At 35.3% G+C, this 130,741-nt stretch overlaps 4 protein-coding genes and 1 non-coding gene across 11 annotated transcripts; 3 read left to right on the forward strand and 2 right to left on the reverse strand.

The window, feature by feature from the left end:
• The first annotated feature begins 16,940 nt into the window (after positions 1 to 16,940).
• On the forward strand, positions 16,941 to 28,364 carry LOC126817534 (DDB1- and CUL4-associated factor 12). Its single transcript, XM_050544585.1, has 9 exons — positions 16,941 to 17,105; positions 19,269 to 19,528; positions 19,998 to 20,204; positions 20,587 to 20,647; positions 20,975 to 21,147; positions 21,929 to 21,991; positions 22,238 to 22,400; positions 22,829 to 22,974; positions 23,345 to 28,364. Exons 1-9 carry the CDS (start codon positions 17,096 to 17,098, stop codon positions 23,498 to 23,500), a joined length of 1,239 nt encoding a protein of 412 aa, XP_050400542.1. The 5' UTR covers positions 16,941 to 17,095; the 3' UTR covers positions 23,501 to 28,364.
• A 3,701-nt stretch (positions 28,365 to 32,065) lies between these two features.
• On the forward strand, positions 32,066 to 106,889 carry LOC126817529 (mutS protein homolog 5). 6 transcript variants are annotated; one of them, XM_050544572.2, is made up of 30 exons: positions 32,146 to 32,525; positions 34,480 to 34,566; positions 34,822 to 35,007; positions 37,460 to 38,176; positions 39,272 to 39,434; positions 40,883 to 41,004; positions 48,005 to 48,199; positions 50,035 to 50,172; positions 51,025 to 51,102; positions 51,713 to 51,782; positions 53,536 to 53,996; positions 84,726 to 84,813; positions 89,037 to 89,243; positions 89,642 to 89,765; positions 90,831 to 90,911; positions 93,098 to 93,190; positions 93,746 to 93,867; positions 94,631 to 94,740; positions 96,767 to 96,802; positions 97,487 to 97,575; positions 98,995 to 99,040; positions 99,176 to 99,314; positions 99,601 to 99,663; positions 100,078 to 100,149; positions 101,799 to 101,855; positions 102,470 to 102,542; positions 103,231 to 103,340; positions 103,555 to 103,635; positions 105,275 to 105,375; positions 106,627 to 106,889. In XM_050544572.2, the coding sequence occupies exons 13-29, from the start codon at positions 89,085 to 89,087 to the stop codon at positions 105,275 to 105,277; spliced, it is 1,458 nt and encodes a 485-aa protein (XP_050400529.1). In that variant the 5' UTR covers positions 32,146 to 32,525; positions 34,480 to 34,566; positions 34,822 to 35,007; positions 37,460 to 38,176; positions 39,272 to 39,434; positions 40,883 to 41,004; positions 48,005 to 48,199; positions 50,035 to 50,172; positions 51,025 to 51,102; positions 51,713 to 51,782; positions 53,536 to 53,996; positions 84,726 to 84,813; positions 89,037 to 89,084; the 3' UTR covers positions 105,278 to 105,375; positions 106,627 to 106,889. The 6 variants fall into 6 exon arrangements, with proteins under 6 accessions (XP_050400517.1, XP_050400519.1, XP_050400529.1 ...); XM_050544560.2 differs by lacking the exons at positions 84,726 to 84,813; positions 89,037 to 89,243; positions 89,642 to 89,765; ... (14 more) ...; positions 105,275 to 105,375; positions 106,627 to 106,889 and adding an exon at positions 32,066 to 32,136 and having other exon boundaries at positions 32,430 to 32,525; positions 53,536 to 53,799; XM_050544562.2 differs by lacking the exons at positions 84,726 to 84,813; positions 89,037 to 89,243; positions 89,642 to 89,765; ... (14 more) ...; positions 105,275 to 105,375; positions 106,627 to 106,889 and having other exon boundaries at positions 32,084 to 32,221; positions 32,430 to 32,525; positions 53,536 to 53,799.
• LOC126817537 (transcription factor Jun) lies at positions 85,739 to 87,299 on the reverse strand. Its single transcript, XM_050544590.2, has one exon. It carries the CDS (start codon positions 87,083 to 87,085, stop codon positions 86,168 to 86,170), a length of 918 nt encoding a protein of 305 aa, XP_050400547.1. The 5' UTR covers positions 87,086 to 87,299; the 3' UTR covers positions 85,739 to 86,167.
• Positions 106,890 to 106,896: 7 nt separating the features above from the next.
• Positions 106,897 to 118,484, forward strand: LOC130010323 (mutS protein homolog 5-like). Of its 2 annotated transcripts, XM_050544575.1 has the most exons (12): positions 106,897 to 107,129; positions 107,351 to 107,540; positions 109,271 to 109,409; positions 109,663 to 109,752; positions 113,351 to 113,477; positions 113,878 to 114,027; positions 114,648 to 114,722; positions 114,923 to 115,066; positions 116,442 to 116,579; positions 117,034 to 117,107; positions 117,467 to 117,616; positions 117,911 to 118,484. In XM_050544575.1, the coding sequence occupies exons 3-11, from the start codon at positions 109,330 to 109,332 to the stop codon at positions 117,564 to 117,566; spliced, it is 978 nt and encodes a 325-aa protein (XP_050400532.1). In that variant the 5' UTR covers positions 106,897 to 107,129; positions 107,351 to 107,540; positions 109,271 to 109,329; the 3' UTR covers positions 117,567 to 117,616; positions 117,911 to 118,484. The 2 variants fall into 2 exon arrangements, with proteins under 2 accessions (XP_050400532.1, XP_055956684.1); XM_056100709.1 differs by lacking the exon at positions 116,442 to 116,579.
• A 1,953-nt stretch (positions 118,485 to 120,437) lies between these two features.
• On the reverse strand, positions 120,438 to 121,306 carry LOC126817915 (uncharacterized). The gene is made up of 3 exons (XR_008788002.1): positions 121,225 to 121,306; positions 120,805 to 120,893; positions 120,438 to 120,468 (listed from the first exon to the last, which is right to left on the reverse strand). It is a non-coding gene; the product is annotated as an uncharacterized LOC126817915 (transcript).
• Between the last annotated feature and the right edge of the window lie 9,435 nt (positions 121,307 to 130,741).

A 130,741-nucleotide genomic window follows, 5' to 3' on the forward strand; every position in this document is an offset into this window, starting at 1 on the left:
TTTGCTTTTATTTAAATGCTTTTTATGCGGCAACATTTTCATGTGGACGTATGTCGTCGCTCCTGTCCAGCCGGCTGTCCGTCCACAATTGTTTGTGGACACTCTACAGGTCACAATTCTTATCCGATATTGACGAAACTTGAAATATAGGTTTATCTCCAAAAGATCTCGGTTGTGTTCGATATTGGCATGTATTGGACCAACACTTCATGGATTATGGCCCCTGTGGACCCTATAGAGGTCACAATTTTTATCCGATTTTGTTGAAACTTGAAAAGTAAGTTTATAACCCAAAGATCTTGGTTTCTTTCGATATTTGCGTATATCAGATTGTAACTTCCTGAATTATGACCCCTGTAGAGGTCACAAATTTGATCTGATTTTGATGAAACTTGAAATGCATGTTTATAATCCAAAGATCTTTGTTCCTTTTGATATTCGGGCATATCGGATAGTAACTTCCTGAATTATGGCCCCTGATTGTATGAAAAATCATATGTTTATCTTGTTGTCCCTCTAGAGGTCACAATTATTATCCGATTTAAAAAGACGTTCGAATATATCACTGTTACACAGTAACATTGTTACACCGATTTTGATGAGAGTTGAAATGCATGTTTATAACCCAAAGATCTTGGTTCCTTTCGATATTTGCGCATATCGGGTCGTAACTTCCTGAATTATGGCCCTTGAATGTACGAAAAATCGCGTTTTGAGCCTGTGGTCACGTTTTTAGTTTGCCGTCCATGTAGAGGTCACAATTTTTATCCGATTTAAAAAAAAACGTGAATATATCATCATCACACACTAAGATCTTGGTTCCTTTTGATAATCGCTTATATCCGAACGTAACTTCCTGGATTCGAAAAATTGCATTATTAGCTTGCGGATTCTCTAGAGGTCACAATTTTTTTTTCCAGTTTTAAAAACCATTTAAATATTTCACCATTCCACCATAATGAAGGTTGAATTCAAATTTCGGGAAAATCAAAATGAAACTGCCTGACAAAATGGCCGCTCTTGTACGCAAATTGTGTAAAAGTATGCAATACGAAGGTTGTGGACCCTGTCACAATTTTTATCCGATTCTGATGAAACTTAAAACATCTTTATATCCCAAAGACCTCAGTCCCTTTTGATATTTGCACATTTCAGACCATAACTTTCTGCATTACTGCCCCTGATTGTACAAAAAATCGTTTTGTTTTTAGCTTGTTCTCTATCCATCTCTTGCAAAATGTGGGCGTATCCTGCCTGACAGCCGCTGGTTGAATTGTATTATTGATTTTAAAAACACTGACAATGTGGATCAATGATTTTATATAAGGGCTTTTACACATTTATTGCTAAATATGATATAATACTCCCAGGACTACAATATCTAAACTACATTTCAGATAAACTTTAGACCTATTTCATCTGTTATTTGTACTTTTCAAAGATCATAAAGGCACTACGTCACAGAATCCGCTATGTAATCAAATAAATAAAATGCTTCCATTTCCAGTGATATTGTTGAAGCCCTTAATTGTCTTACATAAAGACACTACGTCACAGAATCCGCTATGTAATCAAATAAATAAAATGCTTCCATTTCCAATGATATTGTTGAAGCCCTTTCTTTGTCTGGAAGATTTCACAAAAAAACAGCTGCTCACAATTAATGAAGGGGCCAAATGTGCAGCTTTGCGGCCCGGGATGGTCCCTGCTCAAATTTGGTGTGATCTGTGACTTTAGTCATGAAAGGACAAACCCTACCGATATTCAGCTTTCTGTGACCTTCAGTTCTGCAGTTATCTTCCTTTTCCAAAAACCTGGTGAACGCGAAAGCGGCTACATTCTTTAACATATTATTTTCAAATTTAGCGTGAAGCATTAAGGTCATGAAATTAAGAACCCTATCAATTTCCAGTGGTTCTAGTAACCTTTCCGCCAGATGTTATCAGTTTATATTTAACAGTTTGTTTTATAATTGGGAGCCACGGTGGTTGAGTGGGCAAGTCCCTGGCACCCCAGTCTGGAGGTCGCATGTTCGATCCCTGCATTGGTCCCGTGTATACATTGGCACACCCGTAAAAGATCCCTTGGCAGTTGGAATTTGATATAAGAGTAGGGCATAGTGCCGCTGCCCGGGCAAAATGTCCCTCATAGCAGAATGTGTGTCTTATGCCCATCTCCATTAGCCCAGTCAGAGCAGAACAGTAATACGTTAAACCCCATTTCATTTGTTTTATAATACAATAATAACAGTTTGACTGTGTTTAATATTTACAAAGATTACAGAATCTGCATTTTTTTAATTTCCCAATTTACTAAGCTATACTAATGGCAGTTAATATCTATGTTTCTTTGTTGCACATAAATAATTAATCAATCTTTTACATTTTTTTCCCACCTCAGTGTTTTTACATCTTTGGCCTCAGTGCTTCACAAATTTGGTGGTATAAAAACTTGTCACGTTAATAGGATATTGTTGACGGACAATGCTGGAATCCATCCTCAAGTACTCAGTAACTGTAGCCTCTATATCATTTATTAAAATAAGAAATGGTGAACAGATACTGAGATAGGTCCCCACAATTTTACACCAAATGTGGATAAGTTCCCTTCCCCATTTATATTGCATTTTCAGTAGTTTCATATGTGAACTACTGAAATTGCTAAAAAATAATAATATGTGAACTAAAACTGAAGTCAGCCAGCATCATGTTCTGATCCAAAACATATACACTCAAAGCCATTAAAAACGCAATGCCAAATTCGAAGTTTATTTACTGCAGCAACTTTTAACAAATGTACATAACAATTGACAAAATCGAGATAACAAGCATCTGTGGATAATTTCATTAAACAATTCACAACAAATGCACAAAACTGAAATGTCAGAGATCCATGAAACAAAGCAGGAGTCAGCTGATGTCAATATCGGGTATGTCCACCCTAAGCTCTTACACATGCCTGACTACGCTATGGCATGGACTGGCACAGATTGTTTGCCAATGATTTTGGAGTGCCTGTGCCAACTCTGCAACAGTTCGTGGTGGCACGGCTTGAGTTCAAACCCGTCGTCCAAGTTCATCCCAAAGGTGTTCGATCGGGATCATGTCGGGAGACATAGCGGGCCAATCCATAACACGGACATGATGATTGTTCAGAAAGTCTCTTGTCAACCTGGTAGTGTGGGGGCGGGCATTGTCATGCTGGAAAACCATCTGTCAACGGACTCCATGTTGAGCCAGCAATGGAAGCAACACCGAACGAAGGATGGCGTCAACATAATGTTGAGCGTTGAGATTGCCTTGGACCACCACCGACTGGGACCGGAAGTTGACGTTGATAGCAGCCCAAACCATGACGCCACCTCCTCCGAAATGATCCCTTTCCAGCACACAGTTACGAGCAAAGCGTTCATGTTGACGTCGATAGATACGACGACGTCCATCAGGAAAACTGAGGTTGAATCGGGATTCATCCGAGAAGATGGCAGTTCGCCATGGTGTGTTGTACAGATACCTCTGGCAAGTTGATGACGATGCAAAAGGATTTGACCTTGGTATGGTAGACGGCAGCGTAACCCAAGGGATGCCGTTGGATTTCGGAAAAGGAACTAATCAATTTGAGGTACGAATCCTGTGCATATTCTAATTCTGGTTCGGCATATTCAATTTCTTTCAACTGATTTCAATAACATAGGAAGAGGTACGAATCAATTTGAGGTACGAAGTGAGGTATGAATGAACTAAGTACGAAACAGCGAGGTTACGAAACAGCCTGCACCCGTCATCACCCAACCCAAGATCTCGAGCATCCGGGAGCAGCCAGGCGCCTTCGGACTATTTGAGGGCCGATCTAACGTTGCCTTGTTCCAACAGTTCCCCTGGCAGTAGCTGACTGGAACCTGTTGCGCAGATGCTGTAGTCGGATGTGGCGATCTTGAGCAGCGGTTGTTACAGGTGGTGCTCCAGGTCGGGGTCGATCGGCAACTCTTCCAGTGGCGTGGAAGCTTGTCTGAGGCGAGCAATGGTCGATGGGTGGACATTGAAGTGTCTGGCGACGGCTACCTGTAAAGCCCCCTGATCCAACATGGCAATACATGTAGCTCTGTTCCTGTTTTCTTGTGTAAGGCATGTCATTTTTTCGAAGTGATGAATGTTGAAATTTTGATCTGTATTTAAAGGGCGAGAGTGCAGGGAATGCACGTGCAAAACGTGTGACATGGGACTGCTTAAAATCGTGAAAAAAGACAAGTGTTGCGTTTGCATGAACAAAGTTCGGATCATTACCGAGAACTCCACAAAAAGAGACCCATCACAATTTTCACCTATGTGCCATAAAATAGGAAAGCCCAAGTAAACGGTTACCAGAAATATTTCATGAATTAGGCATTGCATTTTTAATGGCTTTGAGTATATATTTTGTTTCATTTCTGGGTGCCCCAAAATCGGCCATAACCTCGGAGGTTACGGTCCGGTGTATAAAAAATTCCATCAAGAACTTTGTCCTTTAACAGTCAAAATGGTATCAGAGCGTTTCTTTTTTTAAATAGCACCCAAGTCCCAAAGTATTGCAAAAAGTGGCCAACAAAGAAATATATATCATTTTAACTCGTATCACAAAAATTTATATCCATAAATCTTCAACACCAGAGAGAACTCAAACTAAGTATTATCAAAGGGCTATCTTGATTGGTTGGCTGCAGTCGTAAGATGACAGTGCCTATAAACATTTGGGACTGCAGTAGGGCCAGCCTTTCCACCTGGGGATTGATCTTTACAAAATATTTAAGCTAAAGACTTGACTCATCCCTAGTTTTATTATTCACATCTATTGATATTATACAACATGAAATAAATAAAGATTATCACAATTTATGACAAATGCTTTTCTTAAAACCTTGGGACGATTGATAATAGCCAATGTACTGCGGGACCACTGCAGTCTGTAATCAATCAAGTCGTGAGTTCGAACCTACGATTTACACTGTACTGAGAAAAAGATTAGTTGCATGTCTATAAGTTGCTGCGTTTACCTTTCACGACCAAAACACTGAACACATTTGGATTGATGAAATAACGATACTTCATTTTACATCTTCCACAGCTGCTTTCTCCTTCATTTAATTAAATCTCTTTAATTGCTGACATCAACCATGATTCAAGAGCATCACAATCATAGATATTATATTTTATCTCTTTTTTTTTTATTGAATATCATCTATAATACGTTAACTTTTCATTAACCATGACAGGTTTTTAATCCAAATTTCATAATTATTCATATCTTTTTATGTCCATTATTTTATCAAATGTTACTTGAATTGTAAAGAATCCATTGTTAATAAATCCATGGGCAGGATTGCTGAATTTCTTCCAGTCAATGAGGTCATGCACGAATGACCATCCACCAATTTTAAGAGTCTCACCGCAATGTTTTAAAACGGATTGTCTGCAATTATTTATATTTATGAGTTTAAAGGTGACCTCAGCTGTACATGATATAATCCTTTTATCTTCGACATTGTTCACTTCGAATCCAACCAGCAATGATGGTGTTCTAAATGGTGATACGTGGACACCAATACTCCATGTAAAACCTGCAAATTGATGTTTTTTACCATAACAGGTAGCACTTGTTTGTATATTATTCACACTGAAAATATCCTCAAACATATTTGTGTAATAATTCATAATTTTCCCTATTTGATTGGTCAATAAAGTTGTATCTATTTCAGCTACTTGAAATGATAAACATCTTACATCCGGTAAATCCAATTTTCTAGAATAACATTTATCTCTCTCTTTTCGAACCTCAGATAATCTTTGTACAACTTGATCAATGGCTGAATAGTTTATAACATTCACTGAATATTTAACACTATCTTTCAAATCATTTTCTAGTCGTTGAGTGTGCTCCATCTTTTCCCGAAATTTGACATGGACTTCATCACTAATATCTTCATTGTGAGATTTCATCATTTTATCTTTGAGATGTTCTCCAAGTTTTTTCAGGTTTTTACAAATTGTATTAATCTGTTCATCAACCTTTTCGCAGGCTGTCTGCACTGGTTGAATAACTTCTGTGTACCTCATGCTTAAACTTTCACTAAATGTTTCAAGTTGATCTATGTGGGTTTTTATTTCTTCATTTAATGTTTTTAGTTCTTCTCTGATTTCCCGTCTGTCATTTTCATCTTGTAAATTTAAAAATCTATGTCCATTATGATTTATTATATAACAGTTAGGACAAACAGCCACTAAACAATCTTTGCAATAAAATTCTACTTTCTTTTGTCCATGATCTGAACAGAAATATCCTGGACTAGTCAATTCTTCATTCGGGAATCTATCCGTCACTGATTCTGTATTGAAAAGATTATCACATCGAATAACCCTGTGATCTTTACAAATCTTTAACTTATCATGCATCATTTTACAGGATTCACATACATATTGCTCACAATCTTTACATCTAAACTTAGACACAATATCTGTACAAACATCACATTGTGGAATATCAATTGACAACTTGTTTTCAATGTTTACTTTGCGTTTAAACCCACATATACCACATACAGGAATCGCTATTTGACGACGACACAAGGGGCACCGAAAATTTTCTTTCGAGGGGCTTTTGTGAATGTAATCTTCCAGACACTTATAACAAAAGGAATGATGACAGTCGATTGTTCTAGCGTCATCAAAGTCGTTTCGACAGATACAGCATATTTCCTTATTTGTTCGTGCAGCCATTTGGAATTTGCCCGACTGATAACTAATCAGCCTAATAATAAACATGGTTTACAGAGGTTTCTAAAAGTAAATAAACACATACACCACGTTTGAACATTCTACCTCAACTAGAAGGAGAGTTAAAATTATTGTGTTTCAAAGTCTCGACCAATCAAATTACTTAAATCGCTCTGCTTACCCTAAGCCGAAAATGCTTATTATGGAACCTAGTCAAGGTATTGATGTGATAAAACCATACAACAAGTTTCATCACTCACTTAAGTAGAACTAAAGTTATCGTGTCCCAAAGCATAAACCAATCAAATTGCCTATCTCTGCTTTCCCTGAGCAGAAAATGCTCATCTTGAACCCCATCAATGCATTAACTTAATAAACTGTAACATCTACACCAAGTTTGAACATTCTAGCTCAATTATTAGACAGAGAGTTATTGTGTCCCAAAAAGTGTAACGGACGGACGGACAGACGGACGGACGAGCCCATTTTAATAGTCCCCGGTTTTCTTCGAAAGGCGGGGGACAATAATGAGAATATGTGATAAGCATTTGGATATTGATTATATTTGCTAATGTACTGGATATGGAAGATAATAGCCGTAAAAATTGTGATGTTCTTGATATGGGGGATACTAGCCGTCAAAGTTGTGATGGAAAGGCTGTTCACGAAAATGATTTAGATATTGATAATAATCTTAGTACTGTGGTTAATATGGAGGGTACTAGCCGTCCAAATTTTGATTTGAAATTTAATATATACTCTAATTTAAGTGACAGGACACAGGATCAAAGGCACAAACCAATTCACGAAATTCGAACTCAATTTGTCATTATGGTGTAACGGTGATGTATTTGAACGGTTTTTAAAACGGATAAAAATTGTGACCTGTATAGGTTCCACAGGCTCAAAACACGTTTTTTTGTTCGATCAGGGGCCATAATCCAAGAAGTTACGGTCCGATATACGCCAATATCACAAGGAATCGAGATCTTTGGGTTATAAACATGCATGTTTAGTTTCATTAAAATGGGCTAAAAATTGTGACCTCTAGTGTGTACAACCAGGGGCCATAATCCATGAAGTTACAGTCCCATAAAAGCCAATATCGAAAGGAACCGAGATCTTTGGGATATATACCTATATTTCAAGTTATGACCTGTAGAGTGTCCACAAAGAAGGTGTGAAAATGTGGGCGTATGAAAACGTATCATTGTTCTAGTGCCGATCGTATTATTAAAGAATACTTTATGTAGACAAACACGTGAAATCAACATTCGGTCATGTGACATTTCGGTAACTATGAGGTTTTAAAGTAGTTTCATGTACTGTATAAATTAATTTGTTCAGAGAATAAATTATCCCAAAATACATGTTCAATTTTCAGATAAGTGTATATTATTGCTAAACCTGTCCATTATTTATTGAAAATAATGGACAGTTTTATAAATAATAGACGATTGTTTAAGAAAATCGTACATTCTCCTATGTTAAAACATCAACGGGTAACGTCATATCTATGTTTTAAATTATATTGATAATGCTTGTAGACCGGGAGCCCAGGTGGTCAACCTAGCTGAAAAGTGTACCAATTTTCTCCTATATGGTATTAATGTATGTATATCTGGTATCATCAGAATGTAAGTCTGCCCGGTTTCTGGTGGTGGGTGTTGTATTCCACGCCCTAAATGCCATGACCCCCAACTAGGCTAGATTAGCTCAAAAGTGTACCACACGAAAATCTTACTGCAGTGTACCGTACATCTTCAGGTATTACTAAAACACTCTGCATTTCTCTGTAATTAAGTTAGATCCCTGGTTTGTCAGCATTAACTAAGCATTGTTGTGTACATGTATATATTGTCCTGTCATATTTTCATTTTTTATCATAGCTTGATAATGGCTAGAGAAGCCTAGTCGAAACGTCGCTCAGCAAAAAGCAGTAATTGTATATTGTGACCTGTATACTCTAGTTCAATTACTAAATGCCATTGAAACAGTGCATTTCTAGTTTCAACCCTAGCGGTGGGTTGCCCCTAACAGACACGCCCAAAATAACACGACCCCCAACTAGGATAGATTAGTCCAAACAATTAAAACTTGTGCTAGGATGTGAAGAATACTAATACCTAGCACATATGGAATAGGCGATAAACTGCGGTTGTAGGAACAATTTTATTTTTCAAAAACGCATTTTTAGCCCCATAAAATGTTTTTTGCCCAAAAATCAATTTCTTGCAATCGCAGTTTATCGCCTCCTCCATACGTGCTAGGTATTAGTATCCTACGCATCCTGGTTAAAAATCTAATTTTTTAGAACACGGGAGCAGTGCCTGCGAAGCTAGCCTAGTTGGGGGCGTGGCATTTTGGGGTGTGTCTGTTAGGGGTAACCCACCGCACAAACAATCTGGCAGTGGTCATTCATGATTCCAGTGGTGGTACTGAACAACTCGAAAGCTGTTTTAGGTGGTACAGATTTGAGCTAATCGAGCCTAGCTTTGGTCTGGAAATTAGATAACTCTTGTCAGGGATACTCCATCACTACAAATGTCTGGCAATTACGTAGCTCTGTCAGGGGTACCCCACCACTAGAAATGTCTGTCAGAGTGTTTTTGTAATACCTGAAGATGTACGGTACATTGTTGTGCGATTTTCATGTGGTACACTTTTGAGCTAATCTAGACTAGTTGTGGGGCATGACATTTTGGGCGTGGAATACTACATCCACCACCAGAAACCCGACAGACTTACATTCTGATGATACCAGATATACATACATTGATACCATATTGGAGAAAATTGGTACACTTTTCAGCTAGGTTAGCTCCCTGGGCTCCCGCTCTATTGTAACTTATATAGATAGAACTCAATGGCCATTGAATACCGCTCAAGAGAGTGTATCCCTGCGCAAGTATTCCACGAGCGATAGCGAGTGGAATGCGGCAGGGATACACTCGAGTGACATAATAGAGAGAGAGAGAGAGAGAGAGAGAGTATATGATGGCTCCAGCATGTATGAATGTTATGTCGAAGAATAAACATAATCTGCATTAATGTCGTCTGTATTCTACTCATCCATGCCATATTTTGCGACGAGGATAAACTGAATAATCAACTTAATGGCTGAGAATGAAAATTTTCCCGTTCCAACTAGGGTGACGTTTGCTTGATCATATTCCGGGACATTATCTTTTTAAAAAAAACCACCCAAAACCCGGGGCAGTATGCATACTCTGTCCGTCCGGACGTCTGTCCGTCTGTCCGTCCCTCCACAATTTGTTTGTGGACACTCTACAGGTCACAATTCTTATCCGATTTTGACGAAACTTGAAATATAGGTTTATATTGGCATGTGTCGGATCGAAACTTTATGGATTATGGCCCCTGTTTGTACGAAAAATCACGTTTTTAGCTTGTGGACCCTATAGAGGTCACAATTTTTATCCGATTTTGTTGAAACTTGAAATGTAAGTTTATAACCCAAAGATCTCGGTTCCTTTCGATATTCGTGCATATCGGACCGTAACTTCCTGAATTATGACCCTTGATTGTACGAAAAATCACGTTTTTAGCTTGTGGACCCTATAGAAGTCATAATTTTTACCCGATTTAAAAAAACGTATTATTATATCACCGTTACACCCTAGGGACGACTGAATTCGAATTTCGTGAAAATCGGCCCAAAATTGACAGACAAAATGGCCGCCGTTCGTTCTCAAATAGCGTAAGAAAATGGTATATCAAGGTTGTGGACCCTATAGAGGTCACAATTTTTATCCGATTTTGTTGAAACTTGAAATGTAAGTCTATAACCCAAGGATCTCGGTTCCTTTCGATATTCGCGCGTATCGGACCGTAACTTCCTGAATTATGTTTATAACCGAAAGATCTCGGTTCCTTTCAATATTCGCGCATATCGGACCGTAACTTCATGAATTATGGCCCCTATAGAGGTCATAATTTTTTATCCGATTTAAAAAAAAAACGTTTTAGTATATCACCGTACATATCGAATTGCAATTTCCTGAATTATGGCCCTTGATTGTAGGAAAAATCACTTTCTTGTTAGCTTGTTCTCTATCCATCTCTCGAAAATGTGGGCGTATCCTGCCTGGCAGCCGCTGGTTATAGAAAGGTAGGACATTTGCTTTTTTCCAGATTGTTGGAAAAACGCCTGATTCTAGTGATTTATTAAAGATATATTTTAATGGTACACATATTGAGGTTTTAGTATATTTTAGTAACTTGTTACTAATATTATCAAATCCATTCGCTTTTTTTCAATTTTAGTGTACTTATAAGATCTGCGATTTCCTTTTCTTCGACTAAAGGAATATCAAGTAGACAATGCGTTCGCTTATTGAATTTTGGTAGTTCTCCTTGCTGAGTGTTATCTGAAATTGATCCGAAATAGTTGTTTAGTAATTCAGCTTTATCAAAATTTGAATGAGCAATTCTTCCATTGGGGTCTAAAAGTGGATGAATATCTTTTGATACATTTTGGCCTAATACTTTCCTTAGATTATTCCAGTAATTCTGGCTATTAGTATCGTTAGAATTCAAAGAATTTGTGATTTCTTCTTTGTATTTTGTTTTTAACGCTTTTTTAAAATTATTTACTTATTTCTTTGAACTTTGTATTTTCTTAAATCGCACTCATGGTGTGTTTTCAAAGCTTTTTTGTGTAACCTGTTTCTGATTCTTATCGCTCTACGTATTTCTGTATTGAACCATGGTTTGTCAGTTAGTCTTATAGTTATTAATTTTTTTGGTATGCACAATGTAATATAGCTATTTAGAATTTCATAAAATTTTGAGCATATTAAGTTAATATCAGAATTTGCAAAGGTACTCTCCCAATCATGTTCTTTGATAAGAGTATTTAACCTATTATAATTACCATCCTTATATACAAAAATCTCCCGTTTAAAATTCCTGGGAGTTTGCACTGGAAAAACTAATAATGCATAAACACCCCTATGATCGGATATGTCAGGAGTGACATTAATCGTTTCACTGGAACTAATCTGAATTTCATCATTTACTAAAATTACATCTAATAAGGTTGATGACGTTAGAGTAACGCGTGTAGGATCATCAATAACATTTCTGAGATTATTTAAAGAAAGAACATCCCGTAACTTGCAGCGTGGTGCTAGCAAGTCATCATTTAGATCACCTAAGATTACAACCTTAAGCGTGGTTTGATAGGCTAGTTCAGTGGATCTTTCGAACAATGACAAGAATTCGATTGTGCTGTTAGGCGGGCGGTAAAATACAGCAACAAGTAATACGGTGTTTGGAAATTTGCATTCCACCCAAATACTCTCTATGCCTGTAATCTCAAGATCATCTCGCCGTTTGCAATAAATGGTTTTATTAACATATAATAATAATCCGACACCATGCGACGTCCGATCCTTCCGGTATGGAGAATGGTAACCGTCCCATTGTAGAGATGAATCTAACACATAGTTATCCAGATGAGTCTCAGTGAAACTACAAATATGGTAATCATTAACATCGTCGTATATTGTTTCAAGTTTGTGTCTTATACTACGTGCATTTAAGTGATAGACTGATAAGTTTCATTTGAATCGTGATTTGAAGGTCCGGGATTTTTATGAACGTCTCCTGATCTTAGAACTAATAAGGCTAAAACAGTACTTAACAGACATAAATTATCAAGTTCACATAAAACTATAAGAGATATTATTCGACATCGCGATTTCTCAGATGCCTCGTGCTTTACTGTGTAGTAAATATCAACTATAACAATAGCGATGAAAATATAATGAGTGTTGCACATGCGCCAGTATTGCACGAGGGGACTGAGAAATCATCAAACAGTCAGATCTTAAATATTTAGTGGCTAGTTTTGGTGGATATAGAGACATGAGAACATGATGTAAATAAATAGTAAACATATAAAACATATATACAGTCAGTGAAAAAGAGAAAACATAAATAAAGACATAATGGGAAAATAAAACATAATATACAAAATATATAGAGGATATTTGTCGTTTTAGAGTGAATAACATATTTTATTTCATCGAGAAGCAAGAAGATCGTGAAAATATAAACGTTTTCTTGCTTAGAGATGAAATAAAATATGTTATTCACGACAAAACGACAAATGTTCTATTTATTTTATGATTTTACAATCATTTTAGGTAAAAACAACTAGCCAGTGGAATAACACTTTTATTTCACTGATAAAACGCGGTATTCCACTACTGATCATAAAATAAATATAAATTATCCACGGAACGGGTCTGTATGCTACAGACATGTCAGTGGTCTGCTAGTTGTAGGCAAGACTGTTCAATATACATTTACGCTACTTTAATTAACATAATCTCAGCTTAACCACTGTAACAGTTGTTTTGTAATAGCACATCTATTTAAGATAATTTCATTTCCGTGAGTGTGTCGTTTAACCAATGTGTAAATAGTGAACTGTACACACCTTCGTTGACAGTTCATAAAAGAACGATAAGCTGGCAAACGGTGGTTGGAATGAAATGAGTTTGGGTTTAAGTCCTACTTTTCTTGCGTCAATTTGTGAATGATCGGTGTCTAGCGTGTTGTGTTAACTGGGTTAACACATTAGTCGCTTAGAGTTAAAGGTTTAGAGAGAGAGAGAGATTAACGTCCATTTGACACAAGCTAGGCAATATCGGGACTATGAAACAAGCTTGATAATGAACGATATTGACCAATTAAGCATTTTCCCGATATAATAAGTGCCTTAGTAACTATATCGGCATGTTAATAATCTAAATTATTCACAGCACATGATTTTAGTTCATATTATAAAAAAGTTTGGATATGTAATAAAATATAAGGTATTACTTATTTTATACTGCTATAATTCGCTATGATGTTTGTATATGGTAATTTATCTCTTATATGAAAGTTCTTTCGGGTGCCGTAGCCCTTGTATATAGTTTTGATTTTAAATAGATGTATTTTCGAGCTATAATCTATGACCGAAATAAACGAAACTTTTGATAGAACTTTAAGAGATTATTACCAGTTATTGTGATTTAACCAAAACAGGTTTCCTATTTTCTTAGTCCATGTACTTTAAGTGTTAAACATACAAGTACTACTTTACAAGAAAATAGGAAATGTTCATGTTTTGGTGTTGAGATAGAATTTCAAGTATTGCTATTGATTTTTATAACAATGCTGATTGTGGCTTATACATACATTATTATACATACGTTTAGATGTTTGATAAAAATTCACTTATGATATATAAATATGTATACTATATACGGAACTATATTTTATGGAACATTCTCAAATTCGTTCTCAAATAGCGTAAAAATATGGTATACTAGCAGTATAACCGGCTTCGCTCGGGGGTCATAACTCCGAAACCGGAAGTGGTAGACTAACGCCACCTGGTCTATGTTACTCCCCGGTCCGAGCTACCCCTATACCCCAAATTTCAGACTCGGGGCAGACCTAGTGTAGCCGCCAACCCCGAACAGACCGGCTTCGCTCGGGGGTCATAACTCCGAAACCGGAAGTGGTAGACTAACGCCACCTGACCAATGTTACTTCCCGGTCTGAGCTACCCCTATACCCCAAATTTCAGACTCGGGGCAGATGTAGCCGCCAACCCCGAATAGACCGGCTTCGCTCGGGGGTCATAACTCCGAAACCGGAAATGGTAGACTAACGCCACCTGGCCTATGTTACTCCCCGGTCCGAGCTAACCCTATACCCCAAATTTCAGACTCGGGGCAGACCTAGTGTAGCCGCCAACCCCGAACAGACAGACAGACAGAACGACGGTCACAATTTTTATCCAGTTTTGTTGAAACTTGAAATGTAAGTTTATAACCCAAAGATCTCGTTTCCTTTCGATATTTGCGGATATCGGACCGTAACTTCCTGAATTATGGCCCCTGATTGTACGAAAAATCGCGTTTTTAGCTTATGGACCCTATAGAGGTCATAATTTTTATCCGATTTTAAAAAGAACCGTATTATTATATCACCGTTACACCCTAAGGACGGCTGAGTTCGAATTTCGTGAAAATCGGCCCAAAACTGACAGACAAAATGGCTGCCCTTCGTTCTCAAATAGCGTAAAAATATGATATATCAAGGTTGTGGACCCTATAGAGGTCACAATTTTAATCGGATTTTGTTGAAACTTGAAATGTAAGTTTATAACCCAAAGATCTCGGTTCCTTTCGATTTTCGCGCGTATCGGACCGTAACTTCCTGAATTATGTTTATAACCGAAAGATCTCGGTTCCTTTCAATATTCGCGCATATCGGACCGTAACTTCATGAATTATGGCCCTTGATTGTAGGAAAAATCACTTTCTTTTTAGCTTGTTCTCTATCCATCTCTCGAAAATGTGGGCGTATCCCGTCTGGCAGCCGCTGGTTAGCTTGTGGACCCTATAGAGGTCATAATTTTTATTCGATTTCAAAAATTGTTTGAATATATCACCCTTATACCCTAAGGATGGTTGAGGTCGAATTTCGTAAAAATCGGACCAAATCTGACAGACAAAATGGCCGCCCCTCGTACTCAAATAGCGTAAAAATATGATATATCAAGGTTGTGGACTCTCTGGAGGTCACAATTTTCTTTTGATTTTGATGAAACTTGAAATATAAATTTATAACCCAAAGATCTCGTAACTTCCGGAATTATGGCCCCTGATTGTTCGAAAAATCACGTTTTTAGCTTGTGGACCCTATAGAGGTTATAATTTTTAACCGATTTCAAAAACCGTTTGAATATATCACCTTTACACCCTAAGAACGACTGAGTTCGAATTTCGTGAAAATAGGACCAAAACTGACATACAAAATGGCCGCCCCTCGTGCTCAAATAGCGTAAAAATATGATATATCATGGTTGTGGACTCTCTAGAGGTCACAATTTTCTTCTGATTTTGATGAAACTTGAAATGTACGTTTATAACCCAAAGATCTCGGTTCCTGTCGATATTCGCACATATTGGACCGTAACTTCCGGAATTATGGTCCCTGATCGTACGAAAAATCACGTTTTTAGCTTGTGGATCCTATAGAGGTCATAATTTTTATCCGATTTAAAAAAAAACGTTTTAATATATCACCGTTACACCCTAAGCATGGTTAAGTTCGAATTTCGTAAAAATAGTACCAAAACTGACAGACAAAATGGCCGCCCCTCGTACTCAAATAGCGTAAAAATATATTCAAGGTTGTGGACTCTCTAGAGGTCACAATTTTCTTCTGATTTTGATGAAACTTGAAATATAAGTTTATAACCCAAAGATCTCGGTTCCTTTCGATATTCACACATATCGGACCGTAACTTCTGAATTATGTTTAGCTTGTTCTCAATCCATCTCTTGCAAAATGTGGACGTATCCTACCTGGCAGCCGCTGGTATATCTTTTCAAGAAAATAATTCTTGAAAACTTTCGTAAAGCACGTTAATCATTGAAAGAAAATGTGTGTGGTTAATGTCTGACGTACTCCCCCATTAGGAATTAATTATGTCAAATAAAATATGTGTCGAGCGAAAATGTATCACACATCAGTTTGCCAAGTTTCTTTTCCCATTTTTCTTTAAGTATCCCTAAGAATTTCAAATATTTTACATCACTTATTGTATTTGTATCCTTGTCGATCATTTTGATAAGCCAGTGAATTCGTCAAAAAGTATATCAATAGCGTCTATTATCCGCAATGGGTGGCAATTCAAACCACCAATTATTCCCCCCCCCCCCCTCTCTCTCTCTCTCTCTCTCTCTCTCTATTTTGGTTAACATTTTGAGTCGAAGAAGATGATTCGAATTGACATTTTCTTTGGAACAGATGGTCGGATGTAGCCCCGTTTGTGATTATGAGCCTTCAATCCGACGCAAATATTTGGAAAGGTTGAAGAAGGATAAAGAGACCAGATTTAGCCTATATTAACTATATTAAAGTCAGTATGGAAATTATAATTAGTTGGGGGCATTGCACAGTGGTTAAGTGGGAAAGTTCAGTTGGAATTCGAATTAAGAATAGGCCGTAGTGCCACTATCGGGGAGAATGTTCCTCGTAGCACAGTTTATGGTGTAAGATGTTCTTTGTCGGCCCAGTCGGTGCAGAACAGTAGGACGTTAAACCCTAATTATTTCATGTAAGGGTGGTCTGCATCCTAACATTTGTCTTCCCGGAAATGATAGGTGGCGTTGTGATTCAAAATGAAAAATGTTTGACGATTATTTTATGAAAAATATGATTAAACTTTTTATTATATGAATGAGAAAATATGCAATATAATTTATTATTAGTTACGGCGGTAAATAAAAGATTGATTAATCATCTGTATCAACATGAAAACAGGTAATATATAAAGCCAAAAGGAAAATACCCATCCATTCCATGGTTACTGTTACTCGATCGACTTAGAGAGCCAAAACAAAATCGACGAAAATAAATTTTGTTCTCCATTTTCCACGTCCTATAAATCAGTATTTGGCATGGTTGGATCAACCGAACTTTGCGACCACAATACAACACTTAAACTAAAGTTTTTACCGTATTGTTAAAGGAGCTAAATCGCTAATATTTGGGACCTAGAAATCGACACAAATGCCGGGTCGCAAAGCATAATGTAATGGTAGGCTAACTGTAATGTGAAAGTATACACAGGAATATGACCTTCTAATCGTATATATATATGCATGCACCATACGCAACTAGACAATATATGATAAAAAAAATAACAGGAATGCAATGCCTACTGAAGCCTCGATTTTACCTGGTCTCAGTTCGGCTTGTTTTTTTTTCAACAATTCGTAATGTCAGGGAATCTAACCTCTGACTCTGTCGATTCACTCAGATATGTTTTTTCTTCAATCTGGCTGTTTTGATTTGTATAAATTATAAATACTCCCTACAAAACGATATCATAGCCACTTGTTTCCAATATTTACAATCTTTTCGTTCGTTAATGTTTGTCATCGACTCCATGCGCTAACGTCACACAAAATCGATCCGCAGTGAATATAGGCCATTGAAACAAGGGCCAAAGATATTTTTAGTTTTTCTCTCCCTTTCCGTTTTCCCGCTTTTGCATGGTGATTTTTGTTGACTTTTGGTCTACATCAGCACATTGAAGACAAAATCTTTATAAATAAATAAACATTTTTGTAAACTGCAGTAAAAAACCAAGTAAAACTGAATGGTTAAATCTACATGTATGTCAAAATAGGGATCAAAAGCATGTGAAAAAATACAAGTGTATTAAATACAAAGTTAAGGTATCTATGTAACTTGTAAGTTATAACTTATATATTTCTATAAAAGCAGAGAAAACCTACATGTAGTACTGCGCTAACGTCACACAAAATCGATCCGCAGTGAATATAGGCCATTGAAACAAGGGCCAAAGATATTTTTAGTTTTTCTCTCCCTTTCCGTTTTCCCGCTTTTGCATGGTGATTTTTGTTGACATTATGTCTACATCAGCACATTGAAGACAAAATCTTTATAAATAAATAAACATTTTTGTAAACTGCAGTAAAAAGCCAAGTAAAACTGAATGGTTAAATCTACATGTATGTCAAAATAGGGATCAAAAGCATGTGAAAAAATACAAGTGTATTAAATACAAAGTTAAGGTATCTATGTAACTTGTAAGTTATAACTTATATATTTCTCTAAAAGCAGAGAAAACCTACATGTAGTACTGGTACCGTACTGTATAGCCTACATGGAAGCAATCGACTTTGGAATATAATAACTCTCCTTCTAATTGAGGTAGAATATTCAAAATTGGTGCATGTGTCTATTACGTGAATCCCATGACATAGTTCATTCATGTGCATTTTCCACTACTGCTAAGCAGGGATGAGCAATTTGATTGGTTGAGACTTTTGAACACGATAACTTTGGTTCTAATTGGGTGATAGCGATGAAACTCTGAGTATAGATTCATTATATCAATACATTGACTAAGTTCGATGATGAGAATTTTCTGCTTAGGCTAAGTAGCAATAAGCAGTTTGATTGGTCTGGACTTTGGAACATAAAAATTCTGCATTTTAATTGAGGTATAGATGTTCATTAGGCGAATGTCTTGACTGAGTTCAGTGATTAATATTTCCCATTAAAGCTATGCAGAGAGCTAAGCAATTTCTTTGGTCGATGTTTGGGACAAGATAACTTTGATTCTAACTAATGGAGAATGATCAAACTTTGTGTATAGTTTCATTCTCTACCAGGTACTTCAAAACCAGAGTGTGATAGTGAACATTTTATGCTTAGACTAAGCGTACCGGTAGATAATCAGTTTGATTATTCGATACTTTTGATAAAGATAAATGTGCAATTAATTAATATGTAATATGTGTCATCTGTTTTTGGGGGGGATTTCCGCGGGAGACATCAGCCTCACTGTTGGCTTGTTTTAATTATGCAATTTTACGTGAAGGCTATAATCTGAACTAATGAACTATAGCAACATGGAATTTGTATACTTTTCATCCTTCTTCCTTTAAATAGGTTGCAATCAAAGACATTATGACGAAGGAGATATATTCAGTACAGACAGGGGTATCACAACACAGGCTTTTCTATACACTCAACAAAGGCAGTATGGCATTCACAAACCAAATCCAAAACCTCTTGTTGCTGACTTTGCATCTCAGCAAATACCAATGGTGCTTAAAGAAAGAGAATATACATTAGGAACTATTAATAAAATATTTGCTTCCAAATGGCTGAATGAAAGACAAGTTGTGTTTGGAACTAAATGCAACCAGGTAATTTGTATGCACAAATTACATTTTTCAATGGGATTTTTACCATATTTTTTTGACCATGACTGAAAAATATACGTAATGAATTACATTGTAGCTCTTACGCTTAGTCCCGAAATGACCTAGTTTGTGTTAAGTGGACGTTAAACCCCATTTCTCTCTCTCTCTAGCTCTTACGCTTATAGTTTTGGTTAGATAATGTTTGCCTGGTCGAAAGAGACTTGATAATCACGACCCAGAACTTGTGCGTATAGTATTTTCGAGACCTGCATTTTTGATTGTGAAACTGCTTGCATTTGATTGTACACAAGATGACGTCTAGAGGTTGCATCATTAGGAAAAATAGTATTGATTTTTGTTAATTTACTGTTTTGTTTTTAATTTTAAACAATAATATCTTGGCATCACTATTTTTTTGATGGGATTTTTTTTTGCACTGAATATTTCATGGAGTTCATTGTTTTTGTTTCAGTTAATAGCTTTAGATTTATTGAATAGCCAGTTAACCCGCATTCCTACCTTAAAGAGTAGTGAAGATAGCATACCAGCAGATTGTCCTTGTGGTATACACAGTGTGGCTGTTAATCCGTCCCGTACACTATTAGCTACTGGTGCTAGTAATACTAATGATATTGCTGTTTATAAATTACCCACCTTTGATCCTGTCTGTGTTGGTGAGGTAAGTGAATAACCAAACCAAAATTTAAACAAAGGGTAAACATACAAAGAGAAATTGTTTTCTACACACCAAATACATTGCTTCTTTTTATTCTGATGCCTGCGTTGGCTGAGAGACTCATGAGGATTTTCCGGGGTTGTTCATTTCATTTCATTTCAATTTAGTGTTTGGAGATGCTGTGACAATTAATAATACTATGAATTACGATTGATTCAAGCAATGAATATTTTCAAGATTACTCATTTATCATGTAACAGACAATGTAAGAATGTATTATACTGGTAAGTAAAAAACATTATTGGAACACTGTATTTATTTGATAGTATAAGTGTCATGTTTTACCTTCCACATAATTTGTTTATTTTTTTGTAATCTCTTTTAGAATGCCCATGATGATTGGATATTTGATCTGGTGTGGGTAGATGATGAGTTTTTAATATCGGGTAAGGGAAGGAAGGACACCGGGAGTGTTAAATTGTTTCTCTCATACAGCAACTTATGTTACTGATTCAATGAATTATAAATTTAATATTGGCTAGTATTATTACTACATTCAAGCAACCAATATTATTATTGCTATTCATTTAAACTTGAAGCTACCAATATTACTATAAATTTATCCATTTATTATTTAAGCAGCTTTACTATCAATTGTAGCTTATGGGAATGGGCACGTCATTAAAAGTCAATAGATTCTGTATGCCCATGAATATAGTAAGGAAACACAGCTGAATTTTAGTGTCTCTCTTATGAACAGATTTTATTTTCAGGATCTAGAGACAGTCGACTAGCTTTATGGAAAATAGATTCTGCAGAAGATGATAAATCCTCGCGAATGACCAATCTTTTTATTCCTGAATATGATATTAAAAAACCACTAGAAATTTGTGATGTACCTAAAGCTCAGAAAGTTAGAGCTTTAGCTTACCATGTAAATAGAAAGGTAAGAGATAACAATTTAAGCTAAGCATTATTTCCTGTCAAGAGTTATTATACTCTAAGCTTATGCTATTTTTAGCAACATTTGGATGGAAAGAAGTCTGTTATCAACATTGGGGGATCACGTGGCTAAGTGGGTAAGACGCTGGCTCGCTAGCCTGGAGGTTGGGTGTTTGATCCCTGCATTGGCCGAGAAAGTTCATCCAGATTTTCCGGCATGGTTCCCCCTTGTCAGTGATGCAGGACGGAGGGCCTGACAAGGACAGCTGTCTAGTCATTCGGATGAGACAAAAAACCGAGGTCCCGTGTACACATTGGCGTGCACGTAAAAGATCCCTTGACAGTTGGAATTCGATATAAGAGTAGGCCGTATTGCCGCTGTCCGGGAAAAATTTCCCTCATAGCACACTGTATGGCGTATGCCCGTCTTCATTAGCCCAGTTCGGAGCAAAACAGTAGGACGTTAAACCCCATTTCATTTGTTATCAACATTGACTTTATTACCTTCTCTATCTCAGCCATTCCTGATCAACTGACTTTGAATAAAACATTAGCTATATAGTTTGTTGATTTTAAAAGAAGATCATTATGATAAAACAATAAAAATTGTCAAAATGCAAATATTTTCTGTCTGAAAGAATCAACTTTTCAACCCCTCTCTCTCTTTCTCTCTCTCTCTCTCTCTCCCAACCCCCCCAATTTTACAAAAAGTTGTGTGAAGCTGGAGCTTGTCTAGTTGAGTTGAATATCAGATGTTATAATAAAATTATATATATTTTTTTTAGGAGTTAGGTATTTTATCTTTGAATGCTTATTTTCACTTATGGGATGTAGAAACATTTCAACTTGTAAGTATAATTTTACTGAGATTATATTATTACCTCAAAAATATGTATAACTCAAGCTACCAGTAGAATAAATGATCTATAGTTGAAATCAGATCAACTTGTAAAAATACTTGTGTGAATGAGAGAAGAAGCACCTGATGGGTGAAAAACTTGTATCAATGTAATGTAGTTGATAAAATTTGGTGGGTTTTGAAATACATGTACATATTTTTAGGATGATTAAAGAGATGTATTTATATGTTTTAGATAAACAGTAGAAGATTATCTCACTATAAAGAATGTGTTTGTATGACTGTAAGTGAAGAGAAGAAATTGTATGCTATAGGTTCACAGTCTCATGTTACATTATTAGATCCACGTAGTCCAGTTGCTAATCCTCAAACAGTTCCGTCTAAACACAGAGACAGAGGTTAGTTCATTATTTAGATATAGTAAAACAAGAAATGATCATGTGTGTCCTTCAATACAAGGAATGATCGTTACTACAGTGTTTTCTTTAACTAAAGTACACATACATACTTAAATTTGGTTGTGATAATGTCTTTAAATTCCTGCTAAAAATTTTGTTTACTACTACTACTACATTAGCACTATGTGAATGACCCAAAACTTGCCATGCATGAGATAGCCTTGATTGTCGGATACCAACTGAGTATTTTCTGCTTAGGTTAAGCAGACAAGCAATTTGATATTATAAGGCTAAGCAGACTTAAGCAATTTGATATTATGGATTTATAATTTGATCAGATGTAAAATCAGTAATCAAAATCAGCTAACAAGATATATAATTGTTTAGTTATGATTACTGTTACTTATAGTACTTACACTATATTTCAGGTATACGATCAGTATGTTTTAATAGTGATATTATTAGTATAGGTACTGGTATAGGATATATGTTATTTTATGATCTACGAGCGAATAAATACTTAGAACATGGTTGTAAACATTCTTTATCACTTAATGTGAGCAAAGGTTGGTTGGTAAGTACTCTGGAAAAAAGAAAAATCACTATTTATTTTAAAATGTCAATGCATTTATGATGCATTATATGTATAAATTGTATTAAGAAAACAAAATCAAAATATCAACAGTAGATAATCTCACAGCTTGGATTCAATCAGATTAAAAAGAGGCCCATCAAAAGATTTCAGCAAAACGTATAGTTGTCACTGGCTGTATATGGTCAGCAATGGATGCAAAATGTTGAATTCATCATATCTTTGTAACTACTGAACAGAATTGAACCATTTTCAGACAAATATTCCCTTTAGAGATTCAACTCTAAAATTATTGTTAAATATAAATTATTATTGTTTTCGTAATACACTCCATTATTCTTTTTCTTTTCAGAGATTAGATGATAATTTTAGAGATTTTTTTATTGATCAGGAATATCCAAATGCTATTTATACACATAGTTATGATGAGAGTGGAACACGATTATTTGCTGCTGGTGGTCCCCTGCCTGCAGGGTTGTGGGGAAATTATGCTGGAATGTGGTATTAATATGTGTTTAAGTTAAGACATTAATATACTGCTGTTATGGCAGCTTATATATGAATAGACGGTAACTGTGATGACTTTTAATTAAACCACAACAATAGTGAGACGCAATGAAAACACACCAATGATTCAACAGGAAGGGTTAGTGAAACATAAAAAAAAATGACACAAGATAATCAACGACAATCCATGGAAGCCATATAACAAATTTACTGTACGATAAAACGTAGGTGCTAGGGGTATAAAATCAAAAGTCACAAACATGTGACATCACCTCTAGCAGCCACATACGCATGCAATGTTGCCAGATGTACAGGAGATAACCCTCTGAATGGCTGCATCTAGGATCCTTCTCCATTCTCAATGCAATGCTACTTCCACTCCAGTGTCTCTGGTACGCATGGCAACTTGATTTAATAAAATGATGCACTCTCACTGTTCAGGTGTTAACCTTGGCATATAATTACATCTTCCACTTAACTATAGGAGTTGTACGTACCCAATCTTTGTAAAACCCATGTCTGCACCATAAATTAGTGAATTTTAGCATTCCCATTCTGTTGAATTAAATTTCTTGTGTTTTGAGGAAGTTATTGTGTGTTATGTTCACACAATCTGTAAAAACATCATTCTCGTATGTTATCGACCTGATCTGATGTTGTTACATTTTCAATTGCAAGATTAAACAAAAGTTTGTCTTATCAAACAAGATTTATAATTGCCCATTTATAAAATTAGTGCACTTTTATTGCGTCTCTGTATATTAGTAGACATTCTTAAGCTTACATACAGGAATAAATGGAAACTGTGATGACTTTTAAAAAAAAAAAACCACAACAGTTTATATAATGTTAGTAGACTGGGGTCAACATTGTTAAAAGTCATCATTCTTAGTGTGACTCGTGCCAAGATTTTCATTATTAAATGACTGTTATAACCAAAGTAAATCTTGTGCAAACCTGGTATATTTTATCTTATCAATATTTGCTTTTCAGATATAATTCATGCTTTCTAAGCATCTTTTCCATTTTTGTATGCCAACATTGAAATATATTCGTGTTGCCCATTTTGTATGTTCCATTTGAATTTTAACTAAACTTAAACACACAATTTTTTATGACTTAATAAAATGTGACTGTAAAAATACTGTCACCTATGATCTGTATGTTTACTTTAGTGAGACAAAGAAGCTTATCGAATTTCTTGCATTACCTATAAAATCTACAAAGTTATTGTCCATAGGCCATACCCATTTTCATGTGGACGTATATTGTCGTCGCCCCTGTCCATCCACAATTGTTTGTTCACAATTTTTATCCGATTTCACGTTTTTAGCTTGTGGACCCCATAGAGGTCACAATTTTTGTCTGATTTAAAAAAATGTTTGAATATATTACCGTTACACCCTAAGGATGGTTGAGTTCGAATTTCGTAAAAACTGACGAACAAAATGGCCGCCCCTCGTTCGCAAATAGTGTCAAAGTATTGTGTATCAGTGTTGTGGACCCTCTGGAGGTCACAATTTTCATCTGATTTTGATGACACTTGAAATGCATATTTATAACCCACAGATCTCGGTTCCTTTCTATTGTACATATCGAAATGTAACTTCCTGAATTATGGCCCCCGATTGTACTAAAAAAGTATGTGTTTTGTTGTTAATTATTATCCGATTTAAAAAATGTTCGAATACATCACTGTTACACCGTAATTTTGTCTGAGTTGGAATTTCATGAAAATTGGACCAAAACTGCCAGACAATATGGCCGCCCCTCGTACACAAATAGTGTAAACATCTGGTATATCAAAGTTGTGGACCCTCTAGAGGCCACAATTTAGATCCGATTTTGATGAAACTTGAAATGTAAGTTTATAATCCAAAGATATCGGTTCCTTTCAATATTCGCGGATATTGAAACGTAACTTCCTGAATTATGGCCCTGATTGTATGAAAAATCGTGTTTTTAGCTTGTGGTCTCTCTAGAAGTCACAATTATTATTTGATTTAAAAAAACGTTCAAATGTATCACTGTTACACCGTCATGTTGAGTTTGAATTTCGTGAAAATCAGGCCAAAACTGCCGGACAAAATGGCCGCCCCTCATACGCAAATAGTGTAGACATCTGGTAAATCAAAGTTGTGGACCCTCTAGAGGTCACAATTTTAATCCGATTTCGATGAAACTTGAAATACATGTTTATAACCCAAAGATATTGGTTCCTTTCGATATTCGCGCATATCGGATTGTAACTTCCTGAATTATGGCCCTTGATTGAACAAAAAATCATGTTTTTAGCTTGTGGTCCCTGTAGAGGTCACAATTTTTATCAGCTTTAAAAAAAACTTGTGAATATATCACCATTACACACTAAGATCTTGGTTCCTTTTGATAATCGCGGATACCCAAACTTAAACTTCCTGGATTATGGCCCCTGATTGTTAATGAAGGTTGAATTCGTATTTCGGGAAAATTGAAATAAAACTGCCCGACAAAATAGCTGCTCTTTGTACGCAAATTGTGTAGAAGTGTGTAATACGAAGGTTGTGGACACTCTAGAGGTCACAATTTTTATCCGATTTTGATGAAACTTAAAACATATCTTTATATTCCAAAGCTCACTCTCTTTTGATATTTGCACATTTCAGGCCATAACTTTCTGGATTATTGCCCCTGATTGTACAAAAAAACGCATTTGTTTTTAGCTTGTTCTCTATCCATCTCTTGCAAAATGTGGGCGTATCCTGCCTGGCAGCCGCTGGTATGTTTTGTAAAATCTTGTCAACCCTCCATTGATGTTTTCAAGTACAAAGATTTTATTTATTATTTATCTCATGAACAACAATTCTACAACTTTTATGGACTACTTGACCGACTTAGCTGATGTGGGCTGCATTTAAACACTGTGTGTTGTTTTTCTGAAGTTTTATGTCAATTTATATGCTGTAACAATTACATATTTTAAACTGAGGTAGACCAAAGTAGAGTATTAGATTTTCAGTAGACTATTGTCAATTTCTCACAATATCTGTAATTCAAAGTGTTGTGTGCAAGAAAAGAGATTAGAAAAGGACAGAAATGAGAACTACCAGTACTCATATTGAAAAGTAAGACTACGTAGATTTTGTGATATGAAAAGTAGTAGGTACTAGTAGCCATATATATACCGGAATACTGTTAGTTATTGTTATTCATATACACTGGAACCTCACTATAACTTATAAGGTGGCAGAGGCCTCAGTGTATAACCTTTGAATAAAATGTGGTACTAGCTGGTATATGTATATATTTGGAACATTTTTACCCCAAATATATAAATTTATACCTTGTTAATGTTTATTGCCATTTATGGTTAGAGCTTATTTTATAAGTGTATGGTTTTCAAAAAAATAAGAAACTCCTTAGGATCATATTGATCCAAGTTCATGTTAAATATACAATTATTTAATCCAATGTTACAAGATACTGTATATATTGTCATTGTAAATATTAGAATTGTATTTAAAGGAACTGTATCTTTCTGATTAGTGTAAACCAAAATGATGACCATCTTGAGGATCTTCTTTTCAGCCAGTTTCTTTTCTACTTATATTTTAATGTTTGGCTGATGACTGCTAAAACATTCCGCAAAGCATATCTCAACATTGGCTGAATTTAAGAATATTCAGATGTTACATTAACCAATCAATTCTAATAAATTTGACATTTTGAGATTTTCATAAAAACCAGCGAGATCCTGTCCTTTTAATATTCAAAATATTTGTCACAGAAGTTTATTTACTCACAATGTGACTAATCTTTCTTTCTCTATGGGTCTTGGTCGTAGTTCAATTCAGCTCGCAACTCATAAACTTTATATTGTGAGGATCTGAATAGTATTGTGAAGAATTTAAGTGTCCCATAAGAAAATTTTACACATTTTGATCTAACTTTTATATCCTTGATAGGAAAATTTGTCCAAAGTTTGTATATAAAATATTTGTTCAAGATCCATTCCACCAACAGAATCCAAATTTCACAAGATCCATTTAAGTGCTGTTCATATCAATATGGGTATTTTTAAATGGAATATGCTTCAAATACTCTCTGTTAGTTTCTTGTATTTGTCAATTGGGATTTCTGATGTTTTGATGATAAATTGTCCAAGTATCGCATGACAGTTTATGATAATTTTTCAATTTTCATATGTTGGTGTATATTTACCGTTTCTTTTTATGAAATCATTTAATCGTTTTACACTGGAATTTTTTTATATTTTTTTTGAAAACCTTAAATTGAACATGCTTTTTGAAATTGAAATTTGGCATGGTTTCTAGATTTGTTTATTTTGTGACATTTAAATAATGAATTGCTGTGTGATATTTAAATGTTTTAAATCTTATCTAAATAATACAATCAGATTAAAACACAGATCCTATTTCGTTTCGTTTTGTTATAGTTCAAAATTTCGTTTTATTTGTCTGTACCACACTATCTAGGATCAAGAAGAGTTGTTAATAACCTGCATTCTGGATGGCGTGAGGGATTAGCCAATGAAACCATCTGTTACAGCGACTTCGAAAGTATAAAAAAAAAATGAAACGAAATATAGATCTGTATTTTAATCAGATTGCTAAATAATATTGTTATTTGGGTAAAAAGGGTTTGTTTTTTTAAAACATTGAATGAACATGTATATAATAAACATTATCTTAACCAATTCTGTGAGTTGATTTTTCAGAAATGGCATACAATATGTATTTTAGTGTTAAAACTTGTAAAATAGTGTACATTTTCCCCATATTTCAATGTTATGACTTATGTTATATAATTTGTTGCAGCTATGTGGATGTATTTAGCTGAATAAAAATGAATCGTTAAAAACCCAATCTATTCTGTTGTCACAGACAATATTACCATATCTATACCCATGATGAATTTATAGTGGTAAGTTATTACGATTATCAAGTCACCCATATAAATGATTAATGAAATTCCTTAAAAGAGCAATGTAACCTCTTCAGCAGTAAGGCACTGGCCTAACCAGGATGTCTTTAGGTTGCTCTCGCTGGGTATGTCGAGACAGTTCCTCTGGACTTTCTGGTGTGGTTTCCCTATGTCAGTGACTCAGTGGTATAGGCATACTGCACACAGAGATCCATCTACTTAATCAAGCTAAGTGTAGACAGGCAGCCTTAGTTTGGGATGTGGTATATGATGGAGGGCCTGACAAAGAACACTGTCTAGTCTTTCTGATGGGACAGAAAACTAAGGTCTTGCGTACACATTGATGTGCATGTAAAAGAACCCATGACAGTTGGAATTTGGGCAAAATTTCCCTCATACCACACTTCATGGTGATGGTGTATACCTGTCTTTATTAGCCCAGGCAGTAAATCAAACAGGATGTGAAACCCCACTTCAGTCAGTGTCCAAGGCATGCTAGGCGAGGCTTGTCGAATTCCCCATTAACACCTAATTACTCCTAAATAACACCCAATGACTTCAAAATTCAGACTTTGGAACCACAAATTAACAATTTAGTTAAAGGAGCTAAGTCTCTTACTCAATATCATCCAAAATCTTCAACATTTAAAACACGAATTATTTGTCAATTTAAAACAACATTGATGCTGTGATCTTACCGGAAAAATGTGGGCTTCTGATATCCAATATTTAAGACAAAATAAATATTTTACCATTGGTACACGAATCGTGTACCATAATGTGTTTCAGCCCCAGTTCTAGCAAGAGACTAGAGGAACGAGGCTAGACATATTGCAGCAAACCAAACGGCGTATGTAGACTGGAATAACCAGACGCTAGGAATTTGCACTCGATTGAGACTGCTGGCTTATTTCACGGAACATAACTGATTTGAAATTAAAAACGGAAACGATTGAATGTAAATCAGTTTATGTACATTCATATTACAGTATTATATGAGTTGCGACCCACTTGTGTCAATTTCTAGGTCCCAAATATTAGCGATTTAGCTCCTTTAAAGAAGCGTCCATTTTGTGCCAAAACCGGAGCTTAAAGCTCATTCGCGAGAAGGAATATAACACATGCTTTAATACATTTGCATAAATATCTGAATTCAGAAACTTCTAAATTTGGCGATATAACACGTGCATTAATATATATCCATAAATATCACAATTCAGAAACTTCTGAATTTGGCGATCCCTCAGAATAGCTGCTTCTGGTATCCTTTAGCTCCTTTAAAAGACCTTGCAACGTGCAATATTATAAAAGTTGAATTTCTAATAAGAATATCAATCCCAAAATGATGCAATTCCTTTCAGCATTTACAAAGATATGATGAAGCAAAATTTGATCGATCTATGCTGCCCCTTTATGTTACATGTTAATGGTACACCTTTACGTTTTTTAATTCTCTGTTATGGTTTCTTTTTCTTTATAGAATCTGTTGACAAAACAGGTTTACCTTCATTCTAAGTTGAACCTTGCCCTATTTTACAATCTATTAACCTGGAGTATTAAGTCGTTAGAAATTTGATATATATATAGCTAGTTTACGACAAAATGTAAATCACAGTTACTTTAAGTGTTGAATTGTTAATTACTGGAATAAACACATATTAGTCGTTAAGGAGGTAGACTTAATGGCCGTATTAAGCCTGAAAAGGAGCACTGGGGCCTTGATTCAACTTATGGCATATCATGGGGGCCATATTCTGGTCATTGTCTGTCACACTCGCACAACACATATTTATTTATGGCACACTTCTTTTTAGAACTCATTTGGGGGCCCCTTTTATATTCGTATAGGAATGCTTATCAAATGCCAAAAATGTGACAAAATAATCCATTTACTTAATCTGGAAGTTTTGAATCGAACTACTGAGATGTTCAGGGATGATTGCTAGATTTCGTTTACAGTTTTAAATAACTCATAGTTGTTCATTTATATGGCAGAATTGAAGGTTTGTAACTCATCGGTGCACCCCTCATCGCAAAAGTACCAGCTAGGGGGCTTTAATAGATAGTTGTGCAGAACTATGTATGGTTTAATGGTCGAGAGTGAGACATTAAGTAATATATTGATACTGCACGAGGCGTCAGCCGAGTGTTGTTTCAATATATTACGCAATGTCTTTAGCTCGAGACCATTAAACAACTTAAAATACAGACACTATCCTGCACATGCTTTTTAATGAAATACGTCACATGAGTCCAATATTCCATCTAGTATAGATAATGTACGATTGGCAAGTTGCCCATACATTATTGGAAATAATAGTATGCCAACATCAAAGGATGACGTCACATCTGTATTTTAAATATAGATAAAGGTTTCTAAGATGGTTTATATATAACCAGTTTTATTCACTAAAATATATGTGTGACGGTCCCTTTAAAAGTGTACAGAATACATTATAACCGAACATGTTTGGCTTAATTATAGAGAAATGAAATGGGGTTTAACGTCCGACTGGGCTAATGCAGACAGGCATATGCCATACAGTGTGCTATCCACAAAATTTTGCCCGGACAGAGGCATTAAGGCCTACTGTTATATCGAATTCCAACTGCCAAGGGATCTTTAACGGGTACGCCAATGTGTATACACGGGACCTTGGTTTTTTGTCCCATCTGGACGACTATAGCCTATGTAAGTATGTTGTCCATTGCCATGCAGCTTGGCCCTCTGTCCTGCACCGCTGGCAAGGGGGGAACCAGTTGCCGGATAATCTTCATGAATTTTCTCGGTCAATGCAGGGATCGAACACCCAACCTCCAGCTTAGAGAGCCAACGTCTTACCCACTTAGCCACCGTGTTCCCTTAATTAAAGAGAACAAGTACCCAACTTAAAATTCAGTTCGAAAAAATAATTTGCATGTAAATCCATTTCGTATTCCAGGAACACCGGGGTAGCTTTAAGCAAATTATAATATTTTGACGGTTTATAAACTGTGCCTTTAAATACTTCAGATACATTTTCTGAACAACAGCTAGACTAAGACTAGTAATTATTTCCCCTTATGGACTAAGACTAGTAATATGTAATGCGAGTTATAAATAGACAATTTTTCCCTTAATTGGTTGACTTTTTGGTCTAGAATTGGAGAAAAGGGATCAAATTTGCAATTTCATAGCAGTTTTGGGTAATACTGATGATATTGTAGCGGAGGGATAGGGGGTGTAAAGTGTCTGTGCAGAGCAATCATTGTGTCGGAAGTGAGATTTTCACCCCAGTCAACTTCAAATCCGCGTAGCAAAAAATCTAAATGATCAACCCCTACAAAATTATGATGAGGAGATTGCCAAATGTTGTCCCCACTGTGCCTATAAAGATTGGAACCAACGGAATGTTGAGCAAAAAGCTACAGCCTGGGATGTTACAGTCATTTTAACATTGAAGTCAATGGGCAAATAATTGCTAGTCTGAGTCCAGCTGCATACAATGAGTTACCACCCCCGTCCGCCGCCGCACGCCGCACGAGACAATGAAGAATTCGCTGGATGACCAGGACGTCAGTGAAATCACGTGCACGGTATGGGCTAATCCGAGCTATCGAGAAATAAAATAAATTGAAAGTAGTCTATTTTTAGTAACTAGGTTACAATCTGAACGACAGACTCACCCTACCTGCAGAGAAGCGAAAAAAAAAGCCAGCTACCATTTAATTTTCGTACGTTAGTTACGTACGACTAGGTTATTGTCTGATGGCGACACATATCCTTTTACAAAATAAAAAGGGTTTTATCTCTTCTGAAGTATGTAATCACGAATGTGCCAGGAAATAACAAGTTGATTCAAAGAGCCATAGAAACTTACCTTCCGGTGATGTATGAGACGATACTTGTATTGACAATATTATGATTAAACACTCTATTGCCCCACCCCACGGCCACCACCCATGTGTATCGTAACTAAACAATCCTAATATTTCAGCAAACATTAGAAAATATCTTTATGTTTCAGATTTCCAAGTTCATCAAACCATGAAGTCACTACAGTGTCTTGCAGCCGAAATAATTGGTGAAAATGGTCATAATTTTAGCAACAGTTATCTTGAAGGTGTTGATTTTATTCCATCATATCATGGACCTTATAATTATAATAATAAGGTCCATGACTCCACATATTAAAGTAGCTAAGTCTCTAATTCAGTATCATGCCAAGTCTTATTTGTCAATTCAAATCAACATTGATATTGTGATCTTACCGGGAAAAGGTATAGGCTTCTGATATCCAATATTGAAGACAAACTAAACATTTTACCATTGGTAGCCTATACGAATCGTGTACCATAGTGCGTTTCAGCGTCTTTTGTAACAAGTGACCCGAAAGACAGAGGCTTGACATATTCCACAACTCATGTCAAACGGTGACGCCATATCTTTATCTGGAGAGCATGCGCAATAGACTGGAATAACCAGACGCTAGAAATTTCCATTCAGTTGAGACTCATGCCATATTTCACTGGACATAACTGATTTGAATTTAGAGTCAAAACAGAAACAATTGAATGTAAATCAGTTCATATACAATCAGATTACATTATTATATGTGTTTCGACCCATTTGGGTCAATTTCACTGTAACCCAGGTATCGTTTAATCTTGTGTATCTAGCACTAATTTCTTTCACATTCGTTTAATATCCAATCTTTGTTTAAAAATTTGTAAAAACTGTTTAAAATCACCATAAATCGTTTAATTTGTACTTCTGTCCAGTTTAAAAGCTGACCATTCAATTTTGATAATGAGTGTCCAATTTACAAGTGTTTAATTTCTCAATCATTGTTAATAAATAAACAACCCAATTGATTAATGATGTATAATGATTAATTTTTGAACAGTGATCAGGAAATTAAATACTTGTAAATTGGACACTCACTATCAAAATTAATCAGTCAGCTTTAAACTGGACACATGTACAAATTAAACGATTTATGGTGATTTTAAAGTTTTTATGAATTTTTAAACAAAGATTGGATATTAAACGACTGTGAAAGAAATTAGTGCTAGATACACAAGATTAAACGATACCTGGGTTACAGTGTTTCTAGGCCCCAAATATTAGCGATTTAGCTCCTTTAATATTAGCTTATATCACATGGATGCATTATTTTGTTTTAAATGGAATGACCTCTATTTTGTGATTGTTTCAAAGTTCACAACTATTCAGTGAAATGATTTAAAATTATGTCACTGCTTCAACTTTCTCTGTATATTATATATGGTCTTATAATAATACCGATTTTCAAATGTAGCCTACCGGTAGCCCTAGGCCTATTTCAGTTAAAACACCATGTACTGATGTAGACTTGTGCTTTGTGCCTCCTATCAAATCATCCATGACCGCTTTACACAAAGGTAGGCAGTGGGCATGAACCTAAGCTTATTCATGACAGTTCTGTGTATTTTTTTGTTTAATAATTTAAATGTAGATATTCGGCTCAATTAATTTGTTCAACGTCGTAGGTGAAATTCTATGTCCCATATTATCTTGCACAACTACCAGCCGATAGACTGACATGACAAGCAAAAATGTTACGAGAAACCTCTTATATTTTTTAAAGTAACCCACGAAATGATGAGCTAGAAAAGCCAATTTTTCGGTTCATTCAAGGATGCAAATGTGGTGTGCAGTGTGAGTGGGTTGGTATCTGGGATGCCTTATATAGATGGTTCTGTCCTATGGCTGTTACTTACTAGATTGTTGGGAATTCAGTTTGGCTCACTCGGTTACAATGAAGGGGTCTGCAGGATTCAATTCCTGACAGGTGCATTCTGGCACTACATCAGATCCACAATGACGAGTTGTATAATTCTTTGATATAGACCAAAGAGTCTGATTGTAACCTATAGTTACAAACTGGTGTCTTGGTGACCAAGAAAGGGTTGGTTGATAGACAGTAGACCCACAAAGTCAAAGCAAAAAGTAAACAATAACAATCAATTTTCATAAAGTCAACACAGTAATGAAATAAACACCAAATAACTGTATTATTATAATTAACCTTTCAGATATTCCTAGGCCTGTTTTTGCAGATTTGCTCTCCTATCTTAGTCCAGAAACACTGAATAGATTATCTGAAACCATATATAAACAGAGTAAGTGTATGTGATAGCGAAACAGAAACATATGGCCAGATTTGATTTTTGGTTCTTCCTTGTAGCAGGCTGTGAGCAATAACTGTTTTTTTTCTCTTAATATTTTAAAATTTTAAAATTGGGGTCCAAGATTTTGAGAAGTAATTTTAAGACTAATTCAGATTATAGGGCAATAACTCTATGATAATTTGTTGCATGACTAATATTTTGATAAACCTATAGCTAAGTTTTGAATAATTTTCTGTATATTTTAAGATATAAACGTTGAATCTCTATGGTGCAGACATTATGAAGAAAGATGGCACGTAGTGTGTATAGAAGGGTACACTAATGTAAAGTATGATGAATTTCAACACAGAAATGAATCTTCTGTCTGTCAAGTTTACCATCAGAAACATCTTAAAGATATTGTAGAATGGACAGTTAATAAAAGTAGCAAAGGTATCATTGTTAGAAAAATTGAATAATCAATCATGGAATGATGATAATGTATTCAGTTAACATAATAAGATCAGCAGCCCAAAGCATTTTGGTCAAACGAACAAAGTACTATTCAAGTACAGAAACATATATATTGTGAAACCTAATAGACCGAAGGCTCAGTGCGGCGGGGTTGGTGGGTAGGGATGAGCGGGTGGGAGTACTATCAAATGGGCAGAAAACCAGACCCAGCTTTTCTACAGTAAAATTTTGCATAGAATACGTTGCCGAGTGGTAATCAGTCCGCCGTTGGGGCGTTTTTGAGATATTCAGGGTCAAAGGTCAAATGAGGTCATTTGCACTGAAAGTGAATGTGCATCCATTCTTGTATCATTAACACATGCTGAAAATGATCACTCATTTCAATAAAAATGTAAACTTGCTAAAATCATCTTTGTTCCTTGTGACCCAAGAGGTCAAAAGGTAAAATTTTCCATTTTTGCACTAGAAAGATTTAAAGCAATAAAATGTCAGCTAAAATATAAAAACTAAAGCGAAACTTGTTCTACTTAATAATAGGAACATTTAAAATTGAATAGTGTTATGGTTGGACTGCAGGCTGTGTGGATTTCCTTTAATCCCAATCTGGGAAAACCGGCTTTAATCGTGACCGGAAAACATGTAACTGAAGACGTGATTACAAGTTTGAAATTTTTTTATGAGTTTTCATGAATTTCCCCGGAACGTGGACACAGATAAAACCGACGGATGCATTGTACCTAATAGGGACATAAATGCCGTATTGGTAAATGTTACCGGGGAAAAGTTTGCCAGGCTTCGTGACGCGGCCTGCAGGCTGGAGTCCAACCATAAAACTATTCAATTATTTTCTCGGACAACTAGTTTCATTATGTATAGCAATCAGTGTGAAACTAAATCAAAGAGATTTTGATTTGACAGTTTTTACGTATTTTTGAAACAGGTTTCAAAGTGTTTTGGTTCTGTTATGCAAGATCTTTTTCGACGTTCCAAAGTAAACGTACGGTGCTAAGATCACCTAAAGATGAATTTTAAATGTTTCTAATATTAGTTAGAACAGGTTTCGCTTTAGTTTTTATGGTCATATAGTGTTGTCGTCCGATTTTGATGAGACTTGAAATACATATTTATTACCCACAGATGTTGGTTCCTTTCAATATTCGTACATATTGGATCATAACTTCCTGAATTATGGCCCTTGATTGTACAAAAAATCGTGTTTTTGGCTTGTGGTCCCTCTAGACGTCACAATATTTATCCGATTTATAAAAACGTTTGAATATATTACCATTACACCCTACTGATAGTTGACCAAAACTGCCAGCCAAAATAGCCACCCTTCGTACACAAATAGTGTATATTATATGGTATATCAAGGTTGTGGACCCACTAGAGGCCACAATTTTGAATTATGGCCCTTGAATGTACAAAAAATCACGCTTTTAACTTGCCGTCCATGTAGAGGTCACAAATTTTGTCTGATTTTAAAAAAACATGTGAATATATCACCATTACACACTAAAATCTTGGTTCCTTTTGATAATCACATATATTTGAACGTAAATTCCTGGATTATGGCTCCTGATTGTTCGAAAAATCGCATTTTTAGCTTGCAGATTCTCTAGAGGTCACAATTTTTTTTTCCGATTTTAAAAACCATTTAAATATTTCACCTTTGCACCATAATGAAGGTTGAATTCGAATTTCGGGAAAATCAAAATGAAACTGCCCGACAAAATGGCCGCTCTTTAGTACGCAAATTGTATAAAAGTATGCAATACGAAGGTTGTGGGTTCTCTAGAGGTCACAATTTTTATCCGATTCTGATGAAACTTAAAACATATCTTTATATCCCAAAGATCTCAGTCCCTTTTGATATTTGTGCATTTCCGACCATAACTTTCTGGATTATTGCCCCTGATTGTACAAAAAATCCTGTTTGTTTGTTCTCTATCCATCTCTTGCAAAATGTGGGCGTATCCTGCCCGGCAGCCGCTGGTTGTGAAATGAAATGGGATTTAACTTCCTACTGTTCTGCTCCAACTGGGCTAATGAGGACGGGCATAAGCCATACAGTGTGCTGTGAGGGAAATTTTCCCCGGTCACTGGCGCTACGGCTCACTCTTATATCACATTCCAACTGTCATGGATCTTTTACATGCACTCCAATGTGTTCATGGGACCTTGGTTTTTTATCTCATCCGAACGACTAGACAGCTATTCCTGCACCACTGACAAGGGGAATCCACAACAGAAACTCCTGATAAACTTTCTTGGCCAAAACCGGGAGCAAACCCGCAACCTTGGGGCTAGCGAACCAGCATCTTACCCACTTAGCCACCATGGCTTCCCAATTGAATGTGAATATTGTTTCAGCTAATATTGTTTTTAATGGAATATAATCATCATGCTTTTTCTTCTTTCTTTTTTTTAGCATATACATTAGATCCATATGCTGCTTACCGATGTCCAAGCCATATTCTGAAACATTCCAGAAATAAGATGACATTCTTTGAGAAAATTGTCATTAGTGAATTAGCAAGGAAAAAAGACAACAAATTAATTGTGAGACACATAGAGAGATTTACAATTAGGGGAGGCATGTGTGCTAATATATTAGAAGAAAAAACACTTATTTATATATTGTTGCAGTATGTAGTACATATTAAGATAGTGACAATAACAAAAACTAGTTTAGATAGTATATTAACACTTTTAAGTTTATTTCTTAAAAATTCAAAGATTCAAAGTGTAGCCTTGTGCCATATTTTAGTGAAGAAATCTCAATCATTGGAAAAACTTTTATTACAGTGTGCTGGAAATTTTCATAATTTAAAATATTCTGATTGTGCAACTGACCGTAATAGTTTGGACCAAAGTTTTCAAAATCAAAGTGCTTTTGGTGATGAAATAGACCTATTAGACGAGGCCTTGATGCCAGACAGCAGATATATCGATTTGCGTCAAAATCAGACTCAGTTAGACAGTGGAAACAGTGATATATTGAAAGCAGAAGAAGTTGTTGATTGTGCTGTTTTACCCAATAGTTTTATTTTATATGAATTTAACAACAGCGCTTTACTTCATACATTGAAGGACACTTTACCAAAATGGACAAATTTAAGAAAACTTGCTATTCATGGAATTGCAGGTTGGTATTGTCTTAGGTATTTTATTAGCTACACGCAATATATCCAGTGGCGGCGCCAGCCGTCGGTGATTGGAGGGGCAAAGTCCAAGGTTAAGGGGGCAAAGGCACGAGCTTCAACTAGGCGTAGGGGGCCTCCCCCAGAAAATTTAGAAAAACAGGTTGCCGGAAATGCAGCCTGGCAGTATTTCAGGCACTGATGGATGAAGTAAAGTGTCAAATGAACGGACTTGCGAATCACAACAAAGCCCACTCACGAGCGTCAAATTTCAGAAAATTTTGAAAAATAGACTGCCGGAAATGCTGTCTTACAGTATTCCCAGGCACCGATCGTCGAGATAAATAGATCCGACCAGATACCGTCCGTTGCCTGATCACTAATGTATCCGACTAGAGAACAAAATGTCAAACGAACGGACTTGCGAACCTCAACGAATTCCCCTTGTGAACACCAAAGTAGCGAGTCCATTGGGGACCTCGCCAAGTTTATGACTGAGTGGGGATGTGGGATTTATTCACCGTAGAAGGTATTGATTACCGAAACGTATCACAAATACTTTTTTTTATTTTCTAAAATTATTGGGGGGGCAAACAGAGGGCAGACCAGATTAATGGGGGGGCAAATGCCCCCCCTTGCCCCCCCCCCCCTGGCGCTGCCACTGAATATTAAATTTATAAAAAATTTCATCAAATACGTTGAACATGTTGACTATATAGGACTTAAATTTGGGGGTTAGTAACATTTACTATCTATATGATATTGGCCAGAATTATTTGCATCTGTGTATACTATTTTTGAAAATTGAAACTGTCTCCCATCTCAATTCTAAGTTTAGCCTTTTCTAGTTATAAATAGCTTGTTGATTATTTGTGCTGGATGGGTGTTTTGTATGCAATGGATTTAAAAATCACCAGTTTCGTATACACTTATATGAGCATTGTGATTTTGGCAAAATGGAAGTGCTTGACCAGTTACATAATTTATCTACTAATCAAATTTCGGTGGCAAAAATTATTCCAGAATTTAATAAAACGTTTGAATTTGATTATAAGAAACCTGAATTCTACATCCATTTCTTGTCTCCATTTCAATTTTAGATTTTGAAGTAGAAAGCCAATTATTTGATGTTATATTACCATTAATTAATTGGCGACAGTTAACAGATTTAAGCCTTGAAATACTTCTACATAACAGTCTTCATATAGCCAGTCTCTTACATCAGTTAATAACAACGTATAGTAACAGTGATATAAACAACAGGTAACAACATAACGTTCTCTTTCATTTGTTAAAAAATAGGTAATGTAATAAAGTCTTGATTATCCATTTTTATAGGCCCACATTGAAATGAGATCGCATACTGTTGTTGCTCCCGTCTGTTTGGCTGTTGGTCCTGCGTCCACAATTGCTTGTGGACAATCTAGAGACTAAAGTGAATATCCGTGCAGTCCCCCTGCACTTACTATTTAAGGTCATGAGACAAAGAATCTTATTCGATTTAATGATTTCTGATAATTACTGCCAGAGTTATGGCCCTTGTTCACTTGAAAATACCTTGTGGACGCTCTGGAGGGAAAAGTTAATATCCGATTGACTGTAAATTTATACACAGTGTTTAAGGTCATGAGACAAAGGATCCTAGTCTTTTTCATCGATTTCTGATAATTACTACCAGAGTTATCACTTTGAAAAATCTTGTGGACGCTCAAGAGGCTAAAGAGAGGCTAAAGTTAATATAAATTGTTTAAGGTCATGAGACAAAAAATCTAAACAAATTCTAATGACTTCTGTTAATTACTTAAACATGCATTATGCAAGAGCAAAATCTGCTTATTACAAGTCTTTCTTTAGGCCTGAAATGTCATCTAAATTATCAATTAGACATTAATTAACTTATCCAGGCCATAATAAACTCTCAATGTCAAGGCTAGCCTTCGATGTTGGCTGGATTAGATTCCTATATGCCGCTAACGGCTATTGATAATTAAATCAATAAAAGTGGATAATCGAGCATATGCTGTTTATATAAATGATTTTAATAATGATGACCGAGACTATGCAAAAATTGAGACTATGTTTTTTATCGTACCGACTTTAGTAATGATGATTGAGACTAGGCCAAAAGTTCAAAAGCTAATATCTTGGTTGAGAGTGGATCAATTTGACTGAAATTTTCAGGAAAATAATCTTTACACTATCTAGTTTTTAACTATTATAGGGAGAACTGCCATCTCTTTATCTTATCTCCCATAATGTATCTTTAATGGGTAATTCAAATTGGTTGAAAATTGGACCCATCAGATGGCATAGAGAGTTGATTATGGTCTTGTCATGTTAATAAATGTCTTATTAATAGTTTATATAACATTTAAGGCCTAAAGAAAGACCTGCAATAGACAGATTTAGCTCGTGCATATTGCCTGTTTAAGCATAAGGATAGACAATTTGATTGTTTTATAAAAAAAAGATAAATCTGCAAGAAATTAATGAGTGTCATCTATTTGTTTTGGCATTGAGATAAGGAACATCAGCCTCAATGTGTTGTCTTGTTCTTTTATGTATTGCTTCACCGATCTTCACATTAGGAAATATGTGTATCACAATTTTGGATTAGATAAAAAAAATCTGCAATTAACATCAGAAATTGTAATGTTTTCTTGAAGACTAAAGGGAGATAATTATTGTAATAACATCTTTCTTCATTTCAGTCTAGGAATAGATAATCAGCCATTAAATTCATTTAAAATAGGACCTTGTAACCGCATGTACACACCTGAGATATCAAATTCTAAAATTGAAATTGAAAGATTCCACAGTATGAATATTCCAGGTACATTTTATTGTTGATTTAAAAATTTAAGTGTGTTCGTGTGATATTACTTTATTTAACATCTGCCTCCATAGTAAAGCAATATGAAATTAAAACAACCTAATTTATTACTGCACGTAAATATTATACCCTGGTTACAGGAAGTAGCTTATAAATTGTTTTTATATGCCCACATTGAAATGTGGCCGTATATTGTCGTCGCCCCTGTTCGTTGGTCTGGCGTCCACAATTGCTTGTGGACGCTCTAGAGGCTAAGGTTAATATCTGATTGACTTTAAATTTATACACAGTGTTTAAGACCATGAGATGCAGAAGCCTATTGATTTTCAACGATATCCAATAATTACTGCCAGAGTTATGATCCTTGATTACTTTGAAATATCTTGTGGACACTCTAGAGGCTAAATTTAACATCTAATTGACTTTAAATATATACACAGTGTTGAAGGTCATGAGACAAAGAATCCTATTGATTTTCAACAATATCCGATAATTACTACCAGAGACATGGCCCTTGATCACTTTGAAATATCTTGTGGACGCTCTAGAGGTTAAAGTTAATATCTGATTGACTTTAAATTTATACACAATGTTTGAGGTCATGAGACAAAGAATCCTATTGATTTTGAACAATTTCCGATTTTTATTGCTAAAGTTATGACCCTTGATCACTTTGAAAATCTTGTGGATGCTATAGAGACAAAAGTTATCATCCGATTGACTTTAGATTGATACACAGAGTTTAAGGTCTTGAGACGAACAAATATATATCAGCTAAATCCATGATATTAAATGTTTCGTATACAAAACGTTAGCATGGGGCAGAACTTAAAAGCCAAACAAATTCTAAAGATTTTCTGACAGTTACTTAATGAGTTGTTACTCTTAATCAGATTTTAATGTATTATAAATGTTTTATTACCGACAATAAAAAAAATATGCGACAAATCTTGTTGACTGGTCGGACAACTTAGCTGCTGTGGGCGTATGTTTCGTTGCCTGGCAACCTATCTTTAATGAATCCATAAATGTTCCACAGGCTCATTTAACAAATACACAACCCTGATAAATGTTGTTGACAATCATGAATGTGACCCGTGCTGGCATAATAATGAGTCGGAATGAGGAAATTTTGAAAATTAAATTATTATTGTTTTCATATTCTTCATCTTAATACCTTCAAAATGATGTATGTTTGGTTTGAATTGCCCAAAAATTAACTGAACTGTGTCTGTTTTAAGCTGACTAAGTCCAGGAAGTAAGTTTCGAGAAAAAGCAAGTTAAAGATGTCCGTATGTTCCAAAACAAAATCACAAAGAAACCATGTCATTTATTTGCTATTTTTCGATTAATTGTTCCCCGCCTTTCGAAGAAAGCAGGGGACTATTAAAATGGGTTCGTCTGTCTGTCAGTCTGTATGTCTGTCCGTCCGTCCGTCTGTCTGTCACACTTTCTGGGACACAATAACTCTCCTTCTAATTGAGCTAGGATGTTTATTAGGTCAATGCCTTGATGGAGTTCGAAGATGATAATTACAGTTTGGGGTAAGCAGAGATAAGCAATTTGATTGGTTGATGCTTTGGGACATGATAACTTTAGTTCTAATTAAGTGAGAGTGAGGACACTTGGTGTATAGTTTTATCACATCAATTCCTTGAATAAGTTCGATAATGAGCATTTTCTGTTCAGAGTAAGCAGAGCGATAAGCAATTTGATTGGTCGAGACTTTGGAACACAATAACTCTTTTTCTAATTGAGGTAGAATGTTCAAACTTGGTGTAGGCCTTGATGGAGTTCGCTGATAAACATTGTCTGCTTACTGTAAGCAGAGCTAAGCAATCTGGTTGGTTGAGGCTTTGGGGCACGATAACTTTGGTTATAATTAAGTGAGGGTGATGAAACTCCGAGTATAGATTCATTATATCATTAACTTGACTAAGTTCAATGATGAGAATTTTCTGCTTAGGCTAAGGAGCGATAAGCAATTTGATTGGTCAAGACTTTGGAACATAACAGCTCTGCTTTTAATTGAGGTAGAATGTTTAAACTTGATGTAGATGTTCTTTAGGTGAATGTCTTGATTGAGTTCAGTGATTAACATTTCGAGCTAAAGCGAAACTGAGCTAGGCAATTTCAATGGTCGATGCTTTGGGACAAGATTCTATCTTATAGAGAGTGATGAAACTTAGTGTATAGTTGATAATCAGTTTGATTATTTGATAACTTTGGAAAAAAATAAACGTCCGATTAATTGATACGTGTCAACTATTTATTTTGGGATTTCAGCAGGGGACATCAGCCTCACTGTTGGCTTGTATATCTTTCTATAGGTTTTCAGGGGTGCTGAAGCTGAAGACGAACATCGTAGTAAAAATTTGATTTGACAATTTCCATCATATTTTTATACGCCCACATTTTCATGTGGATGTATTATGCCGTCGCCCCCGTCTGTCCACAATTTGTTTGTGGACATTCTACAGGTCACAATTTTTATCTGATTTTGACGAAACTTAAAATATAGGTCTATCTTCTAAAGATCTCGGTTTTTTTCGATATTGGCATGTATCGGGCCATAACTTTATGGATTATGGCCCCTGATTGTAAGAAAAATCACTCTAGAGGTCACCATTTTCACTCAATTTTGATGAAACTTGAAATGCGTGTTTATAACCCACAGATCTTGGTTCCTGTCGATATTCACGCATATCAGATCATAACTTCCTGAATTATGGCCCCTGATTGTAAGAAAAATTGCATTTTTAGCTTGTGGTCTCTCTAGAGGTCACAATTATTATCCGATTTAAAAAACGTTTGAATGTATCACCGTTACACCATAATGTTGGTTGAGTTTGAAAATGGCCGCCCCTCGTACACAAATAGTGTAAAAATATGGTATATCAAGGTTGTGGACCCTCTAGAGACCACAATTTTTATCCGATTTTGATGAAACTAAAAATTTATGTTTAGATTTTGGTTCTTTTCAATAATCGCGCATATTTGAACATGACTTCCTGAATTATGGGCCCTGATTTTTCGAAAAATTACATTTTTAACTTGTGGACCCACTAGAAATCATAATTTGTATTCAAGTTTAAAAAAACGTTACACATCAATGAAGGTTGAGTTGAATTTCATAAAAATCTGAGTGAAACTGCTGTACAAAATGGCTGTAGGGAAGTAGTGTAAAAGTATGTAATACCAAGGTTGTGGACACTCTAGAAGTCAAAATTTTTATCCAATTTTGATGAAACTTGAAATGTATGTTTATAATCCAAAGATCGTGGTTCATTTTGATATTTGCGCATATTGGACTGTAACTTCCTGGATTATGGCCCCTGATTGTACGAAAAATCACACTTTTACCTTGTGGACCCCCGAGAGGTCACAATTTTTATCCAATTTTAAAAATCGTTTACATTTATCACTGTTACACCCTAATGACAGTTGAGTTCCAATTTCGTGAAAATCGGACCAGACCTGTCTGACAAAATGGTGGCTCCTTGTATGCAAATAGTGTAAAAGTATACCATACCAAGGTTGTGGACCCTCTAGAAGTCACAATTGTTATCCGAATTTGATGAAACTTAAAATATATGTTTATGTCCCAAAGATCTTGGTTTCTTATGCTACTTGCGCATATCAGACCATAACTGTCAGATTGTGCTTTTTAGTTTGTGGATTCTCAAGAGGTCAGAATTTTTTATCCAATTTTAAAAAGAGTTTAAAATATTTCACTATTCCACCATAACGAAGGTTGTGGACCCACTAGAGGTCACAAATTTTATCCGATTTTTATGAAACTTAAGTTAAAATACATTTTATATCCCAAATATCTCAGTCCCTTTCGATATTTGTGCATTTCAGACCTTAACTGTCTGGATTATGGCCCCTGTTTGTATGAAAAATCGTTTTGTTTTTAGCTTGTTCTCTATCCATTTCTTGCAAAATGTGGGCGTATCTTGCCTGGCAAATGCTGGTTTTAAGGCAAAACAAAATATCAAATAAACACAGCGTGGATTAATTCGTCAGAGTTAATAATGACTCAGGGAAGGCTTTATATATATCATTAGCAATTATCAATCCAAGAATCGTTAATCTATGTCAGTTGATTAGTATTACTCAATGACACGATCTGGATTTCAGCTAGCTGATTAATTTATAGTATTCCACCATGTGGTTGTGACTGACACTCAACGTCAATCTATATACGATTAGAATTTTAAGAGTTTTTTCCGCCACTTCTCTGAAAGAATCAGAAGTACCCCAAAACATTATCGCCAAAATCAAATTTTTATCGCCACTTCCATTTTTATACGCCCACGTCTACATTATGTATATTGCCGTCGCCTCTGTCTGTGTGTGTGTCTGTGTGTCGCCTACAAGTCGCAATACATAACTGATCATCTTGAAACCTACATACTTAATCCTTATACCCTAAGGATGTCCATATTGTTTTTGGTGCATGCCCGACTTCCAGTTCAACCTTCGCATACTTATTCCTTATACCATAAGGATCATCACTATTGTTTTTGGTGTATGCCCAACCCCCAGGTGCAGAGCCATGCCTATTATCTTTTTGTGTGCCTGTGTGTCGCCTACAGACTGATCATCTTGAAACTTTACATACTAATTCCTTATACCCTAAAGATCATCCCTATTGTTTTTGGTGCATGCTCGACCCCCCAGGGGCAGAGACACGCCCATTTTTTGTATCTGTTTGTTTGTCGTCCACAGGATGCATTTCTTAACGGATCCACTTCAAACTTTGCATACTTATTCCTTATACCCTAAGGATCATCACTATTGTTTTTGGTGCATGCACACCCATGTTCTCTTTGTGTGTCTGTGTGTCTCCTACGACTGCAATTCTACATCAATCGTCTTGAAAACTTTTCATACTTTTGATTTTGGTGCATCCCCCGACCCCCAGGGTCACAGTAAATGCCCAATTTTTGCATTTAGCTCCTGAAAGTCACAATTCTGAAAGGATTATCTTGGAACTTTGTATACTTATTCCTTATACCCTAAGGATGGCAATTACTGATTTTTTTTAATATTTTAAGTCATCACAGTCATTTCATATTTCATTCTCTTCATTTTAAAAAGTACAATATCAATCAAAGCAGGAATGTTGACGTATATTGCAGCGTTAGCGATGCTCTCAATTTTAACGTGAGCCCTGGATGCAGCATGGTCCCACAATGCACAGCGCGGGATATGTTAGCCTATCAGCGAACGAGTTGCGTTGACTTAATAGCACCAAGCTGAATTTACGTAATGTATGGGTTTGAAAACTTGTTTGTATTTGTTGAACATGCGGTCATCATAGTCTGGAGGCTCAGTGCAGAGGGGTGTCCATCAAAACCAGACCCCAACTTTTCTAGATCAAAATTTTACGTAGAATATGATGCCGAGTGGTAATCAGTCCGCTGTTGGGGCATTTTTGAGATGTTCGGGGTCAAAGGTCAAATTAGTTCATTTGCACTGAAAGTGAATGCGCAGCCATTCTTGTATCATGAAAATAATCACCCTTTAAATAAAAATGTAAACTTACTAAATTCATCTTTGTTCTTTTTGACCCCGGAGGTCAAAAGGTGAAATTTTCCGTTTTAGCATTAGAAAGATTTAAAGCAGTAAATGTCGGCATAAAATATAAAAACTAAAGCGAACCCTGTTCTAATTAATAATAGGAATATTTAAAATGTATCTTTAGGTGGTTTTAGCACCAAACTTTTACTTTGGTGTGTCGAAAAAGATCTTGCATAACAGAACCAAAACACTTCGAAACCTGTTTCAAAAATACATAAAAACTGTCAAATCAAAATATCTCCAAATTAATTTTACAACAAATGCACATAATGATACTAGTTGACTTCAGTCTGCAGGCCGCATCACACAGCTTGCCAAACTTTTCCCTGGTAACATTTACCAATACAACATTTATATCCCGTAAGCTATTTAATGTACAATGCATCTGTTGGTTTTATCTGTGTCCATGTTCCGGCGAAATTTATGAAAACTCATAAAAAATTTGCAATCTTTTAATCTCGTCGTCAGATACATGTTTTCCGGTCACAGATTAACGTCGGTTTTCCAAGATTGGGATTCCCGGAAATCCACGCGGTCTGCAGGCTGGAGTCCAACCATAAAACTATTCAACTGTTTTTCGGACAACTAGGACAATCGTTGTTAAACTAAATCGGGAAGATTTCGATTTGACAGTTTTTACGTATTTTCAAAACAGGTTTCGAAGTGTGTTGGTTCTTTTATGCAAAATCTTTTTTGATGTTCCAAAGTAAATCTATTGTGCTAAGACCACCTAAAGATAAGCTTTAAATGTTCCTACTATAAATTAGAACAGGTTTCGCTTTAGTTTTTATATTTTAGGCTGACATTTTATTGCTTTAAATCTTCCTAGTGCAAAAACAGAAAATTTCACCTTTTGACCTCCGGGGTCACTAAGACTAAAGGTGAATTTAGCTAGTTTACATTTTTATTGAAAGAGTGATTACTTTCGATCATCTTCAACATATTTTCATGATACAAGAATGGCTGTGCATTCACTTTCGGTGCAAATGAACTCATTTGACCATTGACCCCAAATATCTTGAAAACGCCCCAACTGTAGCTCAATATATTAGACTTTGCGCATTCCGACTCATTTTGCCAGGACGAGTCACAAATGATACTGGATAATCATTAATTCCTATTAACAACTTCGTGAGATAAATGTAGCGAAATGTGATGTTTTTGAGAAGCCATTTAGCCCAGTAGTGATCCTTTGACAAAATGAAATCACAAACATAAAAACCTTCAGTATCGGATTGTCTGAGAACCAGAATATTTATTTTGTATCTGCATATTGTGTCTTGTCCGTAAATTTGTTTTATGAAACTGTTTGTGTGTGGTGCAATTCCCCTGCACTTACTAGTAGATAGGTTAACGTTGATTTATACCTAGTTCAGTTCTTTGTCAGATTCATAATTTTTTTTTTTTACAGAAACTTGCAATTTCGCCAAAATAGTCATGATACAAACAGGTTTCTTTGAAGCTGTGGGCTTTACACAACTTTTAAAATTACTGAAAGCTAATCATGTTATGGAAAGCTTAACTCTTCAAGTTTTCGATGTGGATTTATACAATACAGAGGAAAGAACAGATAATATAAAACTTATTGAGATGTTATCACAGTCTAGTAGGTATTTTATTCATATTTATCACAACTTTTCATTACTTTCAATATTCATATCTATATATATATTTGTGACTGTCGTTTGTCTGTCTGTCTGTCTGTTCGGGGTTGGTGGCTACACTAGGTCTGCCCCGAGTCTGAAATTTGGGGTATAGGGGTAGCTCGGACCGGGGAGTAACATAGGCCAGGTGGCGTTAGTCTACCACTTCCGGTTTCGGAGTTATGACCCCCGAGCGAAGCCGGTCTGCTCGGGGTTGGCGGCTACACTAGGTCTGCCCTGAGTCTGAAATTTGGGGTATAGGGGTAGCTCGGACCGGGAAGTAACATAGACCAGGTGGCGTTAGTCTACCACTTCCGGTTTCTGAGTTATGACCCCCGAGCGAAGTCTGTCTGTTCGGGGTTGGCGGCTACATCTGCCCCGAGTCTGAAATTTGGGGTATAGGGGTAGCTCGGACCGGGAAGTAACATAGGCCAAGTGGCGTTAGTCTACCACTTGTGGTTTCGGAGTTATGACCCCCGAGCGAAGTCTGTCTGTTCGGGGTTGGCGGCTACACTAGGTCTTTCTGGTAAACTCACCCATTTCCAGGTCTATCTGCCCCAAACTTGGGGTGACCGTGGTAATAGAATTAAGGGAATAAAAGCTCATCTCCTTTTTATATGCCCACATTGAAATGTGGTCGTATATTGTCGTTGTCCCCGTCCGTCCGTCGGTCTGGCGTCCACAATTTATATCCAGTGTTTAAGGTCATGAGACGAGAAGCCTATTGATTTCCAATCAATACTGCGAGATTTATGGCCCTTGATCACTTTGAAATATCTTGTGGACGCTCTAGAGGCTAAAGTTAATATCCGATTGACTTGAAATTTATACACAGTGTTTATGGTCATGGGACAAAGAAGCCTATTGTATTGATTTTTAGCAATTTCCTATAGTTACTGCCAGAGTTATGGCCCTTGATCACTTCAAAATATCTGGTGGATGCTCTAGAGGCTAAAGTTATCATTCGATTGACTTCAGATTGATACACAGAGTTTAAGGTCTTGAGACCAACAAGTATATTGATTTCCAATGAATTTTGATAATTTGAACCGCTAAATCCATGATATTAAATGTTTCGTATACTAAACGTTAGCATGTTGCAGAACTTTATAAAAAAACAAACAAATTCTAATGATTTTCTGATAATTACTTAATGAGTTGTTATTCTTAATCAGATTTTAGTGTATTATAAATGTTTCATTACCGAAAAAAGTAAAAATATGCGACTACTCTTGTTAAGTCTATAAAAGGGATATATTTTAACTACCGGTACTGCAAAGAAAAGGTTGATCTTCATAAAATGACATAATTGGTATTTTTAATTTTATTCAAATGTAGATATACATGTAAATATTAATTTACTGTCTCAATTCCTCCATGTAGCAATTAGTACTCTTCTGTCAAAGCCTCCCATAATCAACAGTGTTTTTGTCTTTCCTATCCAATATTTTAAAAACTATGGATATCCACATAAATCATATTTAGAGACAAAACAAGTACAAACATACTATATAAACCTGGAACCAAAAATGACGTTATTGCAGCCATCTTGGAATTGTGACATCGTATGTGCAATAGTCCAAAGAACAAATTTGTCAAGTTTCATGTCATTTGAATTGAAACAAGATGAAGATTACTAAGTGTATGGAACCAGTTCCTGGTTCAAAATGGAGAATAAGACATTTAAGTCTGAGCTTCTACATGAAAACCGTCTCTTGATATTAGTATTAGTCTTGTAATAAGCCAAATTTGTATTTCCTTAGTTTATTATATTAAAACCAATGTTTTGTTACTTCAGGTTGCTTGTTACATACGTTAAATCTAGATGGAAATCAGTTTTATAATATTCCTGTTGATGTCTGGACTCATCTTCTCAAACAAAAACAACTGTTAAAAGAACTGTCATTATCACATTGTAAACTAGATCAAAATACCGGTAAGTAATCATCAATCAATACTGGTCTGATTGATACAAATATATTTACTTATGATACATGCAATTATTTTTCAAATATCTCCACTTTACGAGTATTTATCAACTTTGTTTAACCAATTAATTGACTGTAAGTGTAATACGCAATTCTTTGCCATTTTGGAAAAAAAACATGATACTGAAACTTATTAGAGTAGGAAGCCGGGGGGGGGGGGGGGGGTCAACCTAGCTGAAAAGTGTACCAATTTTCTCCTACATGTATATCGTATCAATGCATGCATATCTGGTATCATCAGAATGTAAGTCTGCCGGGTATCTGGTGGTGGGTGTGGTATTCCATGCCCAAAATGCCATGTCGCCCAACTAGGCTAGATTAGCTCAAAAGTTTACCACATGAAAATCGTACAGCAGTGTACCGTACATCTTCAGGTATTACAAAAACCCTGAGCTCCCGCTCTATATATGCCTGATTCTTGTTGCAGTCAGAATTACTTCCAACAAGTAATGATAACTAATAATAGAAATAATCAATTCTCATTTACTGATATATGCTTGCAGTCAAATGAGATATTCCCTGACATTCAAAAAGATTGAGAGTGAGAGAAATTGGGTTTAATGTCCTATTGACACAAACCAGGTAATTTTGGGAATAACATGGTACAGTTTTATTTCAATAATTCAGACCTTGTGATCTAAAGTGCATGCGTTAGATGACTCAGCTACCCCCAATATTAGATTGAATAACTTTATTATGTATTAATTATGATGTCTAACTGACATGGCAGTAGATTGTAATATTGAATACCCATTAACAGTCCCAAAAATAAATCCATTTAATTTTCTTATTATTTACAGTAAAAGACCAGAAGTTCATCAGAGAGTTGGTTAATCATCCTAATCTTCAAATATTTAATATTTCTTATAATAATTTAGGTAAGTACAATCCTCTTTCAAGATGAGTTTATATAAGCTCTGCCTTGTTTTCAGATCCCAGATTTATATATTATTATGTAAATATTTATTGAATAAATTGTGTTAGAAAATAAGAAGTATCTACTGATATTGTTGTGTATGATGCAGGTGGTGCTTTCTTTCCAAAATACATAATACCACTTATCATTTGAGTAGTTCATATAGCTGACAAATATTGTGTGAGTACATACATATTATTTTCATCCTCTCTGTCAGAGATTGTTTTTATCTAACCTGGTGTTTTAACTCGTGAAATCCAGAATCCCACATGTGTTTTACAACAGAGTTATTGTCAGTCACCAAAATCATTTAACTAAACACTCCATATGTCAAAGATTCTAGGATTGTATTTTCAAACTTGTCATTGCTGATGATAATGAGGAACCTAACAAAAATTCAGAGTTGTGTATCATTTTCTGACAGATTTATTGTCATTCACAAACCTGCTGATAGGTGTAATTTTGTTGCCTGGCAACTTTTGGATTCAAATTGTAAATGTGATTCGTAAAAAATAAAAGCGTAGATTACGAAGGCTATAATTATGAAATAATATTATAATTTCTGTTTTCAGGAACTGAATGTTTAGATTTATTGAAGCCTTTATTAAATGGTAATGGCTGCTTAAAGACCTTAGATTTAAGGTAATGGATTTACTGGAGTTTACTTTTTTTCCATACTGTTGTGTTTGAAATACATATTGTATGGAAATGTTCATGTGTTTTGCAAATATCACCTAGAAATAAGTAAATTAAAGTGTACAAAGTATTCAACTAATTTTACCACATAGACAATAATTATTCTGAATTTGTTATTAAGGCCAGTATCCATTGGGTAGTAATTTCTCAAAATACTTTCGATTTAATGCTAAAAAATTTTAAGAATGTATTTCGATTTTGTTCCTGTACTCCAATAAGATAAATTGTATATTTCTCAGAAATGTAACAGAAATATCACCTCTCTGTTTTTATACGCCCACATTTTCATGTGGACGTATTATGCCGTCGCCCCTGTCCGTCCGTCCACAATTGTTTGTGGACTCTCTACAGGTCACAATTCTTATCCGATTTTGACGAAACTTGAAATATAGGTTTATCCGCAAAAGATCTCGGCTGCTTTCGATATTGGCATGTATCGGATCGAAACTTCATGGATTATGGCCCCTGATTTTACGAAAAATCACGTTTTTAGCTTGTGGACCCTATAGAGGTCACAATTTTTATCCGCAATTTTTTAAACTTGAAATGTAAGTTTATAACCCAAAGATCTTGGTTCCTTCCGATATTCGCGCATATATCGGACCGTAACTTCCTGAATTATGGCCCCTGATTGTACGAAAAATCTCGTTTTTAGCTTGTGGACCCTATAGAGGTCATAATTTTTATCCGATTTAAAAAAAACGTATTATTATATCACCGTTACACCCTAAGGAAGGTTGAGTTCGAATTTCGTGAAAATCGGCCTAAAATTGACAGACAAAATGGCCGCCGTTCGTTCTCAAATAGCGTAAAAATATGGTATATCAAGGTTGTGGACCCTATAGAGGTCACAATTTTTATCCGATTTTGTTGAAACTTGAAATGTAAGTTTATAACACAAAGATCTCAGTTCCTTTCGATATTTGCGCATATTGAATTGTAATTTCCTGAATTATGGCCTTTGATAGTAGGAAAAGTCACTTTCTTGTTAGCTTGTTCTCTATCCATCTCTCGAAAATGTGGGCGTATCCTGCCTGGCAGCCGCTGGTTTCAATATCTTTTGACTGAAATACATTTTATTATAGAAAAACTTAGAATTGGCTAAGAAATCAAACATTTGGCTGAATCGATGTAATATATAAAGAAAAGTTGATAGAAGTAAATTTATCCCATTGGCCCAGACTTCTGTTTGTATTTGTCCTCACAAATTGTCAGTTAACTTTGTTTCCCAGATGACTAGACAGATTTCAACAATATTGGGAAGTTTCCTAATGTGGTGCAATAGGCACCATGTTGGTAATCTTTTTGCTTTATAATTGCTGAATGGATTTGTTTTAAATTAAGTAACTGGGTGATAAAGATATGTTTTAAATTAATTAAGTAGTTAGATGATAAGATAATATTTTGTTAAAATCAAGGATTTGGCCCTCTGATGCTTACACTTGATTTAATAGTTTATATGACTTACTTTTATCTATGATGTCACTGTATTTGTTTGTAGACCAGTGGATCAACACTTGAATATTAGTATGACACCCTTGCAATATCAAAAGTATATTGATATGGTGACGGCCTATCAATATAATGTTTAGTTTTTGGCATCTGAAAGTCACTCTTCAGTAACAGGGGTGATTGGAGTATATCTGTTGCCTGGCAACGTTTGGTATTTATTATGGCTTCAAATAATTTTATATTTCAGTTCAAATCATCTTAATTTGGTAAATATCTTAGATGTCATGAAAAATCTTGCTCAGGAACCGACAAAACTCAAATTGAAACATTTAATTGTTAAAAATTGTTGCAGACATATTGTCGGAAACCCAAATATTATCCGTGCACAAATTTTGAAGTATAGTAAACATGTTATTCAAAATGTTATTGGTTTAACAGATTATGGTCCCAATTTAAGGGATGAAAATCTTGAATATGTAGCAATTATGTGATATAAAGCAATTTAAACTAATCTAGTAAGAGTATATATTGTTCTTAATGATATGTCCATTATTTGCTGGAGATGCTGTGGCTCAGTGAGTATGGTGGTGGCTTGCCATCCAGGAGATCCTGGTTTCATTCCCGGTGTTGGCTGACAAATTTCTTCAGGACTTTCTGGTATAGTTTCTCTTTGGCAGTTGTGAAAGTCAGAGGGTGCAGCAAGGAAAAGTATGTAAAACAAAACCTTTGACAGTAAGAGTAAGCTGTAGGCACTGCTGCCCAGGCAAAATTTCCCTCATAGCACACTGCCTGATAATGCCCATCTATATTATTAACCTGGTAGGTGCAGAAAAGTAGGATGTTTAACCCCAGTTGATTTCACTTTGTAATAGTCTGGAGGCTCAGTGCGGGGAGGTGTCCATCAAATGGGCACAAAACCAGTCCAACTTTTCTATAGTATTTTTTGCATAGAATACCCAAAGCTCTTGCTTCCTGTCAGTATTCGTTGTTATCTGATGGTAACATTCTGAATTATGGCCCTGGATTGTCCGAAAAATCATGTTTTTTTTAGCTTGTGGTCCCTCCAGAGGTCACAATTTTTATCAGATTTTAAAAACCATTTGAATATATCACCATTACACCCTATGGATGGTGGAGATCGAATTTCGTGAAAATCGGACCAAAACTGCCGGACAAAATGGACGCCCCCCCCCCCCCCCCATACATAGGGTGACCAAACTTATAGGTTATTCAGGTTCAATCGGCATGCGCAACGAATGTTTCCAACAGGTGCTAGGAATATTTTTACGACTGTGAATTCGGGGAAAAAATTTGTGGATATTCTTGAGTATTTGTCACAACTGTCGTACAAGAGATTAAAATTATCAAAGTAATCAACAAAGACCCACGGTAGCGATTTTTAATCTCACAGATAATTGATTGGTGATTGCTTGTCACGGATAATTGATCGGTAAGTGTTTGCTTCACACCCACCGATTGAAGGCCGGATTATACGGTCTCGATTCAATGGAAATCGTATGACGGGACGGCTGATTGATGTCGTAATTCGGAACTTACAGAGGTCGAATTACCCAGAGATATTTTGGCTGAAGTAATAAGGAAATAAATCTGGACATGAAAATGGTGTTGGATGTAACAGAGTGCCGGAATGATCAGAGGTCGGATGTGACAAAGTGCACTGTATAGTCCGATCGTTAATGTTAATCCGTCGGCTTTTCGGGTAGAAATCGTGGAATAAGCTTTATTTTGTAGGTTTTGATGTTTGATTGCAAAAAAACAATGTTGACATTTTTTCTGAGTAGGTCTTCATAGTATGGGAGGCCATTATTTGAGGGTAGCCATTTTGCGATAATATTCCAAATTATTTTTTATTTTCACCTTATTTATAATGTTATCGACATATCAACTGTGATTTGGCAATGTATTAATATTGGCGGCATTCATGACTATATCTCAGATTGTTTTCCATCATTTCATGATGATATTTCCAAGATGGCGCCCATTTTTAGCGGGAAACTCGGTCGATGTGCTGATTAAGTAGTAGTGTTTGGTGTCAATATATATGTTTTCGGGGTCACAAATCTCATTCCTGACATTTACAACCTTGTAAAATGATCACATGTTCATATACTTAGCATATGACCAAGATGGCAGGCATTTTGGGCGTGAAAATGAGACGATGTGCAGATTTTGATTAATTGGTGGTGTTTGGTGTCAATATATATGTTTACGTGGGCGCAGAATCAATTTCTGACATTTACAACCTTGTAAAATGATCACATGTTCACATATTTATTATATTTCCAATATTGCTGCCACTTGTGTTGGGAAAATCGGACGATGGGTTGATTTCGATTAAGTAGTTGTCTTTGGTGACAATATATATGTTTTTGGGAAGGTAGATTCGATTTCTGTCATATACAACTAGGGGGGTTGGATGGCTGAATGGTTAGCGTGCGCGCGCTGTATCATAAAGTCTGTCATTGAGTCGACTGGCGTGGTTTCGAATCCCCGGTTGTACGTGACAAGGAGTAGGGTCGCCTGTCCAACCTCGTGGGTTTTCTCTGGGTCCTCCGGTTTCCTCCCACTGCTAAAGACCCCTACGCGGAAGCGAATTATTGAAATAAAAATTAAAAAACCATATGTTAGTCCCGAAATGACCTAGTTTGTGTCGAGTGGACGTTAAACCCCATCTCTCTCTCTCATATACAACTACGTAAAATGGTCGTATGTTCACCAATTTAGCATATTTCCAAGATGGTGGAACGTTTTCTAAACACGTTATTAGCATTTATTTATCATTGATTTTCCTGGGAAAGTAAAGCCTATTCCTGGCATGAAGGCAAAAAGAGCATAGCGGCAGCGTCATGCTTACGCCATGTGCCCATCTTGCGCCTGCAACGACCACACCAAGCGCTTAGTACAAGATCTTTCTAGGTTCTTGGCCAAGATCTGGCTGCGTGAAAAGTGTTTTCCACCACAGACCGGGATACTTTCTCACCACACTCCAGTGATGTGCCTACCAGGCGTAAGGCGTTCTCTCGCCACGCCTATAGAGACTGTGCCATGCTCAACCGTCCACATTCATTTTCAAAGCAGAAAACAACCAATAACCAAGCAATTAAGAACATTTCATAGTTTTCTTGATGTTTCCTCTTTGGGTGCTAGACTGGAGCTGATGGACGAGGCTCAGTATCTTCCCTATATATACATACAGGTCGTAACAGCGTAGCAAGCGTATGGCCAGGCGCTTCGTTTCAGCCTGGCAGCAACGTGGATGATAGTGGTGGGGACGTGGCTATAAATGAAATACTTGCCAAGAAGCCCTCATAGCATAGATTATGTTATCAACTGACATCCAAGATGAATGTAGACGAACATGTGGAATGATATTGCGCTGGAGTTCAACTACTACATTGTTGGATAATATACCTAATGGGTAAACTCGGCACAGGCTTCCAGGAACATGCTACAAGCTTATACACAGCAGAATTGGATTCAGAAACCTTTACAGTAATGTGTTTAGAAAACGTCCTGCCACAAACAAAAATATGCTGAATGTGTGAACATACCACCATTTCACACAGTTGTAAATGGCAGAAATCGAATCTGCGCCCCCGAAAAACAAATATTGACACAAAAACGCGACTACGTAATCAAAATCAGCACATCATTGCATTTTGACGATCGACATGAAAGCTGTATTGGAAATATGCTAAATATGTGAAAATGTGATAATTTTACACAGTTGTAAAAGGCAAAAATGGAATCTGCTCCCCCAAAAATATATCCTGGTACCAAAGACGACTACTTAATCAATATTCGCACATAGTTCCATCTTCCCGCCAAAAATGGCCGTCATAGTGTAAATGTGCAAAATAATCAATTTACACAATTGTTACTGACCGAAATGGATTCTGTGCCCTTGAAAACATATATATTGACACCAACGACGACTACTTAATCAACATTAGCACATCGTCTTATTTTCCCGCCAAAAATGCCTGCCATCTTGGTAATATGCTAAGTATATGAATATGTAATCATCTTACAAGGTTGTAAATGTCAGGAATGGAATCTGTGACCCCGAAAACATATATATTGACATCAAGCACTACTACTTAATCAAAATCAGCACATCGTCCGATTTTCCCGCCCAAAATGGCCGCCATCTTGGAAATATCATACTGAAACGATGGAAAAGAATCTGAAGTAAAGTCATGAACCCTGCCATTATTAATACATTGCCAAATCACAGTTGATATTTCGATAACATTATAAATAAGGTGAAAATAATAAAATAAGTTGGAATATTATCGCAAAATGGGTACCCTCAAATAATGGCCTCCCATACTATGAAGACCTACTCAGAAAAAATGTCAACATTGTTTTTTTGTAATCAAACATCAAAACCTACAAAATAAAGCTTATTCCATGATTTCTACCCAAAAAGCCGACGGATGGGAATTATGTAACAAACCGAATCCGACTATGTAGTGTGAAAAAAATGGTATATCAAGGTTATGGGCCATCTAGAGGCCACAATTTTGATCAGATTTTGATGAAGGTTGACAAGTTTGTTTATAACCTATAGATCTTGGTTCCTTTCGATAATTGCGCATATCAGACTGAAACTTCCTGGTTGTATGAAAAATCATGTTTTTTTAGCTTGTGGATTCTCTAGAGGTCACAATTTTTATCTGAGGTTAAAAACAGTTTACATTCATCACCATTCCACCATAATGAAGGTTGAATTCGAATTTCAGGAAAATCAAAACTAAACTGCCCGACAAATGCACTAATTGTGTTAAAGTATATAATACGAAGGGTGTGGACCCTCAAGAGGTCACAATTTTCAATATAATTTTGATGAAACTTAAAATATATCTTTATGTCGCAAAGATCTCAGTCCCTTTCGATATTTGCACATTTCAGACCATAACTTTTTGAATTATGGTCCCTGATTGTACGAAAAGACGCTTTTGTTTTTAACTTGTTCTCTATCCATCTCTTGCAAAATGTGGGCGTATTTTGTCTGGGAACCGTTGGTTACCCGATTTAAAAAAACGTTCACATATATCACCGTTACACCATAATGATGATTGAATTCGGACAGAAACTGCCGGACAAAATGGCCGCTCTATGTACACAAATAGTGTTAAAGTATGTAATATCAAGGTTGAGGACCCTCTAGAGGTCACAATATTGATGTAACTTAAAAGATGTTTTTATTTCCCCCAAATCTTGGTTCCTTTAGATATTCGCGCATATCAAACCGTAAGTTCCTGGATTATGGCCCCAGATAGTACAAAAAATTGCGCTTTTAGCTTGTGGACACTCTATAGGTCACAATTTTATCCGATTTTAAACATCTTTTAAATATATCGCCGTTATACCCGGATGATGATTGAGTTTGAATTTTGTAAAAATCGGACCGAAACTGCCCGACAAAATAGTGTAAAAGTATGTATAACCAAGGTTGTAGACCCCCAAAGATCTCGGTTCCTTTCGATATTCACGCATATCGGATTGTAACTTCCTTGATTATGGCCCCTGATTATACAAAAAATCGAGTTTTTAGCTTTTGGATCCTCTAGAGGTTACAATTTTTATCCGATTTTAAAAAATGCTTAGATATGTCAGTGTAATAACCTTTTGACGGTCAGGTTCGAATTTCATGAAAATAAGAATAAAACTGCCCGACAGTACATAGTGTAAAAGTATGTAATACCAAGGTTGTACGAAAAATTACTCCTTTTTTTAGCTTGTTTTCTGTCCATCTCTTGCAAAATGTGGGCATAAACTGATAGTGAAGAAACGTCAATCAGTCAGCTGAAATATTGCTAGCCGGATGTGGACAGTGTGGTTGACAAGGCGTGAATTGGATGTGGGCGTGGCCTGCCTCTGTTTTGTATGCCGTACAATCGGCATGATTGTTCTACAACTTGAAAACAAGTATGGCAATTATTTAGGATGTTAATTTTTTTTTATTTGATTATTTCTGTAGTTTTGTAATCGGAGTTCAGCTTTAAACATTCATTATGCAAGAGCTAAATCTGCCTATTGCAAGTCTTCATTTAGGCTTCAGTTTTTATATAAATTATTAGTTAGACTTTTATTTACACAACAAGCTCAAAATCAACTCTGTAGACCCACGGATGGCTTGGATACAGTTTGGATTTAAACAGTCGTCCATTTGAAATTAAATCAATAAATGGCGGAGCAAGCTAGTCGTCCATTTAAAATTAAATCAATAAATGGCGGAGCAAGCTAACGTTTACTGTTAGTCGGTGATGTCACTACCGGAAAATGGTGATGAAAGTCCTGCCAAGCGAGGCTTCCATAGCCATTGAGCATGTTACTTGATAATCGAGAATATGTGGGTGGAGTTATCGTCTGTCAATCAAACGATCGCCAATTCTTTTTTTATCATCTATTTTTGAATTATTATAGCAAGAATGGCTTACTCTTTATTAAACTCTTAACTAATGTATCTTTAATGTTTTCTTACATTGATATTATTTGTATGTTTATAGTAATAAATCAATTATTCAAAAAGGCAGTCAGATTAACTTAATAACAAAAACAATTCTTGACGTCCTACTTACTATTGATCTATTAATGAAATGTTTTACTTACATTTTAGGATTTGGTAAATTATTATCTCCCTTTACTTATAGTTTAAATATGAGAACCTGTGTACTTGTGATAATTTGTTAGTTTGGTGTGTATATCATACCGACATAAACCAGAGTCTATACAGAAATAGCAAATTGAACTTATTGTCCGAGGTCTTCCGAAGAAAGCCGGGGACAATTAAAATGGGTCTGTCCTGTCTGTCTGTCAAACTTTTTGAGATACAATAACTCTCCTTCTAATTGAGCTAGAATGTTCAAACTTGATGTAGGTGTTTGTTAGGTCAGTGCCTTGCTGGAGTTCGAAGATGAGCATTTTCTGCTTAGGGTAAGCAGAGATAAGCAATTTGATTGGTTGATGCTTTGGGACATGATAACTTTAGTTCTAATTAAGTGAGAGTGATGAAACTTGGTGTATAGTTTCATGACATAAATACTTTGACTAAGTTTGATAATGAACATTTTCTGATCAGGGTAAGCAGATAAGCAATTTGATTGGTCAAGACTTTTGAACACAGTAACTTTCCTTCTAATTGAGGGGGGGTGGATGGCCGAATGGTTTGCACGTGCACGCTCTATCATAAGGTGTGTCATTGAGTCTACTGGCGTGGTTTCGAATCCCTGGTTGTACGTGACAAGGAGTAGTGTCCCCTGTCCAACCTCGTGGGTTTTCTCCGGGTCCTCTGGTTTCCTCCCACTGCTAAAGACCCCTACTCACAAGTGAATTATTGAAATAAAATTAAAGGATATGTTAGTCCCGAAATGACCTAGTTTGTGTCGAGTGGAGTTAAACCCGATTTCTCTCTATCTCTCTCTCTCTTTCTTCTTATTGAGGTAGAATGTTCAAACTTGGTGTAGGCAGGCGTTCATAAGATGAATGTCTTGACTGAGTTCAATCATTAACATTTCCCGCTAAGGCTAAGCAGAGCTAAGCAATTTCATTAGTCGATGCTTTGGGACAAAATAACTTTGATTGTAACTGATGGAGAGTAACAAAACTTAATGCATAATGATAGTCAGTTTGATTGCTCAATACATTTTAATATGCGTCATCTATTTATTTTGGGATTTCGAGGGGGAAATCAGCCTCACTGTTGGCTTGTTATATATATATTATGAATTGTGGATTGAAAACAAGGAACCAAATAGATACGTAACTGAAGCGGTTTCAGTAGAGATCTAATCAAACAGAAACGAACCAAACCACATACTCGGTCAAACTGTGAAGTTATAGAACATTAAAATATTGTGGTATTAAGATACTTTGGCAAGACGAAATGGCTGGTTCATATTTGGTATTTATATACTCAATATAAATATTTATTTGCAATGATTTCCAATAATTACTGCCAGAGTTATGGCCCTTGATCACTTGGAAAAACTTTATGGACTCTCTACAGCAGGGGGTGGCCAACCTTTTCAATGCCATGCGTCAATTATTCACACACGAACTGAGATGTGCTATGCAACTCTTGTAACCCCCTCTACTAGCTTCAATATTCAATAAAAAAAATTCCATCTTTCCTAGTTTGATTCATTAAGCATATTTTGATTTAAAACAGATTAATCTGAAAAAAAGTAACATTCACTAAAAGGATATGTACAAAATAATAAATGTTATTTTAATTATTTCTGATAATTACTTAATAGTTTGTTAGTTTTTTGTAAATGTTCCCGTTACCTAAAAAAGAATAAATATGTATAAATATGTGACAGCCCTTGTGGATTGCTCCATGAGGAGTATGTTTTGTTGCCTGACAACCTATCTTTTAATAATACAAAATGTGTTTAAAATAACAAACAAAAAAAGTTATCTTTCCAATCAGATATACATTGTAAAAGTACTTTAAGACTGGAAATGCCAGACAGTTGTGTATTTTTTTTTACCCAGAAAAGATCGTGATTGTTAGTCATTTCACAAAGTTATAATCTTCCTATTCTCAAAGTGGTATTAAAATCACAATATCCGCAGGAATAGAATAGAAGGCGAGATATTTTTGAACGATATTGACCTTGTCATTATATTACCCCCCCCCCCCCCCCTCACCTATCCAGTTATAAATTATGAAGAAAACACTATTGAAGTGACAATCCTATGTTTAACTAGGTCACACTTGCTACTTGTTAAGAAAAACCTGTTTTCCTCTTCATACCTATACTCTGACTCATACTATGTAATGTATGCAATCAGGTAATGTCAATAATGTCAAGATCATTTGTGTCAGGAGTTATCTTTTCCTGATTTACAGTGTACCAGTACTTCTTGGACTAATGATTATGAATAAATATTTCATCTAGCATATTCATAATTTAAAATTTAAATGACCCACATTTTTTAAGTGTGCAATTTTAATTTGCATAAATATGATATTGAATATCTTTGAAAGAATTGAGATTTTCATATAGGTGTCTATTTCAAAAATTTATCAAGAAAAAAAAGGGGAGGGACATGCAGTAGGCCTATGCCTAGTGCAGGTTCTTGAGACTGGCATTTTTTTAAAATTTGATTAACATAACGGACTGACATTTTTTCTCATTTAAAAAGGTTGATAAAATGAAATGAAAAGAACAAAATCAATACAAAACTAAAGATCTTTGAAATGTTTTTATTTGAAACTATAAAATCATTTTCCTAGTTGTTTGATCTCCAATTTTTAGGTTTATTGTTGAGATAACATCCAGACAAACAAAATAGCAATTTCATGTGATTACGTGAGGTTTCTATTCCAATATAGAGTGGGTTTCTATTGTAATGTGAAGCTCACGTACAGATCGGTCAAGATTTTTTAATCTTATTGTTTACTAGTGGCTCAAATAAAAGTGCTTATATTGGATGTTAATGTCAGCAATTTTTGTTAAAATTCAATTCTTTTTGATAGATTTTTACTCAAATGATTACCAGTAGTTTACACAGTAGATTAGATTTATAACTTAAAGAAATTGAAATTTGCATTTAATATATAAATGATAATGTCTGCATTCTTTGGTCATCATTTTATTAATCCCTAATTCGTAACACAATAAGTATAATATAATACTCAATGTAACCAATTAGAAATTGTGTAAAAATAAAATCTGTAATTGATGGAAATTGATTTTGAAAAACAATGAATTACTTGTATATCTCTATAAATATCAGAGAATAGAGGAATACATGTTCAGTTACTAGAAAATGTTTGATATCTTTATCTTATATCATCTGAAAGTTTAGATTTGATGAAAATCACTTTATCAACCAGTATTATCTTTATTGAAAAGGAAGGAAGGAAGGATATAAAGACATACAGTATGCTATATTGGCTTTGATACTATCAACACCTAACAACGATATAATCGGAAATATAGAATTAACAAGTACAAGACCTATTGTCTTGATAAGATTCATATGACATCAGTCAAACTTTCAAAGTCTTTAATGTATATCAAGTGGATTTTACTCCTTATCTCTAATATTCAATAAAATTGTTCTTAAGACATTTACCAGTACTTTCAGTAGTATAGGCTATAGGTTAAGTAAGTTCAAGATCCAACTTGGGTTTTCTCTGTTTCCTTTGGATTCCTCCCAATCCTCCCACTGCTAAAGGCCCCTACACATATAAGCAATTAATTAGAGTTTCACACATGCGTAGCTTGTGTGAAACACTATTATTTTTGTTAAGATTATTATTCTTCTTATTTTTTTTTATTTTTTTTTTTGTCCACTTGAGCATATCTCGGAAAGTGCTGGGATTTAACTTCCACTCAACACAGACTAGGTCATTTCTGAACTAACATGGTTTAATTTTATTTCAATAGTTTGCTTCTTGGAAGGGGTCTTTAGCAGTGGGAGGAAACCGGAGAACCTGGAGAAAACCCATGAGGTTGGACAGGCAACCCTACTCCTTGTCACATACAACCGGGGATTCGAAACCACGCCAGTTGACTCAATGACAGGCCTCATGATACAGTGCGCACGTGCTAACCATTCGGCCATTCAACCCCCGTGTAAAAATAAGCTATTTATAACCCATCCAGCGTCTTCATATTTTAAAATATTTCTTCATAACTTTCATAAACTCGTAACAAAAACCCATATGAAGAGAATGTATGTCAAAATAAGTTTGTAATATGAGCAGTTACCGAGAAATAGTCAATTTAGCATGAGTCACTTTTCACGTTATTTTTCCTGTAAAAGAATCAATTGTTATTCGATTTTCAATTTTCTTTCACCATTTGATGCCTAATGACACTATCGACTAGGTCAAACCATTTTAACATTTTCACTGTCACCGGAAATGACGTCATTTGCCAAAAAAATGAATCTTTAACCTTCAAAACAAAAAATTTATTAAATTTGATTCCAATGGACATATAGATTGGGGCAATACGATCATATAGATATCAAAAAATTGTTTCTAACGTCTTCCCTTGCTGAGAAATAACCAATTTTGTCAGATTCACTTTTTAAGATTTTTCGCATTTTAATTTCAGTTTATGGGTTCTAGGTTGATTATTTATTGCCTGATTTGTATCAAAGAATGTTCATATGCTTCATAGTGCAAATTCGCAACTTTTTTTGACCAATAAAATTTTGTGTCGGCACCGGAAGTGATGTAATTTTGCCCAAATCTTCAATTTTGACGGGTCAAATAATGTCTTTCAAAAGCAAATATTAATTTTTACAAAAATGAGCCATATACAATGCATTCAGACTTATTATATTTTAAGATATTTCTTCGCAACTTTCATAAACTTGAAGCATTAATCCATAATAAGACAATGTATCTCAAAATTAGTTGTAATATGAGCAGTTGCCGAGAAATAGTCAATTTTGCATGAGTCACTTTTCATGTTATTTTGTCTATAAAAGATTCAATTATTATTTGATTTCCATAAAAGTGATGCCATTTGATGCATAAAGCAAATATGCATTATATCAAATTGAGTACAATTTAAAATTGACACCGGAAGTGACGCCATGTTGTCAAAAACTCTATTTCTAACCTTTAAAATCAATATTTTTTCAACTGAGTATTATTTGCTACCTTTTGAAAAGTTTAACTTTAGTATAATTCAACAGATAAATAACAATAATAGACTCATATTGATATCTCAAAATCGTTTCTAATTTGTTCAGTTGCAGTGAAATAGACAATTTTCTACAAGTCACTTCTCAAGGTTTTTCGTCCATGAAAGTGTCAATTATTATTCGATTTTCATAAACTTTTCACCATGAGAAGTCTAATGCCATTTATGGTTTTATTAAGTTAATTTAACATTTTGATTATCACCGGAAGTAATGTCATTTTGGCAAAAACTGTATTTTTAGCCTCCAAAACAAATCTTTTTTTTAAGTAAGTGATATTCATTATTCATATACTATTCAAAAAAAGTAGGGGATATTTGATTTTTAAGTGTTATTAAAGTCACCTAATGAAACTGACGAAGAAACAAATGACAAAATGAAATGAAGTTCACATTCATCGATTTATTCCAAATGATCGTTAGACTAAGTAAGGCACAGACTGACCATTATAAGGGTAAAATGATACCCGGGGTCAAACAGCAAAGTTACCACAGCATCACAACCAAGTCAGTAACGGGTAAATCCTCCTCTGTTTGCCAAACAAGCATTGATCCGACGTGGCATACTCCTAATAAGACGTCTAAGGTCATTTTGGTCCAGATTGTCCCATTCCTGTTGCAACGCAGCAGCAAGTTCTTGGACATTGGCAGGACGTTGTTGACGTTGACGTAACCTCTGTCCAAGCATGTCCCAGACATGCTCGATGGGGGAGAGGTCGGGACTCAGTGCTGACCAAGGTAATGTGGTGATGTTCTGTTGTTGGAGGTAACCTGTAACGATCCTGGCCCTGTGACATCTTGCGTTGTCATCCTGGAAGATGAAACGGCGGCCATGACGTCGTGCGAACGGCACAACATGGACTGCCAAGATGTTGTCCCGGTAGTACTGGCCTGTAACACGCCCTGCAACAACATGTAAAGCCGTTCTTCCAGCAACAGTGATGCCTCCCCACACCATAACAGAACCACCCCCAAATCGATCATGTCTGATGACGTTAACGTCTTGGAAGCGCTCGTTTCGACGACGCCACACCCTCCTACGTCTGTCCAAAAAATCAACAGTGAACCTTGACTCATCTGAAAACATCACATTGCTCCAGCGTCGATTATCCCAGTGTTGACGATCCCTACACCAACGACGTCTTGCCTGAATGTGATGATCTCTCAAACAAGGGATCACGCGAGGACGTCGGGCGCGAAGGTGACCCCTATGCAGTCGATTCCGAATCGTCTGGCCACTCACTCTCACACCAGTGTCTGTTTGAAGACGAGCGCTGATCTGATTTGCTGTGATGACACGATTTCTCAAGGCCAAGGTACGGATAAATCGATCCTGGGCTTGTGTTGTCGCCCTTGGTCGACCTGAGCGTGGTCTGTCCTGTACAGATTGTGTATCACGGTATCTGGACCATAGCCTGCTTATGACAGACTGAGAAACATTCATCGTCCGCGCCACAACCGCCTGTGTTGTGCCGATCTGTAGCATGCCAAGGGCACGTAACCTTTCATTTTTGGTAAGCCGACGCGTATCAAAATTTGTTTTCTGGTCACTAAAACAATTAAACTGATGTTTCCACCCTGGAATTCAATGCCACAATGACTGTAACATTCAAAGTCAGAGTCGTGCAAATCTTGGGTTGGACCCCCATGATGATCCTAAGCATCACATGCATTCCATGCGGTAGCTATTGGTGCGTTTGGGCGTCACATGTAACTGGAAATGTTTCTTCTGTTAGGTTCTATAGTGACTTTTTTCGTAGTCATTTGCATATTTTAGTATTATGCCCCCAAAATCAAATATCCCCTACTTTTTTTGAATAGTATATAAAATTATGATATTTGATTCCGATGGACATATAAAATGTATCAATGCGATCATCTAAATATCAGAAAAGTATTTCTAATATCTTTCCTTACCGAGAAATAACTAATTTTGTTAGGATCTCTTTTTAAGATTTTTTCGCTTTTTAGTAAGGCTTTATAAAGTATTAATTCTGTTCAATTTTTAATCATTTTCTCTGTCATCGAAAGGACAATCAAAGTGGTTATTTCTGTACACAGTGTTTAAGGTCGTGAGACGAAGAAGCCTATTGATTTTCAATGATTTTCGATTATTACTGCCAGAGTTATGGCCCTTGATCACTTCAAAAAATTTTGTGGATGCTCTAGAGGTCAAAGTTAATATCCGATTGACTTTAAATTTATACACTGTGTTTAAGGTCATGAAACGAAGAAGCCTATTGATTTTCAGCCATTTCCAATAATTATTGCCAGAGTTATGGCCCTTGATGACTTTGAAAAATCTTGTGATGCTCTAGAGGCTAAAGTTATCATCCGATTGACTTCAGATTGATACACAGAGTTTAAGGTCTTGAGACAAACAAGTATATTGATTTTCAATGAATCTTTTTGACTTGAACAGCTAAATCCATGATGTTAAAAGTTGACTTCAGATTGATACACAGAGTTTAAGGTCTTGAGACGAACAAGTATATTGATTTTCAATGACGTGAAACTTTTAAAATCATGGATTTAGCAGTTCATGTCGTGAACAACTGAATCCAGGATGTTAAATGTTTCGTATACTAAACGTTAGCATGGGGCAAAACTTTATAAAACCAAACAAATTCTAATGGTTTTCTGATAATTACTTAATGAGTTGTTACTCTTAATCAGATTTTAATGTATTGTAAATGTTTCATTACCGAAAAAAGTAAAGATATGCGACAACTCTTGTTGACTGCCCGGACGATTTAGCTGCTGTGGGCGTATGTTTTGTTGCCTGGCAACCTATCTTTAACCATCCCATTGAGACAGTCCAGGTGGGGGGGGGGCAAATTTAATTTTTCCTACTTTAATTTTTCCTTAAATCAAATCTAATTGGGTTATCAATTAATATTAAGTATTTCAATATTTCCTCATGATAAGAGTAAATTTTTCATATTTTGGTATTAATTTACAGAGAAACAATTTTAAGATATGACCGTAATCATATCAAAACTGGGCATAAGGAAGTGAATGTTCTTTGTTTCCCCAGTTTATTAGACCAGAAGGGACAATCTACCCACAAGGGATTTGTCCAATTAATGAATGATCTTGTTTATGATCAATAATCACATAGCTAGCCCCCAGCTAGATAAAGACTTTGATGGTGGTGGACAAATGTCACACTTGAGTACTTGAACTTTAAACCCTCTCCTTTAATATGTAAATAGGTCAGATAGTATTGTGTTCACAGTTTTTAGGCCTTAATTGTTTTCTCCACACAGAGTTCGATAAAAAAACCCAACAACATAGAGAATTCATTATCATTTCATTTTTAGAGCTATAAACATAGACTTTCAAACTTTAATATTCATTTTCATACAACCAGTTACAATATGGATCGTATAATACATTATGAGGTCCACCCATGAAACTACCAAAATCCAAATTTTAATTAATGCCATTTACTTATGAAAACCAATGAAACTTTAAAGAGGTTGCTTGATTTTGGGATACTTTTTTTTCTGATTATGAATTATTTTTTTTTATACTTGTTACTATTTCAGTGGGGTAGGGTCAGGGGAATATCAATGTCACACTTACATTTTCACTTTATTGAAATTATTATCATGATATTTTAAGCCAAATAATATTATACCATGGTTCCTACGAGTCCTTTTTAGTAATTACACTCTTTATGTATAATTGAAGTCATTGATTAATGAAATCAATGAGAAATATTTGTATGGTTGATCATGTAATTATGCAATTATTGTTTGTAAACATAAACCTCCGATATCACACCACCTCAAGACACGTGTACTTTATAATATATTGCTAGTATTTTACTGATGATGCGTAAGCGCTATAAATAGTATCTTACGCAGGGAATTCTTTCATCGTAAACCACTACTACACTTGTTCACCATGCTATTGGCAATCAAATCGAAGAGTATATAAGATTTGTTGGCAAGCTGCCAGGACGGGTTTTCCAGTAAGTATTAAAATAAGTGTTTAGTCACATGTGAAGTGGGCTTTTCTTGTATGAGTCATCCATGACTGACAAGTGTTGTGAAGACCTACATACATACAAATAAATTTCTTTTGGTATTGTGCCAAGTTATATCAACAAAACCTATTGTGAATACAAGATTTATTGTTGTGATGGTCACCTCACATTTCATCTGCCGGCTTATTTAAAAATAAAAGCACCTAATTATTTTTTTAAATCTCACTTATAATGATATACTATACATGTCATGCAAAAGTGTGTCTTTTTTATTCGAGAAGTTTGTAAAATGAAACACAGATAATTTGATGTCTAATATTAATACGTTACAGCTGGTGCTATACAATATTACCTTCAGTTTCTCTATATCATTTTCAAGATTTGCTTATGATAAGATTTTTAAAATGATACTGAATTTTATAGATTGATTATCAATAGGGTTCATCCTTTAGGTATTTTTAAATCATAAGAATTTCTTCAAATTTAATCAAATATTTCTCTTCATCTTATTTATGAAAGGATTTCGAAAGAAATGTTTAATTCTGGTATACCTCACAGTCCACAGAGATAACTTTGTTTTTACCTACAATCTTTTGGAGAAAACCGGGAAATATTAAAGATACATTATGGGAGATTCGATAACGAGTTGGCAGTTCTCACTATAATAATTGAAAATTAGATAACGTAAAGGCAATTTGCTGAAAATTTCATTCAAATTAATCCACTATGAACCGAGAACTAAGCGAATGAAATCTCAGCCTAGCCTCGGTCATCATTACTAAAGTCAGTGTGATAAACAGCATAGTCTCGATTATCCATTTAATCGTTTAATCCAGAAGGAAAGTTATGCAGTAAATTGGCTCACAATCCACTTAAGATCGCAGGCTTGCGATGCCATCTAGAGTTGATTATGGTCTGGATAAGTTAATTAATGTCTAATTAATAATTTAGATAACATTTCAGGCCAAAAGATTGACATGCAATGGACAGTTTTAGCTCTTGCATAATGTATGTTTAATAAAATCTGTTTTTATAGAACACAATAACTCTGCTTTTAATTGAGGTAGAATGTTCAAACTTGATGTTGATATACATGAATACCTTGACTAAGTTTGATGATGAGCTTTTTTTGCTTAGACTAGCAGAGATAAGAAATTTATCAGAAATGAACAAAATATATTAACATATAGAGTATCGTTTTGTTTGATTCAGTAATTTTAAACTATGTTTTTCTGAAAATTAATGTTACAGTAAATACCTATTGTAAAGGTATTTACTTATGTTTCTCATTTACCAAGAACTGGTCACAAATAGTACGTTTATACATAATGTGTAAGTTTTAAAAATTGAAATTCATCAATAAACTTACTCAGTTACAAGTTAAACAAGGTGTTTGATTTCATCAAATTCTGTTCAAATATGTCTAATTGTAGACATAATTTTTTTTTTCTTTTGATGTGAAGATTCTCTGATATTGAAACAACAAAAAACCCTAGATGTTATTGTATCCGTAAGATCATTGTTTCGAGTCCTCTGACTAATTCATTATATACAATATGTCTTCATAAAACCCAGTTTCTATGACCTTTCGAAATAAATTTTTCCGCAGATTAAATTTTTTTAAGAAGAATATAATTTCATAACCATAACCCACTGGTAACAAACATGTGGTTGTTTATTTTTTTTAAAATGTTAGAGGTGTCAAATACCTGCCATGTATATGTGTGCATCCCATTTCACTCTAGGTTGACTCTTAGGTTAATCTCATAATATCTAGTGCTACTTCGTGTAATGAAGGATATTAAAGGAGTTAAACCTCTTATTTGATTTAGAGGGGAGGGAGTGGGGGGGGGGGGGCGAATGGTATAATACATGCATTTTAGGAAAATAATATGTTGTCTACTTTATGGCTATCTCTTGTCCAAGCCTTGGATTTGATTATAGTCAAGAACAGCCATGAATATCAGAGACAGATGGGTCAGTCTTTTTAAGTATGGCCAAAGATTTGCCATGATCACATTAGGGATGACCATGACCTGTAGGGCAGAGGATTTTTTAGAGCACATTTTGCTCAAAAACATTGCTTCACAAAATCTGGTTTACCATACAAAAAGTATTTATCATCTAATCCAGTGATTCTTAACCAGTGTGCCGTGAAATTTTGAACGGCACACTAAGAAAATGTGATAAAAAGCACCTGATCCAAATTGAGTATCCACTGATTAGTTCATAGCTGTGTTTTTCTTTATTTAGTTTTAGTCATTCTAAGTGTCTATGACTAGTCTCTGTCTACAGTTGTATGCCGTCTGATTTACCATGTTTTTATTTTTCAAAAAAAAAATTCAAATATTTTTCATATATACTATTCAAAAAAAGTAGGGGATATTTGATTTTTAAGTGTTATTAAAGTCACCTAATGAAACTGACGAAGAAACAAATGACAAAATGAAATGAAGTTCACATTCATCGATTTATTCCAAATGATCGTTAGACTAAGTAAGGCACAGACTGACCATTATAAGGGTAAAATGATACCCGGGGTCAAACAGCAAAGTTACCACAGCATCACAACCAAGTCAGTAACGGGTAAATCCTCCTCTGTTTGCCAAACAAGCATTGATCCGACGTGGCATACTCCTAATGAGACGTCTAAGGTCATTTTGGTCCAGATTGTCCCATTCCTGTTGCAACGCAGCAGCAAGTTCTTGGACATTGGCAGGACGTTGTTGACGTTGACGTAATCTCTGTCCAAGCATGTCCCAGACATGCTCGATGGGGGAGAGGTCGGGACTCAGTGCTGGCCAAGGTAATGTGGTGATGTTCTGTTGTTGGAGGTAACCTGTAACGATCCTGGCCCTGTGACATCTTGCGTTGTCATCCTGGAAGATGAAACGGCGGCCATGACGTCGTTCAAACGGCACAACATGGACTGCCAAAATGTTGTCCCGGTAGTACTGGCCTGTAACACGCCCTGCAACAACATGTAAAGCCGTTCTTCCAGCAACAGTGATGCCTCCCCACACCATAACAGAACCACCCCCAAATCGATCATGTCTGATGACGTTAACGTCTTGGAAGCGCTCGTTTCGACGACACCACACCCTCCTACGTCTGTCCAAAAAATCAACAGTGAACCTTGACTCATCTGAAAACATCACATTGCTCCAGCGTCGATTATCCCAGTGTTGACGATCCCTACACCAACGACGTCTTGCCTGAATCGTCTGGCCACTCACTCTCACACCAGTGTCTGTTTGAAGACGAGCGCTGATCTGATTTGCTGTGATGACACGATTTCTCAAGGCCAAGGTACGGATAAATCGATCCTGGGCTTGAGTTGTCGCCCTTGGTCGACCTGAGCGTGGTCTGTCCTGTACAGATTGTGTATCACGGTATCTGGACCATAGCCTGCTTATGACAGACTGAGAAACATTCATCGTCCGCGCCACAACCGCCTGTGTTGTGCCGATCTGTAGCATGCCAAGGGCACGTAACCTTTCATTTTGGGTAAGCTGACGCATATCAAAATTTGTTTTCTGGTCACTAAAACAATTAAACTGATGTTTCCACCCTGGAATTCAATGCCACAATGACTGTAACATTCAAAGTCAGTGTCGTGCAAATCTTGGGTTGGACCCCCATGATGATCCCAAGCATCACCTGCATTCCATGCGGTAGCTATTGGTGCGTTTGGGCGTCACATGTAACTGGAAATGTTTCTTCTGTTAGGTTCTATAGTGACTTTTTTCGTAGTCATTTGCATATTTTAGTATTATGCCCCCAAAATCAAATATCCCCTACTTTTTTTGAATAGTATATATTTAGCCAGGTGTGCCGTTATTTCTTCATGTGTTCCAAGGTGTGATGTTGGCAAAAAAAGGTTGAGAACCACTGATCTAATCCTATGAAATTGATGAGGATATTTATCTTTTGCTCTTTTTCTCAGATGCTAATAAATGTACACTAACGCTAATAAATATCTTTGTTACTGGAAGGAAAAGACAAGACGTTTTGGATTGACACCAAAAATGTCAGAATTACAAAAGTGTGGTTTGTTTTAACATTGGTATTACTATTTGTTATTTGCTATTATTATGTTTGAAAAAATATGACATTTTATGTTAAAATGTGTGTAATAGTTTTTATGATGCCGGTAATAGAATAATTGTAAATTAAATGTAATATTTATGATAAAATATGTGTTAATATTTATGATAAAATATGTGTTAATATTTATGATAAAATAAATGTAATATTTATTGTAACATTTATATATTTAAAAGTAATACTTTGTGGTGTTGTTATAGTAATATATGATAGATGACTCATAATGTAGTATTAAATATGGTAAAATAAATGTAATATAGTTCATCATAGTATGTTAAACATATATTATGCAAGAGCTAAATCTGCCTATTGCAAGTCTTTATTTAGGCTTCAGATGTTATACAAATTATTAATTAGACCTTTATTTACATGACAAGTTCAAAATCAACTCTATAGACCCTCCGATGGCTTGGATACAGCTTGGATTTAAACAGTCATCCATTTAAAATCAAATCAATAAATGGCCGACCAAGCTAACGTTTACCGTTGTGTGTTAGTCACTGATGTCACTACCGGAGACTTCCAATGAAAGGCCTGCCAAGCGAGGGTACCATAGCCATTGAGTATGTTACTTGATAATCAAGAATATGTAGGTGGAGTTATCGTCTGTCAATCAAACGATTGGCAAATCTCGTAGGCGCTGCGGACACAGTTGATGCCTATTTCTAGTCCAAACTTCCAACATTGACAACTCTGCTCATAATAAAGTAATTTGACTGAATTTTTAAATATTTTCTTTTATTATCATCTATTTTTGAATTTTGATAGCAAGAATGGCCAACTAATTTATCTTTAAAGGAGGCAAGTCTCTAACTCAATATCATCCACAGCCTTCGACATTGTAAACACGACTTATTGGTCAATTTAAATCAACATTGATGTTGTTATCTTGCCGTGAAAAGATGGGCTTCTAATATCTTAATATTTAAGACAAAATGAAAATTTTAAAATTGGCACACAAGCTTTTGAGCACCATTTGTAATGAAGTGACTTGATGAATGAGGCTAAACATATCCCACAGGAGAATACTACCGGATTAACCAGGTGCCAAAGAATGCCATTCAATTTGGACTCTTCACGTATTTCGCCGAACATAACTGATTAGAAATTACATTAAAAACAGAAACAAATAAATGTAAATCAGTTTATATACATACATATTACATTATTATATGCATTCCAACCCATTTGTGTCCATTTCTAGGTGCCAAAGAATAGAGATTTATCTCCTTTAAAATCTGAAAACGAGGAAAAGTTTCAATAGTCAAATATATAACCTTAAAGATATTTTCTAAATTTTTAATTATGCGGATAATGATTATTTAGCAGAACTGGTACTGGATGCCACATTACACATCTAACTCATTAAGAGCCCCACATATATATGTATAATTAATACATTCTATTGTAGCATATTATAGTAAAATAATAGTATATCTAGATTATTTTATAATTGAACATGGGATGACACATGGCATCAGTATTCTACTACAGGCATATTGCAATATGTCAAAGATAGATCAAATTCCATAATCTGATTCATGATTATATAGAAATGAATGTTTTGAATAAATAGAAAAGGTGTAGATTGTAGTTTTACTACACATTCCACAGAAATTACTGGATATTGATTTTTTTCTATAGAAATGCTGATCTAATGGACAGTGTGGGAAATACCCACAATGACTCTTATATATGCATGTTTCTACATGGTTTAAAGGGACTTTTCACTAAATTATAAATCTCATCATATTTTTTTACAGCCTTCATTTATTATTAAGATGATACAGTTATATTTAGGTTATCACCAGATTATATTCATTATTAGACTTTAAACAATCCTAATCCGATGTAACATAGATTTTGCCCTAATCAGAAGTTGAAGTTTTCATCTGTATTATTATTTTCTGTTTGTTTAATGTGGCAATTTGATCCATCTAACTACTTTAAAATCAGTGATTTAAAGGGCCATTATGGGAGATTAGATAAAGAGCTGGCAGTTCACTATAATAGTTAAAAACTAGATAATGTAAAGGGAATTTTCTGAAAATTTCAGTCAAATTGATCCACTCTTAACCAAGATATTAGCTTTTGAATTTTTGGCCTAGTCTCAATCATCATTACTAAAGTCGGTACGATAAAAAACATAGTCTTGATTATCCATTTTTGGATTAAATCATCAATGAGCGTTGAGCAGCAAATCAGATTTTAATCCAGTAAATATTGCAGACTAGCGATGCCATCGAGAGTTGATTATGGTCTGGATAAGTTAATTAATGTCCAATTGATAATTTAGAAAACATTTCAGGCCTAAAGAAAGACCTACAATAGGCAGATTTAGCTCTTGCATAATGTATGTTTAATAATTTTCCAATACATGTTTAAATGGAGGAATTACTTAGTTGGATTTCTGAAATTGAATTACAATAGTATAACATTCTGTTAATGAAATGATTATCTTAAAAAAAACACCGGTCTCCCCTTTGAAATGTTAAACCGAGTCAATCGAATGGGATTATTTTCAATAGACATATATTCCAGAGAAACATGTCAGGAGGAAACTTGCCATTTGTGCCCCTAAAAGAAATAAATTGGACAAGTTTGACTTGCATACATTTTTTTTAGCCATTGTCTGCAAGATTTCTCTTTTAATTTTTCGCTGTTAAACCCGACCCACCCATAAACAGATCAATACTGTACTCTGATATCATATATGTTTCATGGAATATTTTTTACACTGTTTATATTACAATCAAACTTTTAAACCAGTTCAGCTAGTACAATACCAAATAAGGAAATTATTTATTATTTGTGATCAAAGATATATCATAAATTCTTACATGAAATACTCAGTTATACCAACTTTTTAAAATATGACCCGAGTTATCAAATATCAGAATACGCAATTTATTTCCACTGTTTTGTAGCAACTTTATGACTTAATAACAAGAAACAGAACAGTTTGTATATTTTTCATCTTGATTTTGATTGTAATACGGGCATGCCTGAATAAGTGCCTGTGTAGTCATTTACAGAAAGTTTTTGCATTTTATGGATAATTTGCTCAATTTGATGCAAGTAAAAGATATAGCCTTTATTATCCAGGATGGCTGAATTAGTGTCCCGTTTACACTAACTAATTCTTCTTTGAAAAGGGTAAATTTACAGGGCAAGGAGATAAATATAATATATTCATTGCACTCTGAAATTTATGGTGAATATCTCAGGCACAAATTCAGCAAAAAATAAATTACGTTCCAGTCAGAGTTCTTGTCAGAGTTTTTTCAATTGAAATTCATAGAGTTGAAATAATGAAAGATTGTGAACGCAATTTGGGATAGATTTTGCAGTTAAATATTATAAAATCAGTGAGATTGTTCATTAGTGTATAAGCAAGAACCTTTTAAATCTAATCAGAGTATAGTCGTTTGGATGGGACAGAAAACCGAGGTCCCGTTTACACAGTGGCTTGCCCGTAAGAGAACCCTTGACAGTTGGAATTCAAAATAAGAGTAGCCTAGGCCATAGAGCCACTGTGTGGGCAAAATTTGCCTTATAGGCGTATTCCCGTTTCATTATATAGCCCAGAACAGTAGGATGTTAAATCCCATTTCATCTCATTTCAGCTTATGAAGATGATGCAAGAAACCGTTCCCGATGGTAGACTGTTCATTAGGGCATAAGAAGGAGCCCTATTGAAGTGTCAGGGCAAAATTTCCCTTATAGCACACTGCATGGCATATGCCTGTCTTCATTAGCCCAGAACATTAGGATGTTAAACCCCATTTCATTTTATTTCAGCTTATTATACCCTCCACAGTATATCTCAACGTTTTTAGCTATGTTCTCGTAGCTAATTAAGATGATGCAAGAAACAGTTCCTAATGGTAGACTGTTCTTTGGGGCATAAGAAGGAATCCTATTGAAGTACAAAATTATACTTCATCATGATGTTTGGAGTTTCATCCTCATTTGGGTTTCGACTTTTAAATCTTGTCAACATGATTTGAGAACTAGCATGGACAACTGGGAATATTAGGGGTCCTGATAATCACCTGGTAATGTCCTGATAATCACCCATCAATGATTTGAATTTGTAACTTTTGTTGTTGTTGAAAACCTGAGAATTTAAAAAGGTTGCTTGGCATTTTTTGTTTATTTTCATTATTGTTAATGAACTGTTGAGTATTGAAACATGGCATGAAATAAACAAAGAAGTAGTAAATCCATAAATTTGTGTATCATAATATAGGCCTACATATAAAAATTCACAATAACAACGAACAATGTGATTATTCAGGTTGAAAAAATGGGATGCGTAGACGGTGACAATGAACTTCATATAATGTTCTTAATGGACATAATATGCAAATAAAAAGTTGAAATTGAAGTTGTACCAAATATCATTTTCGTTCACCTGTACACTAGCTATCTGTTATAGATATCTATAATACACAAATAAATCATACCTATTGTTTCTAATAATATAGGTATATAATATGTAAACAAGGTGTGATGCTATCTTTACATCATATTATATTGGCTAGCTTATAGCAATGTAGATATATAGATATATTTACAGGCCTATCCTATACTAGTTATAAATGTATAGTTAAAGCTTACACACATTGTATGGACATTTTCTCCCTCTCTTTCACGTGCTTATCAACTTAACCATGTGATGTTTGGGATAAAAACATATTGTGTGTTTGTATAGACTAGAAAATGTCAAGTTTACAAAAAGCCCGGCAGTTTATTTTTATCATCCCAATTGCGTACTTCACTGATACAGTACTGACTTATGTATTCGCATATAATAAATTTTATGTACAACATCAGGGAACTATAATTTATACTCACAAAGAACTTGTAATATTTAGTTAAAGCTTCTGATTTTCCCTTGCAAACGACAATATTGTGAAAGTTGAATCTTTAAAATTAATATCTGTCAAAAAATAGTATAATACGATTCAGTATTTACAAAGATATGATTTGAAAATTATGCAACATTAGGCATCTTCTGCAGATGACATATATTAAGTTTTAGGTAACATCTGTTGATAAGTCTCTTTTCAAACTGATTGGTGACTTTAAAAAACTGTTTCAAAGACATGGGTTTTAATTTCTCGAAAGTTGTTTAATGGGGGTTTTTTTCTGTTGAAATTAGGATCTTTTAATTAATTCCATTCCATATTTACTTCAGACATATGATTTGAACATTCAGATTCAACATCTACAGATGATAAAAATTGGATATGTTCAAAATGGCTTAAATTCACTTTAAGTCAAAACTACTAAAAAATGTGGTCATAAAGTAGATATTTAAATTTGGGTATATAAGAATTATTAGATATTTAAATATGCACTGTTAAATTTTTTCAAAGATCTGACTGATCACAAAAACTTTCAACATTACATTAAATTATTTATTGGTCTGATAAATAGTTACACTTCATAATTCCTTTTTTAAACTGGATGTTTTTACAGTGTGTGTGATCAACAGGAGCATGAGTGACTGCTGATTTTTGTGCATGAGGAGAAAGTTCCCATGGGGTCATAAACAGGGGTGTCGGAACCGGGGGGGGGGGGGACTATGGGTGCAAATGCCCCCCTGGGCGGTATTTAGGCAATATATCTTTTAAAGCCTACAGAACTTCAGCTGGTTCAACAGTACGTCACTCTTACAGGTCTCGATTTTTGTTTGGTTTATACTTCAAAGTGCACCAAATGTTTTTATGTTTCTGGTAATCATCTGAGTTGCATTCTGATTGGATGGGTTTAAATGGTAACTATAAACCAATGACAAAAACAGTTGTGGTCGAACACCGCACACAAATAAAGTATTTAATTTGGTTGATCAGATGACGGACATGTTATTTAGGTTAGTAAATAGACCATACAAACAGATCCACATATGAAATTCATACAAGAACAATTTTATTTTTGGCCCCTATCAATGGGGGAGTGTCATTTTAAAGACCACTTAATACTATATAGTATTATAATGTAAGTTAATTGATAGTATCAATAACTAAAATTGTACCAAATGATCTCTTGACCCAAATTTGAATTGATTTGAGTTAACCAGGATATAATCTAGGTTCAGTTGTTGAGTGGGTGGAATAACTTATTGAGATTAACAGGATATTGTAGATCCTTTGGGTATATTAGATATAGAAACTGGAAATTATTTGGGAAAAAACTCATGTCATATCTAATAAATGATAAGAAATCATAATCTTTTTAACTTAAAAAAAATAAAACAGAGGTGTGACAAATTATTATTTCAAAAATAAAATAATGTATGAGTCCTTTGTTGACTGTAACCTTTTTACATCGTCAAAATATTACTGGTAACGGAATAGATTCATTTTGTTAAGAGTCCCAATATTAAAAGCAATTTCATGTTGTCAGAATTCAAAATATGAATAGCATAATTTCGTGGAACAAAAATATTAATAGCTCAAATTTCATGTTGTTTGGAGTTTAAATAGCAAATTAAAATTTATGCTGTTTGTATAGTCAAAGTATTACTAATGATAGCAAAATCTCATGTTTTCATCCACTTAATTATGTATACCAGTATATGATATAGGTATTGAAAATAATTAAGGTATCAGATATAATGATATAATGATATTGGTAACTGAAAAAATAATCATGGAATTATTCTACCAGTACTTAAAATATTGAAACTATCAACTATGTTTTTAAATATTTGTCCACATATTTTGTACTTCTATGTAGACAGTAAGCATACTTATACAATTGATAATTGATGATAAAAGTATTGAACCAGACATTTTCTGCATTCCATATTGATTGAATCCACTCTTGTTTACATTTGCTTCAAATGTAAATGATTCAGCACTTATATCTCTCACTAAATTTTTTATAAATTGATTCTCACAATCAGTTAATATAAAACTATTGAAAGTAAAAGTAGCGACAGACAATGTTTACATTTTGTTTATTTGCTGTTATAGTAATACTCGTCGGCCTCCTGTTTCCTCTCACTAGTCCACTGGTTTCAGTGGTTTCGAATCCCCGGTTGTACGTGGCAAGGAGTAGGGTCGCCTGTCAAACCTCGTGGGTTTTCTCCGCGTCCTCCGGTTTCCTCCCACTGCTAAAACCCCTACGCGCAAGTGAATTATTGAAATAAAATTAAACCATATGTTAGTCCCGAAATGACCTAGTTTGTGTCGAGTGGACGTTAAACCCCTTCTCTCTCTCTCTCTCCACTGGTTTCATCCCATGCTAAAGATTCATATATGTGCAAGTAATTTAATGAAATAAAATTTACCAAATGTTAGTCGCCAAATGACCTAGTTTGTGTTGAGTGGATGTTATACCACATATCTCTCCTTACTCTCAAAATAAATTTTAAAGGGTGACATGCTTTACCTAGTGAGTTTCCTCAGGGTTTCCCACTTAAAGATCCCATCATACTCCTCACAGTGTTTCGTTTAATTATACCTAATCCCACTTAACACTGCTGTAAAGGAAGCAAATTTCTGTTCCAATTTTTTTTAATTATGACTGGTCAATAGTCCGATTAACAACCAATAGCTAACTGCGTAACAATATCATTACGATTTAAACAGAGCTCCAAATTGGACCAAATATGTTTACATAACGTGACGTCACGACTCACAATTTTATTATGCCCAATTAACCAGTGCATAGCAGAATATTTCAGAAAAACTAATTACTGACAAGCAAGGCTATCAAAACGAATACAATGTAAACAATAATGTTTGGAGACAAACAATACTTTCACAGTTTTATATACCTTAAACATACATTATGCAAAAGCTAAATCTGCCTATTGCAGGTCTTTCTTTAGGCTTGAAATGTTATCTAAATTATTAATTAGACATTAATTAACTTATCCAGACCATAATCAACTGTCGATGTCAATGCTAGCCTGCGATATTTATTGGATTAGAATCCGATGAACCGATTTGGTGCTCAACATTCATTCATGATTTAATCAAATTTTCGGCAAATTGCCTTTACATTATCTAGTTTTAAATTATTATAGTGAGAACTGCCAGCTCTTTATCTAATCTCCCATAATGTATCTTTAAATCACTGTCCAAAGTTTTAGGGTGGAACCCCAGATTAAACGAAGGGCTGTCATGTTTCTGTACTTGGGATAGATTTGATTGAACAGGAAGAATAGACACACTCCCTCAAAAGCTCAAGTATCAGAAGCCAATCCGGCAAAGGCCAGAGAGGGATTTCTCAGGCCATTGCTTCAGGAATATGTAAAGACCGCTGCGTGCATGTGAATTATTGAAATATTGTGTAGTGTCGAAATGACATGGTGTATTGTCAAGTGGACATTAAATCCCATTACATTATCTTTTTATAAAGTGTTGAGTTAATCTGTTATTTTAAGAAAGCAGGGGACTATTAATATGGGTTCTTCTTTAGATATCACTTCGATGGAAACAGACGTTAAATAAAGCTATTTCACACACACAATGTTCAAACTTGGTTTAGTTGTTATTAGGTGAATGCCTTGGAACACAAAATTAATAACTTTCTTTCTAATTGAGGTAGAATTTTCAAACTTGGTGAACATGTTCGTTAGGTGAATTTCCAGCTCAGGCTAAGCAATGATAAGCTATTTGATTCTAACTTACTTCTATTCAAGTTTAATTACATCAATATCTGGATAAAGTTTGATAATGAGTATTTTCTGATGGTAATCAATTATATTACTGAATACTTTGCAAAAAGATAAATGAGCAGGTAATTAATGAATGTCATCTGTTTAGTTCGAGATTGAGGTGAGGGACTCACTGTTTGCTCGTTTTTTTTGAGTGATAAAATCTGACTTTTTTAATATCAAATATATCAATAGTCATTCATAAGGTCAAAATATTTGGAAGAGGTTTATCTACTTGTTTTGGTATATATTTAATGACAAAAAAACTCTCTATAAGTTAAGATCACGCAAATGCATACTGTAAATAGATCTTAAAAGATAATTTTTTTTTCCTCTCTAAGATTTTATTTCAGCTATAAATAACCTAGGTGAATATTCATTGAACCATTTATAGGTCGGTTCAAACTGTATATATTTATATCTGTTTATTGGGAATTAATAATTAATCAAAAGTACTTGTATTCATTTACTCATATTTAATTTTGATTTGAACATTTTAGCTGTAGGTTTAAGAGGAAACAAACCTCAGATGCTCTATAATTGTTTTGAAATATATATATCAGTTAACTTGTTATTAAAATGTGTCTGTCTGTTCGTCTGTTTGCCTGTACGTCACACTTTTTGGGACACAATAACTCTCCTTCTAATTGAGCTAGAATGTTCAAACTTGGTGTAGGTGTTTATTAGGTCAATGCCTTGATGGAGTTCGAAGATGAGCACTTTCTACTGAGAGTAAGCAGAGATAACCAATTTGATTGGTTGATGCTTTGGGATACAATAACTTTAGTTTTAATTAATTGAGACTGAAGAAACTTGGTGTGTAGGTTTATCACATCAATACCTTGACTAAGTTTGATAAGGAGCACTTTCTGCTCAGGTTAAGCAGAGCAATAAGCAATTTCATTGGTCGAGACTTTGGAACACAATAACTCTCCTTCTAATTGAGGTAGAATGTTCAAACTTGGTGTAGGCGTTCATTAGGTGAATGCCTTGATGTAGTTTGATGATAAACATTGTCTGCTTAAGGTAAGCAGAGATAAGCAATCTTATTGGTTGATGCTTTGGGGCACGATAACTTTGGCTATGATTAATTGAGAGTGACGAAACTCTGAGTATAGATTCATTATATTATCACCTTGACTAAGTTTGATGATGAGAATTTTCTGCTTAGGCTAAGGAGCAATAAGCAATTTGATTGTTCAAGACTTTGGAACATAACAACTCTGCTTTTAATTGAGGTAGAATGTTTAAACTTGATGTAGATGTTCATTAGGTGAATGTCTTGACTGAGTTCAATGGTTAACATTTCGAGCTAAAAGCTAAGCAGAGCTAAGCAATTTCAATGATCAATGCTTTAGGACAAGATAACTTTGATTCTATCTGATAGAGAGTGATAAACTTAGTGTATAGTTGACAATCAGTTTGATTGCTTGATACTTTTGAAAAAAATAAATGTGTGATTTAATATGTGTCATCTATTTATTTTGGGATTTCGGCGGGGGACATCACTGTTGGCTTGTTTAAATAACCAAATCAGAGCACTAAAAATCTACCTTAAGAATGGGTTGGCGTATGTGAATAAATTAAGGATTCTAACCGTAATATTGTGAGCTCAGACAAATTAAACTGATGTCATGAACTTAACAGAAACGAAGGTAAACTTCAGGCCTTTACTTAAAAATGAAGAATAGATTGATTTGCATAATATTTTGTGTGTATTTTTGGTAAGAGTAATAATGTATGATAGATTATTGTATTAGACCTATATTTGAATTTTATTCTGGCATGTTGTCCCTGTTTGATATTGTCATTAATGATACTATTTAAGCACTTTGATATTTCCAGCTATAACATGATTATAATGTAATATAAAATAATATATTATTGTATCTATGTATGTTCAAATGTAATATTACATGTTTTAATGTAAAAGATAAAGTATTTAATCCAGTATTTAGTGTTAGTATACTTGTCTGGTCAATATATTAGTACATTATTCTGTATCCAATTGTAATTCAATCATCTTAATACTACTTATCGTTTTTTTTTTTCATTTACATGTAGGATTAATACTTTGTGATCTTGATACAATTTTTTTTAAATGATTAGGGAATTTAGATGGGTGTGTTACAGATTAGATCACAATATTTATTGATAGTAGAAACAAAATTTGATCACGATAAATTGATAGCCGATTAGATCGATTTTGATTTGGTAATTCATGTTTTTATACTAGAGTTTTGGATATGAATGCTTTCGAAGATGACAGTACCGGAAAATGTAATTACAAAATGGGAAGACTTCAAAAGCAATTTAATGGCTTATAACTTTTTTTTATCGTATCCACAAGCTTCTAACCACAATATGCGGGCCAGTAAGAAATGAAATTAAATGAAATGGGGTTTAACGTCCTACTGTTCTGCTTCTAACCTGGGCTAATGAAGACAGGCATACGCCATACAGTATGCTATGAGGGAAATTTTGCCCGGGCAACGGCCTACTCTTATATCAAATTCCAACTGCCAAGGAATCTTTTACGTGCACGCCAATGTGTACACGGGACCTCGGTTTTCCGTCCCATCCGAACGACTAGACAGCTGTCCTTGTCAGGCCCTCCGTCCTGCATCTCTGACAAGGGGAAACCACGCCGGAAAATGGCCAGTAAGAAAACAGCAATTTTTAATAACAAGTATGAAAAGGAAGGAAGCGCCTTCCTTGACACAGAAAAGGGGCACTCCTTCAGTACATGTATGTATAAAACGGTATGTTAACATTTTACATTATGGACTGTTAAAATAGGGTCAGGAAATGTTGAATTTTATTCAAAAGGTTAAAGAAAAGGTATGCTAATTATGAGTTGTTCTGTTTTAATTTGCATGAAAATTAATCCATAGTACGATGAAATATTCATGGTCAGTTAATAGTCAATAATACTTATATTGTTATGCTGATAATTACAGGAGCCATCCAGATATAATTTTAGTGAGTACAACTGGTTAATTGTATTTGAGAGACATGTAAAGAGTCCAGGTATAAATGTCTATAATGGTAAGTGTTTATCACAATCATCAAGTCATTCCAACAATTACAAATGAATGAACATATTTTTAGATTCTGTTAGGTATTGAGGATAGGGTGGAAAGATGGCTGGAAATAACAGCAAGTGACATTTTCTGGCCCCTATCCCCACTTTCAAGTGAAAGCAATTTTGTCTCTTGTCACAACTAAATGATTGTCCATAAAATTAACTGGCAGGGGATGATGTATTTTATGCATTGTCAATGTGTCGAAATAATTTCAATGATCGTCATTTTCATTGAATTTGCATTTTTGTTTGGCTGCCTGTTACATTTGCCAAAAATCGCTGACAACTTGACTTCTGATACTTATCCATTCTTTTTTTAACAGTAAACAAATCATTTGAAAAAATGATGGATGGGGAATAAATGACATGCATACTAGCTAGAGGCTAGGAATTGGAATGCATGAAATTGATTAATAGTGATAATGTCACTAGAAGCTTGAGCAACTTTTAGGCCACAAAAAGGATGTGTTTGAGTGTCACTTTTTAAAACGATTGAATTTGGGAAGTGAGAGATAGTTGTACATGCAAGAGTGGATCAGACTCAGGTGCCACCAAAGAAGTTATTGCTCTCATAGTTTTGGGATCTCAAGATGTATGAAAGCACCAGCAGATAGTCACTTTTTTTTCCAAATCCCCCCCCACCCTATAGTGATGGCCCCTTGTAAAGCCAGGGACCTTCAACCCCCTGACGAGGCACCTACGACGCCTGGTTTGTCCCTTGAGTGGATTGAGCCAGCTGCTTATTAAAATCTAGGCCTTGGTCCACCAGATAAAATTCTCTATATTGAACACTTTGAAACCCAACTACTAATATTCATTTCAACACACACATACCTCTTTCCTAAAAGTAATGAATACTTTTTCATAATAATAACAGACTCATGTAGATAAATTTCAAATAAAAACAATTTTATAAATTTCATGATAAAATGAATGATATTAATGATATAAAATGACTCTTGTAGAAATGCAAATATTTACATAATAAATAAAAAATAACAGCACCTTTTGCATCAGTCTGTGTTACAAAAGAATATGTACACATTTTTTGTACAAAAATAACTTTTCATGTCAATGCCTGAATAACATAAATAAACAAAAATTTGACACAATATTCAATAATATCTAATGGAGTAACCCACTATTCTGAATACAGCTCAACAAATGATTTTCAGAAAGACAGATTAATATATATTTGTATCAAAACATCACAATATCTTAGCACTGTTATTATTAAGCCATCAACTTCATCACATAAATTATATTAAATGTCCAACAATTTAGCTAATAGTTTATTTTTATTTATATGTCTCTTAGTCAGAATGAAATATTTTGTGTCATCATAATTTGACAACCACCATTCACATGATCAATAATTTGTCTTTTTAGTTTACACACTTGATCTCGTAAAGTATTGGCAGTTTTAGAAAGTTCATCATTTTGATCTTTTAAACAAGTAACACGATCTTCAAGTCGGTTAATTCTTTCCAATTTTCGTGTTCTGCATTTTCTTGCTGCCACTCGGTTCCTTGCGCGCTTTCTGTCTATTTTTATACGTTCTTGATTTTCCATGTCTATGGGTGACATGGGCGGATTTGAACTGATTCCAGAAAAACATGGCACTGTTTGTGGTTCCTCTTTAAACTTGGTTAATAAAAGTGGACTAGAAGATGATCTTCGGTTATCGTGAGATTTATTATGTGTTGAGGTACTGAGGTTGACGAGACCTCCGGGTAACGATGTGGTGGTAGTAAAAACTTGTGAAGTAATTGGTACGGAACTGCTAAGACTGAGAGAATGTTGACTGGCAGTTGAAAATGGCGCACTAAGTGGCGGAGATTTTGAGTTAACGTCTTCGTCGCCATGTAATTCTTCCAAAGCAACGACAAACCCTCTAGCATAGGCTTCTTGTTCTTCTGTCACAAATTTTGGGAAAATAAACTGTGTCGGAGTTGGTGTAGTTGTTACCATTCCGTTAGCTTGAATTATCATTTTCTCCAATTCGGGCGAAGCCAATTTCAACATATTTAAATCTGGCGACTGAAGTAAATTTGTGAATTTGGTCCTTTTGGTATTATCCGATGAAGAATTAAAATCTAAAGACATGCTTTCTTTCAATTTTTGAACAGATGCCGGTGCTGCCGGTGGTCCATTTTTCTTGTAAAATGGTACCTTTCTTTTAAGTCCTTCCCGGCCGATACAGGGATTTTCCTCGTGATAAAAAGTAGTATCCATCTTCGTAAATGTTCAAAGGGTGAACTGTTAGTGTCACAACAAAATATTAAACTGACACGCTCGGATCTCTGTTTACAGGTATGTTCGTCTCTGATTGAGTCTGACTCACCAGTAAAGTGGTTTTCTCAAACACAACATATATATTATTTGAAATCGAGATAGATGTCTTCTCTCTTATGTTTAACGTGGTTATATTGTAAACTACTAGCGAACGTCTATTTAACAGATGAGTCAGACTACTATAAATAGAATGACATCACCGTTTTAGAATTCCATTGGTAGAAAATGACATCATTGTCTCGTGACCGAAGACGACGGAAAGTTCATTGATTGGTTATAGAAAATGAACTATGGGTAAATTTATTTTGTATATCCAGTCTTTTTACTCAATATAGCGTTGGATAGTACGTCTGGATAAGCAAATAGTTGTGACGTGCGACCCACAGCAGAAATTGCGTAGTAATAATACCTTATATGGATGAGGGGATTTCCGCACTATCTGCTGATGACTGGCAGTGCCTTCTCAATGTTTAACAAGTTGAACAACACCCAAACAAATAGAGACTAGCCTACCAAATAAACCCCAAGGTCCTAGGTTTTAGAACGCAACTGTTCTCAAGAAATTGCTATTACCTTTTAAACAACGATTCTCTTATTATTGCAACCCCGACGCGGTTTTATCCCGCTTCTTCAAGTTAAACGGTGTCATATTTTAACTTCGAAGTTGGGTCCGCGAAGGTGAAACTAAGAAGAGTTATTATTTTGACCCCACTTCTGAAGATGAGGTACTTTATCTAGTCTACAGGTCAATTAGAAAATGTATGACAATCTAATAATCTATAGATAATTGCCAATTGGTGTCACGTAGGGTGTGTTATTGTTGGTACCATCTTACCACGACATGATCGACCGGCGAGGTTGGGATTGTCAGGGATTCCCAGTTCACTCAGCACTGCACGATAACGAGGACAGTTATCTATTTCTGTAAGAGTGAGTCATTGCTGCGTGCCCGCATGGAAAAACCAGCCGTCAATAAGATCAAGGCTGTTAGTTAGGCTACATGAGTAGAAAAGACGTACAACATATGATCTAACTTACTTCGACTGGAGGGAGTTGGGTCCAGAATAGGGAGGTAGAATAAGAGTCATGAAAAAATAAAATAAACTTGCCAGTAAGCCTATAGTATAGCGGTTCCGGGATTTCTGACATGCCATATATGTACTATGTAGGCCTATTGATCATAGTGTGACTATAAACACGCCAATGTCAGTATGATGAACATGGACCTTATTTATAAGGTCCATGGTATGAATGGGCTCTTGTACAAACCGAAAAATTATCAGTGAGATCTATATGAAATGTCCCAGATACTAGAACTTCAAAGTCAAACAAAATTCTTTCAATTCCACGAATTTATTATTTTTTTTATCCCATCCAAATGACTATAGACAGACACTGTTCCTTGCTGTAGGTCCGACAAGGGAAACCAGGTCGGAAAATCTTGAAAAACTTTATTGGTCAAATATCACAGGGGATCTTTGATTAGGGAGCCAGTGCCTCATGGCATGCACTGAGTCACGGCATCTCCCAGAAAAAGAATGAAAAAGATAGTTTTATTTTGATTCAAATTCGACCAACGGTTCTCAATCTTTTCCCACCAAAATATTGAAACACCCCACTGGTGCAGCTTGTGGCCCACCCCGTGGAACACTAATTTAGAGAAACTAGGTTTACTTTTTATAACTGTTGAGTCTGTATATAACCCAAGTCTTCAAAAATTAAATTAATAAGCATAAAACTGTTTTCAAACAAACGAATAGCCAGAATTAACTCTAGGATGATTAAGAAGATTGTAAGTGTAGGCTATAATTTAATATTATATTACGATTAGGCCTACTTTAAGTCTCAATTCAACAAAGACTCTTTTAGTAACTTTTACCATGTTTTTCAGATTCTTATTTAATTTTTGTTAAGACCAATCTGGATTAGGCCTACAATAATGTTTAATCATCAAAGTCTACTTTCCTCATCATCCCTGTCGTCAGTTAACCAGAGAAAGGAAATGGACACCTCGAGTGATACTGAAATTATCAGACCCGAGGACATTACAAGTATCAGAACTGCTGTAGAAGAATCGTCTACTTCAGATAGTGAACAGGTATGATGAACTGCAATTTAGTTCATGTTCGCCATTGATTCAAGAGTTGAGTTCAATCAAGAATTAATGACTTTTTCCACAGTGTTAGGCATACTGCACACAGCGATCCATCTACTTCATACCTTGTTCTCAGACGGAGTTAACTGTAGACAGGCAGCCTATTAAGTTTGGGATGAGTGTTAGTAAGAGAACAAAAATAATCTGATGTTCAACACAGGAATAAATGTAATTTTAATGTAAGATCTTAGATAAACATATATTTGCCTAATTATCTTTTAAAACTGTTTTGGACATTAAGTTTTGGGGGAGAAAAAATGTGACCAACGGTTGTTGTATCATATTAGAAAATGATATATAAATGTATTTACTTATGATTTTCCTTGTTTTTTCTCTTTCAGTTGTATCTAAGTATTGTATGGTGTAGTGGAAAGATTGGACTAGCTTATTATGATGTAGATACTTTACAAATAAATATCATGTTAGATACAGTTGAGAATGATGACTTTGCTTTATTGAAGAGAGGTATCTGAAAAAAAAAAAAAATGATCTCTTATTAAAATAAACTTGTTACTGACGGAGTTATCTGCCTTGAATGCATTAAAAAAAAATGTAACCAAATTGTAGCTCCAGTTCTAGTTTAACTGGCTTCTGAAAAAAAAATCCAGCCACCCTCCAGTGAGCTATCAGTATTGAAGTGTGTTGTGTGCACGAGACAGGGTATGCTTACCTTTTCTGTAACATTAGATGCCATTTTTGAATTAACATAGCTTACAAATTTGTGTTGTACTTTTGCATTTGAACCACTGGTCGGTGACTTTGCTGGTCCCTTTGGTCCTTTGGTTGCAACCTTAAACCTAGTAGACTTCAGCTTTTCAATTTCAGGTCCAAACTGTCACTTCACAATAAGTAGTGATATGTGTTGTACATGAAACAGGGTACACTTATTTGTTCTAGAAAATCTTACGGATACCACTTTGCATTTGAGGAGTTCAAAAGCTAACAAATGTACTATATTTCCATGTTCACACACATAAAGAACCTCTAAATAGCATATAATCTCGATAGACAGATGACAAAAATAATATTATAGATTCATACTCTTGTTATTAATACTGTACCTAATGATATCTGTATCTGTACAAGTAAGAATAACTTATGATAGATAAATCTAGCTTTGCTAATGTTTGAAATATGTAAACAAACTGTATGTCTATTCATGATTTGAGTATATAATGTGTATACTGTATATTACATGTAAAGGGGGGTTGGGATGGCCTAGTGGTCTAGAGTGTCACGCTTCGACCTCTAGTTGGCCGGTCACCTCTGGCTTGCGGCTGTGGTTTCGATCCCAGGTGTGAGCGTATGTGGCTTGGAGATAGGGGCGCCTTCTCAACCTCGTGGGTTTACTCCGGGTACTCCGGTTTCCTCCCACAGCAAAGACCCCTGCGCGTGCGCTAAGATCATTAAAATGAACTTGTCTGCGATATCACCTTCGGTGGAAGCGGACGTTAAACGCTAAGAACAACAACAATTACATGTACTTCCAATTAAAAGAATGGTTAGATAATATGATTTACTGATTTTCAGCTATAAAACAGATTGAACCCACTGCAATTATCCTTAGTTCAAAACAAGATGATCGACTGGTTAAATCATTGAAGCAAACCGGTAAGATCATTTCTTGTAATTTATTTATGATAATAATCCCTAAATAAACTGGTTGTGCTAAAGATATTATAAAAGAGCTAAATCTGCCTATTGCAGTTTTTTTCCTTTTTTTTCATGCTTCAACTTCAAATGTTATGTAAATCATTGTTTACACATTTACTTACAATAATCAACTCTATACACTATCAGATGGCTGAGTTATAGAGTGGATTAGACAATGTCTTCCATATCTTCGATAAACGTTAAAATGGACAATCATTTATTATCGTAGCAATGGTACTTGACAATCAAAACTATTTATTAACGCTATTTCTTGTCAAAACTTTAAACATTCATAATGTTGCTCAGAATAAAGTAATTTGACTAAAATTTTCAATATATATATATTCATTTTTCATTGTCTATTTTTATACACCCATATTTTCACGTGGACATATATGGTCGTTGCCCCTGTCCATCCTTCCACAATTTGTTTGTGGACACTACAGGTCGCAATTCTTATTCGATTTTGACGAAAATTGAAATATAGGTTTATCTCCAAAAGATCTCTGTTCCTTTGATATTGGCAGGTATCGATCGAAACTTCATGGATTATGGTCCCTGATTGTACGAAAAATCATATTTTTAGCTTGTGGACACTTGAAATGCATGTTTATAACCCAAAGATCTTGGTTCCTTTCGATATTTGCGCATATTAAAGCGTAACTTCCTGAATTATGGCCTTTGATTGTAAGATGGTTGAGCTCGAATTTCGTGAAAATCGGACCAAAACTGCCAGACTAAAATGGCCGTCCCTTGTTCGCAAATAGTATGGTATATCCAGGTTGTGGACCCTCTAGAGACCACAATTTTGATCCGATTTTGATGAAACTTGAAATACATGTATTTTACCCCAAAGATCTTGGTTCCTTTTGATATTTGCGCATATTGGATCATAACTTCCTGAATTATGGCCCTTGATTGTACGAAAAATCATGTTTTTAGTTTGTGGTTCCTCTAGAGGTCACGATTTTTATCTGATTTAAAAACATGTTTGAATATATCACCATTACACCCTTATGATGGTTGAGTTTGAATTTCATACAAATCGGAGCAAAACTGCCAGACAAAATGGCCGCCCCTTGTACACAAATTTATATTGTAAATATATGGTATATCAAGGTTGTGGACCCTCTAGAGGACAAAATTTTGATCCGATTTTGATGAAACTTGAAATACATGTTTATAACCCAAAGATCGGATCGTAACTTACTGAATTATGGCCCTTGATTGTGCGAAAAAATCGCGTCTTCAGCTTGTGGTCCCTCTAGAGGTCACAATTCTTATCCGATTTAATAAAACGGTTGAATACATCACTGTTAAAACCCTAACAATAGTTGAGTTCGAATTTCGTGAAAATCGGACCAAAACTGCTGACAAAATGGTAGCCCCTCGTACGCGAATATTGTAAATATATGGTATATCAATGTTGTGGACCTTCTAGAGGCCACAATTTTGATTCAATTTGATGAAACTTGAAATACATGTTTATGTCCCAACTATCTCAGTCCATTTCGATATTCGCGCATTTCAGACTATAACTTCCTGGATTATTCCCCTTGATTGTACGAAAAATCGCTTTTTTTTTTCAGTTTGTTCTCTATCCATCCCCTGCAAAATGTGGGCGTATCTTGACTGGCAACTGCTGGCTAAACTATTATAGCAAGAATGGGCAGCTCTTTTATCAAAATCTTACATAACTTTACGTATCTTTAAGTGTACATTAAAGTAGAGCTATCCTCAATTAAAAAACATATTAAAATGTAGAGAACATTAATTTATAGTGTGATGACCAGCAAAGAAAAAATCTTTGTGAAGACAATAACTTGCCGTAAATGACGTATTCCTTGGTGAAAGGTCTCCAAATGTCTTACATTATTCCAAAAATTATATCAATAATTTAAATATTAAGACTAGTTTTCTGTGCAGGCTACAATCTTAAATAATTCTGAACAACTGCAGTTAATGAATAATTATAGCAATTACATCTTCTTCAAATGAAATGTGATCATATATTGTCATCACCCACATCCGTCCGTTGATCTGTTTGTTATCTGCTGTCCACAACTGTTTCATATTTGGATTCCATAGTGAATAAACTCCCATAAGTCTCCCAATATGAACAAGTTTCTCAATTTATTATTTAGTGCATGAGGTTTACAGCTCTAAAATAAAGACTGATGGTTCAGATCAAACTGAGATAGCAGAGATAATACAATATATGCCAAATATTGATTTTTGTAAGTATTTTTATACAGATCAACAACCTTTCACTATTTTAGCATAGATAGGGGCTCCAACGTCTGTTGTGGTTGAATGTAAACAAAAATCATTGTATTCACGTTAGTGAACATAATGGGTAATGTTTAAATTATCGATGCACAACATCATCTATAACAATCTACATTGTTTAGATTTTTCAATAATATATCTTTTTTGAGTCATTGTCTTTTTATACTTTCACTCTTTTCAAAGCAGGGGGTTGGGTGTACGTGCCCAACCTTGTGGGTTTTCCCCAGGTCATCCAGTATCCTGACGCTGACAATGATCTGTACTCATCAGAGAATTATTGGAATAAATTTGAATCATATAGCCGCAAAATTACCTGGTTTGTATTGAGTGGACGTTAAACCTCATTTCCCTGGTTTCTCTTTTCAAAGCATGACATTAGCAAGGTTACGTGTATTTATGAAGAATGATAACCCTTGTTATTTAAGAATAATTAAACCAGAATTTAGAAATAGCTGAATACACTGACAATACTGTCTGATACTGAAGTGTTCTCTTCTCTACAGCACTTGAAATATGCAAGAGACGAATTCTGTCCCTAGATTTACCTGCTATTCCAAAACATTACACTGATACAGAGAGAGTTTTGTTCATGTCGTCTTTGATATCATTTGATAATATTGCCATGGTAGGTTTTATATAATTATTGTATTTATTAAGTTCTCTACTGTGCTGTGCATGTAAATAAAAAAGAGAGTATCCTTCTTGATTAAATTTGATACTTTCTCTTTAAACATTACATTCTTAGAAAAATATTAATGTTCATAATGTGCTAGTTATTGGTATAAGACACACATGATGAGGTACAATTTGTTTTGTTTTTTTACCTCCATCCGTATGGAAGTCAAAACGTAGTATAAGACGAATGCTGGACTTCTGCTGAAAAAAGTACAATTTGCTGGGGGTTTTTTACCTCCATCCGTATGGAAGTCAAAACGTAGTATAAGACGAATGCTGGACTTCTGCTGAAAAAAGTATCGACCTTTACCCTGAAAAATAGGGTAATTTTGGAGGTGACTTTGAACAAAAGTACGGGTCGACAGTAGTCGGCACGCTTTCATTCTATCGTATTACGACAACACGTAATTTTGTAGGAATATTACTGACATAAATTTGAATACCGTATGGGAATTAAATATGAAAAATAAGGACGCACACCTATTTTTTTTTATTACGTACAAAATTGTATATTTTGTTGACACATGATTTTTAATTGCGGTCTAAAACCGCCTGCTTAAATAACGATAAGAGTTATGCCCCTTTATTTTCTGTGAAAATGTCCGACAAGAAAATTTTTGAAATCCCATCACTGGGTACAAACATCTTGTTATTTTAAGTCCTTTAATGTATGTTTGATTTTATAATGTAAAACCTTTGTATAAATTTTGTAGGTTAAAGCTATAGGTGGTGTTATTAAGTTTTTGGAGAAAAAACGAATTGGGGTTGAATTAGAAGATCACAATGTTCAAGTACCTGTATTAGGATTTAAAGTGTTTTCATTGTAAGATATATCTTGGTTTTCATAGATTTTTTTTTTATTACTTAGTTGATTTTTAAAAGTGCATTCTGAAATAATGTATGCTTATTATTATGTGGATAATGGTTCAGATTATGATAGCAAAGAAAGTTGTTACTGAAATGTTTTGTTTTATTTCGTCTAATTAGTAAAATAATATGTACTAATAATTGTGTAGCAATAATATTTTCATTAAGCGTGCACATTGTATCATAAGGACTGTCATTGAATCAACTGGCGTGATTTCGATTCCCCGGTTGTACGTGACAAGGAGTGGGGTCGACTGTCCAACCTCGTGGGTGTTTTCTGGGTCCACTGTTGTGTATATATGGTCACTCTTATTATACACGACGATATTTTAGGGTGCGCTAGTGTCACCAGCTGTGAAATTAGTTATTTTAGCGTTAAATTAGAACATTTGCTAGATTTAAAAATTTAACTCTAAAATGGATTATTGAGTGTCAAGTACCATTGCTATGATAATAAGCAGTGACCGCCCTAGACATTCGCCAATGGCGACAATTATTTTTATTGGCGAATAAAGTGATGATACTGGCGAAAAATTTGGCGAATGAATTTTAGAGAGCTTTATTTCGTAAATCTGCTAATATTAAACTTGAAATCGTCTCGTTCAACGCTTCTTTCGATCGACTCCCAACCTCGTGGGTTTTCTCCGGGTCCTCCGGTTTCCTCCCACTGCTAAAGACCCCTACGCGCAAGCGAATTATTGAAATAAAATTAAACCATATTTTAGTCCCGAAATGACCTAGTTTGTGTCGAGTGGACGTTAAACCCCATTTCTCTCTCTCTCTTTTGATCGACTCGATGGAGTGTCTATTTTTAGTACATTAATTACTCTAATCTCAATCTTACAAAGCTCAAATCTGTCAATGTTACGCATAAAAACGACTGAAAGATCGAGTCTCGAGACTATAAAAGACAGTTACGCCCCTTTTGTGTGGCACTGCGTTGTTTGCAATCGCTTCACTACAAGTTTTCTTTACTTAACTTACGCAGCAAATAAATAAAACGCACAATAATGACAACTAATACTAGTAAACCCAAAATAAGGTTAGATTCCTTTTTCCTTCCTACGACTACTGTTAGTCCAGAATCTACTTCCGTAAGTGAGAGTGTCATCTCGGACGCAAGTCCTTCGTTGGCTTAACGGAGACCGTCGAGCTAACCCTCAATGACCTCATGCTTATAAAAATGGATGGACCGGAAAGCATAAATCTTGAATTTGTCAGAGCATTTGATCAGTGGTTTCTTAAAAAGAATCGTCGTGTCTTTTCTGTTATAACGATGAACTAAATTAAATCATGTGACTGTGAAGTAGGCCTAATCTGTCCTATAAACATTTTTTTATCTGCATTCATTCTCTCAATAATAATTTGTGAACTTTTGCATGGACAGTCAAGGAGATAAAATAATATTCTTGTGTACTATATAAGTACATATTAAACATTTATTTTCATTTTTAATTAACAAACATATGAATAAAAATGATATAAAATATTTGGCTAAAACTTTCTGAATTGGCTAATAAAATTTTGATTTGGCTAAATATTTGGCTAAAGGTTTTAAGAGTCTAGGGCGGTCACTGAATAAGCAATCTACGCTGAATCATGTCAAAACTTAAAACACCGATAACTTCGCTCAGAATAAAGTAATTTGAATAAAATTTTCAATTTATTCATTTTTATACGCCCACATTTTCATGTGAATGTATATTGTTGTCGCCCCTGTCCGTCCCTCTGTCCACAGTTTGTTTGTGGACAGTCTACAGGTTACAATTTTTATCTGATTTCAATTTTTATCTGATTTCGACGAAACTTAAAATATAGATTTATCTCGCAAGGTTCTTAAAGTAAGAGAAACCAATGGCACCTGATTAGATAATTTAGTAACCAAATTTTCAGATCAATCAAAAGACAAGCGCACTCCTCTTATTACTGCCCCGCTTGTTTACTTAGAGCTATATTTGTATATGTTAATATTTTTTTGATAGGAATGACCAGATGACTTTAGACGATAGTGCATTTAGGTAAGAATATGATTTTAAACATTTGATATCCCAACATACCTGTTTAAACAAAGTGACTGAACATTTCAAGTTTCAAATTTAGATCCAAGACACTTTGGCGTCACTGGTTCTAATGAAAAATATCAGGATAGAATAGTAGACTGCAATTGTCTGAATCAAGCCTGTGAGCTACATGATGGATATTTCTTACAAACAGTGAACAGATAGTACTGAAAAGAGTGCAAGTTAGTAGAAAAATGTGTTTGCCGTAAAGCGGAAATTGCAAATTTTCTAAGAAAGTCAAAACGTAATTATTTCTATGTCTTTTGCTCAATAGGTTGTCAACTCACAATTATACGATCATAGGTGTCATTCTCACACTTAAGATTCATTTACACAGGAAATAATAACACAATTACCTCCCTTGTTTTCTATTTTCCACCATGGAGTAGCGATATTCAAACGTTTGAAAATGAAGAGGAAAATGATATTTTTGCCAATTTCTCAGCTGGCTATAGTGAATTATAGGATTAATAGGATTATTCTTTAACAAGGTAGGACTGTTTATGGATACCATCTATTTTCAGGCTTTATTTTAATAAATTTTAAAAAAAAATAACTGAAAAATTTGCAATTTCCGCTTTAAACACAAGGGTGACAGTCACATTGACAAGACTGAAATGGGTTTATCCTTGTTTGTTTCAGTGCTTTATTGATATTCCACAAAGAATCCCACCCATCTGTTTATAAAACTGGTACGTCAGACAGTGGCAAGGAAGGACTTAGTTTATTCGGCAAGTAGGAATTATCACCCTTTTTGTCCACCTCCTTAATTAGTTCTAATTATGTGAGATTGATGAAATTTGGTGTATAGTTTTATTACATCAATACCTTGACTCAGTTCGATAATGAGCATTTTCTGCGCAGGGTAAGCAGAGTGATAAGCAATTTGATTGGTCGAGACTTTGGAACACAATAACTCTCATTCTAATTGAGCTAGATTGTTCACACTTGGTGTAGGTGTTTGTTAGGTGAATGCCTTGATGGAGTTCTAAGATGAGCATTTCCTGCTTAGGGTAAGCAGAGATAAGCAATTTGATTGGTTGATGCTTTGGGGAATGATAACTTTAGTTCTAATTAGCGATAGGCAATTTGATTGGTCGAGACTTTGGAACACAATAACTCTCCTTCTAGTTGAGGTAGAATGTTCAAACTTGGTGTAGGTGTTCATTAGGTGAATGCCTTGATGTAGTTTGATGATAAACATTGTCTGCTTACGGTAAGCAGAGATAAGCAATCTGATTGGTTGATGCTTTAGGGCCAATAATTTTGGTTTTAATTAAGTGAGAGTGATGAAATTCAGAGTATAGATTCATTACCATTACCATGACTAAGTTTGATGATGAGAATTTTCTGCTTAGGCTAAGGATCGATAAGCAATTTGATTGGTCAAGACTTTGGAACATAACAATTTTGCTTTTAATTGAGGTAGAATGTTTAAACTTGATGTAGATGTTCATTATGTGAATGTCTTGACTGAGTTCAATGATTAACATTTCAAGCTAAAGCTAAACAGAGCTAAGTACTTTTATTGGTCGATGCTTTGGAACCTGATAACTTTGATACTATCTGATAGAGAGTGATGAAACTTGATGTATAGTTGATAATCGGTTTGAAAAAAATAAATGTGCGATTAATTAATATGTGTCATCTATTTATTTTGTTATATTGTTATATTGAAAATGTATTTATTAGAATCCTAAAGTTTATTTTCTGGGGGGTGTGGAGGTAAGACTAAGTGGGTAAGACGCTGGCTCGCTAACCTGGAGGTTGGGTGTTCAATCCCTGCATTGGCCAAGAAAGTTCATCCAGATTTTCCGGCGTGGTTCCCCCCTTGTCAGTGATGTAGGACGGAGGGCCTGACAAGGACAGCTGTCTAGTCATTTGGATGGGATGAAAAACCGAGGTCCTGTGTACACATTTGGCGTGCACGTAAAAGATCCCTTGACAGTTGGAATTCGATATAAGAGTAGGCCGTAGTGTTGCTGTCCGTGCAAAATTTCACTCATATCACACTGTATGGCCTATGCCCGTCTTCATTAGCCCAGTTCGGAGCAGAACAGTAGGACGTTAAACCTGGTTTCATTACATTTCATTTCATTTATTTTCTGGTGGTTTTTTTTATAATGTAAGATATATGATTTTGTTTGCAGGTATCTTAAATAGATGTAAATCACAAATGGGTTCTAGAATGTTACGGTATGTTGATTAGATTATCTGTTCTTGAACTTTCAATTTCCTGTTTGTAAGACAGTTTGCTTTCATATATTATTGTGAAGTAGCACATGTACACTGCCATAGGGAAAGCAATGAATTTCAGAGGTTTCATTTCAGGTTTTGGTTTATGAGACCTTTAAAGAATCTTCAACTAATAAAAGAAAGGCATGATGCTGTGACTTTCTTTAGTTTGCCTCGGAATATAGAGGTCTTAACAACTCTTCAGGATTGTATGAAACACATTAGAAATATTCCTGTATGTAACAAGCTTTGAATAATTTTAATTAATGAAATAAACATGGCATGATCTGGTAGAGTGTTTCTCAGACACTTTTAAAATCAATCTTTCATAAATTAGAAAAAAAATCCATGTACTTTGAAATTCACAGCACAAAATGCTCCATATTGTACAGATTGGTAATTCAGTTTATAAAAAAAAAAGTTATTTTAACTGTATATTAATTAAATTACTGATTGTTATTTATCCATTGATCAGTGTAAAGATTTGATTTTAATTGTAAATTATGTGATAATTATTTCAGAGAATTTTATCAAAAATGGTTCTAGCTCAAGCCAGTATTACAGATTGGCAGGTTATGTATAAGGTAAACAAGGCCATATATTTCATAACACCATTTAAAGTAAAGTTTTATGTTAATATTTTATTTTTATAGTTTGTTTAATAATTTATCGTTAAGGGATAGATAATAGGAAGTCTATTTTGGATAGTCTTTTGTATTGAGTCTAATCCATACATTTCCAATGACAAAGTCTTAAAATTTAGCTTGTTAAAATTGATAAATGGCAGTTGAGAAATCAATAAACATCACCTGATCATAATTCCTTCACAAATACGCTTCTAGATTACTAAAAAGATTGAATTAATTCTGCTAATTGTCCTTATTGGTATTGATTATGAAGTGACTAGTTGTCACCTTGGGGGATTATAATCACTCAAGGTCTATTGACACAGAGATTTGTACATGTTAATATGTAAAACTGTTTTCTGCTATTCACAGACTGTATACCATGCTATTTATATTGGAGATATTTGTCGAGCTCAGGGATCATCTATTGCCATCTTTCAAAAGGTATAATATATGTATTGAAAGATAGTTGTATTGTCTAGTTCACATATTGCAGAAAATTAGGAAATATAATTTATTTTTGAAATCCTCACCTTTAGTGAACTTATTTTTTCAATACACAATACAGTTCTTTTTAGATATTTTGCAAATTTTCAAGGATTGTTCATTTAGATGTAAAAACTAATACTATAAAAATTCAATGTTTTCAGATTGTAAATTTCAAAATCGTTTTGCCGATTTATATTTCATAGAGAACATAGTTCTCAGTAGAATTTTTATATGCCCACATTTTCAGCTTGTGGACCCTATAGAGGTCACAATTTTGATCTGATTTTGATAAAACTTGAAATGCATGTTTATAACCAAAAGATCTTGGTTCCTTTCGATAGTCGCACATATCGGATTGTAACTTCCTGAATTATGGCTCCTGATTGTATGATAAAATTGCGTTTTTAGCTTGTGGTCCCTCTAGAGGTCATAATTATTATCTGATTAAAAAAAAGGTTTGTATATATCACCGTTACACCGTAATGCTGGCTGAGTTCGAATTTTGTGAAAATCGGGCCAAAACTGCTGGACAAAATGGCCGCCCCTCGTAAGCAAATAGTGTAAACATCTGGTATATCAAGGTTGTGGACCCTCTAGAGGTCACAATGTTGATCCGATTTTGATTAAACTTGAAATACATGTTTATAACCCAAAGATCTTGGTTCCTATCGATATTCCCGCTTATCGGATTGTAACTTCCTGAATTATAGCTCTTGATTTTACAAAAAATCAAGTTTTTAGCTTGTGGTCCCTTTAGAGGTCACAATTTTTATCCGATTTAAAAAAAACGTGTGAATATATCACCATTATGCACTTAGATCTTAACTCCTTTTGATAATCACGCATATCCGAACGTAACTTCCTGGATTGTGGCTCCTGATTGTTTGAAAAATCACATTTTTAGCTAGCGGATTCTCTATAGGTCACAGTTTTTTTTCCGATTTTAAAAACCGTTTAAATATATCACCATTCCACCATAATGAAGGTTGAAATCGAATTTCGGGAAAATTGAAATGAAACTGCCCAACAAAATGTCCGTTCTTTGTACGCAAATTGTTTAAAAGTATGTAATACGAAGGTTGTGGACCCTCTAGAGGTCACAATTTTTATCCGATTTTGATGAAACTTAAAACATATCCTTATATCCCAAAGATCGCAGTCTCTCTTGATATTTGCGCATTTCAGACCATAACTTTCTGGATTATTGCTCCTGATTGTACAAAAAATAGCGTTTGTTTTTAGCTTGTTCTCTATCCATCTCTTGCAAAATGTGGGTGTATACTGCCTGGCAGCCGCTGGTTTATAACAGGGGAAGATAGTTCATTGTGACATACGGAAGAACCGTATGGAATTTCAAAATTTTAAAATCATAAATTCCAAATGCATTTTGCCAAGTTATTATTCTGTTTGAATATTACCTTAAAATTAAAAGCATAGTACATTGTTTATAATAGATAGTTGCTGTTTGGGATCTGTTGACAATGACTGTTCAGAGTCTTAAAATATGTAGCTGTAATAAACATTAACAAATGTTGGAGTTGGAGTTACTGTATGCATTAATATACACATTAAACGTACATTACGATGTATTAATTTATTTTTAGGTAGCAAAAAGTTTCTCTGATGATTTGCACAGAATAGCTACATTGATCAGTAAAATAGTAAGTCAATTCTTGATACCTTTTTTAAGCCATCTGCCAGTGGGAGGCTAATTCTGATTTGTTAGAAGATGCTCTGCTGTATAGTATAGGAGCACAAAAGGTACACATTGCAAGAGTGAATTTAGTTTTGATTCTTGAAAGACTCCATTGGCCAAAACAATGGATTTCATTAATAAACATATATTATGCAAGAGCTAAATCTGCCTATTGCAGGTCTTACTTTTTATCTAATTCTTACGTAATGTATCTTTAAAGTCTATAATTAAATTTGAAAAAACCTGGTAGCTTCAGAACTTCCATGAATGAAGTTGTAAGTAGATTGTATGAGTTGAGTTGGAAAAGCACATATTTCTACATTTATTGTCATTTAAGTTTGAGAATTGTAAAATCCATGTGTAAAATCCACGTGCAGAATTTTGATTTACTTCTGGTGTTAAAAGCAAAATGGATCTTAGCCAAGGCTTGCAGGAATGAATCACCCTAAACCGTAAACACTGATGTCTGACTACTCCCACTTGACCTCTTGTTATAACCCAGGACCCAGATTAGAATTTATGCTTACATCATTTGTTATGTTGAGAATATATTAAGTAATTTACCGTGTTGTTTTACAGATTGATTTTGATGAATCTTCCACTCAGAGTAGATTTGTCGTTCGACCTAATGTTGATGCAGATTTAGACGAAAGTAAGATTAATCAAATTATATAACCATGCATCAAACTAGAATTATCATATTGTCTTTCTTTGTTATTTCAAGTTATAGAATAAAGTCTCTGATCATCATTTGAGGTATTTTTAATCCCTTTGCAAACTACACTATTGTGGAAGTTGAACCTCTAAAAGAAATATCAGTCCAAAAGTGGTATAATTTTGTTCAGTATTTACAACGATTTCTTTGGCGCAATATAGCCTGGTTGGTGCTGACGTACCATAAAATTTGTCAACATTTGGCATCCTCTGCAGGGGATATAAATGGGAAATGGTCAAAATAAACCAATGCCACCTATAATCTTTTGGTGGGCTTCTTTTTAATTTGATTGCATCCTAATCGGGAGATTATCTACAATTTAAATTTTGGTTTTGTCTGAAAAAATGTAAATGACGATAAATAGGCTTTATTAATAGCTAGATGTAGGTTCAAATATTAAAATTCAATAGATACATTTACAAACACACATATATGATATAATATCATAAATAACACAATATCATAAATAAATGACAAAATATCATAAATGACACAATAAATGACAGTTTTATCTGTGTAATGTATCTCGTTACAAATTTACAATTACCGTTATGATTTTAGTAGAAAGATGAAGTATTATAAAGCGACCATAGTTTACTCTCTCAATAAATAATTATTTTTGTAGAAAAGAGAACTTACAATGGGCTACCAGATTTTATGACAAAAGTTGCTAGAGAAGAACTTTGTAAATTAAACAGTGATATAACAGAATGCAGTGTAATATATTTACCTCATGTATGTTGAGTTTTCATGTATTCAACTATCATAAATATTATTTGTGTTAGAAAATAGATGATTTTCTGATTGATTAATTTAAATATAAAATACCGATAAGATAAACCAGCCACAGAGTTTATATGGTCCTTAATTTTAACTTCAAAATGTAGGTTATGACACATCAAAATTCAGACTAATATATTTTTGTTTTCACTCCATGTACACATTTCAGTTATGTTACTTGTTAGCCATACCTAAATCTGAGAATATGGTTACCGAGGAAGATTATGAAATACCAGGACTTGATTTTAAGGTTAGTAATAATTAACCTCATGATCTCTCTTTTTAAAGTTTAACCATTTGCATGCCGTGTAGGGCCTAATCCATGCACTTTGTAGTCAGTATTAAAATTATGTCAGTATTAGTGGTGTCTGGTGTGTCTTCCTAGATAGGTAGTAAAATTTGCATGTGGCATGTATTCATCTATTTAAGCCCTTGTCCAAGCTAACAAATAGCCTCATAGTCATAAGTAATAATGGGTATGTCAAATGGTATTCTTCAAACTCTCCTTCGGCTTAGCATTTGTTGATATGTCCACAGTTTACTAATATTTCAAATTCTATAATGATAAAGAGTCATAGATCAGTAATGATAAATTATGAGAGTTAATGGAATCTGATTGTTTCAGTTTTTGTCGAACAATATGCTTCATTATAAAAGTGCAAGAACTAGAGGTATATATATTGCGTTCATTCTGTGTTAAATTTATCGATGCATGATTCTCATTGTTGTTGGTTTTCAGAAATGATAATGTTATTATTTTTAATAGTTTATAAATATTATTGCTATTGCTGCATGCTACATTGCATGTTGAGTTGTGACCTTTCATTTTACATATTGGATAGTTTATTATTAAAATTTGAAATCTATGGCCCCCTGGGGTGTAGGGGGTGATAAGAATATACCCTTCGTATTTCCTGCGAGTCGTAAAAGGCAATGTCTTTGCTGTGCGTTGCGACCCGTGTCGGTGGAGAGTGGAATCCTGGTGATTGAGTGGGGATTTGGCTTGTGAGCCCTTTCTCTGCAACACATTACATTGGCCCATGGTTCACCTAGATGGGAGGTCAGAGTGGCCCAATCTTGACTAATCGCCTTTGGTCGTTTTAGCTCTGTAGAATGTACCCTTTTCCAATTTAATGCTCTGTTGTTTATTCGCTCAGCAATTACCTACCTTTGTGTCCTTATTACATTCTACAGAGCAGCGGCTTGGGTCAATCTGGTTGGAGTACTATTTTTACTTTCTGGCTTGAGTATGCCCCCCGTCAAGCCCTGAGGTCATGCACTGGTTATCCTTGCTAGACCTCCCCATAGTAGGTAGGGCAATGACCTGGGGGACAATGAGGGATGAATTTTAAAAAAATTACGTTCATGGATAACCCAATCCCCCCCCCCCCACCCCTATCAATGAACGACAAAAACAGAAACATCCTAATTCGGAGGACATTTCTAGCATATTTAAAAATAAAATGGCAAAGTCATGGCCAAGGTTTCTCTTGATTGAGATCCCCTCTACTGACTTATCCAAAGTCTCACCATTTTTGATAACTAAGGGCATTGCCGGTGAGCCCAAAGCTATTAAAAAAATGAAAATTGGTACAATCTTGATAGAATGTACAAAGGAGCAGTATGCTACCATGATTCTCAAATCAACAACTTTGGCAGACATTCCTATTAAGGTGTCTCCACACAGATCATTATATTCTAGTAGAGGTGTTATTCGATGTCGGGACCTTGAAGGCAGCAGCGAGGGTGAAATGGTTGAATTAGTGTACGCCGAGGAGATAAGGTGATTCCTACAAGCATCTATATCCTCACTTTTAATCGTCCCGACATACCAAAATCAATCAAGGCAGGTTATTTAAATATACCTGTTGATTCTTATATTTCCACAGTAAGACCGTCTGCAGGGGCAAAGACAACTGCGCTCGTTGTGGTCATAATGGCCACGAGAGTGCTGCCTGCCATGCTGAGTTTTGCTGCGTTAATTGCAAGGGTAAGCATTTTTCTTATTCTCATGAATGTCTAATATGGCAGAAAGAGAAAAGAATCTTAACAGGTAATGTCTATAAACGGAAAATTCCATATTTTGATGCTAGGAAGCAAGTAGAACTTACTTCACTCATTCCCATTGCACCACAAGGGAAATCTTTTTCGAGTGTAGTTAAAGTTACTACAAAATCCATATCTGTTCAGACAGACATAACCTGGCCATATAAACAGAAAAAAACAAAGACTTTGCCTTCATCAGATCATGTAAAAGGGGCCTCAAGCTCCGCTGAGAGCTTGACTCAAAGCACTACCTCTATACCTGATGAGGTTGTATCCTCCTTGCCTCCATCTGGGTTATTGGGATTATTCCCAATACTCCCATCCAAAATAGCAAGGGGGCTCCTCCCTTGCGCTCTTCTAAAGCTGACACCGCTGATTCCAGTTCCAATTGGTCAGGGGTGCAGTTTAAGAGTATCCATCCTCAAAGGAGAAAATAGTGCATTCCAAAAAACATCAAAATTTTTTAAAATTTCGAGAGAAAGATTCAAAGGGTTAAAAAAAAACATCAGTCTCTTTAATAAATATGTGGGGAAGATCTGATGGACGATATTACTGTAGTTGATGTCCATGTAGACCCACTCAGTAAGCCGTCAAAAATTAAATTTCCCTGACAATGCCTCAATTCCATTATTCAATGGAATTGTCTTGGTTTAAAACCAAATTTTAATGAAGTTCAACTTTTAATTCAAAAGTACAACCCTTTAGCTATTTGTTTACAGGAAAATTTTTTGAGGAATTCTGACACTTTGTCTTTTATACATTTTGTTGGTTACCATCATCACTCAATTGGTGATGGTAGAGCTCATGGGGGTGTTTCTATTATTCACAATGGAGATATCCCTCGAGTCAAGTCACCCTCAACTCACCTTTGCAGGCAGTTGCAATTAGGGTGACTTAGCATATTCCTATAACATTCTGCTCTGTATATCTTCCACCAAGTTTATATCTTAATCACAGAGATCTTGATGACCTTGTTGCACAACTTCCTCACCTGTTTATTATTACGGGAGATTTCAATGGTCATCATTCACTCTGGGATAGTCCAGATGATAACAACAGAGGTAAACAAATAGCAGAATTCATTAACATTAATAATTTGCGTTTATTTAATGATGACTCACCTACTTACCTACATCCTGTCACATCTTCTTTTTCTTCCCTCAATCTCACCATTTGCTCTCCGGTCCTGTTTCAGGTTTTACATGGAGAGTAAATGAAGATCTATCTGGTAGTGACCACTTTCCCATCTTGATTGATAATAATGATTCCTCTCCAGTCAAAAGACCTAAGAGGTGGAAGTTGCATAAGGCTGATTGGGCTCTTTTCGAATCTTTGTGTCTCTCTCTTTATTTGATACAAAGGAGTTAGAAGATGCACATGAACCCATGGCCTTATTCACTTCAATTCTTCAAGATGTAGCTAAGCAGGCGATTCCAAAAACCATGACTGCACCAAAATATTTCAGTAAACCATGGTATAACGAAGATTGCAAATCCACTCTTAAAAACCGTGATTGTTTCCTCAGACGACTAAACAACCACCCTTTCATGGACAATATTGCAGCATACCAAATGGTCGGAGCAAAGGCTCGTAGAACCATACGTCAAGCAAAGAAATCTTGATGTCAAGGTTACGTCTCAAGGATCAATTCCTGTACCACATCTAAGTCAGTATGGGATAGGATTCATAGAATTAAAGGTAAAAGTAGTGCTTTATCAGTTAACCATCTAAATGTTGATAATACCATCTTAACAACATTTCGTGATCTTGCTAATTCTCTGGCCAGTAATTTTCATTTAATTCATCATCCAATTTGTCCTCCGATGCCTTTAGCTTCATTAAACAACAACAGGAGAAAAGGCGACATAATTTCAAGTCCCACAATGATGAATACTACAATGATACTTTTTCCATTGCAGAGCTTTGGGATTCGCTAAAGCGAGCTCAGGACACTACAACTGGTCCAGATGAAATACACAACCAGATTTTAAAACATTTACCTTTGCCAACACTCTTAGTCTTGCTGGATCTTTTTTAACCGGATTTGGGTTGATGGGAATTTCCCTCCTTTGTGACATGACGCCACAATAATTCCCATCCCTAAACCAGGTAAAGATCATACGAATCCTACCAACTATCGTCCGGTCGCTTTAACTAGCTGTTTGGTACCTTGAGTCCAACAACCTCATTACTGAGCTCCAATATGGATTTCGGTCCAAAAGAAGCACTCTTGATCATCTCATTCGATTTGAAACGTTTGTCAGTGACGCTTTCATCCAGAAGCAACATTTAGTTGCAATGTTTTTTGATCTGGAGAAAGCATATGATACCACGTGGAAACATGGTATCATGCGCGACCTCCATCACCTCGGCCTACGAGGTCGCTTACCTATCTTCATTAAAGGCTCAATACCACTCTTGTTGTAACTGAATAATATGTCCCAATCTTTATTCTGGTCAACAAATTGTACTCTTTTACAATATTCCAATTAATTGATGATACAAATTTCATCTTAACACACCTAATTTAAGAAATTGGAAAAATTCAACTAAATGATTTGAAAAGCCTGACGTAAAGCTTTTCATATGTGACTTGGATTTAAAAATATTTTTGAACCCTCTGGACAAGTAAAATAGGATTTAATGGATAATTTACACAACAGGTAGGACACTAACACATCTAGTACTTAGAATAAGGCTATTTTTTATTTTCTGGAGCTGTCAAGCCAGCAAGAGTGTTATTGTCCCTTTATAAATTTTCTGGAAGATAGGTCATTTAAGTATTTTATCTCCAACACTCTTTGCGATAAAAATTAATACTATTCCAGTGTGCCTTTAACCAGGTACAAACGGCGCTCTTTATGTTGAAGAGTTTCAGATGTGCTATGGTTCTACAGACATGCGGATAATCGAATGTAAGTTGCAGCTTTGTTTGAATTCACTTCAACAATGGGCAACCGAAAATGGATTTTGTTTTTCGAAATCCAAGACAGTCTGCTACATTTCTGTCAGAAACGAGGTTTACATCCAGATATATGCCCACATTGAAATGTGGTCGTATATTATCGACGCCCCCGTCCGTCCGTCGGCTCGGCTTCCAAAATTGTTTGTGGACGCTCTAGAGGCCAAAGTTAATATCTGATTGACTTTAAATTTATACACAGTGTTTAAGGTCATGAGACGAAAAAGCCTATTTTCAGCGATTTCCGATAATTACTGCCAGAGTTGTGACCCTTTATCACTTCAAAAAATCTTGTGGACGCTCTAAAGGCCAAAGTTAATATCCGATTGACTTTAAATTTATACACAGTGTTTAAGGTCATGCGATGAAGAATCCTATTGATTTTCAACGATTTCCGATAATTACTGCCAAAGTTATGGCCCTTGATCACTTTGTGACGCTCTAAAGGCTAAAATTATCATCCGATTGACTTCAGATTGATACACAGAGTTTAAGATCTTGAGACGAACAAGTATATTGATTTTCAATGAATTTTTATGCCTTGAACAGCTAAATCCATGATATTAAAAGTTTTGTATACAAAACATTAGCATTGGGCAGAACTTTATAAAAACAAACAAATTCTAATGGTTTTCTGATAATTACTTCATGAGTTGTTGCTCTTAATGAGATTTTAGTGTATTATAAATGTTTCATTACCGAAAAAAGTAAAAATATGCGACAACTCTTGTTGACTGCCCGGACGATTTAGCTGCTGTGGGTGCATGTTTCGTTGCCTGGCAACCTATCTTTTATTAATGTAATGGAATTTTGATTACAGACTCTAATATATAAAACTATTATCGGTCACTGCCAGGCTGTTTATTTATTTTTTTAGAATTAGATATTTTATTGGGTGATACACAATGTGAAATCATTGATCATGAGACCAGTATAATGCACAGATTACAGAATACCATCTTAGAGCATTCTCAGGTCATATATGATGTCATGGAATATACAGCAGAATTAGATTGGTAAGTAGTTAATAGTTATTATTAATTTCCCTCATAGCATACTGCATGGCGTATGCCAGTTTTTGTTAGCTGGTTGGTGCAGAAAAGTAGAATGTTAAAAGTTTTAACCCTGATCTTAACATATAGCCATGGTGGACTTAACTTCGGCAATCTCGTTTGAATATTCAGTTATGAATGATGAAATGTAGTACATAAGTAAACACTCTTTTAAATCATAAATCTCATAATAAAACATGATTTCTGTTTTTAAAAGTTTAATGGCCCTATCTACATGCGCAAGAGAATTTCGATATGTTCGTCCACAGATGGTAAAAGAAGATATTATTGATGTACAAAGTGGAAGGTTAGTATCAATTTGTATTATCTAAGGATGGGTATTGTCCAAAGATCTTAAAATATAGCAGTATTGATTTCATAGTCAGACATTATAGTACATTTTAAATAACAGTATGAGTTGTTAGCTATATATTCTTCTCAAACCAGAAGTGCTATCAGATGTTCTAGTGAAGAATAATACCTTACACTACTTATAGCTGTGATGATGGTTTCCACCTGAATTTCAGAAGTTGAAGACTACTGGGTATATCTCCGTATTCAGTGATTTTTGTTTTTCAATAGTTAGTTTGTTACATATGGAATTGATTGCCATGATAATCAACATGAACATCATATATGTACCATATACTTCTGGTTAAATTTTGAAATGTCTGGCAAAATATTAAATTTCTTGCTAGTACAATATGGATAAAGCATATATTTTTTGAAGATAGACATATTCATTGACAAACCTTCATTTAGACTGTCCTACTGTAAGTACTTCTTTGCCTTGCACATGGCATCAGTAATTAAACCTAAAACTGTATGGAGAATTCATATTTGTCCCCCGTCTTTCGAAGAAAGCAGGGAACTATTAAAATGGATTCGTCCGTCTGTCTGACCGTCACACTTTTTGGGACACAATAACTCTCCTTCTAATTGAGCTAGAATGTTCAAACTTGGTGTAGGTGTTTATTAGGTAAATACCTTGATGGAGTTCGAAGATGACCATTTTCTGCTTAGGGTAAGCAGAGATATGCAATTCGATTGCTTGATGCTTTGGGACATGAAACTTGGTGTATAGTTTCATTACATCAATTCCTTGACTAAGTTCGATAATGAGCATTTTCAGCTTAGGGTAAACAGAGCCATCAGCAATTTGATTGGCTGAGATTTTGGAACTCAATAACTCTTCTTCGAATTGAGGTAGAATGTTTAAACTTGGTGTAGGTGTTTATTAGGTCAGTGCCTTGATGGTGTTCGAAGATGAGCATTTTCTTCGTAGGGTAAGCACAGATGAGCAATTTGATTGGTTGATGCTTTGGGACACAATAACTTTAGTTGTAATTAAGTGAGAGTAATGAAATTTGGTGTATAGTTTTATTACATCAATACCTTGACAAAGTTCGATAATGAGCATTTTATGCTCAGGGTAAGCAGAGCGATAAGCAATTTGATTGGTCGAGACTTTGGAACACAATTACTCTTATTCTAATTGAGGTAGAATGTTCACACTTGGCGTAGGTGTTTATTAGATGAATGCCTTGATGGAGTTCGAAGATGAGAATTGTCTGCTTAGGGTAAGCAGAGATTAGTAATTTGATTGGTTGATGCTTTGGGAAACGATAACTTTAGTTCTAATTAAGTGAGAGTGAGGACACTTGGTGTATAGTTTTATCATATTTACCATGACTAATTTCGATGATAAGAAGTTTCTGCTTAGGCTAAGGAGCGATAAGCAATTTGATTGAACAAGACTTTGGAACATAACAACTCTGCTTTTAATTGAGGTAGAATGTTTAAATTTGATGTAGATGTTCATTAGGTGAATGTCAAGACTCTTGACGGAGTTCAATGATTAACATTTCAAGCTAAAGCTAAGCAGAGCTAAGCAATTTCATTGGTCGATGCTTTAGGACAAAATAACTTTGATTCTATCTGATAGAGAGTGATGAAACTTAGTGTATAGTTTATAATCAGTTTTATTGCTTGATACTTTTGAAAAAAAATAAACGTGCGAGTAATTAATATGTGTCATCTATTTATTTTGGGGACATCAGCCTCACTGTTGGCTTGTTATAATCTACAGTAAACTTCGCATAAGTCGGATCTAAGTGGACTGACCAATTTTTTCCGAGTAAAGCGAAGATCCGAGGTAGCCGAGGACCGAAATTCAATTGTAGCTCAGAAATAAACTGCAAGAGCCGGATAATAACTGATTCAAAGTAGTGCCGATTAATCGGATGCCGTATAAATTCTATAATGTCAATGTCTGTATTGCGTTGCGAGTTTTTATACGCCCACATTTTCATGTGGACGTATATTATCGTCGCCCCTGTCCGTCCACAATTGTTTGTGAACAGTCTACAGGTCACAATTTTTATCCGATTTCAATGAAACTTGAAATATAGGTTTATCACCCTAAGATCTCGGTTCCTTTCGATATTGGCATCTATCGGACCGTAACTTCATGGATTATGGCCCCTGATTGTACGAAAAATCACGTTTTTGGCTTGTGAACACTGTAGAGGTCACAATTTTTATCCGATTTAGTTGAAACTTGAAATGTTAGTTTATAACCCAAAGATCTCGGTTCCTTTCGATATTCGTGAAAATCGGCCCAAAACTGACCGACAAAATGGCCGCCATTCGTTCTCAAATAGCGTAAAAATATGGTATATCAAGGTTGTGGACCCTATAGAGGTCACAATTTTTATCCGATTTTGTTGAAACTTGCAATGTAAGTTTATAACTCAAAGATCTTGGTTCCTTTCGATATTCGCGCATATCGGACCGTAACTTACTGAATTATGGCCCCTGATTGTACGAAAAATCGCGTTTTTAACTTGTGGACCCTATAGAGGTCATAATTTTTATTCGATTTAAAAAACTGTATTATTATATCACCGTTACACCCTAAGGACGACAGAGTTCAAATTTCATGAAAATCGGCCCAAAACTGACAGACAAAATGGCCGCCCCTCGTTCTCAAATTGCGTAAAAATATGGTATATCAAGGTTGTGGATCCTATAGAGGTCACAATTTTTATCCGATTTTGTTGAAACTTGAAATGTAAGTTTATAACTCAAAGATCTTGGTTCCTTTCGATATTTGCGCATATCGAATTGTAATTTCCTGAATTATGGCCCTTGATTGTAGGAAAAATCACTTTTGTTTTAGCTTGTTTTCTATCCATCTCTCGAAAATGTGGGCGTATCCTGCCTGGCAGCCGCTGGTTTTTCTTGTGATTGTTGATAGGTAAATTATAAAATGATGCGTGAACTCTGAATATCTGATTGTATATTATTGAGCTGAGTAAGACATTCCCGTGTTCTGACTTACCCCTACAGCTTTAACTTCTAATTAAAAATCCAATACCGGCAATAGATTACAATTCACTAGTACAACAATTCCCCTACATAATATTTTAAGATATATAGGGATAATCATTGACGAAAAACAACTACAAAAGTCGCAGAAGACAGTACAAATAGAAAAAAAAACATGTCTCATTTAAAAAGGCAGCAACATATTCCGAGGGGGGCGAATAGAAGATCCTCCTGACTGGTAATGTCAGGAACTCATTTATTCGTTGTCTCATACACAGTAACGGCACATTCTGATTGTGAATTCAATAATAAATTACAACTGAATATAAAATTAATTTATACTGGAAGAATTTTGATTATATTGTTGGAGCATTGTTTTCTTCTTTATAAAACGGTATTTTATTAAAATTAGATCAAATGGACCGAACATTTGGATCCGAGTTGAGCGAAGATCCGACATGGAAATCCAAGTTACGCGCAGAAATTTAATAAGAAAACCGTGCAGGATCGTTGAGCGAAGATCCGACTTATACGAATCTGATTTATGCAAGGTTTACTGTATTTGAACTTTTCAGGCATCCTGTACAGGAGATATGTTGTAGTCAATTTGTACCTAATGATTACTGTAGTAAAAATGGTGAAGGAAAGATAAAGATTTTAACTGGGCCTAATGCTTGTGGTAAAAGTGTCTATCTGAAACAGGTAACCCATTTAGTTACATGTTACATCACTAAATTAAAATACAATTACTGTAACAAGACTAAATGAAAATTGCTGTGGAAAATAGATTTTTGTTCTTGGTATGCGACCTCACATAATTTTGGGAACACGTTGGTCCAAACAATGGTTAAACTGAATGTTTTTTTTTATTGATATATAATAATATAACTAAACCTATCAAATGTATTTTGATTTTTACCTGGTAAATCTCATAAAAGATTAAAAAGATAATGAAGAAAAATCGCAGGTAAAATGTGATAAATTATCAGTCACGAAAACCTATGCAAAGAAGGAAGTCCGACAATATATAACACACATATTATTTTTTGTGGTAACTTGTTTTCCATTATTAAAATTGAATTAAAATTTGCTTGTATTTCAGGTAGCTTTAATAGTTTATATGTCTCATATTGGAAGTTTCGTACCAGCAGAAAGTGCTACCATTGGTACTGTCGATAGGATTTTTACTCGGATTAAATCATTAGAGAGTGTGTCCATTGGTCTTTCAACATTTATGTTGGATATCAGTCAGGTTAGTAGAAGACATGAATTCTAATAAAGCAGACAAATATAACAAAATTTCTTAGCTAATTGGTGGATTTCTGTTCTTTGGAGTTTGACTAAGATATATATTAACATGCAGTCAGTATAGTGTAAATGTTTGTTAAATGTGTGTATGTTATAGTCATATCCACCCTGTTAAAGCTCTAATCACTGTAGAATATTAGAGCTTTAGGGGATCAGACAGCTAACTTATCTTATTCTTGTATAAGTACATAAATAGTGTACATGTGCCCTTATTTTCAGAAGGGGGGGGGGCACAGTGGGTAAGACGCTGGTTCGCTAGCCTGGAGGTCAGGTGTTTGATCCCTGCATTGGCCGAGAAAGTTCATCCAGATTTTCCGACGTGGTTCCCCCTTGTCAGTGACGTAGGACAGAGGGCCTGACAAGAACAGCTGTCTAGTCGTTCGGATGGGATGTAAAACCGAGGTCCTGTGTACACATTGGCGTGATGTAAAAGTAGGCCGTAGTGCTTCTGTCTGGGCAAAATTTCCCTCATAGCACACTGTATGGTGTATGCCTGTCTTAATTAGCCCAATTCAGAGCAGAAGAATAAGACATTAAACTCCATTTCATTTCATTTATTTACAGATGTCAGAAGCATTAAATTGTGCAACAAACAGATCTTTAGTCATGGTTGATGAATTTGGTAAAGGCACTGAATCGGTGATCATTTATTCTATAATTTTAAAGAATAGTAGTCTGCTCGAAATCAAACAGTCTTGAAATAAAGTTGAAATACTTACATTTGTATACTCACTTTAATAAAATATATACCTAATTGACATGTATCATCATTAATATCATTTTCAACTGAATAAATATATGGACTTGAAATGTAAAGAAGATTGCTTTTACAATTTCAGATTGATGGCTTATCATTATTATGTTCTTCTTTACGCTATTGGCAAGCTATGGAGAATTTATGTCCACATATTTTAGTTTCTACTCACTTTCACAGTATTATACATAGACAAATACTGCCTCAGACACCCCAACTTAAATTTCTGGTATGTTTTAAAATCTCATTATGCCGTCGTCCGTGTCTCTGTGTGTGTGTATGTATGTGTGTGTGTCGCCTGCAGGGCACAATTCTTTATGGATTGTCTTGAAACTTTGCATACTTATTCCTTATACCATAAGGATGATCCCTATTGTTTTTTTGTGCATGCCCGACCCCCAGGAGTAGAGCCACGCCATTTTTTGTACTTGTTTGTCACCTACAGGCCACAATTCTTAATTGATCATCTTGAAACTTTGCATACTTATTCATACCCTAGTATTTTTGGAGTATTCCTAACCCCCATTAGCAGAGCCATGCCCATTTTCTCTTTGTGTGTCTGTGTGTTGCCTACTGGCCGCAATTCTGAATGGATAGCCTTGAAAACTTTTCATACTTATTCCTTATTGTCCTGGTGGAAAATCACACCTTTGGTCAGCTTTCCTTGTCTTTTGGTCTTAATTTCTTGCCTCAACTGCCTTATAAGTGCTGCATAGTATCTACCGTTAATTGTTTGATCCTTTTGGAGGTAATCCTCCATGAGAACACCCTCAGAACCCCAGAATAATGATTCCATACTGAAACAGTCTTTGCCTTCTTTAGGGTCGGCGACGTCACATGTTTCCACTGTTTTGACTGCTCTTTTGTTTCTGACTGAAAGTGGTGGACCCAAGTTTCATCCATAGTAACAATTTGTTTTAGGAAGCGGTCAGGATCAGTTTCAAATAAGGCTAGATTCCCTTCTGACATGATGTGTCTTGAAACGCTTTTGATCAGGCGTCAAAAGCTTTGGCACCCATCGTGCTGAAACCTTTGTCATTTCCATAGTTTCAGTAATAATAGAATGAACTCTCTCCTGGCTAATACCAACTACCCCAGCTATGAATCTTTCAGTAACTCGCCAGTCATTCATTATCAGATCATGGATTTTTTGTACCATTTTAGGTGTTGACACAGTTTTTGGTCGACCAGGGCGTGTTTCGTCTTCAATGCTGTCTCGACCACGCTTGAATTCAGCTGACCACCTTTTAATTGTGGCATATGAAGGATCATCTTCTCCTAATGTCTCAACCATGGCTTTCGGTGCTAGACCCTTTTTATGCAGATACTTAATCACAGCTCTCGCCTCAATATGGTCCATTTTCTGATAACAACAGATCCTACTTGATTGTTATGACCTGTCACAACCAACAGTTTAACCGAATGTGATGAAAGTTTGTGACAGAGTCCGAGAAAGATAATAGTGCATGTGCAAAACGTAGTATAATTGTGTTGCACGGTTTTTCAATCGAGGCTCACTACTTGTCAATCACCCCTCGTAGTACCCCATTGCAGATGATCTCATGGGAATCATATGTAAAATAATTCTCTGGGTTTATTTTCAGACCCTTGATACACTGCATAATGGGGAAGATCTTGTATATTTATATCAGATTGTTGAAGGTCATACCAGTTCTAGCTATGCTAGTCATGTTGCTGCTAAAGTTGGACTACCTCAAGAAATAGTTAAACGAGGAATTGAGGCATGTAATATAGAGTTAGATCCTTGTGCCTGTCTGTCCATCACAGTTCTTGTAAACATGCTTCAAGTCAGTTTTTTAAGCCCACATATTTTCATCCAATTCTTTGTATTCACTCAATAGATCAGAATATTTTAGATTTTTTTTTAGTGTGGACTTATCAACTACTCATAGACATAAACCCTGTGCATCAGTTAAATGCAGTTATTCAATTATTGTCCTTGTCATTGAATTCTTGCTTGTAAATCATCCTATATGCCAGATTGTAGATTTTTGGGTGGGGGTTCATGTCATAAAATGGTTTTTGTTCCTTCTGTCGTACACTTCAAACTTCTGAGTTACGCTTCAATTAGTTTTTAGGGTCTTATTTTAGGTTTTTCTTCGTTTGTTTGCATTCGGTTTTTAAAGAATGATCTAATTAATTAAGTTTTAATTTAAAAATAATTTCATATCACAGGTATCTGATTTATTGAGGAAGAAACAGCCAGTTCACAGAGTTGATTCAGAAAGTACAGAAAACAATTTCAAAAGGTATTTAGCACACTGTGCTTTTTACAAGGTTTTATTCAGTTCACATGAGGAATTCTTTCTCTGATTTTATTAAATCAGTACATCATTCCTTGAAAATAATGACCTCACCAAGGTATTTGTCTCATATATTTCTGTTTACTGCCTATTTGATTGACAGATACCAAATTCATTTGGTAAAGACCAAACAGAGATAAAGACAACGCAATCAATGAGTAATTATTTATCACAATGGGACTAGAATTTGTTTGGATGGATGGGTGGGTAAGTGGGTTAAAGGAGATTTTCACATTAACAACATTAACAGCATATAATAGAATCACTGATTAACTGAAATCAAGTGTATTTTTTTTTTGTTACAGGTGTCAAGCAATTGTTTCCAATTTCCTGGAACTAGATTTGGACAACGATGATGTAGAAAAATTCCTTAAAGAATATGTTTTAACTACATACAAAGATTAAATAGTAGTTTTGAAACCACTTTCATTATACAGTTCCAAGGCATCCTTTATGTAAGCTATTGAATATATTTATTCCCTTTAAATCCATGTGTTTTGTATTTACAATAATGTGCATACAGTGAAATCCCTCTTTAACAACCTATCAGCTTTAATCTTCTTTGTATTTGTTAACTGCTTAACATTTTAATTCTCCAAAATAAACAACTAAAACACTCTAATTTGAAGACATTAACTAGAGACTGTCTTTATTTGAAACTTGTTTGTTAATAGTGCTATTATCATCAAACAATTTTTTTGAACGGAATTTGTCAGCTATTTCTTCAATTGTTCTACCTTTGGTTTCAGGTAATTTTTTATAAAAATAAATAAAAAATAGTACCAAGGAAGATGCAAATGGAACAAATGAGTATTGTTTGATAAATTCCTGAAAAAGAAAAGACATAGAAAGTTACAGGCAATAACCACTAAGAACACAACAACTGTAAATGTACACCATTTTTCTCTGTGTACAAAGCCATGCGAAACTGCCATACTTAAAATGAAATTTGAAATTCAAAGTATAATTCTTCCCAATTTTTGAGTGACATGTTAATTTGGCAATAAAATTTTATAAATTCCTAAAGAAGGCTCTTACTTGAATAACAGGAAACAATAAAGAAACTATAAAAGCAGACAATGAATTAAAGAATATAGCAACTGTCATGGCTGATGATTTGGACTCCTGAGTAAACATTTCAGCCACCATAAACCATGGTATGGAGGCTGAAAAAAATGGAATGGGGTTGCTGAACACTTTATTAACAAGGTTAATTAGACTTAATATTTGATCATTTTAAAAATTGGGTGTTTTTTTCACAGGAATCTGACCTTCTATTCGTATATATATGTATACACCATACTCAACTAGACAATATATAATAAAAAAAAGAACAGGAATGCAATGCCTGTTGAAGCCTCGATTTTACCTGCTCTCGCTTCGGTGCGATTTTTTTTCCAACTATTCGTAATGTCAGGCAATCTAACCTCTGCCGATTCACTCAGATATGTATTTTCTTCAATCTAGCCATTTTGATTTGCATAAATACTCCCCACAAAATCATATCATAGCTACTTGTTTCCAACATTTACATTATTTTCGTTCGTTAACGTTGTCGTTGACTCCATGCGCTGATGTCACACAAAATCGATCCGCAGTAAACAGACCATTGAAACAAGGGCCAAAGATATTTTTAGTTTTTCTCTCCCTTTCCGTTTCCCCCCTTTTGCATGGCGATTTTTGTTGACTTTTGGTTGTAGAATTGAAGAAGAAGCATTTTCTGCCAGGTTTTGGTGAATATTCATGATTTTGAGGCGAAAGGATACAAGACTTCAGAGGTTGGTTAGGTTTTTCTGTGACGTCAGCGCATGGAGTTGATGACAAGCGTTAAAGAACGAAAATAATGTAAACATTGGAAACAAGTGGCTATGATATCGATTTGTGGGGAGTATATATGCAAATCAAAACGGCTAGATAGAAAAAAACAACATATCTGAGTGAATCGACAGAGGTTTGATTTCCTGACATTACGAATTGTTGAAAAAAAAAAAACAGCCGAAGCAAGAGCAGGTAAAATCGAGTCTTCAACAAGCATTGCATTCCTTTTCTTTTTTTTATTATATATTGTCTAGTTCGGTATGGTGTATGCATATATATACGATTAGAAGGTCACATTCCTGGGGTTTTTTGTATATTTATTTGTAACAATTTTAAAACCAAAAAAAAAGACAAGACAAGCTACAAATAATGTATTTACCTGGCCCAGTATTAAAGAAAAGTGTGTGGGCAAATACTCCTATGATTGAACCATAGGATAACCACTTAATTTTTTCCTAAAAATAAATAAAATATACATATAATTTTTAATTGATGATTAATTGTGAAATTATGTTAATGTTTGAAATTGTTTAATTAATGTTAAAATAAAACCATAATAAAACCATTGAACAATAACAATCCACCTTGAAGTTTATTCAACATAAAGTAAAGTATAGTTGTTAAAAAGAAAGGAAAAAACTAACCTGAAAGACCAGGCATACTGTTAAAAGAGAGAGACAGATTGCCATTCCCCCAATACCAAAAAGAAATAAATTTCTTCGGCCTGACTTTTCTATTAAACCTGTAAATACTATACACATTACTGCCCCACCCACACTTAATCCTAATGCTAGGTATGAAGAGGTTTCTAAACTCTTTATAACTTGATGAAAGACGCTTGTAGAATAAGAGGCTGCCTGCAAAAGAAAAAAATTCAATCAAAAGTCCAATTAGTAATCTTAAATTATGTGAACTCAGTCTTGAATATGTACTACCATAATAATTTCAGGATCTATAAAGCAATACAAATACAACGAATAAATTTGCTAGTGTTATTTCAGAAGCGGGGTTGAGTAGCTGGATGGTCTAACACATGCAATTTAGATTAAATGGTTTGTCATTTTGTCAAGTGGCCCCAGCTTCTAGATGACAAGACCACTGTTAGTATAAAGACCCTCTATACACAAGCAAATTATTGAAATAAAATTGAACCATATGTTGGTACCGAAATGATGCCATCTTTTCACCTCTCTCTCTCTTAAGTGTTTACATTAATAATTTTGTTTCTTTATTCAATAAAGATTGGTTTTTTTTTTTTTTAAAAAAACTAAGAAACTGATATTGAACAGACTATACATTTTAAAGGTACATTCCCGGTTACGGATAGTAAAGTGTACCCAGAACTATTACCAACACCCTGAACTGGAGGGTAATAATAAAAGTAACTTACAGCTACTATACCAGAACATTGTTGCGCGATATTAAGCATAATACATATAACCAACGGTCTTCTAAAATCCTCATTTCGTATTAAATCTCCAACTGAAAACTATATACAGGTTTTAAAAGATAAGTTTATAAGTCCAAAATTGTCCAACAACAAATGTTTTAAGATTTCTAACGCCCATCAATCATTACGAATATCAAATGAAACCCAATTGTCTCCACGTCTGTAAACTCGAGATCCTTGTATTATGTCACATCTCGAGGAAGTATGTTGGTTCTGTTGAGTTCCCTACAGATATAATTCAACTCCAAAAATCTGCTTATTTCAAGCTGATTAGACTGTCAGTATAGTTTTCCTAAAATTATAGCATGCAAGTGAATTTGGGGCACACACATCGTAAGACAAGAATTATAGGTGGGAAAAAATCCTTTAACATACCCTTTTTTGACGCTCAAGATGTTGTAGCTCTATTTTCATTTCATTTATATCGTCACTTACATCATGTGTTCGACGAAACCATCGTAATGCTAGAGAAAACAAATTGTCACATAAAACCTGGGTATTAGGCCATAGCAAATGTGTCCAGATATATTGTTTTCAGTACACTAAAAGTCATTTTTAGGCCAATATTGGGGCAGTAATTAGAGACTTTCTTGTAAAAAGTGCTATTTGGACAGTAATTAAAGATTTTCTCCTTGCAAAAGTAGTATTTTTAGTCCATGTTCAGGAATACTTTTAGGCAAAACATTTACAGCCCGTCATACCATGTTTGGGTTTGGTATGACTATTGCATACAATGAACTCCAGTAAATTTTTGCAGTTGATTCAAATAGGATGAAGTAATATAATAGTAAGTACAGTACACTTTTCAGCTGCTTCTTGATCCTTGCGGGTCAGCATCAGAAATCGTGGACTCTCAGGACAGAATGGTAAAGTACATAACTGAAAAACTGCAAGTAAAGCCGAAAATGCTGAAATGAAATAAGATAAAATTATTATCGGGAGGATGCCGTTTAATTGTAATTCGAATGAAAATGCATCCATACACAATGACAAATTAATACAAGGTGGATTTGGGGATATTATTAGCATGTTATAGTGACTGTTGAATCAAGAATATGATGATACTAAATGAGGGAGCCACGGTGGCTAGGTGGTTAAGATGCTGGCTCGCTAGCCTGGAGGTCGGGTGTTCGATCCCTGCATTGGCCGAAAAAGTTCATCTGGATTTTCCGACGTGGTTTCCCCTTGTCAGTGATGCAGAACGGAGGGCCTGACAAGGACAGCTGTCTAGTCCCTCGGATGAGACTAAAAACCGAGGTCCCGTGTATACATTGGAATGCACGTAAAAGATCCCTTGGCAGTTGGAATTCGATATAAGAGTAGGCGATAGTGCCGCTGCCCGGGCAAAATTTCCGTCATAGCACACTGTATGGCGTATGCTCGTCTTCATTAGCCCAGTATAGGAGCAGAACAGTAGGACGTTAAACCCCATTTCATTTCATTTCGATACTAAATGCGCCTGTCCAACCTCGTGGGTTTTCTCCGGGTCCTCCCACTGCTAAAGACCCCTACGCGCAAGCAAATTATTGAAATAAAATTAAACCATATGTTAGTCCCAAAATGACCTAGTTTGTGTCGAGTGGACGTTAAACACCATTTCTCTCTCTCTCTCGATACTAAATGAAATTGATTAAAGACACAATCTGATTACAACACAGATCCTACTTCGTTCCGTTTATAGTTCAAGATTTCGTTTTCCTTATCTTTACTACGCTAGGATCTGGAAGAGTTGTTATGTAACCCACGTTCTGGTTGATGTGACGGATTAGCCAATGAAACGGTCTGTTACGATGAGTTTTTGGCATGCTGTGCACCGAACTGTGGGTATTCCACTAGAAACATCAACGCTGATTGGTTAATCAAATGTCTGACGTCATAGGTTCAAAAGCCGCTCGTATGACCCCTGACGCGACCTTCCACTACAACCGATCAGATCTTCATGTAGTAGAGCCCATCGAAAGTATAGAAAAACAAAACAAAATATAGCACTGTATTTTAATCAGGTTGATTAAAGACACTTACCAAACATTAACGGAAATAGTTCTTCTGTTCCAAAAATTTGTTTTAATCCCAACACAACTGCTATAACTACACTAATGCCGATACCAATCTGATGTCCTGATCCTATGTAACCACGGGTAGATATTGGAGATATTTCAGTTAGATAAACTGGTACGATAGTAGAATTTATGCCTAAGGATATATAATAGTCAGAAAATTAATAACAATGAATTTTAAAAAAATAACCTAATAATACTGTTAAAAAACATTTTGTCCTTTGAAACTATAACGAAGTCGGCTTTAAGTATTGAAATGACAAGACATCTTCAAGGAATGGTCGGCAGAACCAATGTTAAAGTAGCTAAGTCTCTAACTCAATATCATCCAGTCTTCGACATTAAAAACACGAATTATTTGTCCATGTAAATCAACATTCATGTTGCAATCTTACCGGGAAAAGATGGGCATCTGATATCAAATATTTAAGACAAAATAAACATTTTACCATTGGTAAACGAATCGTGTACTGTAATGCGTTTTTGCGCCATTTGTAACAAGGGACTCGAAGAACGAGGCTAGACAAATTCCACAATTCATGTCAAACGGTGACACCATATTTTTATCTGGAGAGTATGCGCAATAAATACTTTCGGTGCAGACTGGTATAACCAGACGCTAGAGATTGCCATTCGACTGAGACTTCTGGCGTATTTTGCCGAATATAACTGATTAGAAATTACATTAAAAACAGAAATGATTGAATGTAAATCAGTTTATATACATTCATATAAAATTATTATATGCGTTGCGACCCATTTGTGTCAATTTCTAGTTCCCAAATATTAGCGATTTAGCTCCGTTAAACATTCAGTAGTATCCCAATTTTCAAGACATCGTCTACTAATCAAGTCCTACCAAGTTCTACCCCATTCCTATATATAGTAAGCTCAAGAATACCCCTAAATCACTTCAGTGGAAGCGACCGTTGAATAAAGCTATTTAGTCGGGTCAATATGTGGAAAATACCCTCAACCCCCCAAAAAATGCTACAAAAGGTTTCTCAACTGATTCTGGTAGGGTTTAGTGTACTTTATAACATACTAAAAGTTGACCAAAGTAGGACCCCTGGAAAAGTGTTTTTTCAAGATGGCGTCAAAGATGGCCACCGAAACGTCTTAAAATGATCATAACTACGTAACTATCAACTCAAATTTGATGATCTTGGTGTCTTTCCCTAGGTTTTTTGGGGACAAAGAACACATTAAGATCATTAAAAATGATGTTTGCCTATTATGTCAAAATTATGCCGCCAACACCTCCAAATGAGCGCAAGTTCATAACTATTAACTCAAATTTGATGATCTTGATGTTTATCCCCAGGTTTTGGGGGACAAGGAAAACATTAAGAGAACTTTGGATATCACTGGGCTGTTCAGTCATTACGAAATTGAATTCAGTATGTTATAAAGTACACTAAACCCTGCCAGAATGGGTTGAGAAACCTTTTGTAGCAATTTTTTGGGGGTTAAACTGTATTTTGACCTGACTAATTTCACACACACAATGACTGCCATTTCTGGACATGGTCTAGTGTCACTTCAAGTCCCAGAGATTGTAAGCCTATTACGTAGTAATTTACCAGCATTGTTTCTTCACTTACTTCCAGATATAACCGATGGAGCCAGTTTTAGCTGTCCATTTATTTTGTGAGAATAGATTTGCGTACAGGTTATTAAGCACATTTAAAAAAATAATCTCATCAACATTACCGCCATTTATACCGGCTATAAATCTTCCTGCAATCATTAATTCAAAACGACCAACCATTTTGGCAAATCCAGATAGAGCACTGCCAATTAATACTAGCCCATTGTTGTAAACCAAAGTAATCTTACTACAAAAAAAACAACAAAACAACGAACATCGGTTTAATTGGTCCAATAAGTAGGGGGACGGGGCGGGGGATGGTCGAATGGTTAGCACATGTGCGTTGTATTATAAGGTCTGTCATTGAGTCAAGTGGCGTAGAATGGGGCAGAAAACCAAGATCCCGCGTGCACGCAAAAGAACCCATATCAGTTTGAACTCGAAATAAAAGTAAGCCGTATCGCTGCTGTCCGGACAAAATTTTCCTCTTGGCGCATTGTGCGGCGTAAGCCCGTCTTCATTAACCCAGTCGGAGCAAATGTAGGACCTTAATCCCCCTTTCATTTATTGACTAAAGAAGCCTAATATAATGGCTTGTGTATTTACTTGATTCTTCGTGTTGATTTTACTGCATCAGAATCTTAGTTTTGATTTTAAGACTTTACTTATACCCAAAGATACCTTGCTTCACGCGTGTTTTATTTTACACTTTAACATAATTTTCTAAATGTATGGTCACCAGAATGCAAATATTTGTTATAATTTTCAATATGTTCTTGATTTTTTTCCCGCCAAAATATTGGGTAGGCCTATATTAATTTTTGAACATTAGTGACTAAATTGATCTAACGTACCTTCCATAATGGTTAATTATTGGTCCAGCGGTTAAAGATCCTATCATGCCACCGATTCCAATCGCTGATGATGTAATAGCCCAAAAGGTTGTAAGTAATTCTTCTGATATCGTTTCATTGTAGTTTGATTGATAACTTTCATTGATGAATAGTTTTAATACCTGGCTCATAGAAAGTCAGAATTTGGTGACCATGGTAGAATATAACCCGATATTATGTAAATCTTCAAGTGACCAAAATAAACTGCAGAGTTTAAGACCATATTTACTGAAAAGTATTCTTAGCAAACAATATGATGATTCTAATATTGAAATGAAGCTAAGAGTTCAGATCATATGTAATCTACTATAAGTATATTGGTCCCACAATTATTCAATTCAATCATTTGAAGTTTACATTAATTTCTATTGATTTGACTCTGAATTCTTTATGTCCCAAAGATCTTTTTAGTATATTTGATTTTGGGGCTAATTTTGAAATAATGAAAATTGTTATTGACCTCCTTTGAACTTTATGCCTTTTAAGTTAGAATACATCTGAATAATTTTGGATCTATATATCTTTATAGTAAACCTAGGCTACTTGTAATATATGTATGCTACTAAACCGAACATCCAGTCTACCTGGCATGTATAGGAGCCAAGGTGGCTAAGTGGGTAAGGCGCTGGCCCACCAGCCTGGAGGTCGCTTGTTCGATCCCTGCATTGACTGAGAAAGTTTATCTTGATTTTCCGGCGTGGTTTCCCCTTGTCAGTGGCGCAGGACAAGGACAGCTGTCTACTCGTTCGGATGAGACAAAAACCGAGGTCCCGTGTATTCATTGGTGAGCACGCAAAAGATCCCTTGGCATAGTGCCGCTGCCCGGGCAAAATTTCTCTCCAACACACATGGCGTCTTCATTAGCCCAGTCGGAGCAGGACAGTAGAACGTTAAACCCCATTTAATTTCATTTCTGACATGTAAAGACCTACTATAAAATTTGGCCCGAAAACTCAATTGGCATTAAAAAAAAACCGTATAACCACATAGATACCATGACAATAATATAACGCTAAATGCACAAATTTTACCTCTTGTGGTGAGTTGGTGAGAGCATTGTTATACCCAACTTGGAACGACGAGCCAACAACACATATTATAGCTGCTAGTCCCAGATAGCAGGTAAAGCCCTTCAATAAAAGGACACATAATAATGGAGTGATTTTCATTCAAGAACGAATTATTGAGAAATTATTCCGCCGAAGTGTCGTGAGAAAATAAAAAAACCCACCCCACCCCGCAATTCTTTATTAGCGAGCCCATGTATTATGAATAAAAATATTATTATATCCAATGTAAGTCTTTTTGTGAACCAAATCTAAAATAATTTCTTACTAACTGAAGATTCAGGTATATCTTTCTTAATTAAAGGTACTTGTTCCTCTTTTTCTGTCGACATCGTAAATCCGCATATTTTTATTATATTTAATTAACAACCAGAATAACGATTTTCAAACAGAACGTAACGGAAATCCAAGTGATCAAATTCTATTCTTAGTCACCGATATATCTCACCTGATCGACCTTAAAACATCATGACCATGTTTATCAGTTTACATTGATTTAAACTTAAAAACTCAATCAATTTATATAGAGATAACACTATAGTTTGCCATTATACGGGTTGAGATTAAGGGGCGTCATAGTGTTCACTGTTTCGTATGCACACTATACGACTCATCTGTATTGCGGGTGGCTCGGTGAGTGTTGGCCGAGAAAGTTCATCGGATTTTTCCGGCGTGGTTGTCCTGTCAGTGGTGTTACTGCATGGCATATTCCCGTCTTTATTAACCCAGTTGAAGCAGAATAGTAAAGCCCCATTTCATTTCATCTCATCTGCGGACAGATTCTAAATCTCTCAGAAAACGGAAATTTTAACGTCTTAAAATTAAAAGTTGGACCACAAAATAGACTACTTCAAGCTAAAACTTGGCCACGAAATGGAATGTTTCAAACTAAAACGTGACCAGGAAATATAATGTTCGTAAACGACACTTGAACACTAAAAGAGGTGTTTCAAAATATAACCTTGGCTGCAACAAGAATCCCCCACTGCGCACAAAATCACAAAATATGACCCCCCCCCCCCCCAAGCGACCAAGTCGTCGGCTTGAGATACATCAGAAAAGAAGCTTTTTTTAAACCTTTATCTTTTCAAGGCCATTATTTATCATGCGTGATCTATTTTGATACAGAATGATGTAGGCAACATTTACTATTAATAAATATTATCATCACTACATGAAGTGTCACAAATTGTGTGTACAATTTTATTTAGCGAATAAAATGAAATGGGGTTTAACGTCGAACTCTCCTGCACCAACCGGGCTAATGAAAACGGGATATATGCCATGTAGGCCTAATGTGCCTTGAGGGAAGTTTTGCCCGGACTGCGCCGTTTTCATTTACTCTTCGTCGAATTCCTACTGCCAGGGTTTCTTTTACGTGCAAGTCGATGTGTACACTGGACCCCCGTTTTTCGCCTTATCCGAACTGATAGACGTTGTTCCTTGCCATCAATGACAAGGGAAACATGATGAAAAATCCCAGGGAATTTCGAACTTTCTCAGCCTACACCGGGATCATCGATTTTTAGCAACGTCCTGCAACCTCCCGTTACATAGTTACCCTGCTTTCCGAAAGTAGGACGTTAAACCCCATTTCATTTCATTTCATTTCCGCTTTCCGACAACATTGTGAACGTGATAAAAGGCTACAAAAAATTTCTTTTAAAATTGTATATAAAGTTTAGGACTGTGAGATGATTAATCTTATTGTTTTCAGCATTCTAGGACTTTTTATTCCAGAGATGTATTACTTGTCCGGAATAGCTTTTTAACACGACAGAGATCAGATTTCTTGAAGTATCATTATTCTATTTCGTCAACAACCAAGTTTACCTATCGGGAAAGGAAGGAAACTGCGGTGGCTCATAGGTGGCCTTGGGTTCGCTCCCGGTTTTGGCTGAGAAGGTTTCTTTGAGATAATCGGCGTGGTTTCCCCTTGTCAGTGGTGACGGAGGGCCTGACAAGAACTGTCTAATCGTTCGGGGGGGGGGGACAAAAAACGGAGGTACCATGTTCACATTGACGTGCACGTAAAAGAACCCTTGACGGTTGGAATTTGATATAAGAATTGGCCGTAGCTCCTTCTTCATTAGCCCTGTCGGTACAGAAAAATAGGACGTTAAACCCATATTTCATTAAATCTTTCCTTTCGGAAAAAGCTGCTATTTATGGTTATCCGTTTTCGAGATATATATAATTAAACTGCTGTGTTGGCGTAATTTCATGCTTTGATTGGCTTTCTTTAATGTAACGATGCGCCAATTGCATTTTCGCAAAAATCTCACGGCTCAATCCCCAAAATTGTAGCAGAGGCGTGCTGGCCTGCTGGAGGCCTCCGAAGAAGGGTGGGCAGCAGGCAGGTCAAACTTAGGACACTTAGAGGGAGGGGGGGGGGCGCCGGAAAATTTTTGGTTCTAACGTTTATCTTAAGCCTGACCAGGGAGGCCACTGCTGCATGCCAATAGGGTTCGTGTTAAAAATTAGAGTATTGACCTTGAGTATGCTAACAGCTAAAAAACGTTCCCATGCATACATGATATGTGATTCGAGTGGGGTGGGGGCAATGCTTCTCACGTTTGTTTGTTCTACGTCATTCCCATGAATTATGTGGGTAGAGAAAACAATATGAGAGGGGGTGGAGGGGCTCTAGAACAAACTGAAACAGAAATCATTTCTTTGGGAACTGTTCATGGAAGGTCTCTAGTACTCCCATAACGAAAGCAGCCATTATCGGTTTGGGAGAAATTTGCATAATTGACATAAATCCAATATGGCCGCCAGTGGACCAGAAAATCGACGAAATCGCCGAAACAATTGACTTTAGTGCAAACAAATGTATTGCCGACCTATAGGAAATCGATACTCCCGAGTTCAAAAATGTAGGAGAAAGAAATACGGTTTTCCGGAATTATGCATTTGTTTGTAAACTTTTAGATGGTTGGTACACTGCTGTATATACTGGTACTGTATATATCACGAAATTAATTCCTTCAAATTATTGTCTCGAGATTACAATGGTGAACCTCATACCATGCTATTAAGTCAGACGTTAATGCAGGCTGCTCTATCTGTGGTAGAAATGGTGAACCCAACGAAAATGTGGGTAAAGAGTCAATTGGGTAATCAATGGTGTATATATATATATAACATAGTACAGATCAAGTTCACGTTTCGTTTTAGGTTAAATTTTGAGGTATTTAGTTGAAGGTTGAAGGTTGGTACACTGCTGTATGTAGCATACATACTAAACTTACGCTGTCTGTCTACTATTAGATCCACTTGAGAACAGACTCTAAGCTAGTTGACCGGCATTTTAAGTCCTAAATCGACGATTTTTGTCGAAACCACTCAGTATTTTGAGAAGTATTTATTCTGCTTCCATTTAATAAAAATGGAAAGATTTAAATAGTCTTTCTGTATATTAAATGAAATGAAATGAAATGGGGTTTAACGTCCTACTGTTCTGCTCCTATACTGGGCTAATGAAGACGGGCATACGCCATACAGTGTGCTATGAGTGAAATGTTGCCCGGGCACCGGCACAATCGCCTATTCTTATATCGAATTCCAACTGCCAGGGGATCTTTTACGTGCATTCCAATATATACACGGGACCTTGGTTTTTTGTCTCATCCGAAGGACTAGACAGCTGTCCTTGTCAGGCCCTCCGTCCCGCATCACTGACAAGGGGGATTTCTGTATATTAAAAAGAGAGTGAGAGAGAAATGGGGTTTAACGTCCACTGGACACAAACTAGGTCATTTTGGACTAACATGGTTCAATTTTTAATTTCAGTAATTCGCTTGCGCGTAAGAGTCTTTAGCAGTGGGAGAAAACTGAGGAACCGGAGAAAATCCACGAGGTTGGACAGGCGACCCTATATCTTGTCACGTACAACCAACCGGAGATTCGAAACCACGCCAGTTGACTCAATGACAGACCCTATGATGCAGCGCGCTCGCGCTAACCATTCGGCCACCCAACCCCCCTGTATATGACAAATGAGAAACGGAGTATAACTAGATTACAAAACAGTATACTAATGTTTGGATATGGCTGACATTTAGGGCAGAGATCTATTTTCTAAGAAGGGATCGAAGTTCCCTGTGTGCAGGGTGTATAGCATAGTTACAGATCAAGTCCGCGTCCATTCATTTGGCACAGCAGCGTTGGAGACCAATTTAGTACAAATTCCTTTTGACGGAATTTATTCGATCTATAAGTATTTTGTTTATATATTCACTAATGTATTCGCGGTATAATCCTGGTTTTGAAATTTTGAAAACCGAATAGAGGCACATTTTAATTTACTACCCCAGCCTCGGAACTTTTGTAAATGGTTTGTGTTAAAATGACTATTTTATCTCCTAAAGAACGTCCATGGACTAGGCGACTGTCCCTTCTGGTGATTTGCCGCCAGTGGGTGTATATTGTGCAAACGTCCAACATGCCTTAATCTGATTGTATTGCTGTCACCCATGCCCGTTTGTCGCTAGAAATCTTCCAAAGTTATGTCGAATACTTACAAAGTTATGCCCTTTTATCACAACACCTTGTAAGCACGATGCGGTTATGAATCCAACTTGGAGAACTATTTAATAAATGTCAGTGAGCTAGAGTATTTCAACCCCCAACCCAACGTTTACCTTATCTGCAGGATGAACGCTATTGATTTTTAACATTTTCCGTTGTTCTATTCCCCAA

This window comes from Patella vulgata, chromosome 4, assembly GCF_932274485.2.
Source record: "Patella vulgata chromosome 4, xgPatVulg1.2, whole genome shotgun sequence".
Taxonomy (NCBI): domain Eukaryota; kingdom Metazoa; phylum Mollusca; class Gastropoda; family Patellidae; genus Patella; species Patella vulgata.

Excerpts from the sequence above, each read along its gene's own strand:
- LOC130010323 (XM_050544575.1), top strand. The coding sequence starts at position 109,330 with ATGCACAGATTACAGAATACCATCTTAGAGCATTCTCAGGTCATATAT. Across the intron at positions 114,723-114,922 it reads TTGGTAAAGGCACTGAATCG|ATTGATGGCTTATCATTATT; the intron begins GTGATCATTTAT and ends TTACAATTTCAG. Across the intron at positions 116,580-117,033 it reads TAGTTAAACGAGGAATTGAG|GTATCTGATTTATTGAGGAA; the intron begins GCATGTAATATA and ends TTCATATCACAG.
- LOC126817529 (XM_050544560.2), top strand. The coding sequence starts at position 32,450 with ATGAAGTCACTACAGTGTCTTGCAGCCGAAATAATTGGTGAAAATGGT. Across the intron at positions 48,200-50,034 it reads TGAGATGTTATCACAGTCTA|GTTGCTTGTTACATACGTTA; the intron begins GTAGGTATTTTA and ends TTGTTACTTCAG. Across the intron at positions 51,103-51,712 it reads TATTTCTTATAATAATTTAG|GAACTGAATGTTTAGATTTA; the intron begins GTAAGTACAATC and ends TTCTGTTTTCAG.
- LOC126817537 (XM_050544590.2), bottom strand. The coding sequence starts at position 87,085 with ATGGATACTACTTTTTATCACGAGGAAAATCCCTGTATCGGCCGGGAA.
- LOC126817534 (XM_050544585.1), top strand. Across the intron at positions 21,992-22,237 it reads ATGTAGAAACATTTCAACTT|ATAAACAGTAGAAGATTATC; the intron begins GTAAGTATAATT and ends TATATGTTTTAG. Across the intron at positions 22,401-22,828 it reads GTCTAAACACAGAGACAGAG|GTATACGATCAGTATGTTTT; the intron begins GTTAGTTCATTA and ends ACTATATTTCAG.